Source organism: Uloborus diversus, chromosome 2 (genome assembly GCF_026930045.1).
Source record: "Uloborus diversus isolate 005 chromosome 2, Udiv.v.3.1, whole genome shotgun sequence".
In the NCBI taxonomy this organism is placed as follows: domain Eukaryota; kingdom Metazoa; phylum Arthropoda; class Arachnida; order Araneae; family Uloboridae; genus Uloborus; species Uloborus diversus.
This window is the reverse complement of record NC_072732.1, coordinates 126,823,510-126,967,688: the sequence shown is the minus strand read 5'-3', so window position 1 is coordinate 126,967,688 and position 144,179 is coordinate 126,823,510. Positions and strand designations below refer to the sequence as shown.

The window sequence follows — 144,179 nt, the reverse complement described above, 5'->3', positions numbered from 1 at the left end:
AGTACGAATATCATGCTTATATATATATATATATATATATATATATATATATATATATATATATATATATATATATATATATATATATATATATATATATATATATATATATATATATATATATATATATATATATATATATATATATATATATATATAAGGTGAACCTACCTTATTTCGTGACATACCTTACTCTGTGATACGAAACATTTATTTTACCACGGAGTTAGGTAGGTTGTGTACACTTAATTTGACATGTTCCTCATAGATGGCAGGGTGTTGTCCAAACCCAGGCAAAGCTTCGGAGGTCTCCGGCAACTGGTTTATTGTGTAGCCATTTTGTCAGTTAGAAGAGAACAGTGTGCACGTGGTGTGACTCCTTGCAATAATTAATGTAAGTTTTTATATGTAATCTCTTAAGAAAATTAATATTTCTTACACTAATATTTAAATTAATACTATAATGAATGTGGCATTTATATTAGTTTCTTGTTTTTGTGTGTAATAATCGTAACGGAGGCTTACAAAAACACAGTTATTTCTTATGAAATTTTGCTACTTTCAGACAGATGGCGCCTATTTACAGCAAGCTAGCCGGTGGGAAAAAGGAGAAAGGTGGGAACAAACGGAAGAAATACTCAAAGGAAACACTTCAACTCGCAGTGAGGAAGGTAGTGGATGAAAATTGGTCAGTGTACAAGTCTGCAAAAAATTTTTTCATCCCATGGAGCACCTTGAAAGACTACTTAACACGCTGTGAAGGTGACAGTGACAGTGTGGATGTGAGAAAAGTGGGGAGACCGTTTGCTCTAGGCCCAGCAACTGAAACTTCGTTAGTGAAATTTGTCATTAATATGCAGGAGCTTAGGTTTGGTTTGACGGTCAGTCGAATCAGGCACATAGCATACTCCCTTGCTGAGAAGGAGTGTGCTTCAAACAACAAACCGTTTCCATTCAGCGACAAGAAAAAATGTGCCAGTTGGAAGTGGTGGCGTGAATTTCGTCGCAGATACAATTTAGGCCTAAGAACACCCGAAAATTTGTCCCAATATCGGGCAAACAATTCTAATAGGGTGTTACTCAATGATTTCTACGACAAACTCTCTGAGGTTTATGGAAAGTTTCAAGAAGGCATCAAACCTCAACAAATTTGGAACTGCGACGAAACGGGGCAGTGCTACGTTGTGAAGTCTGGACGAGTTGTTACAAGAATAGGCAAGAGGTTCGTCTATAATCGAGTAATTGCTGACAAGGCTGAAACTCACACCGTTTTACCTTGCATCAATGCCGCAGGTGAATTTGAACCTACTCTACTGATCTTCAAAGGCGCTAGAATGATTGATGGTTTGAAAATTGGGGCGCTTCCAAATGTAACAGTTGCAGTGTCTCAGAGTGGCTGGATAAACTCAGAGTTATTTCTGATGTGGTTTCAAAAATTTGTCCAGGGGATTTCCTCAGCAAGGCCTGTGGTGCTATTAATGGATTCACATGCGAGTCACATAACTCCTGAAGTCATTGCAATGGCTTCAGAGAATGATATCATAATTGTAACATTTCCAAGCCACACAAGTTATTTGCTACAGCCTTTGGATGTAGCAGTATACCGGCCTTTGAAATTGGCTTGGCAGAAACACCTGAGGCAGTTTCAAGAAGGTAATCCACTGAGAAGACCAGGAAGATTCGATTTCCATGGGATGTTCAGTCCCGCTTTTCTGGAAGCATTCAGCAGAGAAAATATCATTTCTGCATTCTGCAAGGCTGGTGTTTTCCCACTAAACAAGATGAAAATTCCTGATGAAGCCCTGACAACAAACGTGGATAACAGGTGTATGGATGAAAATTCCCTGTCAGTCAGCAATGCACCTGCTACAAAGGAAGGCATCGATGATGTGTTAAAACTACCTGATTTTACAGCACGTGCTCCAAAACCTGCAAGGAAGAGGCGTGATCCATCAGCTGCAGTTCATCTTCCAGGGGAGAAATCATGTGGTAATACTTCCACCGCCAGTACCAGTTCCAGTACTAGTGACACTACCAAATCCTGTGTCAGTGCCAGTACCAGCAGTTTGGTTAAAGCCAAAAAGAACACCAATAAGAGCAAAGGTGAAGCTGAAGATGAATGGAACTGCCCCAACTGTAATGAAAGTTACTACAAAGGACATAACAAGAGCCCATGGATCCAATGTTGTTTTTGTTTAAATTGGTATCATGAATGTTGCCAGGCAGTTGACTCAAAAAATCCACCAACAGTGTTCATGTGTAGTGTATGTGCACGTAATGAAGAAAATGACAGTGACAGTGATTAAGTCATTACCACGAAGTTAGGTACACTGACTCACGGAATAAGGTAGACTATCACGAATTTAGGTACATGTGATACTTTTTTGGAAAATAATTAAATTACATTATACTATCATGTATTAATTCTGTTTGATGGTTTAATAATTAAGAATAAAGTTTACTATGTCTATGGAAAAAATATCAAGTCAATAAATTCAGAAAAAATTATCGATTATACTGTTTGAATCCTTAGTATCACGAAATTGGGTAGGTTTACCATATATATATATATATATATTATATATATATATATATATATATATATATATATATATATATATATATATATATATATATATATATATATATATATATATATATATATATATATATATATATATATATATATATATATCTTGCTGTCATTACTTCAAAATCTTTATCGAACCATTTCTTTTAGACGGGCCTTCGCCTGAGCGTGATAAAAGCTTCCTAGAAATTTGTGCCCAATAAAATGACAGCACAAAAATCTGTCCATACAGGGTTAATGCTAAGAATAAATCTTAAACAATTTTGATTAATCAAAGTATTACAATAAGTTAAATATGTTAACCTTTTTACCAAAATTAGAGACTAATTTCATTTCGTATTTCTATTTGTATTCAAAACAAATCACACTTCTTATTTTTTTATTTTATTTCGTTTTATAGGTAACTACAAGTTAAAGGAGATGTTTTATTTTTTTAATTTACTCGTTCGTCAAATAACTTCGACTAGAACATTTTAAGTTGTCTATTAATAGTATGCAGATTACTTGTGTCTAAATCGGTGCATTTTGAAAATTGCTAAAACTTGCATATTTCTGCATCCTTATTCGGATAAGTAACATGCTAATATACTTTCTACTATAAACACTTTAAAATTTTTATCTATACATTAGTTCTAGACAAGCCTCCTCCAGAGCTTTTCCCACAAACTCTTACCGACTGAAAAACAGCACAAAACTATGCCCGCACAGAGTTAATGTTTAAAATAAGTTTTTAGCATTTTCGATTAACTTAGGGACGGAGTTTTTGTTTTTACTAGACTCGTTTGTGAAACTACTTGAATTAGGTTATTTTAGGGCTTGTGTTGTCTTTAAAAAGTTACATTTTGAATGTTGCTAATCACTTACATTTTCGTTGCTAACTTGTTCGGATTAGCTACATGCTTATTTTGATTTTACTCTCATGACTTCAGATTTCCTGCCGCATCAGCAGTTTAGCGATTTTGATTAGTCAAAGTATCGCATTGCACTATTACGATTAGTTAAGTGTTAAATGTTTTCAACAAAATGAGACTATTTTCCGCCTTTATTTAATACAAAACATACGTGGCGGCTGATTTTCTATTTTTATTATACTCATTTATAAAATTACACGAATTAGAGTGTTTTAGGGCTTTTGTCAACAGCATGGTCAGTACTTATCTTTAAATGTTTTAAATCGCTAATCACTTACCTTTTCGTTGCTTCCTTATTCGGATAAGTAACATGCTTATTTAGTTCGTGATCTCATGATTTCAGAATCTTTATTGCGACAGCGGTTTAGTAAGATTGATTAATCAAAGTAAAACAATGCACTATTACAATTAGTTAATTGTTTAACCTTTTTTTTACGAAATAGGAGACTCATTTCATTTTATACACCCAAACCTGTTTTTGTGCTCTAGATAGGGACCGCATAAAAATCGACTTATAAAAAAAATCGTTCAAAACTTCACTAGCAGCGAAAAAAAAATAGTTTTCGCAACACATTTAAAAATTACCCTTTTATGCAGTGGACAGGAACACCTTAAAAAAAATCTCCCGTAGAAAATAACACAAATACTTACGAAATAACTAGAAATTGCTTCTTTGAACGGAATCAAAATACTCCAAGTGATGTCAATTTTGTCGAATTTTACCGAATAAGGGAATCTTGGGAGGTCACAGTGAATTCCCATCGTGGTACCATCGCCGTCACTTGAAGATACTACTTCGTCCCCCGTTTTTAAATAATGTTTTCAATTGAGTTCAAGTTTTAAAAACCACAAAAAAAAAAAAGTTTGAGTGTAATTTTATTTTTAGTTAACGGGGAATTCATACTTGCTTTTTTTTATTGTACTCATTTGTAAACCGCATTAAGTTTGGATTATTTTAAGATTTCTGTCAACAGTACACAAAGTACATGAACTTTAACAGATGTATTTTTAAAATCACTGATCACTTAAATTTTCGTTCTCCCTTATCCAGTAACAGCCTTGTATATTTCTTACTCTCATGATTTCAAAATCTTCATCGCAGCATCAGTTCCAGATGGGCGTTCGACAGAGCGTAATGAAAGTTTTCTAGAAATTCGAACCGATCGAAAGGACAGCATAGGAATCGATTGAATAAACAAGAGAAATAAATTTTCATCCAATATCGGATTTGAGCAGCAACAAGAGGAGAACGCTCTTGGATGCTTCAAAAATTTTAGTTTTTTCAGAAAATCTTTAATCTGCTCCACATCTCCATATTTTATTATCATGCACAGAAATGCACTAGGTAAAAGAATAAAAAGAAAAAATAAAATTAAAAAAAACCCAGCGCAGTTGTTTTAAAATCCAAATCCTGAAAATTTGTTTTGTTTTGATAAAAGGGGAGGGCTATTTTCACCAATGGCAAGAAAACTAAGTACATCTGATAAACAATTATCAAAACTGGTTTTGATTTAAAAAGGTTCTGTATTTGATAACGCTTTGTTTTCAAAACTACATGAACAATAGAAGTTTATTCATCATTCCTGCACTTCTCTATATTAAACAAAGACCTTTATATATAGATGCTGTAAAATATCAACTTAAATTTATTTAATGTGTTTGTGTGTCTCGTATGTTTCCGAATTCTTTAGAACACATTAAACGAGTTCAATTTGTGTTTTTGATTTTAAAAACACACAAAAAAAAAAAAGAAAAAAAATGATATTTTAAATAACTTTTATATGGCAAAAATATTTAAACATTTTTTTTTAAGTTCGTTATTTTTACAAACGCTAGTTATTATCTTTTTTTTTTTTTGGTGTGGAAATGGATTGAAATAGTTTGCATGTTAAGTAATTAAAGTCACTTAATTATCAACTTGTCAGAAAGTTTTCTAATTAAGATATATTGTTAAGATCTCTGCAGCTTTGTCCATGTTTGCGGTTTAAATTTACTAAAACCGATTACACACTTTTAACTTCATTTGAGCTATATTACGGTAATGAGTTGATATTCTTGTTAGTTCGAGCAATCTTTTACTTTTTTAGTTCATAGTTATTATCTGGTAAAGATTATGAATTTGAAAAATTGAAAAGCTTAAAAACACCATGCATAAAGTATTTTAATCATTTCCTCGAGAAAAATAAATAAATACTCGTAAATACGATTTTTATGTGGATGTTTGCTATAACAGTAGCGCAGTTTTAATTCTCATGAAGCGCCATACTGCCTCAAATATTGGAAGGATGTATCTTGCAAAAATCATAGAAGTATTTGTCATACCTACAGAATGAATAAAAATTGCCATATACCTACAAATACTAAAGCGGTCAGGGTGGTCCCTTCCGCTTTTTTTTGTCAATACTTTTAAAATTTCTTCCTGAGTGAGTATCCATGGTCTAAGTACATTTTCTTAAGGCTAACTGAAAGCTGAGGTTTTTCAGTAAGTTATCGCCCTATGGTTAGGGCTGAGACAGAAATACATGAAGTACACCACATCAGTCATTCCATCCGAGGACTGTAGTTTGTTAGCACGGAATAGGAAGTGACTGCGCTGAAGGTGGAAAACTTCTTAAGGAAGCCAAGAGTGTCAAACAAGCTGGTAGCTAATATAGAATTAGCACTGACCAGATGATCACCCAGTACTAAAAATGCCATGCCTTGTCTTCAATGTTCGAGTTGAACCGAACCATTGCTTCGGTCACTCGTCTGTGCCGGAGGTGTATTTAATGGGAAAGCAGAATGCATGATATGTAGTGATTTTATGACATTATGCCAAACAGCACCATTTGTTTTTCTTTTGAAGAGTACTCGCCACCGTTTGGTTGGTAAACAGTCGGGAGTGTTCATAGGATTTGGTACACCAAACAACAGGGGGAAAATGTTAAAACTGAAGTGAAAATCTTTTTTATGCTACAAAGAGTATGAGAAATTATTTTTTCAAATTAAATAGGGGGGCCATTTGGGGTCTTTCTAGTTTATTTAGCTGCAAGATTCAACATTTGCACTCCTACGAGGCTGATGACTCAATCCTCATGTACATAAAATAGTGACTTCATTGATCGAGTAACGCCCTGGGCATTATCAACAATGAAACTCGCTTCATAGCATAAAAATTTGACAAAATTTTTTTGGAAATGTTTAACATGCAGGGTATTGTTTTATTGTGGCAAGGTCGGACTGGATCGTTAACTTATCTGTTTTACTGGTTAGACTGTCATTTTAGGAGAATGAAGAAACAAAAAGTTGTCAATAATGGACGCTATTTATTGGAGTTTAGGTTTAATCCACTGGAAATAAGGTTAAAATTTCAACTATCAAAATACTACTAAACACTCAAATGCTTCCTTCAAATGTAGAAGCAATTCTCACCATTCATACCTTGACGGGCGGATTTTTAGTTATTAAAAAAACAAGTTCACATTATCAAAAATGTTCATATTATGAAAAGTCAGAACTTTTCATTACCAAAAGTTAGTTATTCGATTTATTGATCAACCAAAATTACAAGAAGAGTCAAACAGGCCTTCGCTTTCCAAATGCTAAAGCTCTGGTTTTTGTAAGCAGGAGAAGAGGTTAACTTAGAAGTTTTTGCAAATCATTCATGCGTTATTGCAATCTTTCTTTAAGCTTTTAAAAAGTTTTATATCACAACTTTCTTTAAGTTTTTAAAAAGTTTTATGATAAATGCTTTGCAATGATATCTTTTTTGTGCGGTGTTTTTTATGCAGATGTTTCATCACCTTCTGAATTTAGATACACTCAGTTTAAAAAATTACGCATCATTTTTGCACCAATTTCATGCCAGCTGTAAAGGACTGTTGACTTGACAAGTCAATGTAGATAGTTAAAAAAACACATCACATTACTCAGTATGATTTCTTAGGACCCACAGTACTTGAAAATAAACGAGAAGATTTAGATACTTGAAAGTTAAAAAATAAAGGGCTGTAGATATATCAGTCTTTCTTAGTGAAATTAAATAATTTTAACATAGATGTTAATAGGGCGTACTGCTATACTTATGACTTACATATATGATGTACCTTTGTAACCCCCCAGTACCTATGGTTTCACCAGATTTTACCAATAGCAGTTTATATCCATATAAAGACTTATGATCATTCCCTCACCAAAGAGGAAGCAAATTATGGTTCTGCTAGTACCAGATGAAAATATTTATAATCGTCTAAACCTTCTCAGAACTGCGAAAAGTGCTCTGGTAAAAGTTTGCTAAAGTTGTAAAAAACCTGTTTTGCCTCAAGGACCAAATAAATAAATAAATAGAATAAAATAACTACGTCTACATCTAAAGGTTTATTTTTCTTTAGCTTAATTTTCTTTATCAGTGCAAGACATCATAATCATCCTGTAAAATTTTCTACTTGACCAATCAAATAAAATGATCCATATTGGTACACACCCTACAACATATTTCTTAATAAATATATCTAATTTTCTTCCGTTTACATCGTTCACAATTCCTCTACTTTTCTCCTTTTGTTTTACTGCCATTAACTTTAAAGGAAAGATGAAAGCCTTTGACGGAGATCTGAAGAACAAAGTTGCCTTTTTATAGGGAACGTAAATATGACTTCAAAATAAATGTTAGCATTGCCATTTTTTAAAAGAAGAACATCATTATTTGTTTTTGCCTAAAGAACCTTAAGGAATCGATGAAAGTGTGTGAAATGTGCTGTTTTTAAACGAGTAAAAGAGAAAATAATTTCATCCATGTATAGGAAGCTCATAAGAATAATTATAATCTGATGCATTGAACAATGTCGGAAAAAAACAGACGTGGTTTTTATAAGATGTTGAATTACAAAAAATATAAAAAAAATTTGAATTGTATTATTTTTTTTCAGAACAAAAAAGAGCATTCGGATATGTTTTTTTAAATTTTTGTATTTCGTGTCTTATCTACTTGAAAATGAGTATGCGTATGTACTGTAATCATTGTGTAGGGGAAAGTGGGGTAAAACCAAGACCATAAGGTTTGAAGGCTTCTAGGAATCAGTTTTTAGAATAAAGGAACAAAATTTTGCAAAAGTATACACTACTTTATCTATTAAAGCAACCACAGTTTCAAAACCATAAATGTTTTTGGTTTTTTAATTTTTATTAATTTTGTTGTAAAAAAAGTAATTTTACCCGGTTTTGCCCCACTAGTGGGGTAAAACCGGATAGACATGTTATTGCTATGGGAAAATATAAAAAAAAGTTTCCACAAAATTCTAGTTTTATTTAGTGACATATGTTAACTAATGTCATAACATACTATAATAAGTGTAAAAGGACACATATTGATGAGTTGACAGTAAATTTAATTGTCTTTACCTTTAATTTTTAGCTGTAATATTAGGTCTATTGAAACCAGTCGCAAATAAAATAGTTATCTTCCTCTTTGTCCCCAGAGCAGCTTTTATGAGCCCAACGACGACATTGGAAGCATTGGATCCATCCCTCACCACCCTGGGAGTCCGAATAAAGTTCATTGCAGGCAGTATTGCCATCCTCTTCACTGGACTCATCCCTCAATTGCTCCTTCGGTTTTTCTTTTTTTTATGCTTTTATTTTCTATATGTTCCTTTTTGGCATCTTTATAATGTTGCCTTTTCTTTGATTCGTTTATCTTTCTTTCAGGTTTTTTTTTTCTTCTCTCCATGTTTGGTGTTATTTACATCATTTTTTTCCTTTTCTTCTAATGCTGACTGAAGATAAAGTTTGTATAGGAAGCCCGTCAAAATGAGTTTTTCCTTTTCTCTTGTCCTCCTTTGGCTACGTCTTTCTCTCAGTGTATGGGCGTAGTACCCGGTTTCTCCCCTCGGTTAGTACGCGGTTTCACACCGCACGTACAGCTTTCATAAAAAATGCCATCATATGACTATACAGAACGCTACAGACAATTACTTAGAATGCTAATGAAGGTAAATAAATGTTGTACAAAGAGAGATAATAACTTTACTGTTGCAGAAACAGGAACTTAGTATAATTTATTCTATTTTTGTTAAAATGTTTTTAGGAAAACCACTCAAACAGAATTTTCAGAACAGGAACGAAAGAAGCCAGTATTTAGTGTTCCAATTTAACGGCCACTTCTTTTTCATCTAGATGGAAGGTAATTCCTCTATTGTCCACGCGATTGCAGCGCTTACAGGGGCTAGAAGGGGGTAACCGTTTTGTTTCCGACTTCTTGGTTTTACCTCACTACTTTTAACCAAAAATGAAAGTTAATATTTAAAAAAATATATTTTTGCCCAAAATTTTGGAAATTTTCCATATTAAATTATAAAATTTCAAAAAAAAAAAAATAAAAAATAAAAAATAAAATAAATAAATAAATAAATAAATAATTTAAAAAATAAAAAAATGAATTTAAGTTTAGGTCAAAAATATAAATCAGATAAACATGCAATAAACGTTTTACGAAAATATATAAGAAACTTTCTGAGATATGAGGCGGGTAAAACGAGAAAACCAAAAAAACCGGCACCTTAGAAAAAGAGGCTTAAACAACTTCTGTTAACATAAATCTCTGTAGGGAAAGTTTACGGATTTTTACGATAACTTGAAAAGTTTCTGGCGTATGGTAATAAATAAGGTATGAAATTGTTCAGAATTAAATTATGCATAACATATATTTTTTCCAGAATAAGAAAAGTTTCGAAGGTTAAAGGTCCTAAGACCCCTAAAATAAGGTTTTTTGTAGGCTTTCATTGAAGTGAATTTCCTCTGTAGTGTAGTCGGCTAGCGCGTTCGTCTCTCTCTCTCTCTCTCTCTCTCTCTCTCTCTCTCTATATATATATATATATATATATATATATATATATATATATATATATTTATTTATTTATTTATTTATTATTATTATTATTATTATTATTATTTTTGCATTTAAAACAAGCTGATGTGTGCATCACACGATTTCCTTTTTCTCCAATTTAATAATTATAGTGCCTCGGAGTAAGCAAAGAAACACTTTAAATATGTTCACCCCAAGTGTGTTGCGATCCGAAGCAACGAAAACGTTTTATACAGATACATTTTGCCAATATTGGCAGTTTTAATGTGATTCAATGGTTAACTCTCTAAATATTGCCAAATTGAAACCAGATTAAAAAAAAACACCAAATTTCTCGCCAAGTTGGCGAAAAAACTTGGTGACTAAAAGCTTTGCGATATATTGCCAAGTGGTTACCAAATAATTACACTACTTGAGTTTGCATTGAAATTAACCACGATTTTACCCCCAAAAGGTGTAAAAGACCCTCTTTGTAGCATCCGAATGCAACCAAAAAGGGTGGTGCTCATTTAGACTCCACTAAGAGTCTATATACCAAATTTCAACTTTCTTCTTCTTCTACATACGCGCATATGGACATACGCACATACACAAATACGCATATACACACATACGCATACATACATACACACATACATACATACGCATATATGCACATACATACGTACATATGGACGTCACGAGAAAATTCGATGTAATTAACTCGGGGATCGTCAAAATGGATACTTCAGGTATCTATACGTTCTTTGGCTATATCCACGTTTGGTCGGGTTGAGAAAAAAACTCAATATTCTTTCGGGGGCGAGCAAAATGGAAATTTAAGGCGGATTTTTAAGTGAACATTTTTCGCGAATACAATACTTCCTTTTTTGTAAAAGGAAGTAAAAAGACAATCGCTTTACTAGTCAACCTAATACTTGCTTTTATTGAATAACGTAATCTTAAATATGAAACATTGAATAACATAAGCCCAGAGATCCCCGCATCTACCATTTGCACGGCGTATCGGTACTTTATAATGTTGAAAGCGTGCAGAATAAAGTTGATAATGTTGAATTAATTAACTTAATCGTATTAAAGGGAGTTGATTCCATTAGTTGTTAAAAGCATATTAAAACAAATAATGGAATTAAGTTCGGTGAATTCAGTTAAATTGATAAATTCAACATTATCAACTTTAATACTGAACGCTTATGTTATTCAATGAAGTCATATTTTCTGTTAGCCAATCCTGCGACTGCCATTTTCTTTTTTTAAAGCTTTCCATTTTGTGTATTTTTGCAATGATTTAAAAAGTAACCAAACTTCTGCTAATCTTTACTAATAATAAAGCTGAAAGCCTGGATCTATGTCTGTTACGCGCATAGCGCCTCGACTGTTTGGTGAGCACCTCGAAGCGATTTTTCGAAAATTAGATTTTGTTCTTTTTTTATTCCAATTTTAAAAACATTTTAAAGAACGAATTACCATAACATGGTAGATTAAATCATCATAACATGGACGAGTAAATTATCATAACGTGGGGCCGTAATATGGGTGGGCAAATTAACATAGCATATTGGCGAGAAATTCATCATCCATTAATATACAGGCGAACCAAATAACCTTTTAAATTTCTACTACGCGCAAAGCCGTGCGGGTACCTCTAGTATATTTATAAAACCTTGGGTTATGAGAGTGTTTAATGCGATTTCTGAAAACACCAAAGCATTAGCTATTGACTACTAAAAGACTTTGGACTTGAAACTTCCTGAAGCGGCTTGAAAATCATTTTGCCAAGCATGTTATGACAACGTACTGCTGCAAAGCATTTGTTTCTTGTGTTTTTCCGTAAAATTACCTATTTTCGAGAATCGTAATGAGAAATATTTAGTTTATGCAGTGCTTTGTCACGATTGAAACAATGACCAAATTATGTAAACAAACAAGAAACCTTTTGCGAGCTGGCATAGTACTTGGAACGGTTTCAAAGGTCTTCAAACGCATCAGTCTATTATTCTGGTTCATTCCCATCATTAAAAAAAGGATAGAGTTTGTTATCTCTCTTCCCTCTCTGACTTTGGGAAACGTTGGCAGCTATATGTGTATGCGCTGATGAATTTTTATTTTAGTAATGGAATATAAACCGAGGTCAGTGATTTAGAATTGCTCTGATCCACATGTTCTCAATTGTAAGCTTACCTACTCCTACTTTGGTAGTTTTTGTGTATATTTGTTGGCATAAATTGAGAGAAAGAACAAGAAAAAGATACCTATACAATTTTATAGCTATCCAAAATTAAGAAATATAATAATTATTGAGTACATTTAAAACGAATCATTAGACGGATTCGAAATTATCCTGATTTACTATGAGCGAATGAAGGAATTGGAAACAACAATATCAAAAGTATTGAAACCTTATTGCAGCAAAATGAAATGTCTAAATTGGAAAAAAAAATCCCACTTAGCTCTACACAGCAGAAGGTTTCTGTTGTTTAGAGCTCTCTCGTTTATAATAACGCATATAACAATAAACCGTAGGAAGAGCAATTTTAACAACTTCAAGTTACGATCCAAACAGTAACTTCTATTTTATTAAATGATGCACTGAGTTGCAATTTCCATTTCACTTTTTCTCTTTCAAAGAAAAAAAAAGTAGAAAACTCATTTCAAGACCGTGAGAGCACAGCAATGAGTCTTCTAGAATTTTTATTATGTATTGTTATTTTTTTAATGTAACTAAAATAAATAAATAAATTGGTTCGACATTTTGAGAACAACAAATAAATAGCGACTGTTTGAGAGACATTTAACCCCTTCAATTAAGATTATTGTCATGAACTCTTTTTATTATTTTATTCTTTCGAAAACTTCTGGAGTTACTTAGGCTAAGAAAATAATCCAAGTAAAGCTTAAAGTGTCATTTTATTAACATCTTGTGATCTGCGTACGTTGTTTATTAATTTTGGTCATAATCTAGCATAAATTCACTGTTATAATTTTACAAGCAATCTACTAAAAATAAGCACATTTTTCTAAACTTTAGATGCATGTGGAAGCTCAAGAAATTAAAATTTTCAATTTATTAAAATGTTTCAGGTTTTTTGAGTAAAGAATAAATGTTTACATCTAACGATAAAAAGCAAATATTGATGATCTTTGATGATTTTTAGTACTTTAAGTAGCTTACATTATAACTAAGCATCACTGAAAATCATTTAACCAAAGATCATCTGCCATTTTTTCTGAACTTTAAATACACATTTTGTTACATATTCTTTGCCTGAAGACTTGATCATTTTTTATTTTCACAATCTCGGCAAGTATCAAATAGCATTCATTCGTTTGAAAATGATGTGAGAGATACTATAACTTACTTCATCAGTTTCCCGCAATTCTATTTCAAAGTTCGAATTTCTTCTCCTTTTTTATTTTAAGAGAATTTGTCTCGGCTTTAGTCCAACCTCTCGCCCATTTGTTTTTATTTGTAGAGGATTCACGTTTTTTCCCTTTTTCAATTTAACTTCTTGTTCGAATTTAAGATTTTTCCATCTTTTTTAATGTGATTTTGTTCTGTCAGCTGCATTGTTGAGTCTCGAATTTGTTGTGCTTAACTTGAGTGTTGAGCGGCGTCGAAAAAAAACTTTTGCTTTTTCCTCCTCAACTTTATCTCGTTAGGCACTTCACACTTAAAATACTTGGAAGAGGTAAAATCTTTTCAATATTTTTGTGTTCAGTTTTAAGAGAAATATCAGGAATATTTAGAATTGGAGTAATTTTCAACATTTTTATGGTCAAAAACAGCTCGTGTTAATGATTTATTCCTGGGATTTGGATGATGATTAAAGATCCAATAAGGATAAAATCACAATTAGACATTAAGGTAGGCGAACACCCTAAATATCGTTTTGGTCAACACTCAATGCACTTTTCTAAAAGTTCATACGATTATCAAATATGACATAAACGGCACCTTTTGACTACTTATTTGTTAATAAAAAAATCTATATGTTTTATTTTCAAATCAAAAAACCCCATATTTTTACCAAAAAACTACCATTTCCTTAATATTTCCAGTGCATTCACCTTTTCATAATTTTAAAAACTTTTTATCTATCTCTTTGTGAGATATCAGAGAGTGATATGACTCTTCAGTTTCGAGCTAATTAACTAAAAACAGAAGTAAAGGTTTGGAAAGTTCCCCCGAAAAACGTGCTTTTTGCCCCCTAAGTTGAGTTGATAATTATTTAAAGACCACATATTTCATGTACATTAACTTATCGAGGTTTATATCATAGTAATATACTCATTTACTATTTTAGCAAAGTTTCAAATCTTTTGCGTGAGTACTTTTTTCGCTAAAGCTGTTGGCATCAACAAAAACTTTGAAAACGTGGTTATGAGAAAATCATGAAAGAAAAATTTGATTTCAGTTATAAGCAGGGCATTTGAGTTTTACAAATTTCTTCTAGTTTTCTCAAAAGTTCATGGATTTAAATAAAAATTGCGGATTTACAGAAGATCACTGGGGTTCTCTAAATTTTTCAAAATCTCAAAATCGATTTTTTTTTTGAAAATTGGGGTGTTTACCTACCTTAAAAGCAGGGCTAGCTTTAGCCAATGATCCTCCTGTTCAAGCGTTCAGAATAGGAACGGATGGTGCGGATACGGGCTTTTATGGTTTTCGTGCAGGAAAAGGAAAATTATACAGTTTGCTCAATTGATTTTCGTTGAATAGGGAAACTTTTAAATTTGTAAGATATTCTCGTTGCGCACTGCCAAAAGTTAGTATGATACAACTCAAATATCGATACTGCATTTCCCCGTTTTCATTTACAGCTTTGTTGATGACAAGTACATAAGTTTTTATTTACCGATTGCAGTAAAATCAATAGTAACTTATGCGTCTAACAGCACACACTTAACTCATTGACGTAAGTACTTTTATTTGAGCTATGCAGCTATCATACGAAACAATTGAATAAGAAATTCAGTTAGATGTAAAAAAAAAATGAAAGAGCGACGTTTTAGGTATCATCGTTAGGAAAACAGCTCCAATAACAGACATGTATAAGACATCGCTCTCAGCTTAACTCAATTATCTGAGCCTTTTGAAGGATTTAGAACTTTTAAGCTATTTTCTCTCATGCAACTACATCTCAACTTACGTTTGGCTGTTTTTGGATCCTCTGAAGTAGTTAATTCTATTTTTCTTTGGTAAATTTTGAAAAAAATATCCGACCCCCCGGTAACAAACACCGAAAAATCGGATGATACCCAGTAACAGGTAGGAAAACGAAAGGATGAGTAAGGGACATAACTCTCTTTTCTCCTTCAAAATGTGCAAAAGTTCTTCATTAAAAGAACTAAAGCTTTATTTAATTCATATGAACATGAAACACCAGCTGACCTCGTGTTATCTGTTCGTAACTTCCCACCACTGACTTGTAAATACCAACTGGCTAATAAAATTTATTCTGATAATACGAGACAGGTTCACTGTATTCATGGGCCGAAGCAACATTAGTTTTACCCGCTTAAAATTCTTATAATTTAAATCCAAACTTATGACTGTCTGTTACTGAACGGTTGTTTGTTACTGGTGCAGTTACTTACGCTAAGGTGCGTATAACTATATACGTCACATACACTGTATTTTCTAAACAATTGCTACAAATTTCGTTAAAATGTTGTAAAATATTGTGTATGGTATTATTCATCCTAACCTTTTGAAAACGGGGGAAACACGAAACTTGGTAAATAAAAAAAAAATAGTTTAAAACGAAAAAAAAGTAACGACTGATGTCCGGAAAAATTGAAAAAATATTTGTTTGCTCATTTTAGAAGAAATTGTAGCACATTGTTAAATTGGGATTTAAACGCCACTTAATTTCTCATTTTAACTAAAATAAAGAACGTGTAGAAAAAAACGTAATATTTTTAAAGAGTAAAAAAAAAGTAAAAAAAATGTGTTTCTTAATTAAGGAAACAGGTTTTTTTGAAATTCTCGGAAATCAAGATATTTTCTTTTCTCCGAGTACAGTGCGACTCCAAAAAAGATGGCAGAATAAGATAGCTTTAGTCTGCTGGAATAACAAGGCATCCGGAGTAGCACAAATTGGCAGAAATACCTTAAAAGACGAAAATTGATGGGAAGGAAGCGTCTCTCCTTCCTTCTTCTCTTTTCCTGCACGAAACTTCTTCCTCTTATTGTTCGGAAAATTCCAGGAACACGCAAATTACGTACTTACTAAAAGCGAAAATCTTAACGCAAGTGAATGAAAGGCGGAATACAGGACTCCAGTGTACTTACGCATAAGTGTTTTAAATGAACCTTATGACTTAAATTATAAAAGATAATTTTTGCCCCATAGAACAATAAGGTTTATTTTTTTCGTTTACTGTTTTTTTTAACCCGCCCCTCTCAAAAAAACAAACGAACTTTACAAGAGTTATGAATTCTTGCACTAATAATACAAATTTATACAGTGAAGCTCCGTCACAATGAATATCAGTACATCGAAATTTCCTTTTCAAAGAAATAAATGTTAAGTTAATTTCCAGTAAATAGCTTGAATTCCATTACAAGAAAATTCCCGCTACAATGAACAAAAAATGCGGTCCCTTGAAGTTCGTTTTAACGGGCTTTCACTGAGTATAGAAAAACCTTAATGACTGATACATATACAGTCGATTCCGGTTAATATGACCACATTGGGATGGGACCATTTTGGTCCTAATAACTGGCTGGTCCGATTAACGAATAGGACCTGTGCAGACTGACCGAACTTGCTGTACACAAAGCATAAAAATGCCCTTTTTATTATTGTGAATTCACATGTATGGTAAGCATACAAATAAAAAAAATGTTTAAAAAAATGTCTTAAATTTATTGAAATATTTTCCTTAAGAAAATGAAGTAAAGCGAACAATCTTTTTGCACTCGTTTCAGACCGATATGGTTTGAGTTATTCAACAGCCTGGTTCAATTCAACAGCCTGAAGTAACTAAAAATGTGAATGAAAAAATAAGTGCAAAAAAAAGTACTAATCGGTCGTTATAAATTTCCGATAAAATGTAAATTACATGTTTTACAACTTAAAAGAAGAAATGACATTTCACTGAAAAACTGATTTCTGCCGCCATGAAATGGAAGTTTCGTTAACCATTTTTTCTTGTAAATATTGCTGGGTTTAATTGAAAGTTAGAAAGAACGATTATTAAATTTCATTGCACCAACTACTAAGTTCGTGACCCACTTGAAATTCACTTTAAGTGGCCGATTTTAATTTTTTTTTATAATTGTTCTCACGTTCCTTGGTCCGATTAAACGTATTTTTTGTCCCAATAAGCGAAAAATATTAGGCTTGTGTTGCGGGATTTGTTTTGGTTCTTTAAGATATGGTCCGAATAAGCGACTGGTACGATTAACGGGTGGTCCAAATTAGCGGATTCCATTGTATAAATTAATCTATTTTATCCTTATATCATCAATATCCCCCTCTCCCGTTGTTACATTATTTGCTAAAGATATGTAGGTGGTGCGGACTTAAAAAACTGAAAAATGTCGTACATAGCAAAAGGAAAAATTTAAAAAACCCCTGTGCAACGCAAGGGAGTTTTTGGGGGTAAAACCTATAGAATATTTATTTTAACCACATATTGCCATTTTGTTGTTGTTGTTGTTACTGATGCTACTCGGGAACCCTAACCCGAGTAGCAATGCTGCTCGATTTTAAGACAGAGGGGTAAGACTGCCTTTTAATCGAACGCCTTTTTCTAGGTGGAAGTCCAAGTTGGCCCAGGTACCACGATAGATGGCAGCACCATCTATGGACAGTTCGATAATTTAGAACCAGACCAGAAGCCAAATAACTTCTGGCCTAGTCCTCCAGAGGTTTGTAACTACGAGCATATTTAGCATCCCTCAATCTCCCTTAATGAATACGGTTTATCTTCGACCAGATAGGATCGAATCCGGTCACAAGTCCAATGCTTTACTGATCTGGCCACCACAGCCCCACATATCGTCATTTCTAATCTGACTGTTTATATCATATATGGAATGTAATAACCAAATTCTAACTTCCGAAAAGGTAAATTCCGTCGTAAATGCATGGCGCGAGGTTGAAAATCGTGTAAGTTTTGTCGGAACTATGAAACATGCAAAATTAAACAAAAGATACAAAATGCAAAAAATAAAATATTAGTGCATTGACGTCGTGATTGATTTTTTTTTATTCTGATCCTTACTTTTAAAGGTAATGATCAGAATAAAAAAAAGTCAATCTGAAATTGTTTCTTATGATAGTTTTTTGTAGGTGTAAGCGTTTATTATAGCCACATAATACCTACATTAACGTTTATTTATTGATACTAGTTGTTTTTAATACTTCATGGTTTATTGGATCCTTCTGCAACATTTGTTACCGTATATATGTTGATTTCTCTAAAGGGAGATAGATACATGTGTATAAAATGCACTTCATTCGTATATAAACTCAAATGATGCCTACTAATAAAAATAAAATGGTTTACGCTTCCAAGATTTTATTCGACATTAATTCTATAATATCGTAAAAGTCGGAAAAAATGAGCATTTGTTTTTGCTTTAACGCTATGATTTTTTAAAAATAATCACAATTTATAAACTCTTGGTACCTGTTGAATTCTTTTACAAACCGCACCAAGTAGTAAGAACAAAGCTGATTTTCAAAACGCTTCCTAGAAAATAATGTTCACATTGTACGGAACATTGCGACTTCAGTAAAAAATATTAAAAATTAAAAAAAGAAAACGACATAAAAGTTCTAATTTTAATGTGTAAACAGGTTAGAACGATGGTTCTAATCTATGGAATCATGGAAAATACTAGTCACAATAATAGAGCATAAACTGTCAGGTTTGCGAAATGCATTTCGTATTCAACACATCGAAAGCAGATCCTTTGTCATTACGCTTCAAACATGCAACATATTGTGGTTTTAAGCTAAATTTTATGAAACAAATCCTTCTTAGCCCTAGGTACTTGTAGGAATTTTTCCATAATTAATTTGGGATTTCATGATGGAGAATATATTACGTGAATAATGAGATGGGGCCGACAGAGGAATCCAGAGGGATTTGCTTTGTCTGAAAGGAAGAGATTATTCAGTGTACGAATATTATTAAGGCCTCTTTATAATTAATTACTGTGAAAATCATTAAAACGGGAAACGTATTGAAATGTTTGATAAATATTCATAGGTAATACGAAAATAACAAAAATATTTTTGCGAGTGTGTTCTGATATTGGCATACGTTGAAGAATTAATTTTACGTTCAGTAAGAGCCGTCAATAATAAATATATTATGTGTTAAAAACTACATAGAAACCCTTTCACTCGTTAAAAAAAATGAATAAAACTATTTAATTTCAAGCAAGTTTTCAAGTCCTTCAAAAAGCGACATAAAAGTTATAATTTCATCTAAAAGTTATAATTTCATCCTGGTCTCCATAGTTTAGTTGTTTGACACAGAAACAATTGCGCACTCAAGAGCAACAAAGGTCTAGACCACCCTATCACCCTCGATTGTTTTTCGATCGTCTATAACCATATTCGTATAGTAGTCTCAATACTTGCACTTGTAGTTTCACGTGACAGCAAAGTCAAAAATTCTCTCATTACATGTGTTTCATGATTCTACATGATTATGTAACTGGATATTCTTTAAATGCTGGAAAAATCAATTTATTTTTTTAGTTGCAAAATACGATTTTCAAATAATATTGTAAGAATGAGCAAACAAAATCGTATGGGAAAATAAATCAACATATCTTTCTTGAAATACGTACGAAAAGATGAAAAACAAAATAATCCGGAAGTGAAAGAAGATTCTCAGTCTGCCGCAAATGATTCGTTATTTTTTATTTTTGAATCATTAAAAGTGTAAATAAATTAATTACCAGAAATCACAAAAATTTACAAAAGTAATTGATATCAATTATTTTCTTTGATTAATTAATGATAATTTATTTATTTAATAATTATATTTTTAAATGTTTTTTTTTTTTGTTTTGTTTCTGACAGTCAATAAAATCAAAAGAAAATGTTGGCGTATTGGAGTGTTAAGTGTTATATTGCGAGAATGTTTGACTTTGAGTCTAGATTTTTTAGGGAAAGGGTCTTTCAGAAATTCCTGTTTGCACCACTGCACAGAGGGTGCATTGTGGCAATTAGCAGCAAAGAGGTGTAAGTGCTTGAATTAAAAAAATTGGAGATTATCTGTACAAACGACAGGAGAGCATTTTCTCTGTTATAGTGCAAAACATAGTAGTAGAATCACTGGCAGGTGTTGCTATACAGTATGATTAAAAAATAAATAAATAAAAACTTACCTAGCATCTGACGCGTTTTACTCAAAACTGTAAAACGCGCACTTGCATAATTTTGCCACTGCCTCAATTTATCTTTCAGAAGTAACTTCATTTGCAATGTTTTAAGTTAAATTAAAACCGTATGATTTAACAGTGTTCCACTTCCTACTTTGAAATACATTTGACTTTATAAGATAGCTGAATTTTGCATTTAAATAGTAAGAATACCAACTCAGTTTTCTTTTTTTCGTCAAAACAATAATAAATTGTCAATACAGTTTACAGCTAATTTTATATTCCATTATCTCTAGAGCCACTGTTTGAGAGCTATTTTTGAATACTGCTTTCAATTTGTTTAAATCTCTTGACAACAACATAGTCGTACATTGTTACATTCTATGCATTGCACGATATTATTAATAGCTTAAAAAAGGGAAGGTTTTAAAAATTTTAGAAATTTTATTTTTTATGTTCAAAGTTGCTTGACTTCCAGTAAAATAAAGGTTCTTACAATACAATTCTAACTTGGATTAAAGTAACCTAAAGTAGAAGAATAATTGTGCTAAAGATGATTAACTTTCCTTGAAATAAATATTTTTTGGACACCATTCCAACATGGATCAAATTTACCCTAAGTAGCAGAATTAATGTAACGAACTGATAATCAATGATTTTTATCAAAATTATTTAACTATTTGACATAGTTATTATACATTTATAAATGAGATTTTCTTCAGTTAATTTCCTTTTTGCTTATTGACAAATTTGGTTTTTTTGGTCATCGCGAAGAGATGCAATAAATCCATTTAATAAGTGGAGAATTTTAAAATCGAAAAACTATGGATCAAAGTTACGCTGAAAGATTGTAGTGCAACAATAAAAGATGGTGCTTTGCGGTGTCAAGTTATGATACATTAATTGATCTTTGCTGTTTATGATACATTAATTGATATTTGTTATTTCTTATCAAATGAAACTCATCATTGATTTCACTATCAACAAAACATGACGCTCACTAGACCTTGCTCTTCTTAAAAATACGGTCTCAGTTTGTGTGCTAAAGTAAAAAACGAAAGAAGAATAGTAAATACATAATCATAAATCTGATGTTTTGCTCTGAGCCATTGAAGTTTGTTATGCATCTGAAACGACCAACTCTACCTCTTGCTTTACTAAAACTTTTTTTAACCTTCTTTTTATGTTTTGCGCTTTCTCACTTAGTTTAATCGCTTTTGTGGTGAGCAAAAAAAGCGTCTAAATCACCTTTATAAACTATAGATCGCAAAGTTCTTGTTGACACACGGAATTTAAACTTTTTATTCAATATATCACTTGTCAACGTAACCTTATGTAAATTTAAAAGAAAGGTATGCTTCGTTTTACTTAACTTTAATAATGTTCTTTTAAAATATTTAAAATTATGATAATTGTAGAAATATTAACTACATTAAATTAAATTCCAAACACTTTTAGAGCAATTGGGAAAACATTTGATAAAATTCTCTAGTGTATTCGAAAAGTAATAGTTTTTCTAACTATTGGACTTCAGATTGAAATTTAATACGAAATGTATAGCAAATAACGAAACTCATTCTGGTATGTCCCAACGTTCATTCAGTTCTCTAAAGAACTATATTAGAAAATATCTTCTGAGAATTTAAACGGCCGAATTCCAAAGATGAAGAACCTGAATTATTTGAAAAATTTGTTTTAAATTTGAAATACATCTTTCGTAGAAAATTATATCTGCTTATGCCAGTCTTTACGTTTTTCTCGATACATTTATTTGTCCTTTCATGGTATTGAGAAACATAAAATTTTTAGGAACCAGAAACAATGTATTTCATTTTTGAGTTTAACCGCAGTAGTGAGCTTTTAATGACCAGTCCATTACAACCAGCTGTTATAGGAAAATGACATTTATCCTTTGAGGCAAGATAACAGAATACTGTTTGTTTTATCTCTCAAATTGATCAGTGTTCTTCGCTAGGAGCTTTTTTCTTTGTTTCTTCTTTAGGAAGCACATCTTCTGTTTCTTTGCTTATCCATTATTCAAGAATCAGTTACAAGGGTAACTTTTGTTCCAAAACACTATCCGCATGAGAGCATTGTAGTTCCTAAGATATTATATGTTTAGGTTGCTAAAGTTCAAACTGCTTTTCATGAATTTTGGAAAGGAGTAAATGCTGATAAACAGGTAAGGAGTAAATGCTGATAAACGGGTAAGGAGTAAATACTTTCCAATATTTTTAATTCACATTTTCTTACACTGAAGAAATATTTTAAGATTTTTTCTCAAACACTATTTGAAACTAACCTCCTGGAAACATTGTTACGTTATTTTACTGTTTTATGTTTTGGAGGTTAACTGTTTTTGGAAGCCTGAAAACATGAATATTTCGTTGAAAAATATGAATCTATTGTGCTTCCATGTTGTGACTTTTTTCTATCCTAAAATATTAGCCTGTATAAAATCAATGTGTTAATTTTCGTTCAGTAATCATATTAAACAATAACATAAGCACATTATAAAGAAGCATGGAAATGTTAAGAAATTAATCTTAGTTTCCACACTTTCTTTAGAGCAAAATGTTCTTAATCTTAATCTTAAAAAAAATTGAAAAATTAATTAATTTGAATTTTGACATCTTGAATTCAAATTAGGTTTTTCGCAATCATGAATGTGTGTGGGGGGGATATGTGTGTTTGTGTGTATGGGGTATGTGTGTGTAGGCATGTGTGTTTGTGTCTGTGTGCAGGCATGAAAGTGTGGGTAGTTTTGTGTGTGTGTGTGTAGGTTTTTGTGTGTGTATATGTGTAAGTGTCTGTATGTGTGTGTGTGTAGTTGTGTATGTATTCGCGTGTGTGTAGGACATGGATGCAACCTGGAGACGGCTTTCGCTATAGGAGCAGCAGCGTGAGGAGCCCGCCTGTCCACGGTGATGGTGCAGAGGCCGGCGGTGGGAAAAACCAAAGGACCTCAAAAACAGTCAAACGAAAGCAATAAGCAATCGTGATTTCTCAAAAAAAAAAAAAAAAATGTTCTTAAATCATTCTTTCTTTAGAGCAAGAATGATTTAAGAAAATTTTTTTTGTATGGACATATAAGTATTTTTTGTTTTCTTGTTTTGAGAATACCTGCTGAAATTCTTGTATAAATTTTACTTTAATTCTTTGACTGATTTTTAAACAAGTTACCCAAAATACCAGTGATAAGTATTAAAATCAACTCCTTAAGTTTTTAGAAAAAGTGCAATAACGCAAGATATATCTTAACCCTGCTGCAGTGTTCGTTCCGAACTTACGTAGACTGTGTTCGGGTCCAAATGGACCCAACGTATCTAATTTCAATCGCTAAAGCCCAATTGATTTTCTGTTTTCAAATTTGATTATTGCAAGAAGTTGTTTGATCTTGTTAGAAACTTTTGAACATAAAACACGCTCTTTATATGTTTCATTTTATGAATTGAATTCAAGAAAACACAAAAATAAACTAGTAAAATAGTAATTCCAGTTTTCGTTCAAATGACAACTAACATAAAATTATGTAAGCTAACATTTTAAGTAATTTACAAGAAAATTAGAAGTTTAAAAAGACGGAGTTGAAATGAACGCTGTACAACAATATAACATTTATATTTGTATGAAATACATAAAAAAATAGTGTCCTGTTCATGAGACCATTTTCAAAGAAATAAAATAATCATCGCTGAGTAACTGTATCAATGCATTTTGTACATATTTGATTCAAATGTGACTTACATATGTATTTGCCACACTTCACACATGCATTTTGTACTATATTGTCTGATTTGCACAAATAGCTACGACTTCTTTTTCTACTACTGCTTGCCGTGTCCATTGTTTCGGGAGTAGAACTGGCATCGTCTTTTGATTGCCTTTGCATGCTTTTCACTAACTTTGCAGTTGCTTCTTGGCATGGGAGCACGTCTCTTCTACATATATGTTCTCTTACTAAAGCCATACCTAAAGTCTCTATAAAAATTCTAAGCAGTCTGTAGGATTTTCCTTTCATACAGGCATTAGGATTTGCTGCACAGAATAGTATGAACGCAGGGTTCGGGGAGAAGAGTGCAAGGGAATTCCTCACAATCGAGCACACTTGTGGAGCGTTGAATTCTATAAAGGGCAGTCTAGAAACAATGGCACTGTCATTTATCTATTTTATTACATAAAAAGGAAAAAATGGTATTTAAAGTAAAAAAATAAAAAAAGGCGCGGGTGGGGAATCATACATAAATATATAGATATATATTATTTTATCTCAATAAATATATGATTTATTTATCGTTATGTAATTTAGACATAATATAAGGAAGAATAACGTATGTTGTTCCTCTGATGAATGATTTAAATCATATGGGTCCAAAAGGACCCGAACACAGTATACGTAAACTTTTTTCTGACAAGCAGGGTTATTTTTCAATTAAAACAAAAAAATAACTTGAATTGTAAAATAAGAAACAAATTCATGAAGTTACAACGTTATACCAATGTTGTTCGAAATTTTATTGCAGTGTGAAATCTCTTTTGGGTCGAAATGGACCCGAACACTGCAGCAGGATTAAATGAAAAACGCAAATAAAAAATCACAATTAAAGGTTGTTAAAGGTAACATGTTGATTACTATTTTAATTTTTTTTCACTACTACGCACTGAGCAACAAATATATTTTACATTATAAAAATTAAGTTTCGGTTTAAAATCGAAAATATTTTTCCCCGTTATTACAGGCATATCATCCACTGTAAAAAAAAGTATAAGGTTACCAGTATTAATGAGTGTAACGTTACACGAATTCTTAAGTGTGAAACATCATTGTTTTAAAAATTCAAATTGTTTGAAGAACTTTGCACTATGGTTTCAATAGAATTCAAAGCGCTCGCGTAAAGATCATAATCAGCGCAGAGCAGATTTACTCTCATTAGCGAAGCGACAATCGCCCCTGGTGGCCCAGAGGTGAAAGCGACCTGCCAGAGATTCGTTATAGGTTCTGACCCCGCTCAGGTCATTTCCTCTCTTCATGAAAAAAAACGTCTTGTTTGTACATTAAAATCAAAAACTATATATATTTGTTGTTAAAATGCATGAACGTAATAAATCGTTCGAAAAAGTCAGATGAAAGCTTAACACTTAAGCATTATAAAAATTAAGTTTCGGTTTAAAATCGAAAATATTTTTCCCCGTTATTACAGGCATATCATCCACTGTAAAAAAAATGTGTAAGGTTACCAGTATTAATGGGTGTAACGTTACACGAATTCTTAAGTGTGAAACATCATTGTTTTAAAAACTCAAATTGTTTGAAGAACTTTGCACTATGGTTTTAATAGAATGATTAAGCACACAGAAATGTAGGTGTAACCTTACGCAGAAATGGATGAGACGTTGCGCTGTAGTTACATAATCATGGTGTAAACTTTCACAAGCGATGAGTAACTTTACACTAGTTATGTTAGTTAAGTTACTTCAGAACAGTGGAGGCAGCTTAAGCTGCGACCGATTTTATGGAGTATGGTTACACAATTTTTTTTAGTGTCTTCTTGTTTATGAAATATCTTTTTATACAAATTAATTATTTAGGTGTTATTAATCATAATTTTATGCCCCTTCAGTCTAAAAGATTAACGTTATTTTAGAAAAAATTTAGTTTCCAGCAAATTTTAAACTTTAAATCTTTACCTCATTATTTTCTTTAGAATAAAATTTATAATGTATTGCTACGATAGATATTTTAACATTGAATAGTTAACATAACTATTATAAAAGTAAATTTTACTACAATAAAAGTTAAAATGCGTAACTTCGGGTTTGGCTTTAACATACGTAAAGGAAAATATTAACAATCCCACGGAAACGTGCCGCAAAAATGTGACTTCTCTAGCACAGCGGGAAGTCACGCTAATCAGTGGAGTATTCTGCGAACAAAATGTATTATTCTGATACGTGCAAAAGTTTATTTAAACGCACACAGGTTTAAAGTCACTCAGTTTATGCAAGTTTTAACTTTAAGCATTTCGTTAATCATCATTTTGAATTAAACATCAGCATAACTATCAAAGCAGAAATACCGCCTTGACTTACCGTGAAAGGATTTTTGCACTGCGCGCACATTTCACAGACCAGGATAAAACTTTTGAATGTTTGGATTGTGTATCTTTCTATGGTATGCTTGTACTCTTTTGCAATACTACTGCTAGAAAACCACTAAATTTAAGAGAAAACTAAATATTAATAAAAATGGACCAGCATAATAATATGAACTAATGGCACTGGTAAACAAAGGTTTTGTGTGAGTGAAATGTTTATAGTGTTTCTAACAGAATTTTTGACGCTGATTTCAAATACTCAATCAAAATTGTTTTATCACACGAAGTTTTTGTGTTATCATAGGTTTTAAGCGATTCATTTTCCCGTGTCTTCCTGCATCACGTAATGATAAAAAATCAAAATTAACGATTACAATCTTGTCCTAAAGACAGGAAATGTGGAGATAGATAGTCAGGTTTGCTATTACTGCAATGGTAGCACAGAGGTCAAACTTATTATCACCAGGTTTCGTGATTTACGCTACTTGGATTGTGTTTATATATTTAAATGCACAAATAAAACATGCACATATTTTTACCCTAAGGAAAATTTTTTAGTGTACTGTAATAGTATTGACGCTGTAATAGATATGTTCGTATTTTGATATCAAACAAATGATATTCGGTAAATACTCTTTCGAAACTAGTTTAGAAGCTATAGGGTAACGGCACTAGTAACAGACAAGGGTCTAATAACAGACAGTCGTAAGTTTGGATTTTAACAATAAGACTTTTAGGCAGGGAAAACTGATGTTCCTGTGGCCAATGAATACGGTGCAATTATCTAGTTTTATAAAAGTGAATTTCATGAGCCAGTTGGTATTTACAAGGCAGTGGTGGAAGGTTATGAACAACTAGTACGCGGTCAGCTGATGTTTCATGTTCATTAAAATTTAATGAGGCTTTAGTTCTAAAAATAAATAACTGTTTCACATTTTGAAGAGAAAAAGGGAATTTTTTCCAATGCTCACCTGTTACTGGGTATCATCCGATTTTTCGGTGTTTGTTACTGGGGGTAGGACCTTTGTTTCGAAATTGAGCAAATAAAAATATAATTAACTAATTTAGAGGATCCGGAAGCAGCCAAAAGTAAGATGAGGTGTAGTTGCATGATAGAAAAATAGTTTTAAAAGTCAAAATACATTAAAAAGCTCAGAAAATTTAGTTAACCTGAGAGCGATGTCTTAAGCATGATTGTTGCTGGTGCCGTTACCCTACTATTGCATGATTGAAACCCTTAACCTTCGGCATCACTAGCATATTTAGTCAAAATGAAGAAAAAATTTGGATATTTGTAAGTCACAGACGTAAGATACCTTAAAACAGACGTATGAATGACATTTAATTATTTTATGCTCTCTTTAAGTTGTCGTCGGAAAACTGATGCACTGAACAGAAATGCTTTCTCTTTATCGTAATTATGGTGCTTTATAGAAATTCTTACATTAATTTTATCAAAGAAAAAAAAACATTAAAAAATTAAATAAATATTAAAAAATAACAATAATTCATATCGACGACTAGTCTGAAAGCATACGAGTTGTCCCAAAAAATGTATCCCCTCTTTGAATGACCCAAATCACAAACAATTATTTTAATACAGAAGTTTCAATATATATATATATATATATATATATATATATATATATATATATATATATATACTGGTGCGCAAAAATTAAGGACGAAGTCGAAAAATTAGCATATCAGCTGAACGAAGAGTCATAGCGGACAGAAAGACCAATCAGGAGATTAAGTAAGGTGATGTACGGTAGCACATGCGTAGATAATCAGGCAGACGTAATGGTGGAGTGTCTGAGTAGTATAAAGCATGTTTTCGGTGTAATATCAGTATTTCTGGCAAAGAGATTGCAAGCCGTATAGCAGTTAAAATCACACCGAGTTGCTGCCTCTGCGAGAAATGGCGAATAATCAATCTGTTAGACGACATCTGGATGCTTTTACCCGAGGTCGAATAGTTGGGAAGTTGGAATAAGGCCGCAGTGTGACAAGTGTGACAATTGGCCGGCACGATCTCCGGGTCTCAATCCCATCGAGCATGTATGGGATTTTCTAGGCAGACGCTTGGCAGCTCGTACCTTACCATCAGTAACGATTCGGGAGCTTCGATTGGCGCTGCAAGACGAATGGGCAGCAATGCCTCAACAACTCATTGACACCCTCATTCTCAGCATTGGCAGACGCTGTGAAACCTGCCTAGCAGTCGGGGGAGATCATATCCTCTACTAAAGACCGGATGTTTCTTGCTGGACACCCATCACAGGGATGTTTCGGCCTTCAGTCGCATTGCGCTCCATGCTACTTTTTCAATAAAGCTTCTTTTTATCCCTCTGATTTCTCTTTTAGTAAGTGTTGCTTACATTACACATGTCCTTACGTATTGGGGATCTTACGGTATTAAATGTGTTGATTTGGAAAACTTTTGTACAAAGTTATATTGAAAAACCGTCTCGTCCTTAATTTTTGCATACCAGTGTATATATATATATATATATATATGTATATGTATATATATATATATATATATATATATATATATATATATATATATATATATATATATATATATATATATATATATATATATATATATATGTGTATATATATATAGTTAACCAATTCGGAAATTAGCCATTTAATTAAAGGGTTCCAGTTGCTTGCCATTGTGGTTCAGGTACAGCTGTTAACGCTGACCAATGACACCTAAAACGTTTCAAATCACTTCGATTGGTATTTGAGCTCATTCCCTCTCGATGGCTTCTCTCAACTCACTGACTGTGGAACGCTCTCTGCTGTAAGCATGCTTGACATGACCCCACAGAAAAGAAAACCTTAGGGGGAGGGAGAGAATGTATGAGAGTTGAGCGTATTCAGCAAGTTTGCATGGTATTGCTCAAAAAACTTAATTCTCCGGTAATAATCATCTTCATTAAGAGTACGTACAAGTCTTTCGATAGATGCTCACCTGTCTCGGGAACAGCTTGCTGAAAAGATTTATTTGGAGATGAAAAGAGCATTTCGGTGACTTTTCTTTCTTGTACAAGTGTGCGGATGATTGAAGTAATCTTAAATAGTTCTCATCAACCTTCTTTCTTAAACGCATTTACCAAACATTTATTTCAGAATTTCGTTGGTACATTTCGATGAAAATCCCTTCTAAACTGTTTTTGTACTTTTCTTACGTTCTCAGTTTTCCAGTAACACTTAAGAATGAAATTTCTTTACTTAAAAGTTAAATCTGATATAAGCCCTTACTTTAAGCCATCCACGAATAAGAGAAAAGTTGTGATACTAATTAACATTCAAAGAGCGCATACATTTTTTTAGAACGCTCTGCATTTAAACAGATTTGTAATGTTGACAGATTTTTACCACATTCATTTGGATTGTATAATTCGAGAAAGAAAGAAAAAACACAAAAATGATACTTACTTTGAACTATGAATGGAAAAAAGCGACATTTCTTATTGTTGACTCAAATAGACTAAAGAAATATAATAGCATAAAAAATACAGAAATTCCAGATTGCTTAAGTTCATGTCAATGTTTTATTTATTAAACGTATAAAAATAAATATTTTTATGATCGTATTCAATACACGCAGAGAAGACAATGCCTTTCATGGTACAGCTTTCTTCATACTTTTATACTTTTATTAGATATGCTTCGACATGGACAGAACCTGGAACAGAAAAATCACGTTAACAGAAAATATTCCTATTTCTATTAGTTACGTAAAGCAGGTAAGGGGCTTTCTATAAATGATGGCTCATTTTTTTTCTACACTTTTAACCCCCTTCCTTCATATGTCGCAAATCGTCTCATGTCAGACTTCTTGTTACCTCTCTTGACACAAACTGGCACAATTTTGGGCATCCCCCTCAACTAAAATCAAAGCGACCTTCAAACAAGTGTGCAGTATAAACTTGTTTTTCCAGAATAAAGTGAAGCATCCACATACTTATATATAAGGTAGTGAGAAGCAAAGGGATGCAAGTAGCAGAATGAAAAATTTGGAGATAACCAGTACAAATGGTAGGTGAACCCCTCCTCTGTCTTGGGGAAAGAGATAATACTAGTAGAACTGGTAGGTGCAACTGTACAGCATGATTTAGAAAACAATTTAATAAATACCTACATAGGACGTAATCTTTATACGCGTTTTACTCAAAACTAGGAAATATCCACTTTGCTTCTCACTGCCTCATACATAAAAAAATAGTATGTGAAGGTTGATCCAGATTCCGAACTAAAAACGAAAAGTTATGTGTAGACCTTTCGCACAGACCAGAAAATAAAAAATAAAAAAAAACGATGAAGTAGTCAGCTTTAACAAAAGTTCCGGTTTCTTTGAAATTAAATATCGTCGCACATATTACTGCTACAAAAAAAAGAAAAAAAAAAACTCTTTTAAGGTAAATTTATTTTTTGAATTCATAAATGAATAGTTCTACTTCTAGGTAAATTGTTTTTTTTTGTTATGTAACGCAAACTAAAAACACGAACCAGGAATCCAAGATGGCAGCGCGAGATCTCTCTACGTCCATTCATATTTTGACTAAAAACACGGAAAAAATCTCTTCATCTTATCATAATTACGTACAAAAGTTGTGTTTTTTCTCGAAAAACACATGAAGGTAGAAGTTTGCAGAGATATCTTGTGCTTAAAGGGCTGTGACACATTTTTAGTCTTCTTTTATGGCAAATGCTAATTTGAATGTTTCAAAGAAATCACAGTTTTGTAGATTTGACGGATTGTACTTTAAGGGATTGTTTTTAAAAATACCGTTTACATATTTTGGCACCGTATCAACTTTAAGTGCTTCAAAAGTTTCAGAACTTGAAGCACACTAAGACATTTAACTATCTCGGTGGATTAAAAGCCATTTTGTCGGCATTTTTAAATGAGTGAACTCTAAAAACAACAATTTCAAAAAAGACGAAAAAGTATTTAAATTTAAACGTATCGCGAGTCAAAATGGCTCCGACTACTTGGTATTCAAATTTCAAACATTTAGATAGTCATCAAATACTGAAATCAACATGTGTGCTCATTTTTGGACATCTAACAATTACAAAACTGTTTATTATGTACTCATTTTTGAGTATGAAATAATTCAGCACTTTATTTGAAAAAAAATGGTACTCGTATTTGAAACAAAAAGTTTCAAGAAAATTTTAAAGCATGAATGTACTCATTTTTGAAAACTTCATTTTTCTCAGTGTACTTTTTTCGAGTATAGGTTTTCCGGGAATTTCAGAAATCGGTCTTTTCCTCAGAAGTGTGTATTCTTGGATAATTTCCTTTTATATACCATACTTCGGTTACGGTTACAGATTGGACAAGATAATGGGCGGTCTTTGCTCGACTGGGGCTCGTACATCTGCGTTTGCAGATTTGGTCAAATAAACACCTTACTTTTTTACTTAAACGGGAAACATATATTTCCAAAATACAAGGAACCCTTTCACTAGCGCAATACCGTTGATTTTCTTATATTAGTAAATCGAAAAAATCTATACAGAAAATAACAACTTTTTGAATTGCAAAATTACTTTGTGACTCACACCATAAAAACGATTTTTAAACGTCCGTGGAAAATAATGGGTAGCTGATCTGCCCTATTTCAGTACATATTTTTCAAAAAACAGGAATGTGTTCTGCTATATGACAGTAAACTTCCTAAAATCATCCTTAAATATTTCTAAATAATACAGACAAATCCCCGATTGAAGCTAATCGTGTTTCTGGAACCGTTAGAAAAACTTAAATAGGTTTTAATATCTTGGGGCCTTCCGGATTTGCCACTAAAACTCCAAAAGCATTATTACAACTAAGGCCATTGCTGAAAAAGAATTGCAAGTACCAAGCATCTCACTTGCTTGCCATTCCTGCAAAGCTGCGGAATCCAAACACTTATTTACTCGCATTGGGAGCTTAGTCGATCTGGATGCGCAGTAGTAATGGGTGCTTAAGCTGATAGAAATAATAAATACGTTCAGATAATCCTTAAACTGGTAGCTAAACATATTTTTCCCAACAGTGAAAAACCTGCATTCGTGCAGATTTTTGACAAACTTAATTTTTCTTCTTCACCAACTACATTCTTTTATGATTTAATGTTTAGTGTTGTAATACACAATATGACATTTTCGAAACGTTACACAGATCGTAATTAAGCAGCGTTCGGGGATTTTGCACGTTTTTCCCCCAATTTTCTGTAAAAAAGAGGAATTGCTAGAAGTTTCATGAGTAAAGACTTTCCACTGTTATGAACAACCTTTTTAGTTACCAGTGCGAAGATTCTTAAGTGATCCGTTTCCATTTCAACCGGAACCATTCCGGAAACAATGCAAACTGTAGTCTCTGTATGTTGCAGCTTTTTAAGAATTGCAGACAAATAAGCTGTTTGGCAGTCGTTTGCAATTCTGCTTTTGTTACGACCATGTTTCTTAAATGCTTTAGGTGCATTCCTACTTTTAAAAACATATCTATGTTTTCCTGACAGGTTCCTGATTTATTCCAGAAACTTGACTGACTTTTATTTGATACGTGTAGAAAATTTCAGAAATACCCTAAGTTAATTGCAGGAAGGTGATAACTTCAACAGTTTTAAAGTTCCTGTATTCTCCAAGTATGTTTCGGACAGAAATTAGTCACACTATCTGCTCATTATTTTCCAGAAACGTTCCTGATTTTTTTTTGTACAGTGTAATGTACATAAGCAAATTCAATAATTTGTACTTACATAAAAATTTGAAAGATCTTTAGTTGAAACTATTATTCCAGTATTTTTATATCAATAAAACATAGCTGTTTTGATTTATTTATGTTGATAGCAATATCAAGAAACGCAATATCTCAAACGGAATAGCAAATATATAGGAAATAAAAAGTCTAACTTACCTCGACATCAATAGATAGTACATTTTTCAGCAAAAATTAGTCTCTGGAAGAGTAAAAGCAATGTCGTCTCTGATTTGATCTTAGAAACCTAGTCCCAGAAGTCTAATATTTCAATGTTCACATTTTTACGTAGTAGAAGGAAGATTTCATCTTTCAATAACTGGTAATATTACTTCTATACCCTGAAAAGTATACTTTCGTAACTAGATATTGTATAAAAAAACATAAGTCACCCTCACCATATTTTAAGTTTGGTAAACTATAATCTTAATATTTTTCTAAAGCAGATGTTGTTATAGCTCGGGGTACTACATTTGCGCTACAGACCTTTTGTTTGCAGAAGGCGTAATTTGACTTTTTTTATTTTTGATTCCCAAAAAAAGACGATTTTTTCCGAAATTAGGAAAAATCAAATTAGAAAAATATTAATTTTTATTCCTAGAAATAAAATTAACTAATGAGATTCACATCTGTTTTCGGAGATCATGGCAGTTTGAGTAAATTCCACATCAAACCATGCTTCAAAGAATAAACATGTTTAGTAGTATTTATCATATGCTACACGCAGTAGAAACATAGATATCAACCACAAAAGAAAATAATACATCAGCAAGTACAACTTCATTTAGTAAATTACTTTTTTTGTCATTCGAAAGATGCCACAAAATTCCTTGATGTCAAAGCATAATGAATGCAAGCAAACAATTCAGTAGTTATAATGGTCCATGCATGTGTGTCCATACAAAATTTAACACTGTCAGTGTCAACTGGGAGTATTCGTAAATTTAAAACGATGGACTATGTTAATTTGGATTAGCGCTAGAATAAGGTTTTATTGAATAGGAATTCATGCAAAATATAACTTCACAAAATTAAAAAAAAAAAAAAAAAAAAAAAAAACAATGTACACGTTACTTATACGCATGCTAAACTAACAATGTTAAACATTATCAAATATTTTAATCACGTAAATATTTTATTTTAAAAAGGTTTTTCTTTTCATTCATAGGAAACTGATAGGTAAACTTTTATTGTACATTATGGTTAACTATTTTTAATTTCTGAATTTTTAGATTTTTTTCATTATACACCTCATTTGTTTTATTCTGCACAATTGTGCACTATTTTCATATTTTGTTGAGGTATCGCAGCACTGTGTTACTTTTATTTTTAAAAAAATTTCCTGAAGAGACTAAAAAAAAAAAAAAAAAAAAAAAACAAGGATTGCTATTTGCAAATTAAAAAATAAGAGATTACGGAATGAAACGGAATGAACTTAACAAATCGAGTTTAATATAATCAACAATTTCCATTTTTGTGTTTCTATTTTTCTTTAAATTAAAGTTTTTTGATTAATAGTGAACAGGGAAACAAAAATAGCAATATATTACTTCTCAAACGCCTAAAATAATTCCGTTCCGTTGTGTTTTGAATCATGTTTACGTCTTACTTTTAGGTCAGCCGCTGAATCTGTACTATGCAATTATTGCTTAAAATGTACTAGTGAAAACTGTAAATGTTTTATAACTATTCATAACCGTTCTAAAATATTTTTACTGATAATTTTAGATATGCACTTTAAGCATATACTATGCTCCTTTAACATATAAATAGACGTCGAATTGTAATTATCATTATATTAGGTGTTTCAGAAATTATATATTTTTGTTTTCCAGTCACCATTAAATTAAGAGACTTTCATTTTTAAAAAAGCCAACTTTTTGGGAAAACAAATAGGGAAATTGCTAATTGTTCTTAAATCGTTTTGTTAACTTCATTCCAAGTAGGTATATATGCAAAATCTTATAGTCATAGGGTATATGTTTATACTCATATAGTTAGGTTTATAGTCAAAATAAATAAATAAACAAATACATAGTAATAAAACAAAATACATAATAATAAAACAATACTCAAACAATCTTAAAAAAAATAAAGTTAATGAATTTTAAATTTTGAAACCGCCTGTTTTAACAAATGTCTTAATATTTTGTAAATTTCATATTAATCTAAATAAAACCAACAAACGGTTCTATCTAACTTCGAAAACGTTTCTAACTCTGCTCAAAACTCAGACTTGTAACAACTTGTGTAATCAAAAACACAATTACAAGTTTAATTTAAAGTTTAATTTTTTGATTTGGCTTTATTGAAGTTTAGTTTATCGTTTGAAGAAACAAGAATTAATGAAAATTCCAAGACAATTAGTTTTCTTGATTTCTAGAATTTAAGTGCTTGAATATATTATCTGTCTGTTTTCTCTTAAAGCATAACAAAATTTTCATTAAGAAAGTTGCACATAAATACGTTTTTCCAATCCATTTCCATACTTATATTTAAATATACTGATTAAATCTTCATTATGTAAATTATATGCTAATTTACATTGCTCGTTTAATTAGATTATAATCAAAGTTTAGTTAAGAACATTATTACTAATTTACTGTATTAATGAATTAAGCTTTCGGTTTTCCTTTTTTCGTATATCAAAGATAAGCACATAAGAATTGTTTTTAAATGTCTAAAACATATGTTTTAGATATTTTCTTGAAATGTAGTGCTGTTTATTTGAAACTAATTATTTACACCATTAATTGAATTTTGACCAAAACCTTGTATCTCTTTTGCAGTCATAATAAACCTTGTATTTCTCTTAGTCATAATAATAAGATCGTCAAAATTAGTAATTAATTAAAATTGAATGCATTGAAAAAAAAACTTTTCATTTCAATTTTCAAGGGACCTTATTACTTATTCACTTTTTAGCGATTGTCACCAATTTCGCTCTTAAATTGTATTCTGTTTAAAAATGACAAAGTTCCATTAAGGTTGTAATGCAAATAATTATTGCTGCAGTGACGTGATTCTCACTCCAAGGTAATTATAAAAACATTTTTAGGAATTTAAAAAAAAATCCATCGAATGTAAAGCTTCTATCTTGTCATTATTTTTAATTAGCATAGAGTGAAACAATATAAGGTAACTATAATATTTTTTACTCGGAAAAAATTTTTGTTTAGAAATTTGGTTGGTTGGTTCGTTCGTTTGGGTTTAACGGTACAAGATTATTCATAATGCATACATATATACAGTTTTTAAATGCACTGCCAAAAAAAAAAAAAAAAGAAAAAGAAAAGAAAAAAATAAACGAAAGTGTAAATTTATAAAAAACTGTTCGAAACCATAATGATGAAGTTATTTTTTAATTAAATGAAAAAAAAAAAAAAACATCACTCAATAAAAAGAATCATACCTCTTCTGACATTGCATGAGCTTTCTTTAAGGCGTCTTCATACGTGTTGTGGCTGCCCTCCATCAAACTTTTGTAAAGACAATCAGGAGTGGATTTTGGAGTCAGATGAACGTATTCTAGAAAAATGATATATATATATATATATATATATATATATATATATATATATATATATATATATATATATATATATATATATAATCAATAAAAAAATAAGATAAAGCATGCGTGACTGTTAGATCACGTGGCCATTATATCACCGTAAATTGAAGATCCCAAAACTTCGGCTATGCTTGGAAGTCATGCTGTGCTCTACATTAAAAAAAAAAAAATACTACAGTGGACGCTGGTTTATTGAATCAGTGGTTTATTGAATCAACCACTTTAATGAATCAAGTTGTCAAACACAGTGTAAAATCCAGCTGTATTGAATTAGCCACTTTATGGAATCAAAACTGCTTAGAACAAACGTGATTCATATAAGCGGCGGCCACTGTATTGCGTATGTTTGATTTTTTTTTCCTGAAGAGGGTTTTAAATGTTTTTACTATTACACTGTTAAATTTTGGAAAAGGAAGCTTTTATAGTTCCGCAGATGAGTTAAGCAAAAAAAATAAAATTATTTTAAAAAATGCAAAATAAATGATTTTCAAAACATTCATAAAAAAATGTTACCAAGGTCGCTCTGACTGCAAAAACTTGTTTTTTCATCATTCTTAAAATTTAATTTTCTTACATTTTAGTGCAAAAAATATTGTTTTGGCGCAATTGGACCGTACAGAAGATGAGATCGGAGCATTTCGCTCTTTCATGAGCATGACATTTTGTTGAATGGCGTTCTGGAAGCAGTGATCCGATCGTCGATATCCTTAAATATTAATGAAGCTACAGCGATTGTTTAAAAGTTCATTTCTAGCTAAATTACGTGACTTTTTTTTAAAACATCGCTAGACTTTAAAACTTAACGTTTCCAAAACAGAGGACGAGGGGAAAATTTTTTTGCGTCAAAACACATGCAATACTATTCTCTATTAATAGCAACTTATTTAGAACGTTTTTATTATTGCGTATTAGTTCTGCTTAGGATTGAAAAATGGGTGGTTTGGTGAAAAATTATTGCATTTGTGGTACATTTACTTTAAAAAAGTTTCCACGCTCTTTTCATCATGAAATAAAAAGTGAACAATTTATTTGCACTAACAAATACGTTTACCTGTTGGTACCTCTGCCGTATGATATATGTAAGAGTTTCCATCTTCGAAACTTTGCTTTGAAGATTTAGGCGTACTCTGTTGTGTCCTGTGGAAAAACACTAAATAGTCAAATAGAAAACAACAGTAATAACTGAGAGAAAAAGAAAACCTGATTGTTCTTTTTAAACACATTGAAATCATTTTCGACAGCCACGTTATGACGGTTAAATGATAGCAAAAAAATAACTTTAAAAACCAGCAAAGGTTGTTGGATAAAATTGCAATCTCTGGATATAATCGATACATTGAATATCGTTTTACCTTAACCCTGGCTTCAGGGTGGTAACTTACTACTTATATAAATATGTTTTTTAATACATTACTTTACACTAGAAAAATATGCAGTGGCTGCATTTTTTACCTTCATAACAAAGCGGTTAAATATATTTTAAATGACAAGAACAATTCTAAGCAAAAATATGTTGCAATAGCTTTTAAAAGTGAGGAATTATGACATATTACTCGCTCTTAATTAAGTTAAGATACGAAACATTAAATTTCGTCAAGCAGATATAATATATCTAGACTAGATGAGTATCAAAAAATGTTACAAGAAATAGTTTTCAAATTGACAAGTATGAACAAATTTTTAAGTTACAACAAAATTTAACACAAAAATAAATCTCAATTGAAAGAAAGCAAAATATATCTGTTTCCCTTCAACCTAGAGTTAATTTATGGATTAAATTTTAACACCTTAATTGCACATAAAAATAGCTCAAAAGGTAAAATTCGCAGCAATATATTTTTGTTAACGTTACACAAGACCAAAAAAAAAACTAGTTGAAGCCAGTTAATGTTTTAGACTTGCTTGAGATGATAATGTAGGATTACTTATTTAAAAAAAAAAATCCGTCAAACTGTCGATCTTCAAACATTGATGACGTCTACAAAATTGCTTGTAAACATGCGAAACTCTCGGAATGTCCTCTAGAGTAACCTAGTCTTGCTTACTAACATAGTACTTTAAAAAATTACCATTAATAGATTTTTTTTTTCCATTTTATTGCATATGTTTTTTTTACCTCAACTAACTCTACAGTAAATGATTACAGAATATTGAAGTTCGCATGCTTTGCTAAATAAACTAAGAGGCCTAACGATTTGCCATAAAACTTTTTACTTCCTAAAATATTCTGTAACAGCTATTTTGCGTATACAATAAAATTTATCTGCAGAGAAGAAACCAAACAATGTCTCTCTTTTCATTACTAATGCACTTGTTTTAAAACCGCTAGAGTTTCTGCGTTAGGGCTAAGAAAAAATAACAAGTCTGCATTTGAAAAGCGAAAGTAAACTTTTGATTAAAAGGCTATATCTATTGATAAAATGGCTTGAATAATTTCATCGAGTTGACACACAAGAACGTGATGTAGAGCATCATTAAAAAATAGATGCCCCCGGAAATTATTTAAGCAACATTTGTGTCACAATAAAGAGAAAATGAATGACTCAAGAGAAATTACAGTGAGATGACAGATTCATTCTGTATTTCTGTTTGGATACAGTGTTGTCCTTGACCCACTTTTTAACTTAAAAAAGAATTGCTTGCAAAAACTGCTTGAATCCATTAACAATGAACAGGAAGGATATCTCATAAAAAATACAAATATATAAAAGTGAACTATATCTTTTTTTTTAAAATTAATATAAAAACTGAAGATTTAAAAATGCACAATATAAATATTAAGTGAAGAAACAAGCCTTTCTTGATTTATTTCCAACTAGAACTTTGAGCGCTAAAATAATATTTAAATGTGATACTGCATTTTCGACGTTTAAAAAGAACTGTTTTATTTTTTATGTGTTTTCTTTTATTTTACAAAATAATGCATAGGTTTATCACCTTCTGAAAAAAAAATTATTTGAGATGTAAAACGTGTGGTAAAAAACTATTTTAAACTTACTTTTCATTCATTTCTGTTCCTGCTGAAGCTGCTTAAATAATACAAATACAATCTTAAAATTTTATATACATTCAATATTTTTTCTATATATTTCTTTAAAATGAAAATTCAACAATTATAATCTCCAAACAAGCTTAGTTCTCACCTTTTTTGGGGGAAAATACAACAAAGGTATATCCAAATATCTAGTCATTTTTAACTATAACACAAAAGTACAAATTTCTGGTTCGAAGACCGTAACTGAGTGAGGAAAAATGGGGAGCTTGAAAACTTGTAGAAACTTAACCGAAACTTGAAATTAGTATCTTTAACTAGATTAATAATTTAACAAAAGCTTTGTTCAAATTAAAAAAAAATCAATCAACTTCAAAACAACTTACAATTAAAGACAATTGCAAAGCATTAAAAGTCCTTTAGAAGTTAAATTAAACTTAGAAAAAAAACGACCTATCTTTATTAACTTGCCATTGTTATGCAAAAAAAAAAATGTGCTTGTACCCATACTGAAATATGTCCAAAAAAATTTATTTACATTTTTTAAAATTCTTTATCTTTATTTTTTAATTAAATGTCAATTTTGTTGAAAATTATAGTTCATTTTGTTCCACTATCAAATGAGTGTATCTAAAATTAGAAGAAAAAAATTCCGACCTGCTTTTCAGCAACTTCAAAACGTATAGGTGCGTTTTTTTTTGTTTCAGTAGCATCATAACCAATATCATCTAAAAATAACTTTTTTATTGCATGCACTTCCTTTAAAGAAAACTTTTCTGCTATCGAACTCCCGTAGAAAGTCATATATCGTCTGCAACATAGCGTATACACTGAGTAGTCGTGGCTTGCATAATAGTTCATGGTCAAATAAATTAATTAGTAGCCATAATGTACTAGATTTAATCAGGTATATTTTAACAGAACTATGCTAAGTGCTTATTTTTTGGTAAATTATTGTATTTTTTTTTATATTAAAATCATAACAGAAATGACAAAATGCAGTATACCTTCATGAGAACTTCCGGTTTTATTTTTAACGATTGCTAGAACACCAGCTACAATCAATAAAACTAGAGCTCCAGAAGCTGCTATTGCCACAAGTATAACAGCTCCAATGAAGTTCCTATTCTCACTGCCTGGAAAAAAAGTGAACAAACAATTAGTATGTTTTCATTATAAGAAGTGCATCTACTAATAATCAAGAATCTATTATAACGCAAAGGTTTTTCAGTTATAGAGGAAGTAGATTTCTTAAAAATCAGTGTTAAACTTCCTTTTTAAATGAAACTTTCAACAAAATGTTTGCACAAAGCGTACAGGGTGCGGAGAAAGTTCCCACAATTTTGTTTAAAACGTTTTTTAGCGTTAAAATCGTATGTTGGCGATTTATTTGGCACCTATTTTTTACTGGCATTAGACGTATTTGAGGTTTAATCATTTGTTCTTTGTTAGTTCAGTGAGTTAGGGAACTATGAATCGTGAAAATGTGCGTGTTACTCTCGTTGGATTACACAAGAAGGGAATGAAAACAACCGATATTATTCGAACGACTGGATTCAAGAGTAAAACAGTCGATGACGCTGTGAAACGCTACAAGGAGACTGGAGGGACTGCCGATCGTCCACGGAGTGGTCGTCCAACCACTGCAACGACTCCAGCGAATGTACAGAAGATCCGCTGTCGCATCCGTCGCAATCCAGAGCGCTCAGTGCGAAAGATGGCCAAAGAACTGAAGGTCAGCGAAAAAAGCGTCCGAACCATCGTGAAAAACAAGTTGGGACTTTGTTCTTACAAGATCAATCGCCTCCACTTCCTCAATGGCACAATGAAGCAGAAAAGATTAATAAGAGACGGATGCTTCGCTTGACCGCTGGTGCTCGCCTTTCGAAGGTTCTCTTTACCGAGGAGAAGATCTTCACCATCGAGCATACACATAACCGTCAAAATCATCGCCAACTGCTTAAGAAGGGTCAGAAGAAGACCGCTGCTGTAAAAATCATCGGACACAATCACTTTCCAGCCTCCGTAATGGTCAGGGCTCGCATTTGTGCGACTGGGAAGACGCCGCTTGTTTTCATTGACATAAACGTCAAAATTAATGCTGGAGCTATCAGCAGTGGGTTCTATGCGATGTACTAAGGCCATGGGCAACAGAGCACTTTGGCCAAGATGGATTCACACTCCAACAAGACTGGGCTCCTGCGCATTCGGCCCGATCGACGATTGCCATCTGCGAAGATCTGCTCCCAGGTTTTTGGGGCAAGGATGTTTGGCTCCGTAACTCACCGGACCTCAATTCGATGCATTACTCGGTGTGGAGGGAAAAATATCGGGAAAACGATACTCCAGAGTCGACATGCTCAAAACGGCTCTGAGGCGTTCCTGGAATGAGATAATGGTGAATGCGTGCGCGAGCATCGTCGGCAATTTCAGACTGCGGCTCCATAAATGTATTGACGCCCAAGGAGCCAATTTTGAACAATTGTCATAATTTTTTTGTTTAATGTTATTATTATTGTTTCAATAAAGAGTTTTTATTGTTTTAACTTGTTGATTTGTTGAATTATGTGCTAGTTACAGCCTATTGAAATATCCAATAAAATTGTGGGAATTTTTTTTTGCACCCTGTATATGTTACCGTTAAAGTGTAAAATGGAGTTATTTTATAGAATACCTAGTTATTCCATGAAATAACTGATCGTGTCCGTTAAAGTGTATAATATGTTATTAACTTGACATTTTAACTAGTCACTAGTAACAATTGAGGTCCGATGATATAACTAGGCATTCTATAAATCAACTAAGGAGAGACAGTTAAAGTGTAAAATAAACAATTCATCTACAATGAAATAACTATATAGGTATTCTATAAATAATCTAATGATAGACAATTAAAATGAAAAAAAAAGCAATTTATCTAATTTATGCAGCATATAAATGATATTTATGGAAACGTACCATAAAATCATTTGTTACTAAAGGATTAATAAAATGACACTTGGAATTACAAATAACATAATTTTTAAAATAAAAACATTTTTTGCTGACACACTTGGTGTTACACGAACATAATTTTCTTGTTGGAAGGTAAATGTATTTGTCGTGCAATATATATGATATAGTTTATTTTACATTTTAACGGGCTGCAGATCGTTATTCTAAGAAATAACTAGTTAAACCATGAACTACAAAGGAGTTTTACACTTTAACGGACGCGATCAGTTATTCCATGAAATAACTAGATATTTTATTAAAATAACGAATTTCATACTTTAACGGTAACATATATATATTTTAAACTGCAAAAAATATTATGAGACATTTGCAAGCATAAACATGGAAAATCAATTGTTTCTTATTAATTCGTAATCCGCAAAAATTTAGTAAAAACATTTATTCCCATTTCTTTAAAAAATAAACAAGCAAAGTTAAGCTATAAATGCCAAAAATGAGTTACCTGATTGTCTTTCGGACGGAACGGAAGTTGAGGCAGTCAGTGCTACAGTCTCACTTCTACCTTTCAATCCAGAAGTGTATAGAGCAAGAATAAATGTTGATCCACCTGGAAGGTTTCTCACATAGAAATAAGGCTCCTCACTTGTCGATAGATTTGCCATTAGACGCTCACCTTTCGTGTCATACACTTCTAAATGAAACGTTTGTTGCTTTGATGTGTCCACGAAATCACAGGAAACAATGAGTGTATGTTTTGTCTGATTAAAAACTGTACAATTCAGAAGTGACTGCGGAATTTCTGAAACGAATTAATAAACAAAGAGGGGGGGGGGAATAAACATCATAAAAATAAAATTAAGACAGAAAAAATGTAAAGGCGTTAATTTGTACTAAGAATAAATAAATAAAACTGCTCATATAATGCTAGAAATGATGGAGCTTATTGTTATTATATTTTGGTGCTCCCCAGGGAACCACAGGCACTATGTAATAAAGAACAAATAATAAATATGTAATAAGCTAAAGAACATAGCGAACGGTCCCATAAACTCAGAGTATTTTACGAATTCAATGGTTGCAGATTAGTTTCCTAATTTTTGCTGTAACAAATCAAGATATACTCAAGGATAAGTACATATTTTAAGATTAAGGAGAGGAGACTGAGAGTTTTTGTCGTTCCTAATCAGATTTATTGAGGTAGCCAGAAAAATATTTTCAAAGGGGACAAAGTTAAATTTCGGAGGATGAATTCTGAGATATTGTTATTTTGAGTCGCTTTCTATGATAAGAAAAAGAAAGATTTCGTATTTTGTGGGGAGAGGGGGGAGGATATATCAAATACGGCGTCTCCACAGTAGCAATTTTGTTTTCTCGTGAATAGACGGTCTTATATTTGAATTCCATATGATGTTATTGAAGACATTTAGAGGAAATCAATTGTTATTGTATTTAACGTAACGTGAAACGTTACTTTTATTTAATTTTACATGAAGACGTCTACAGTGCAGGCCAAATTATGAGACTAAGGCTATTTTAAAAGCAGATTCTTTATTAATTACATAACTATAGAAACATTAACGAACATTGAAATAATTATCTAATATTTAGAATGCATTCCCTTGTTCTTGATGAGCATTTTAAGTCTTTTTGGCATACTTTTCACAAGGTGTACATTATTTCTTAACTTTTAAAAAAAGGAGGTAAAAAAATATTTATACTTACTATTATATATACTCACATACACATACTCACTAATTACCTAAAACTAACTTTAAATATAACAGAACACACTAATAAAAAGAACTAGTGAACTGTTTAAGCTGATTGAGGTTATATTCCTGGGAGGTAGATAAACAAAGAACATAAGCAAAGCAGACAGTGCTGCCACCTGCAACATTAAATTATGCTAAAATAACGTGATAATCAGTGTACAGTATGTACTGTACTTTATCAGTAAAATAAATGGTATTCTAGTAAAAATAGTGTACAAAAAAAAAAAAAAAAAACTCTTTTTTCTAATAATTTGGCTGACACTGTACTTGCACGATACTTATTGTAATACTGGTTAAATTATATGCTGTTGGAAAATGTATCCAGAATTTAATCGCTAATGACTACGAGATCAACAACTCGTTAATAAGAGGTTCAAACAATTGAGTAGAGCATGTCTGTACGTATTTGCCATGCAGTATTGTCTTGTGTGTCACTCCGGGGGAATAGTTTAGATGTTTAGAAGAATGTGTGCTTGTTGCTATTTAGGGTTATGTAACTCCTAAATATACAGTGAGAAAACACTAAACAGTGATACCACTTTATTCAGGTGTCATTGTGAACAACTTATGAAGCACAATAAAGAGTTAAGCTAAAATAATGAAAATATTTGACAAAATATTTGGAAAAAATAGTATTAACTTTGTAAAAAAAAAAAAAACTAATTTTGCCGTCGTATTTAAGTCGGTAATATAGGGAAAAAATTGAAAAAAAAAATTTGAATTTTGACATCTTGAATTCAAATTATGTTTTTTGCAATCAAGAGTGTATGTGTGTGTGTGTGTGTGTGTGTGTGCAAGCATAAGTGCATGTGTGTGTGTATGTATGTGTGTGGAGACGATTTTCGCTAGAGGAGCAGCATCGGGAGGGGCCTGTCGACGGTGGTGCTGCAGAGAAAGGCGGAGGGGGGGGAATAAAATCACAGGACACCAAAAACAGTCAAATGGGAACAATAAGCAATGTGATTGCTCAATAACATAAACCCCTTATTATGATATTTTCCAACACACTTTTTGAGAAATTTATCTCATAGATCGTGATTGCTCCCCATAAATGAGCAGTTTTTTTATTAATTAAATGCCAATTTTACAATGAAAAAGGCTTTCAAAACCGCTTTTTCGCTACTATAAGAAATAGCATTTAAGAACATTGCTGACAATATACAGTGCAATGACACTAGGTGATTAAACATCAATAAAATCCAACAGTCCATAATTTATAGCAGTGCTGCGAAAAAATAAATGCTGCTGTTGAAATAACAACCCTGGACTGAGAAATAAAGCGTTGTGAAAGTTCAACTGCTCGTTTATTTAACGACAATTACGCTGCAAAACCTACTTTAAATCCTAATATGACTGGAATAGCTACAGAGCCTAATGTATTGCCACATAACCTAAAAATACAGCCCAGCCCGTTTAATGGAATATTTAAATTTCCAAACATTTTCTAATAAGCGGAATATTCCATCATCCGGGATCAAAATAACTAATTACTACGGATTGGTACATTGAAAACATATTACATTAAGCGGGGTATTCTTTTAACAGATATTTTAATAAACGGGCTCAACTATACGCATTTTCTAAATACATTTTAAACTTCATTTTGATTAACTTCATCTTGCAAGAAGCTTATATAGTTTGAAAGTTCCAAGGTAACTCAAAGAAGAAGATTTCAGTAAATTGTCTTACCAATAGGCACGATATTAAACACACAAGGTTCTTTCATGGTTCCTATAGAGTTCTTTGCATGGCAGTGTAAAGCACCATAGTCTAACTTCGTTACAGGATGATACTCAATCACGCTTGTGGACCCACTATCTGTCTCCAACAACACTGCATTCCTTAGAGAGATAGCAACGCTATTATTAAGCATCCAAGAAAATGTTACTGCTTTGGGATCTGCTTCCACAGCACAAGATACATTATTTTTACCATGGTGAGAGATGTTGTAAGTACGGGGCTGTTTAGGACTGCATACTGGGGAATCTGGAAGAAAAAGAAAGTCTTATTAAATCATGCTTTTAGTGACACGAAAATTCGTTTAGGCTCTATGAGGTATTGCTTTAACATTTTAGTTCACATTTTGATAAATATATATAACTTTGCGAATGTTGGAATTTCTCAGTAAAAAAATATATATATGTCGTTTGGATATTTTTTTAAAATTTGGTATAACTAATATATACGGAAAAATTCATGCTTATTGTTTTTTTTTCTGCTTTCATTGAGTACTTTTTGTAATTTATGCCAGTTATTGCGTTGTTTAATCAATTACATTTTTTCTCTTTCTTTACCTCCATTCTATTTTTTTTTTCTTTTTTTGACTTCTAATTACGATTACAGAAATGGTATTACAAAGGTGAGTTGTGTTTGCAGCTGCCCTGCAAATTTGTACATTGACCGGAGAGCGAGGGGCACACATTCACCCCTTTCTTATCCAAACACCTATTGTAGGGTAAATATTTTTCTGTAGGTAATCGCCCTTTCAGTATCCTCCTATCTAACCGACCCCTTTGTAGGTGATGTATTCTTTTTACTTTTCTTTTCTTTTAGCGCGCGAAGCAATCATTTGTTGCAATTCACGTGTCAATGGGGTAACTCACACTCCCCACTCGATTGTTACTGCTTCGAAATTTCCCATTCTAAGCAGTATAAGTTTGAGTTCTCTAACTCTCTTTTTGCATTTATATTACTTTGCATACTGAGTACTGGCTTGAAAATTTAAACTTGAAGATTATGAAAAGACAGAAAATGTTGATTTATAGAAAATGTTAGATAAAAGTGATTGGGGTAATCTCCGCGCGATCTCTTTTGTCACTGTTAAGTGCGCGATCTCTCACGGATTAAAACATTGTTTTATGTTATTTCAATATTCTTGATTGCTAAAAAAATAGTTATATGAAAAAAAAAAAAAAAAAAAAAAAACTTCGAGAGAGATATTCTGTTACAACGAATAACAATATAGTAAAATCCCATTTCAACGATACAACAAAATATCCGTTTTAACGAGAAATAAAATTAGTTCAGATTTAATACCCATTGCATTTAAATGAAATTCCTGTTACAACGAAAAAAAAATGTGGTTCCCTAAAAATCGTTGTAGAGAGATTCCCCTGTACAGTGAAATATCCGTTTCAACGAAACAAATGTTCAGTCCTTATTTAATTTGCATTACATTGCTTGATCACATTTCCGTCACAACGAAGAACATTTCGTAGTCTATTGAAGTTCGTTTTAAACGGGATTTCACTTAATTATTATTTGTAAAAATGTTATTGCTCAATAATATCAATTTTATGCCTCGCCTGTAAAACTTACGCTGTATCCTTAGCGTAACTTCTTCGCTTTCTCCCTTCCCTCGTGCATTGAAAGCAACACACTGATAAAGTCCACGGTTTCTTCGGCTTACGTTGTGGAGAAGCAGCGAATGGTTCTTAATGGTGATTCCGCTGCGAGGATCGTGGGCGAGGTTCCGGTGCTGGAATTTCCACTGCACTTCCGAAATAGGAGGATTAGCTTGGATGTTGCATTCAAAGTACACATCACTACCTTCTCTAATGTGTTCGAATTGCACGCTGGCTCCGAATACAAGCGTCAGGTGTGGAGGATCTGCAAGTTCATTGAGGTATACGTGACTATACTAAGTAATTAGACATAAGATCATTACATTAAGCAAGTACATCGAATACTGTCATTTGAATAGGTTGGGAAGTATACATTAATTATCTGCCAATTACTTTCATGTTGCTGGTTTGTAAAGTCGCTGGAGAGTAATGTCATAACTGTAGGGATGTTTTGTTTTATGTTCGCTTGAGAACAAGTTGTCTTCTAATGTTTCTGGTTTTCAAATCATTACTACAACAGGTGTATTTCTGCATTCAATTTAGATCGAAAAGGCTAACTTATTTTTTTAATAGTTTGAATGAACATAAGAGAATTTTACCAATTATTTTCTGAAAATTAACTTGTATGTTAATTGGTTGATATTTGCTTCAGCACTTGCGTTTTTTTAAAAGATAAACTCTGTGCTTAAAGTGCCAAATTTTAAAAGCTGTTACATTTGAGTTTTTACCGAAACTAATTTTTTAACTATCAACTTTATTCGAAGCCCCTAACTAAAAATGAAATTTGATTACGCTTTCCTTACTGGATTCTTTAGTAAGTACAGATAAATTTGTTATTATTTAGAAATTGTCTTGCAATGTGCAAGAATACTTAAAGTAACAACAAAATTCAGTTAATTTCTTATTAAATATTTTTCGTCATTCCTTGTATAAGAATATTTAAGCTAACGACCGAACGACACGATCTTGAGGGTCACGGATTTGAACAAAATTCTAGATATATGTTCATTACCATTAGATATGAGCCCAGGTAAAGCGGTTTGACTGCAGGGGACCTAGTTTGATTGCAGTCGGGGAACAAAGTTGCTAGTTTAGCTCCAGAAATGCAATGACGTTACCATTGGAATTTCAGACTTCGGTACTATGTTCGATGCCCCAACACATTTGGCATCTTTTGTTAGTACAACGAATGAAGGGAGAATATCTTTTTATTTTTGGGTATTATTTAAGAAACTTAAAAAGTCGAAAAAATATTATATTTTTGTTTTCTTATGTGGTATGTTATTAAAGAAAATACCAAGTAAATTGAAAGCTTTTTCTCCTCTCCCATTGTTTGCTTATCATTGTGGAATATCTTTGATAGCAGACGATAAATTTCAAGTTAAAGTTAATGTTCTCATTAGATAGCGATAAATACTTTTCATTAGCAAAGAATTAATACAATACGAAAATAATTAGTTTCATGTGCAAACGATAAATATCCTGTAACTATGTCATTTTGGCATTCAAGTTATTGGAATCAAAAGAAGTATCAATTTAAAATTGAGAATAACTTATAAACTAGTATGTTGTGGCCATTACGAAACTTTCTTCTATATTTTTCTTTTTTTTCTAATCCCTCCCCATGCTTGACAATATGCAATATTCCCAACAAAAACAAAATTACACATGCAAAAACTAGACGACCATCTCAATGTCAGAATTATTGCAAAAGCAAAGCAAAGAGCGAAAATTGAAAGTTATTTTAAAAGCCTTGCTTGAATTAATTACAAATATTTTATTTGTTAACAAACATAAGATGGCAGCAGTTAAAAATTTTTAATCATTGAGATAATATTTTCGATCATTTCCATGCAATTAAAATCACGAGAAATACGCAGACGACAATCTATTACGATTTATCTTTCTTATTGTTGCATTAATAAAACTATTTTTATTCGAAAAAAAAAATCAAAACCTTTTGGAGCGATTGGCGTCAAAATTGAACCAAAGCCTGTTTACATATGGATTCACATATATTCCAAATTTCAACCAGAACGTAGTATTACTTCTTGAGATAGGACACTCACAATGGGAAAAAAGAACGGGCGATTGCGCTACTCCCTTTCTAGCTGTTGACACCAAAATGAAATCAGCTCTTATACCCACTAAGGGCTACTTGCCGATAAATTTTTCTTTCATTCCGTTCATTATTACTTTAGATACAGCAGTCTCAATTGACGACAAAAAACGTTCTATAGCTCAACCCCCGTTTGAGTTATTGACACCAAAATTAAATCAGCACCTGTTCCTGTTGATGGCAACATATGGACTAAATTTTGTTTGAGTCCGCCAGTTACTTCCTGAGGAATAGCAAGCACGCGTAACTCAAAAAACGTCCCATTGCTCCACCCCCCCTTAGAGGAATTCGCGCCAAAAACCAATGGGCACAAGTTCACATAGGGGCACATATGTGTACCAAATTTCGTTCCATTTCATGCGGTAGTTTTTGCTGTAGAGCGGCCACAAAAAACTGGTCACACACAGACGTGACACACACACATACACACATATACACACATACACACAGACAGACATTTTCCAAAAATAGTCGAAATGGACTCAGCACACCTCAAAACGTTCAAATCCGTCAAAATTCGAAATTCGAAAATTTGCACGAATCCAATACTTTCTTCTATATATTAGATATAGAAGAAAGTAAAAATTGATATGAAAGTAATTAGTTCATAGGTATGTGCATGCAAATGGCTCATACTGCAGTACAGTAGCAGAAAAAGGGGGTAAAAGTGGTAATTTTAAAAGAAACTCCATTGCATTTTTGAGTTAAAATTATCAACTTCAGACCCCCGTTGCAGCCGAACTAGGGCCTATGCAGTCAAACCGCTTTACATGGGCTCATTCTCAGTGAGAATCGACCTATATCTAGGGTTTTGTATAAATTTGTGACCCTCAAGGTCGTGCCGTTTGGTAGTAAGTTCATAATAATTATAATTTTTTACTGGTTATATATTAAAACATACCATATGAATGTGTAATGAATTTTCTTCCTACCTTTTCAGGACGTCTGAGTGTCTTATTATTGTCAAAGACTACAAGTCTACTTCAAAGATGGTAAAGCTTTTGGTAACGGTATACAATCGAAATAAATTTTAGATTTCGTGATTAAAGAGCTTTCTTCAAAGCTTTTAATTAATGATCAAATGCACGGTTGCTTGGATATGTATATAAATAAGATTTATGTTTGTTTTCCTCCGGTCAAAAAATATAAATATTATGTAGTTTTCCCCTCCCTCAAAAAAGTTATACGAATATATTGTTTTCTAAAACTGTAATGGAATAAATAGAGAAAACTTTAATCAAAAATTTAAAAAAATATATATTTTCAAAATCTACTACTCCCTTCTGGTAAATATAGTTTCCTTGTTTAATATTTTGTGAATTTTTCAGGCACCATTCAAAAACTAAAACATTTCTTTTTCTTTCCCAGAACTCACAAAAAAAAAAAAAAATCTGTTATATATGAGTCGTATACAGGTAGATGAAATAGTTACTTGTTTTAGCTATTTATGTTTCACTTTCTGCTTTGTTCTAGCTTCATATTTACAAAATATAAAAACTCAATAAAGGAAAGTCTTACTATTAAAGAGATCGTAAAGATACATTTGCAGTAAAAATTCTGTTTTTGAAACATTTATTGCCAATCATGTGGTGTGATCTGATGGGCATGTTTCCGGTCACGCGTTATTGGCGTGGACATCGCTATCAACCTTTTTAGTGGAATAGTATAGCGTCCACGGCGAATCAGCACGCAATATTTACCCACAAAAAATCGGTTTTAGTCTTATTTTTTGAATATGTGAATAATTTGCAATTTAACTAAAGTTCATTAGAAGTTTTTTAGTGATGGTATAATATGTGTTATTGCAAAACAAATAACTTCAATCAAAACTAGTACGTTTCTTGTCAATGACTTTTGATATATTTTTTTTCAATTTGCCAGTTATTTCATACATTTCTGCGTCGTTACAAAAGAATAATAAATAAAAATATTACAACTTATTTTGTTATTTTTCCTGTAGCATTAATGATTTACTTGAGTTGTGTACCAACTTGTTGTGTGTGAGATCATTCGTATACCATTAGATATTACATAAGGGCAATAATGGAACAACTCCAATTACTGCCAAATGTTGAACTATATTTTGCTTAAAAGTTTATATTTTTCAAGACGAATTCAAATCATACTACCAAGATATGAAATGTGCCAGGATGTTAAAGATTAGATGTTATCCTTGCATTAATTACAATACACAAATCCAATATTTTACAGTGGTGGTAAAAAAAATGCATCACCCGCGCCGCAAAGGAGAGGAATATCATCCCGACTGCATTCAACACACAGTCAGGCATCCTGTATCCAAGATGATTTGGGGATGTATTTCTGACCAAGGAATTGGTGGGCTTTACTTTGTGCAAGGAACAGTAAACGCTCAGGTGTATATTGGCCTTTTGGAGCAGAAATTGCTTCCTATATATTATCCGGGATCACTTTACTTCAGTTCCAAACGTCATTTTCCAGGATGATTCTGCTCCATGCCATAGGCCAAAACTGGTAAGCAACTGTTTAAAAACCTTTATTCTGCCATTAAACTTAAATTGACATGGCGTTAAGTAATTGTTTTGCTCTATACTCACACGCAGGTTCAGAAATGGAAAAATGAACATGGGGTCAGCAGTTTGCCTTGGCAAGGAAACAGCCTCGATCTACGTAAACAATTATCATATTCCTGCTGCTAAATGTTTATTTCATAAGTTTTGCAGAATTTCACATACGTTCATCATTAATCGGTCAGCCAAAACTTCTCAGATAATCCCATTGTTGTAAAAATGCGAGGGCGATGCAATTTTTTTTACCAGCACTGTATAAACAATAAATAAAATCTTACACTGGACATTAAGAATAAGGCTATCTTCTAAGGCACTTTCTGTAAGGTGAGGATTTTTAGCTCTACACACCAACTTCTTCCCATTATCTTCAGCTGTTATAACAAAGCTGAGGGTGCTGACAGATATGCTTCCATAAATGTTTTGTATTGCCAAATGATCAACATTTTCTGACGCCTTCGTCCATGAAACTTGAGCAGGAGGCTTTGACCCTTCACTTTGGCAGTTCAATTCCAAATTCTCTCCGACCGTCAGAGTTTTGGGAACCATGGTTATCTGGACGCTAAGTGGTTTCACTTATGAAGAAATTAAATGTTCATAACAGTTAAAATAAATGCAGAGATGAAACTGTAATATCAATGCATGAATAGTTGATAAAGTATCTAAAGACACTGATGTATTATGAAATCATTCAATTAATAAGCTTCAAATGATATTCAATTTGCAGTGACTAAACATTCATAAAATTTTACTAAAAAGTGTTCGTGGTGTAAGTTTTTCTATAGAAAGAAGAGTAGGCGAAAACAAGTTTAAAAGAAAAAAAAATCAGCAAAAGCTCGAGCGAGAAAAGAAAACATAGCTCTCTGGCCAATAAAAGCAACGAATAAGTTCTCAAAAGGTCTAGCAAGTATGTACTATTTGAGTGAAAGGTATTTTTGATTTTTTGACATATTTTAATTATTTCTATTCTTTTTTATAATGCTTATTAAATATATTTTTATGATACATTTTTATAGCTAATATACATCAGCTATAAAATGGCAATAGGCAGTGTCTTGACTGCAAAGCAATTATACAATGGTAGTTCGATTTTCTTGATGAAAACATTTATTTCCAACATAATAATTTTGTTTTTTCAAAGTATTCTTACAGGAAAAGATTTCCCGATGCAACAGCTCTGTGTAAAACAGCAACAGTGTAAAACAGTTTTGTAAAAAATTTTCTAGCATAAAAATCATAACATAGATAAAACTTAATGACAGACAATGCCGTATTTGAAAACTATACAATTATGTAGCGTTCGTTTTATTTTGAACATTTTCCGTAACATCAATGGATTTTCAAGTTTTATTCGAACCATATTTTAGCTGCGTGCGTTAAATTATGTTTTAGCATGTTTATGCTTTTGTATTTGCAGCACATAATTTTCTTTGTATATCATTCGGTTTCTGGGTAAGTATTATTACGAAACATTGTATATACTCTTCGAACAAGAATGTCGAAAGCGTTGTTTATTTCGAAATTAATGTGGCTTAACACTAAACAGAAGTTCAGAGGGAATTTTATGTACAAGCAACAGTTCTATAGCGAAAGTTTAATAGATAAAACAAGCCCACACATAAATTTTAGATTAAAATCATTTTTCGTCTGGAAAAGCCAGTTTATGAACATAATTATCTAAATCTTACTTAGAACACTGCTAAATTAAACTGACTTACTTAAATTACCTCACGAATATTGCTGAGGGAAATAGTTTCATTTATGTAACACGAAAATCCAGCCTCTAAGCTGATACTTTACATTAACTACTACGCAGTAACTCAAAACAGTTTATGACGGCTTAACATGCGAAATGCTATTGCGTATGAATTCATAGCAACAATTAAAATATTTTTATTGCAACAAAGTTGTTTTTTCGTTTGAATCATTTGAAAAAATGGAATAAATATTAAGGATACATAGCAGTTCGACTTCATAAAAGATTAAAACGGATTAATGAGTGCAATTTTCCCCATTTTCAAATCCAATGGAAATATTTTTGTTGTTAAAGAGTTATTTTTTACCTTATCTTTTGTTACATATCTCTTTAAAAGTAGCTTAGTTTTAACGTAGTTGAGTATGGCCATGGTTTTATTTAACTAAAGGTATAGACTTGAATGTTGCATTGCATTTTATAAGTTTATTATTTAATCCAATTCGTTCTTATTTATAGAACTGCAATATTTTAATAACTTATGAAAACATCATAGTTCTGAATTTTACATTTTAAAAGAATTATATTAGCTTTTACTTTTTCAAAACTTGAAAATAGAAATATTTTGCAATTAAACTAAAAGGTACTATTTTCGCTGTCTATTGCGCAAGTTAAAAATGGCTAGTTTCGTCATTCTGATGATTGGGTAAATTAGACTGACATACAATACATTAAAAAAAAAATGAGTGATACACTTTTACTTCGAAACACCAATTTCTTAATTGTTGGGAATATCTTATGTAGACTCTATGGTATCTTAGAAAATCCTTAATACTAAGGTATTAACTCACTTTTTCATTTACATTGGATCCCTTTTATTACATATGTTTGTTTATTTATTTATTTATTTATTTTTTTGCTTTATGTATTACGTATTTTTACTTTCGAAGTTCAGTCTGTGTAAAGGTTAAAAACTTCTTAATGTAAGAAAGCTTAGCACAATATATGAAGACATTGTTGAAATCTAGATAGACCTACTGGCAAATAACGGATGTCGGTAATTGATAGCGAGTATGATGTAATAGTTTCAATTTTACACTAATTTCGAACAATGATGTTTTAATATCAATGCACAAAACTGTGTATGTTAAAGATCATGGATGTCGCTATGATATACACATCATTTATGGAATATCAAAACCTTTTTCCATTAGAAGAAATAACAATGTCGTTTGGAAATGTACTAAAAATATCGTTCACGTTAGGTTTTTTTTCTTTTTTGGCCTCATCTCCAACTAATTACCTAAAATCATTACTAAATTTAGTTCGAAAATATTATTGTCTATACAAATTCAAATTTAAAAATAGTGTAATAAAAGTGTAACACGTACTTACAGTTTAGGTCAATTGTCACCATGGAGTACAGTGGAGTTGTAACATTGTTGTTTGAAGATTGACATATAAGAACGTTCATTAAATGTTCCCTCCTGAGTCTCTCAAATACTAATTCATTTCTAATGCCTCCTTGATCATCGACAGTGATGGTTCCCTGAATGATGTTGTGACCTCGGCGCCAAATGATATACGGACGGGGACGACCTTGGATACAAATTAAAGAAGTTCATAAGCATTCCAACCAGCGTTTGCATGTAAATATTTTCTATAGTAAACCGATTGATTGAAAGGTATGCACTGAAGTTATGGCATTATTTTAAATGTTTGATAAGTTATTTAACCAAGAAAGACATTTAAGAAAGAAAGTATTAGCCACCGTATATTTAATAAGTTTTACAGAAATAATTCAATCATTCATTATATCAAAATAAAAAGTAATAACATTGACTGGTCGGGTTTTAATATTTTTTCCCCTGTCCATCTCATATGTATTGAACGAACCCACTCAGTTGGCTGCGAAGATAATCGACAGAACTCCGTTTAAGTGTTTTTTTTTTTTTAATAAGTTTGCTGAACTTTTTAAAATTTTACTACTAGGCTATCTATAGAAAAATGATAAATGTCGTTCTCCGGATTAATAATAAAGAAGTTTTTTAGCAACAGTTCAATAAAATAAACCGTGAAAGCAGCAAAACTGAAGACAATTAAAAAAAAAGAAAAAAACCACACATGAGCGTTAAAGTTTCTTTGTCAATTATCATTAAAACAGTTGAAAGTAATTCTTTTCCAAATGCTTAAAAGAAAATAACTTAATATGTAGTCCTTACCACCAAAGGCTTCACATATGAGAACTAATTTTTCTCCTTCTGTAAATGGCCCAATAACACCGGAATATGTAATGTTTCCTCGTCCTCTAATAAGCACTTTTTTTACAGGCACTGATGGGAAAAATCACATACGTTGCATTAAAATCCATCCTTTTACGTGCAATTATAAATTAAGGCACAAAATTGAACATAATTTCTAACTAACATACATTTTTAATAATTATATAGCTATTTATTACATTTAGTGGGAATTTTTATGATCCTTAAAAAGTGTTAAAGCCGCAGACAAAAGTTAAAATAATATTTATTTTGAAAGGAGCACAGTATTGACAAGAAACGACTTTACGGCGTTGTTATGAATGCTTATAGTACCTTAAAAACTTTCAAGCCATTTGCCGAAATTAAAATAATACTTTCGTTGCAAAAAAAAAAAAAAAAAAAAAAACAACAACTTGTGCTAGGAAAAATTTGAAAAGTATTGAGCAATTTGTTTCAAACAACTGCATGTGTGATACAGAGAGGTCGGGTAAGCACATTAGTTGAGCCAGACTATAAACATGCATTGGTAAATTGATGACGTTGTCTCAAGATCCACCCTCTGTACAGTCGGATTCGGTGTTAAAAATACATAAAACATTCCTACAAAACTGTTTTTCCACGAACTACAGGTTAAAACGAAAATGAAAGAGAAAAATCTGTTCCACATTCGGGTACTGATAAAATATAGCCAAAGAGTTAAATTGTAGGGGTTCTTTTGTATTTAAAAGATAGTCATTGCTTTTAACTTACTGACATGAACGCATTAACTTACATGTTTAAAAAAGTGCTTAAGCTGATTTTGAAAGCTTAGTTACATTTGCGAGATGAATGAGTGAATCAAGACGCAAAGAATGACGAAAATCAATTTTTATATTTTTATTAAATATGTTAATATTTAAATCTAACATAGCCCAATCATTGGGACTGTGATTCGCGTTTTAAAGGAAGAATAAACTGAACGTAGTAAAATCAGAACATTAGAAAATTGCAAAGTTAAAATAAAGTCACCGAAAAATGTCTTCCCAAATAACAAAATTAATTTAGTTTTGAAACTTTTATTCAAATTGAATTTTGTTTTCTAATGAAATTGACCTCCCCCCCCCCCCATGCACTGAAAATCATTTTAAGTTTTATTTCGATTGAAAACTCATAAAATGCGACAACAATGTCTTTATTTTTCCAAATCTAGGACAATTTTCTCGGAAATGAATTTATGAAGTTCTTTTTCTTTCTCTCAAGAGACTTAACAAGCTATGTTTACTTTTTTGATAAAATTTAAAACTTTAGTAGATGTTTGATTCAATTAAATTGAATATTAAACAAAATATTTATGAAACATTGTCGAAGTTATTGATAAAAATGCGCATTTTATTGTCCGAAACATTTCTTTATAATTTTTTTCTGCAGCAATTAAGAACGCATACGCAGTTCACATTAGAAATAAAGCAAACCTTAAAAATGTGCCATATTACGCTAAAAGGAAACAATTATAGTTTTAGTAGGAAATATTTTAATTTAAAATATGTGATTAATTTGAATATGAGAAATATGTAATTAAATTTTAGTTTCGATGGAAAATATTTTGATTTTGATACTAAGATCATACATTTATAAAGATTCTAAAACATAACTTATATCAGCTTGTAATACTGATTCTAACATTTCCCTGCTGTTAGCATCCAGAATGTGTGTTTTTTTAATTAACTTAAAAACTCATTTATGCAGATACTGCGCTTTACGCTCCCTCTGCAGAGTAGTTTTTGATAAGCCTTTAAAATATGCATTGATCAAGTGTATACTTAATCATGCAATACTTTTTTTCAAAATAAACTCTTATAATCTGAGAAAGACTTTACGATCACTCGGTTATCTCTTGCCCTTAAATGCCCCCTTTCCTTTTTTTTTTTTTTTTTGAAAATATTCAGTAGTTTTTCATTCATAACTTTATTTTCTTTGATAACTTCCTGGCACATATGTTCAACAGTTTACGCGATTGGATTTCTTGTATCATACTATACACACTCTTGTACAATTCATGTTCTACAATTCTTAACAATACAGAGTTAAAAATATTTTGCAGCATTTATTATACAATCCAATACAAAACATGCATATGCAGAACAGTTATACAAAGCGATAGATGAGCTGTAGTAAATTTGAGTACATAGATATGCAAAAGAAAAACCCACGCGCGCAAATGTTAAAAATCTCCTAAAGCAACATTAAACAAATACGTGTAACTATTTTCCTTCGCACCATTGAGACCAGAAATGAATGAAACGGTACCGACGTAAGCGAAAAACTATGGGAAAGCAATTTCATTTGGTCTCATCAATGTTGACGCTAATTAGAGAAAATACAGCTTAGCAGACAAAAACAATGGTCCCATTTTTGTCTTTCATTTGTTGAAAGTTTTCCTAAGGCTATGCAGGTGACAACTACATAGAAGGACATATGAAATTCACGAAAAATTAACTATTTATGATTAAAAATCGTCTTTTTTTTAGATTTTCAAAAGTCCGTGTTCTGTGTTTGCTTGCTTTTAGTAGATTGACTGTTTCCGTTTTATGACTTTTGACAATATTATACTGAACATTTTCATTTACTGTTCACCATATTTAAGTGGCGGTATTTAGGTTGTATCCATTAAATTTTAAAAATTGTTTTCAATTATTCTAATGGGGACTTTTAAAGGTGATTGTTATTATTTATTGTTAACTGTAACAGATTAATATCCTGATTCTGATAAAAATCTCAGTATTTATGACCCAATTTGAAAACTATTTTATTTGCTACTAGCTGCGTCGTCTGGCTTTGCACAATTTACTTCGAAAATAAAAGTTGTATCAAGTGACGCGTGTTCAACAATTATACTTTAATAATGGAAAAAACAAAACAAAATACATTAAAATTTCCTTTTAGAAAAAAGATTTTTAAGCAACATTAACGGCAACTCTAAGAGGCCTGAATAAATAAAATGGAATCCTCCATTGATATGACTAAAATCCTTGATTATCTTCTTCTTGCAGTACAAAAAGAAAAAATCAAAACATAATCGAAAGGAGAAATTTTTACCTCAAAACAAAAGCAAGAATTTATTTGTTCAGTCGAGAAAAAAATGGCAACAGGGTTCTTTCATCTCAATAATTTTATTCACTCTAATTAAAACTGATCTCATGGTAGAAGATAAATTTTGGATTTTATATTGATTTTTTGAAAGCTTAAAAATGCTTTTAACTTGTCTTCTGGTGATTTTGGAGCCTTGATTTTTTTAGCGAATGAGACTGAAAAAAGGGGTAATTATTTCTGGAATAAAGAGCCATTGGGTCCTAAAATTAAATTCGAATGACTTGGTTCTTTTTTGGTCTTTGAACATCACCCCCTATGTTCCTTCCCATTTGCCCAACTTCTTCCTTGTCAAGATGAGACTTAAACTGTATATTTGTACAGGGAACATATAAACATAGATACATTATACACTTATATTCTTTGTTTCATTTGAATAGACGATGGGGGGGGGTGTTACTGTCGACGTTATTTAGAAACTTTTAACCAAGTTCTAATGCTAATTATTATATTATAGACTACTCGAAGAATGTTATTATTATAAGGATATATTTAAATAGGTATCATCATTACATAATGGGGATTTTATTGCAATTTTCCCAATTTATTTAGTAAAATTGCTGGGCTCATGTAACGTAATTGTAATTTTTTCTTTGTTCTGAAGTGATTTACATGTTTTTTGAGCAAACAAGCTGGTTGCTCATTGATACTACTTCTACCACAGCGTCGTGTAAACGATTTCTATAACCTTTTTCAATGGTCTGACCAACCACATGGGTATTCTTACCAAATAGCTACTCCAATGGTTAAGTGAATCCATGAACTTGAAAAAATATTTGATATAAGATTTAATAAAAAAATATGAAGAGTAAATTCAAATTTATGCAAAATGATAAGGTTAAATATTACGAAGTAATCCCTGGATGTAGTTATTGATTGTGAAAACATAAATTTATTAGAAACAAATTTAGTTTTTTAGTTTAGTTTAATGTAATTACCTTACCTATGTCTACTGAGTGACGAAGTGGTAAGGCGTTGACCTTCTGCGCCGAGGTCCCTAACTGCAGGGGCTAATCGGTCAATTGATTATGTTGCATAATTTTGCTGCATATATAAGATCCCTATTTTTCTTTTATTTTTTTTACGTGCCACCCCCCTCCTGGTGTTTGAATTCTAGTTCAGTTTTGCATCGAAGTGAGCCCATGTCCCTCTATCTAGAAGAAATTGCGTATACAGATTATCTGTGCCATCGGACATCCGCGCCTTAACGGCGGCAAAAGAAAGACTAGATGCCATTTGGTGGATTGCACTCGATCTGCACAGCCTAAGTCACCAGACGCAGCTACATTAGAAAAAGAAAAAAAAACTTTAAATTTTCACGTCTTGAATTCAAATTATGTTTTTTGCAATCACGAGTGTGTGTATGTAGGCGTGTGTGTTAGTGTGTCGGGGTATGTGTGTTTGTGTTTAGGGGGTATGTGTATGTGTGTGTAGGCATGTGTGTTCGTGTCTGTGTGCCGACATACGTGTGTGGGTAGTTGTGTGTATGAATGTGTGTGTGGGGTGTGTATGTGTGTAGTTGTGTATGTATGCGCGTGTGTGTAGGACATGGATGGAACTTGGAGACGGCTTTCGCTATAGGAGCAGCATCGAGAGGACCCGGTCGACGGTGATGCTGCAGAGGGTGGCGGTGGGAAAATAAAATCAAAGGACATCAAAACAGTCAAATGAGAACAAACAGCAATCTTGATTGCTCAAAAAAAAAAAAAAAACTCACCAATGACATTGAGCTTGACTAGACGATTTAAAGTTCTTCCTCTTTTGAAATCTATTCTACATCTGTATTCTCCTTCATCCAGTTCATCAACAGGTTCAAGGCGAAGATGAGCGCTGCTTCTGCGGCTAATATTAAAAAACGCACGAGTCCCTAGAGACTTTCCTGCAAAATGCTTAGCTCCATCGGCTCCCCGTGTATCCAGCGTATATATGGGGTTTGGAAGATCAATTCTGTACCACAAGACTAAAGAGATCACGTCGTCCTGAGAAGGCTGGCTCATGTTGCAAGGAAGGAATACTGTGGATCCAACTACGGCGTAAATTTCAGGATACTCTAGAAAAAAGGGAAAAAAATGTTTTTTTTTTACTTCTAATCAATAATATTGTATTTTTTCTCTTAAAAAGGAAATGTCACTGATATTGAAACGTATTTTCTGAGAGAAGTAAATATGGTTTTTAAAACTTGGCACGAAAATGAATCGGAAGTTTTTTAAAACAGACACGCGTATGATAATCAAACGACGCACTGATACATTTGCAGGAAAAAACCATCAGGAATGTTCCTGTAAAATGATAGGCTGCTAGTGTGCCTAATTAATAATAGCATTGTATATGGCGCAAAGTGTGTTTCGGCATATAATACATACAACGCACACACATACATTCACTGTTGAAATTTTAGGAAATTTCCTGGAAAATAATAGCCTGCTAATTTGTTTAATTTCTATCAAGAGTACATGTGGTAAAAACGGGAAAGTGTCCCACTGAAAATCAGCAACCTTCCCGATAAAAGAAAGACATATTTCTAAAATAAAATCAGGAATCTTCTAGAAAAACTAAAAAAACTTTCTATTAATAACTTACACAAATGCTTGATACTCTCTCATCATAATATATATATATATATATATATATATATATATATATATATATATATATATATATATATATATATATATTTCTTCTGTGCGGACGTTTGTAGTCAAGGCTTTTAAATGGCTGGAACGATTTTGATCAAATTTTTTGTGTGTAATTACGTTGATCCAAGCATAATTTATAAAGTCGGGGTAGATCGAATCGGAAACGGTTTTGTGAATTAATTAATTAATTTAAACATTGGATGGTTATATTTCCTAAATGATTAATATTTATTTTAACCTATTGTTGAGGGAGAACTGAAATAAATATTTGAATCGTTGCCAAAGAAGAGTAAGAAAGCCAGCTCTGCTTTTTGTAATGAAATTTCCTACTGTGATACGTCAATAGAGAACAGATAAAACGGAGAGAGAGAGAGAGTTAAGCCTTCATTTCTTAAAGCAACGACTTTAGGTCCGGTGATATAGTTTAAAGTAAAGTACTGGAAGAAATCGGGTTTTTTCACTAAGTTCACGCAAAACGCGTATTTTTCGTCGTAGTTAAATCATGTGACCGGATCAGTAGTTTAGATTTCCCTAACCAAACGATCATAAAGTACCACACCTAACAACATTTGTTTCTCGGTTCAAATCCATCTGAGTTTTGGAACCAACGTCAAGAATACTTTAATAATGTGCTCATTACTTTGATAATCCTTAAAGAAAAGGTTGGTGGAATTTAAAGACGAAACACATTTTACTTTCGTCCAGATAAATTAGAACATGGAAGTTCTGCACACACTTCACTTCACTAATCGAGAATTCACAATGTCTGTCATTTTTGTGACTTAACCTGTTACGGCAACTCAAGATCAGTGCAGTGGAAGATTTTTATCGTTGATGGAAAGAGCAAATTAGACAGTAAATACTACATGAAATTTTCGTTCAAAAGATCGGACCACTAATCGGTTGGAGTTTGCTTCACTCACTGATTGGCTGGATTAAAGGAATGTTGTGGCTTGGCTACTTTGGTCATAAACAATAGTGTTGCGTGATTATTTGTTTACTTACTGTTAATGTAATTCATTGTATTATTTGTCTATTTGGCGAAATATTTTAAAATGAAAGTAATTGTTTTTGATTTTTAAAGAGTGTTAAGTCACTTTAGTTGAAGAATGCGTTTATTTTACATCAGAAGGGGGGGGGGGGAGGGCTCGCTTTTTCAGGGAACTATTTTTACCTTCATTATTTTCACGATATCCTTTCAATTGTTTTATTCTTTTTATATGACGGACTTTGCAGCGGGATTTCCCGTTTGTTCTAGAAGGGCAGCTATTTTTTTTATACGTAATATCTGAGGATGATTTGTATCCTTTGAGTATGGCTGAAGGAGCAAACCATACAGTCTATGAAGATTTTTCAAGTACGTGAGAAAAAATAGTTCATAAATCAACTGCTCAGTGGACATTAGATAACTCAAATTGTAATAAATATACGCATTCTGACACCAAACAGCTAAAAACATTTTATTTTTACTTATTTTTTCAACAAAATGGTTCAAACACTTGATAGTTTATTGAATTTTTCAACTTTTCAATTTACTAAGTTTGAACAGAACAAAGGCTGTCGGGTCCTCTAGTTCAGGAGAAAAATGAAATTAAGTGTGTGCTTCGTGAGATTCAACTAAGATCATTCAACTCTTTTTTAGGTAAAATTTATTGCTTTTTTCTTTTTCATTTTGTTGCAAGATGATATTTCAATGTTTTTATTAATTTGAGCAACTTAAAATTCTTTATTTAGAGAAGAGCTATTATTTTTACCTCAGAGTGTATGAAAACACAGAATTTTCTTGTGTGACGTAATGACTAAGTCATCCTAGAATATCTAATGGCATATTTACAATTAAATAAAAATACGTTAACAAGTAAATCACATTGGAACTGGAATTTGTTCAAGTTGGCTAATTACACAACAGCTACTTTTTATGTAACGTTACTTTACAAAATGCTGTATCGTTACAATATTACTTGAAAAAAGCTGGAGATTTTCCAGATAGGCTAAAGATTTTGCTGAGATTTTTGCTTAGAGAAACCTGAAGATTTGCGACATTTCTTTAGATTTTCGAATAAATGGGCAGTTTTACCGTGTAGAAGAGCAGGTTTGCTAAACATTTTACGGGAAACTTTGTGTGTTATTCCAAAGGTTTTATGTTTAAAGGGAGTCAGTAACTAATAATTAAGTGTAATGTGAAACTGCTAAACTGTTTGTTCATTTTTCTCAGACATTTTCAATGATAAAAATTTACAATTTTCACTGTTTCAAATAGAAATTATTGAGTCTATTGAAGTAAAATTATTAGACAATTCTACTTATTTCATAATTTACTTAATGTTCATCAATAGCTACATATTAATCCAAAAAATATCATTTTTGCCTATAAAAACAGCTGCTCAGGAAAAAAAAAAGGGTAAGTCCTTAAGAAAAAATTTATCTTTAGTATAATTATGAGTATATATATATATATATATATATATATATATATATATATATATATATATATATATATATATATATATATATATATATATATATATATATATATATATATATATATATATATATATATATATATATATATATATATATATATATATATATATATATATATATAATGTATTTAACATTTTAAAGTTATATGTAAAGTTTTAGAGAAAGAATCACGAGGTTTTAAAATTGTTAATGTGAGAAAAAGCGCGTTGAAAAGAAACATTGTACATACATTTAAATACATTCCCCCATTAATATTTAAATGCAGTTACCTTTAATCTACTACGATACATGAATTTGGTGTCTCTTGAAAAAGCTTAATTTGAATATTTTAAACACATGAAAACTGCAAAAAAATATTTTTTCAGGTTTTGCTGGAGTTTTCCAAAGATTTAAAACGGACATGATTGAAATTATAGATACAAAGTTTACGCTATGAAGCGTGTGAGAGAAATACCATTTATAACATTGTACATATTAAAAAAAAACGAAAACCTATAATCTTTGTTTTTATTGACAGATCTTTCATATAGTTACTATAACAAATATATTCGATATTTTTTCGTATGAGCTATAAATCAATAGGCGATTTTAATTAAATAGCATAAATACATACCTATAGTCTCTTCCAAGTCACTTACAGGTCTGATTTTTATTCCAGGTATACCTGAGAAAAAAGACATTCGTTTTATTTCAATCAATACGTAATACATTTTATAAAATTGCTAAAAATAGCGCTGAGAAGAAATAAGAAGTAATTTTTTAATGAAAAAACAAGAGAACAGACATGTGATTGCACAAATAACTGTAACTAACCAACATTAAAAAGTGTTGAAAATGGAAATTATTTGGGTATAACTTTTTGTGAAAATTTAAAATGGAAATACCATATTGACAAACTTGTGAAAAAAACCAAGAGGTAGAATACATTGGCTTTATTTATTGAGAAATATAGTTGGCAAAAAGTTTCTCAGATGTTTATTTTATGCCGAGATGAACTCAATAATTACATATGGTATTTTTCCATGGAGAGGTGATTATGAATCAAGTCGTACCAATTTAAATCGAACTTATGCAAAATTTTTTTAAATAATTCATGGATCTAAACATGAATTAAAAAAAAAAGATACTATTTTACAATAACCAGAGAACATTAAAGATATCAGATAACTACTATATGGCAGAGAATATTGTGTTTTTTACATAACCAAAATAACTGGTTTGAAATTAATGAAAAAGAATATAATACTAGAATTTCAGGTAAAAAATATTAAAAGCAAATAAAACGATTATTAAAAAGCAATTACTTTTCTTCCCACCACGGCTGTTGAATGAACTTACGGAAGATCTTAGGAATGAGAAGAATTTAAAAAATATATAAACAAGGAGTAAATGAATAAGTACAAAATAAATAAATAAATAAAATAAATAAATTATTTAATTAAAAAAACATGATTCTATCAATAATAAAATTTTAGCTGATAAAATTTATTGACTTGAGGGGGGGGGGATTTTGTATTGTGATTTTATAATGTAAAATGCCAGTTATAAGGTTACTTTTTTTGTATTAAAAAAAATGTTTTACGTGAAATATATACTATTTGTGTATATTTTGCTACTTCTTTTCACATAAATATTACATAGTTTAATATATATTTATGAATTTTTAATTCAAATGATGCTGATTTAAAAGACACTGCTGACAGTGCCTCGGTCGTTCTTTAGTGTTGGCTTCTTACTACTAACTCATGTTGAACTGCAATTTAGAATTTCTTAATGTTTGTGGTTGTCTTTTTGTAATTTACGTTGTAGGGGAAGGTTACCGTCAATGAACCTGTTTCATGACTAGAACTCAAAGATATTTCCCGTACCAGAGTTTGTGCAGACGTAATCAGTTTAAGTACCTTCCTTTGTCTGAAAACAGTCTACTGCAGAGTGGTCAAGTAGCTAAAATTACTTCACCATATTGGTAATCGGTCAGATAAGATTTCTACCAGTATCTTACTAATTATTAAGATTTTCATTTAGCTATAACATAATTTGAATATCACTGATGAGTTAAGCCGTGAACATAGAATTAAAGGAGTGCCTTTTCAAGTACAATTCTACATATTTCATGTTTCATTATGATGTCGCCGCAGTAACACCTATAATAATATTCAAAATGACACAGTTGCTATTATTCAACCTCTAGGTATTTTAACGAATGGACCACCCGATAAAGTGGTTCATTCATCGAAACTCGAAAATATTATTGTAACTTAAGCTCAATTACCTTTGAAAATCTTGCATTTGTTTTTGAATAAATATGATAATAATGAAAAAAACTTTCTCAGTTATTCGTGAACACTCTTTTACTTGAAATACACCGCCAGCTCAGTCAATTCCAGCCGAGGACTGCAGTTTCGTGCTTATTAGCACTCATCAGCTCGACATAGAAGTGACTGAGCTGGAGGTGAAAAACCTCTTAAGGAAGCCTAGAGTGCCAAACAAACTGGTAGCTAATACAGAATTAGCACTAATCAGACGAGTGACCGAAGCAATGGTTCGGTAAAACTCGAATATTGAAGGCAAGACAGGTATATTCAGTAAGTTACCGCCCTATAGTCAGGGCTAAGGCAGAAGTACATGAAATACACCGCCAGCTAAGTCAATTCCAGCCGAGGAGGCTGGCGGTGTATTTCATGTATTTCTGCTTTAACCCTGGCTGTAGGGCGGTAACTTACTGAATAGTCTTTTACTTTATTATAATTTCTACTTAATTTTATTTATGAAATTGATTAAAAATTTAAAGCATAATGACGCAGTTTCAAATACTTTTGCTGCTCCAGAAAAATGCAAAAAATAGTAATATATGGCCAGTGGACAAGTGAGAGCATGTAACGTGCTACAGTAGCTTACAGAAATGGTGGTATGGACCTTAACGAAGTTTGTCGACAATATAGAGTCTTGAAAACAACTTTGGCAATCGCATAGAAGATAAAAACCGGTTTGTCTCTTATTAGAAGTTTAGGAGATAAGCCCGCAGAAATATGAATGTAATTAGTGAATCATATTTTAAAACTAGAGAAGACGTTTTTGAAATTACTTCCGAAAATTTGGGGGAATTGACTTTTCAAGAGGCTGAGGAAAATAACGTGTCCCATCTGCCAGATGTTATTGAAATGTGACAAAAACAACTTAGAGGGTGGTAGCTTGTTTTTTTCTTTTCTTTTTATAAATTCAGATTTATTCTTTGTTTGATTCTTTTCCGATTTAGAACGGAAACACTGAAATAAAAGTGAAAAATCGAAGATTTTAAGTTCCTAGACCAAGAGTTATAAGCGTTTTGAAGTAAAAGGAACTTTGTTTTCCACAAAGAGCTCTGCTCATAATTTAAATATCGTTTGCAATTTTTTTAATTAGCAAAAAATAACTTTAGTGAAACATGACAAACACTAAAATATTTTAATGTTTAACTCTGATTTGTGTATGCTTATTTAAAAAAAATCGTTAAACAAATACAAATGTCTTTCATTAAATTACAAAAAGTATTGCAAATGTTTAATAGTACATCGAAGATTAAACCAGGGGTTCCGAACCTTTTTTATAGCCTGAACGCCTTGCTTTTTTTCTGTTTTTCGTAGAATGAAAACGCACAGCTTGTTGAAAAAGTAGAAAAGAAGTGTAATAGATTAGAGGGCTTCAAGAAGGGTGAATCAGATTATTACTTTTGGGGCAATTTATTCTAAAATCATCTGGAAAAAGTAAATCGTGTGCATGTGTTACGAAAAAAATTAGAAATTTTCTTGACAGTTCTCGACAGCATTGGGAGTTTATATAATGACTATTTTAGCTTCTAACTTCAAAGTTTTTGCTAGCTAACAAAGAGTCACAGCTCGATAGTGTTTTTTGCAGAGCAAAAATTGAAAGAGAAAAAAAGACAATACTTTGAATTCATAAATGTATTGCATTGGCGAGTTCGTTTTCCAGTTATATAAAATATTGTACTCATGTTACATAGATAAGTAACATTGAAATTTTAAATCAATCAATTAACCAATGTTTTGATGCACACAAATTGCAAACTACTGCAGGCACGTGCTTCGGTGTTACAAGGAACACTTTTATCAATGCAAAGACGAGTGAGCCATCCGATGAAAAGTCATTCCTCGGATGACTTTTCTTCCAATAGTATCTGCAGCAATTTGCAATGTTTGTGCATCAAAACGTTGGTTAATTGATTCTTTGCGTTTTCAAGCACAAAGATATTTATTCGTTATTATTGAAGTAATTGGGTAAACAATGAGTTTGATTCTCTATAGCACTTATAGAAAGTCTATATTTTAGTGAAAAAAATATTTTAGTGTTGTGCTCATGGAGCCTCATTTGCATCTCACGCACCTCCAGTTTCTTTTTTTGTTGACAGTGGACCCATAGAGACTAGCTTGGACCCCTGCAGGACAATGTTGATCACTATGGGAATCTCAAGTTTACATTAAAACGGGTAGTTTTTTAAAGATATGTTTTATCATCAGCTAGCATTTATTTTCGTTAGTTCGCTAGAGGTGTGTTAAGAAGCTATAAAATTGAAAAGCTTTCCGGTTTTAAAACATCTACAACGCTGCTTCTGGTTCATTTAATAAAAAAAAAATCATTTTGTTAGTCTTGATATTATAACATTGACTATTCCATGCATTTGTTTTGGCTTATTCCTGCTAACTCTGCTTTATAATTGATATATATATATATATATATATATATATATATATATATATATATATATATATATATATATATATATATATATATATATATATATATATATATGAAATAATAAAAACAAATCCACTTGAATTAATTCCAGTATGCTAAATTCAGTATGTTACCCCTTTTCGCTTAATGGTTACTTGAATTTTAGTTTGGTACTTACTTTATTGCAAATTATAAATGTTTTACATTGAACTTAAACTACAACAATTCTTCAACAGCGCACTCTTTTTACGAATTTAATTTAAATAAACAAACTGAGCGGTATATATTTTTGTAATTTGTTTTTGTAACACTTTCTTTGGCCCAGTGAATATAACATTAACCCTTTCAGGGGAAATAAAAACCTACAAGCAATAAAGCGAAAGTAACGTCCTTTATCATGACAAAGCCATTGACACCAAATAGCCCGTTTAACTGAGAATGATCCATAAATAAAGGTAACTGGTCTTCAAATGTTTAACGTTGACAATGTTGTGCGGTTATCGTTTTTTTGACAACAAAGTTAACCTTTTGTTTTTCAAATTGTCATTTGTATAGTAGCTTTTATGCAGGAAAAAATGCGATAAAATGCTTTTCTGAATGCATTAGAGCATTTTGAAAAAAAATCATATTAAAAAAAGCAAAAAAAAAAAAAAAAAAACAATATATGTCCGTGTATATGTCTATGTATGTTCCCTACATAAATTCACATTGTACGTCAGATCTAGGCCAAATTTGGCAGGGAGGTGCTTCACCTTTATTCCAATGGATAATTTCACGAAACACTTCTTTCTTTCTTACGAAACATTTAAGGGATTATTGTACTAACTCTGATGAGAGTTTTTAGGAACTTTCCCTTACTCTCAATAAGATTTTTAAGGACTGTTGTCCTCACTCAAGCGAATATACTTTTGGGAACTAGTTTGGAATATAGACTGGACATTTTTTAAGACTGTTGTCCTCACTCAAGCGAATATACTTTTGGGAACTAGTTTAGAATATAGACTGGACATTTTTTAAGACAGCTGTCCTAACTCTAATGAGGACTTACAGGTTTTGTTGACGCCATTTTCGGAATTTTGCCCTTAGCCTGAATACCATTTTAGCTAAAATATTTTTTTTTCTTTTGGGTGCTGGAATGTTTTCAGGCGTGTTATCTTTATTTACGAAGTTTTCTCATTTGAATGGGGATTTTCAGGAAATAAAGTCATAATTTAAATGGGGATTTTTAATATCTGCCGTCATTATACTGACGGGAAACATTGCATTATGCTTTTATTTATTTTTTTAAATTTAACCCCGATTGTTGAACATGCGTCACTTGACACACCTAATTTCGAAGTTTACCCTACTTTTTACCGACACTTTAACTCCCCCCCCCACTCCCTTAAGTTTATCAAAAGGTAAGGTTGAATATGAAAAACAGGGGGGGGGAAATTTCATGACGGTGAAAATTAGAGAACAACACATTCGAGGTAAACCGTTCAAATTCGGGCGATGCAGAGAGTAAAGTACAATATAAAAATTGGTAAGAATGTATTTAAGTATTTCATGATTATTTGACCGCCCATAAATACTTTACACTTCACAGTTTTAAAAGCTTCTCTGTCAAGACATACTATATAAAACATGGATAAGATAGTTTTGCCCCAATGACAACTGCGGTATGTTTTCTTAATAAAATCAATGATTGTACACTAATTTAGTTACGTTTATGCTTAGTTAATTGCCAAATTTGTGTCATATTTTCTTTTCATTTCTCTGGTGAGTTTATCTATATTTACATCATTTAACTCAGTAGCAATGCGTCTATTCTTTTCGGATTGAAACAAAAATTTAGCTTACTTTAAAAACGAATGTTTCACAGAAATTGTCAAGATACCAAATAAATTTCAAGAATAAGATTATCGATCAATTCCTATTATGTTTTATTTGTTCATATTTTTACTCTTTTTCCTTTTGGAACGCGCAATACCATGTGGTTTCTTGATTTATAGCTAGAATATTTCACTGGTTTCCCTTTGAGAGTTGCTCTATGCGAGCAACAATGAATACACGAATTTTACATTTCACATCACGACTTGAGAAAAAATCTCCACTATTGATAGCTTAAACTTTAAAGATTTTTTTTTATTTATTTGGTTATACATCGCAATTCATGATATGAACCTATACTTGAGAATGTTGGATATCTTTGCGAAAATCATATTTAAAGTTGAATATTTTCGAAAATGTAAAATGCTGCACCAGTAACGCCTAGAATCTACTTAAATGTTTTTTTTTTTACTTTGAACTTTTTTTTACTGTCTTCTTTATCGCTACATATCGCATTTTGTTTTATATGTTTAAATTTGTCTTAAAAAATTCTTTCATTGACAAATAAGTAGATTTTTATTCTTTGAAATAAACAAGTCTTACTGGTTTAATTAGAAAATAACTTTGATAGCCGAGACTAGAATTGATCTAGTTTTCATAGGATTAATTACGGGCTCATTAATTAACAGATAGGCAAAAAAAAAAAAAAAATGCTGCAAGCCTATCTTTAACACTCTTGAAATTTTGAACTCCTGTAAGTTTATGGGTTGAAAACAATCCCATAAATTTACAAGGTGAAATACAATTTAAGATACACATGTAATTGCTTTTTATTTTGACCCTTTTTTCATTAAGTGTTTTATCCACCGATTACAGTCACGTAGAAGGCACTGACACAGGAAACTGAAAACGGCGTTTGTGGTAGAAAAACTCAAATGTTAAAGCCTTGGATCACTGGATAGGAACAAAAAAAAATTACAAGACTACATAGTACAAAATACTATTTATATAATGTAAAAATTATTCTTATTATATATTTCTTTTAAGCTTCATACAGAGCAAGATAATGTATTTAAAATGATTTTAGATTTACGTTTTTAATTAAATAAAACTATTTTGTGTCTTTCTATTCCCTGTAAGTATTATATAACATTAAATTGTTGACCAACTATTTAGCAAAAACAAATAAACATGAAAATAAACAAATACATATTTTTTAAAAATAATTATCATTAAATTTAAAATTAGGAACTGATTTTAGAAAAATAATAATCATGATTTTTTACAAATGTTTTAATCATTTATAACATTCTACACTAAATATAATACTACTAATAATATTACAGAGAGGATATAAGTGACAGTTTACATGAGCCCCTAGATGTTGTGTTCACAAGTGTCCCATCACTACCTTAGAACTTACTCGCATTAGGAAATAATTCTTTATTTTATCTAAAAATACATATTCTCATAAATTTACTTAAAGGTTCCAATGGTTTACAATAATTAAATTTAGCTTATCAGTTAGTTTAAAATATGCCTTTATATGAAGAAGATCGTGATTAAATAAATACAGCTCCTGTTAAAAAAGAGAAAGTATCAACACAGAAACATAAAACTGCTCTTGTTCAATAAGTTTCGCCAAGAGAAAAGACTGGTACTGTCATTATTTAAGATTTTTCAAGATTTTTTGCTTGAAATTATCTTTAAAAAACACACCATGTTCGCATCTGCCCCCATTCCCCTACATGTTTCTTTCAAATTTCCGCATATGTATGCGTCTTAATTGCATATAAAAGAGAATCGAGATGCACGGAAAAATTTTACTAAAATTAATTCTTTCAAATTATTTTATACTGCTATAACATTGCAAGTTTCAAAATAAATTTTGACATGTATCAAAAATATATAACTTATGATAATAATTGCAGTATTGGTTTTAAAAATAAGTAAAAAAGCAATTGAAATTAAACATCCCCTCTTATATATGATAATGCTGGGACATGCATTTAAAAATTATTTACACCAGTAATTTTTAAAAAATAGCGTTCAAAATGATAAATACAATGTATCAACTAGTTAGGTATGTGATATGATTTTTTAATATTGATACAATCTATTTTATCTAACCTTATGTATTAATAACAATACCCTCTAAAATTGTAAATATTTCTCTGATACCAACCGTTTTTTGCGGTGTAAACTTGTATTAATGTCTATTTTATCAAGAAATGGAACATTCAATTTCAGTTTTGAAAGGGATGGATAAGACTTTCTTGAACCCAAGTGCCCCTTCCCTCTTTTTACACATCAATCAAATAAAGTAATCAAAAGTCTTTTTACTATACTAATTTAATATTTTAGTCTGCTTTATAAAGGTTATTTGATGGATAACACATTAAAGGAAACTTTCATAAACAGATTGAAAACTTTTGCTAAAAACGATGTAGTTATTTTACATTGAGCAATGTGAAAAAATCTTCTCTGAAGATTATTTTACAAAGCTATTTTTTTATTCAGAACTCTAATTCATTTTTTCAAATGTCACTGACAATAAAATTGAAGTACAAAAATAACTAATCTGATTTCATCAGTAGTTGTCGATTACAGTTTCTGCGTCAGTTGATTATTTTTCATTTAGATACACTATGTTTTGCTTAAGAACAGTTCGTGTAGAAATGAATTACCAACTAAGACGAAACGCCGTATCAGTTTTAGCACATTTTTTAAATGCTAACAACAAACAAGAATATTATGTCAAATACTTCAATATTATGTAAAAGAAGTTCAAACCTTCGTCATGTGCACTTCAAAGAAGTAAATTATCTTTTTTTGAGAGGCCTAGAAACAGATAAAAATCGTTATTTTTTTAAGATCTTTAAATGACGAGACCAATTATTGAAAAAACAAAGCGTAGAATAAGTCACATGTAGCTAACACGGCTAGTTATCTCGCGTAATTGTAATAACTTTTGTCTGATATTCGATTTAAAATTTTATATATATTAATTTAAAAACTCTCTTATTTTTATACAATTTAAAAACTTTTTCAACGCTGTGTTTTATGTCATTACTCATTGTATTTATTACGTGTAATCAATGCATGAGTTTTCTCAGCCTGATCCATTCATATGCTGCACAAATATTTCTCTTTGTTTTTTTTTTTTTTTCAGATTACTTTTTGTAAATGTCTACATCATATGCACGTTAAAAATATACATAAAGAAAGAACTTTCAGTTCCTTGAAAATAAAACTGTTTTACAGACTAAGAGTAAAAAAACTGACAGTTATTTTTAAGTGGCTGTATAAACGGTAAATAAATATTAGTTATTTAAAAGTCCTAATAAAGTTAAAAAGAGAAAATTTTGAATCTACTTCCAAATTTACCATGTCACATGAGAGAGGAAAATTAAAAACACTAAACTAACTTTTGGAATCCACTTATATTATTAGAAAAACTGTAAATAAGATAACAATAAATAAAACGGCGATGTGTGGAACGACTCCATAACAGAGAAGACAAGTACTTTATTAAAAGCATTTTGAAAGAGGAATAACATGCTCTTTACAACTATGTTTTTTTTCTTGTATTTTCAGTCACATACTCAAAAGTATATTTTTTAATCGAAGGAGAAAGAGAGAAGAGAGAAAGCGAAACAAACAGAACATATTACTCAGATAATGTGAATTTTTACCTAAGATTTCTCTGTTTTTCGTACTTACACTTTTAAACCTTAAATTCATTTGCAATAAACGAAACAAAATGGCTTCAAAGAGACATCGAGATTTTATAGCTGAAATGTTCAATAATGCTCAATTTAATGATCCTGAAAGCTACTTTTTACTTGTAAATTCTTTCAATAAAAAAGTCACTCCATTTGCTCTCGTGAACTCTTTGAGAATTGAGTTGGAAAAATTATTAATGATGTAAAAGCATGCATCATTTATAAAAAAATAAAGAAGTCTTATTCATAAAAAAGTCTGTCTTATCTCCTCGACGAAAACTTTTTTCATGCTTGATGCATAAATTTAAAGTAAATTCTTGAAAACGCAACATTATGTACTTAATGATGAAAAACAGACTTTTTAAAATTCTTATTATACAAATCCATTTAATGCACATCGTTTTATATCAGTTTTAGGAAAATTGAAAAAAATAAATAAATAAAGAATAAGATTAAGTTAAAATTGTTTTTTGTTTAGTTCCGAACGGGCTAATTTTGACTTGGCTCTTATGCAAGAGAAAGACGAATTAAAGAAAATAACATATAAACTGAGTAGTTGAAAATCCATTGCAAATAATATTTTTGTGAGACAGATAAGGTAGAATGCAATAAAAGAGTTTCTCAAGCATTTTCCAGCAAAACAAATCTAGCTAAAATTTATACGTGGGTACCTAAATGTTTTTCTTATATAGAAATATAAATGATGGCATATTGTATAATAATTGCTTTCCGTCTTTTATAAGAGCTTTAAAATGCTTATTCCAGAAAAATGTTTAGAAAAAATATATTCGCACATTTCTTTAGTTTTTGAATGCAAACAATATATGACACCTTATTAACATTAGATTTTAAAAGAGGAGGTACATTTAAATATAATCATTAACAGACTTTCTTCAGGAATAGAAGGGAAGCCTGCCGCTTTATCTAGTGCTCAGAGAAGTCTGACTACGATGGCGAGGGTCCCAGTTTCGAATCCTGGCACGGGTACTTTCTATCTGCTGTGCATGTTGTTTCTTTGTGTAAATGTGTTGCTGTGCTGTGAATTGTTTCCTACCCTATAAAGAAGTCCTTAAGCTATGTGCATACTGCAAAAGTTGGACTTCACACCAAATTATGGTAAAGTTAAAAAAGTAATGCAGCGCAACACAAATTGCCATTCTAGCTAGCACAAGAATACAACAAGAACAATAAGTGGGAACAATCCGACTACTATAGTTTTAAGTAGATTTCAAAAAGAAAAATGCAAATTAATTAATTTTCTAAACAATAAGAGTATTTTCAATAACTTACCGACCTATAGCCAGGGCTAAGGCAGAAATACATGAAATACACCGCCAGCTCAGTCAATTCCAGCCCAGGACTGCAGTTTCCTGCTTATTAGCACTTATCAGCCCGTCATAGGAGTGACTGATTTGGAGGTGGAAAACCTCTTAAGGAAACCAAGAGTGCCAAACAAGCTGGTAGCTAACACAGAATAAGCACTGACCGGACGAGTGACCGAAGCAACGGTTCGGTACAGGGCGAATATTGAAGGCAATGCAGGTATATTCAATAAGTTACCGCCCTATAACCTAGGCTAAGGCAGAACACACATGAAATACACCGCCAGCTCAGTCAATTCTAACCGAGGACTGCAGTTTCGTGCTTATTAACACTCATCAGCAGGGTATAGGAGGCGCTCCTATGCCGGTTAGTGCTAATTCTGTATTAGCTACCAGTTTGCTTGGCACTCTTGACTTCCTTAAGAGGTTTTCCATTTCCAGCTCAGTCACTCATATGCCGGGCTGATGAGTGCTAATAAGCACGAAACTGCAGTTCTCGGCTGGAATTGACTGCGCTGACGGTGTATTTCATGAATAATAGTATTGCTTATAAGCACAGTTGGTAATTTAGTGGGAAAAAGTCGCACATAAAATCACATATAACCATCATTAATTAAATATGACACGGGGTATGTAAACGGACACAGAGTTTTCAACAATTCTTCATTCGGATAATATTATTCGCAAAATCAACAACATATTTAGTGTAACGGCCTTTTTTGTAATATTATACCAAGTTTAAAAGCATTACTGATGTTATGTGAAGATTTTTTTATAAAACGTTCAAGTGCAATTTTCAATTTTATGAATATTAGTTATTTTTTCTTAAATATGTTTCTAAGTAATTTCTTTTATTTTATTAAATACAATATTTATTACAAACTTTTTTAAGACTTTGCTCTGTTTTAACAAAAGCATAATATTAATACTTTATGCTTTATTAAACAAAGGATATGGGAAAAATTTAGAATTCGGGCACTAGTTGAGAATTAAATGCTCTCTAGTTATAATGATGTAGCGGTATATAAGTCTGATAGCGTTATTCCAATTAAGGAGCAGCTTCATTTGGCTTTGGTTGCACTGAAAAATCGTTTCGTGTGGTTCGTGTGTAGAGTGTAATCTGCAATTTTGTGTCATAATCTGCAAAAAATAATATGTTGCGTGTATCGGATTATGCATTTATGTTAAATTTTATATCTATTAAAAAAATGCTGATAGTCTGTAGGTTTGAAAAAATATAAGAAACTAGGATAACAGGATTTGAAGTACATCTGCGGGCGAATGGTAGCAAGATTTTTTCAATCACTTCAAGTCGTGCATTCAGATTATCAGTCCATTCATTAAGGTGTTAAGAGCTAAGTTTCATCCTATGAATCAACATCAAAGCGTCAAGACGAATCTCTAGAACAACGTGTTATGGGAAAGCAGGAAGAGAAAGATAATAACAAGACAAAGAAAAAATTAACAGAGGAAAGTTCTAGTAGCAGTCCAGAACATGACAATAACGCACACTATTAAAAATCCAGGAAAATTTTCAGGTAAATATTATTGTAAAATTGAGTGTTTGCAGTACAGAACAATTTTACCGTAAATTTGTACCGGAAATAAATAATCGATTGCCACGCTAATTTGTACACCACGTGACCTTTTGTGCGAAGCGTATATTTCTAAATCAATTCCCCTCTCTGAGTTCCACTAGTTTAGGGATAGCAAAACGATCTCGAATCCCGATGGCGCGGCGCAGGTTCAGTCCCAGCTGCGTGCAATTCGATCTTTTTATTCAGTGCAACTAGCCACAACGTTCTACTTTTTTTTTCTACCGTAAAATAGTACAGTATAATATGATTTAACGGTAAAACTACTGGAAACATGAATGCCAGTACTTTATACCGTAAAATTTCAGGAAACGTTTTAACAGTGCAGATATATTTTTAGAATGTGGTTAGACATATGATTTCCATAAAAAAAAATTTGGATTTAATGTTACAAATACAAATTGCGGAACTACTAAACGTGTCAACATCTTTCACACTGTAAAACCAACGTAATTTCCGATTTTAAAATGCTAATAAACAACAAAATAATGATTTGTATTTTCTAAAACATTTTCTGTTATTAAATTATTATTTGAAATTCTTAACTTTTAAAACTACTTTCTCTAGAAGTAAAATTAACATGAAAATAACCGAATTCATAACATATCGTTACCTGGCAATTAAAGTAACACGGCTCGAAACTTGGTAAGACTGTACCGTTATTGATTTAAAATCTCGATTTAATGCTCTATCTACCACAAAATTTGCCCAAAGTTAGCTTACATGACAGGTGCGTTGTGGCGTAAAATCGATAAAAGCGATACATCATCAAATTTTCATATTTTAGAAGAAGCAAAACACTAACCAGTAATAATCCCTTTATAATTTTTTCGCGGATTGCAATATTTGAGACTTAATCGCTTCAATCTTTTGTCCAACCACGGATTGTATGGAATTTTCAAACGTCCAGATAAGACGAATCTATGTGAATGAGGGGGAAAAGTAAAAATTTGATACCGGTATTCCACTCATTTGAATGAGACTCTGCTTCTGCAAAGATGGCATCGCTAAAAAATAATAGATTTGTCCATTTCCGGCTGTAAAACGGATGTTTGTCTTTCCATACAATCCGTGGTCAGACAGTACTATTGAGTATAACCTTGTTTTTCCGCACAGCTGCTTTTTTTTTTTTTTGAGTTGTGCCACTTTCCTTGCCGGTTGCGATGTTTTGTTAAAATTAACTTTATAAGGATATTTTCATCGCCTATGAGAACCTAATCATGTTTTTTTTAGTTTCATTAATAGCCTCGATTTCAATATTGAAAATAAGGTTGCAGCCCTTTGTCTAGATTCAGTCTCGAAGAAGAAAACAATCTGCAACTAAGCCCTAATATTAATATGAATCAGCTCCCGAATTTTCTCATAAAATCCAATTAAGCCAGTATCATTACTTCACAAAGTCAATGCTTTTATCTCACTACTGACTCGAAGAAAGTGCATTCTGTTGATAGATTAAAAACAAGTACCTTTGTCCTAGACGTGATTTTCTGATTTGTCGCGGAGCGATAGGAACAGGGGGCCCTCGGGAGTGATTTCCTAAACGTGAATCATACGTTACATACTGTTTTTGATTCCTACCTCTTTCATCTTTTGCATTATAACATTTATATTTAGGTATATCTTTACTCTGTTATTGACTTTTTTGAAGTACTTTATGACGTTGTCATTGGTTCATTTGATTTTTTTTTCATGTGATTTTTACTTAGCTTTATCTAAAGAATTTTTTTTAATAAATATTGTTGATTTTTGTAAAATTAAATGGAACATGAATTTAATATTTTTTTCGGTTCCAAATCCCATTATATGAAAGTCTATGTTGAACATTTTATTGAGAATTAGCTCAATTTTATCTCTATGAACGACATTTGAGTCAGTTTTTTATTTCTAAAAACAAGTGCAAAAGAAATGCTAAGCCCTCAAAACATATGTGCTAAGAAAAAAGAAATACAGCAGTAAGATTAGCAGTGACCATTGCGTGAGGAGATTTTCACTAGTTTAACAGAGCTCAAAGTTAATGCTCTATTGTAATTGTTTTTCCTATTATGGTAAACATGTTTTTAGGAAAATTAAACATAAACAGTCATTTAACCAACCTCATCGTTCAAAAACTTTTCTCTTAGAAGCTTTCAGAGAGCAATTTTAACTATAATCTGTTTTCTTAAACAGCACGAACCCGGAGAAAATCTAAACACGCAACACTTTATTCTGGGCTTCATGCGAAGTAAATTTTGATGTTATAGAAGAATAAATAATCAATAAAAAGCAAAAGACATAGAGGGAAGAAAATGAAAACCAAAAAAAAAAAAATTATCTCATGCACAAATTTTACTTTTTCCAATTACTATTATTGTTTTATTCAGGAATAAAAATATTTTTTTTTTGCGAAGTGATCAGCTTAGCTGTTATTATTCAGAGTTAAAAGATGAGAAAGATTTCAATGAAATTTAAAATTTCCTTCTTCACAAAAATTGAACTAAAAGCTTTATAAAGCTGAAATATATTTCAAGCATAGAACAGCTATGATTAAAGTAAAAACCAACGTAAATGAAGCACAAACTCAGTAGAAAATACAACATATGAGGCAGTGAGAAGCAAAGGGATCTAAGTAGACATTTTCAAGTTTCGAGTAAAACGACTATAAAGAATATTTTCCAGGTAGACTTTCATTGATTTTTTTTCTTAAATCATGCTATACAGCAGCACCTACCAGGACTACTAGCACCATCTCTTCCATCAAGACAGATGGGGCGTTCACTTACCATTTGTGCTGGTTATCTCCAAATTTTTAATTTTGTCACTTACATCCCTTTGCTTCTCACTGCCTCATATAGCTATTTTAAGGCTACAGTGGAGCCTCTTCATCAGTGCACTCACGTTTATTTTGAGCCGAACACTTTTGTACTCGATGTTACTTTTTTTTGCATGTCCGAAGGTTTTGCAATGGATAATCTCTTAAGCCCAATTTTAAGTAACATTTATACGCACTATTTTGAGGCTAAACTTTTTAAAACCATAACGTTTCCGTTCTATGTTCCTTATGTTAATGATGGATTTGTTTTTCTTGGCCGAAACTATGTTGAAAATGTTTTTTTAACTTTTGTCGGTCCTTGATTCCGATTCACTATTGAAATGGAAACTGATAGTTCTCTTTCTTTTTTGCACGTCATTTTTACTAAAAAAAAACCGAATTTATGATTTCGCTGTTTCATAAGCCTTTTGCTGTGACACTACCTCCTCACAAATGCTTTTTTCATCCTCTAAACCAAGAGTTGGCCACATTAAAGATTTATGTTCCATGCTTTGAGTATCTGTTCTTCTTCCTATTCTTTAAAGGATGAACCTTTTTGTCTAAAAGCAGTAAATTTCGATCGTGATTACTCTCCTAAGATTATTAATTCGATTGATAATAAGCTAATTAAGACCTCTCATTCTGGCAAGGTTTCTGCTTCCAATGCTATTTTTACTACTGCCTTCTTATACAAAAATCAGTTATCAACTTGCCAAGGTTTGAAAAAGTTTGATTTCGATATTGCTTTTTCTCCAGTAAATGGTATAAAATTTACAAACTTAAGGCACCCCATTCATTTGCCATAGCAACTGGGATATTTATAGCATACTTGCATTTGTGGACTTGGTTACGTTGGCCAGACTAAACATGCTCTCATTCACCGTAAGAAAAAGCACGAAAATTATGTTAAACATAAAAATTTTCTCGTTCCTCCATGGCTCAGTATTGTTGGATTTCTGGCCAATGTTTTGGTTTTTCATCTAAAAAATTTCTGGGAAGCTAATTACATTTCAAAAAATTCTCATTCGCAAGTCAATGATTTTCCAGCACTCCATTTTTTTCATGATAATTTAAAAGCAATTTTTAAAATTACTTCTTTGGGTTGTTCGTTTTCTCTCACTCTTTTTGCTTCCTTGACTTCTGATTGATTGTCTCTCCCTCTTGCTTCAGGGTTGACCTGTTGTTTGCAAATTGGTTGATTGTCGTATTGTTTTTTGAATCCCTATTGGTTGGTCCTCTTTGTTATAAATACTGGTGTCTACGTGGTTGACGTTAGTTGTCCCCCTACTTTCTGGTTCTGTTGATGAGCTTTTTGCTCTGGTAAAGATGACTCATTTTTGCCTTGAAATAGCTGTATGTTGTATTTGCTTCAGCATATTTTTTCACTTTATCAAATCATAGCGCAAAGCTTACTTAAAGATCATTTTTCATTTATAGAACACTTATACTTAATTATATGTTTAAATTAACCATTATATATATATATATATATATATATATATATATATATATATATATATATATATATATATATATATATATATATATATATATATATATATATATATATACATATATTTATTTATTTATTTTAATATGCTCTTGGACGACTCATTTTTGGCCCTAATACTTTTTGATTGTCTTCAATAAAATTTCATTCTTGTTTGAAATACCTCATTTGATTGTAATTAGTTACTATCAAAATCAAATGTTGAACCATTTTTTTAAATGGTCTGCATTGGACACATGTTGGCATGTTTAAAATAAATAGATTTTTACGCACCTAATAGTAGCAGAAATAATAAACTGTTTGCTGTTATTTGGCATTTAGTCAAAGATAAATAATATATATTTTTTAAAGCTTCCTTTAAATAAAAAAAATGTTTTGTTTTCGGAGAAAAAATATCTATTTTGAAATTAAGATTTATTTAATATCTTAATGCCCATTTTCACTTTTCTTAATTAGCAGAATTATAGTTATCTGTCACACAAGCTACATACCTTAAAAATTAACAATAAATGTAAAGTCGACATTTGAAACGTTATTGTATGTTTGAAATTCTCATAACGGCAATTTAAATCTACTATACGGAATTAAGCTAGTTGATTAACAAAATTTTGTTTATTTCTCTTGCACTGATGAAAAGTTTAGGTGACGTTTCAAAATTTTGGTGTTCCTGTAGAACAAAAAACTGCCTCATTGTTCCCCACCCTAAAGAAATATATCTGTAATTCAAATGAAATTTACAACTATTATAAAAAAAATAATAATAAAAATTAAAAAAAAATAACAAGAGTGTTTCGAAAAACACTAACAGTATGGTAAAACATGTATGGTAGACAAATGATATTCTGGGATTGGGTACTTCTTTAGAACAGCAAACCACTTTTTAAAAAACGTTTTTCCGTCATAAATTTTTAGAAATCCTAGAGTAACAGCCTTCCGCCGGAAGCTCTTTCCTTTTCTAGTACAAAAGCAATTATAACTTTCCTCTACGAAAAATAAAAAGAGGGGGGAAAAAAGGCTGAAGTGCTTTTTTTTTTTGTTTTTTCTTGTCACTTTATTTCAGATTTCTTCAATTTTTGATTTGAATTTTCAAATAATTTTTAGTTTTTAAATAAATACATTTTAAATAAAATGTTTGTATCGCCTTCCTGTCAGTTTCCTCATGTGGTTAACCAAATGTGTTAAACCATCAATGTTTTTCAGATAAATGGGCAGAGTTTTTGTTAGTTTTCAGTAAATTTTGCATCATAGGTACTTCGTCTAGCCTCCCCTACCTTCTGCTTGGGAACATTCAAACACTTGGGACTGAAGATGTCCTGACGGATCTATATGAGAACTGAGTAATAACTTAGAAACAATCACCTGAAAAACAAGATAACCCGAGAACGTGTAGTGGAGATGTAATGGTGGTTTAACAAGGGATATTTATTGGAGCTGTATAGGTGATTCAAAATGGGATGTTTATTGTAATATGAACAAAATTGGTACAAAATAGAAAAAAAATAACTAACTTGCAAAAATGCTGCAGTAACCAAAAAATTGTTCAATTTTTGGTAAAATTCTTTCAATTAATTTTTTTTAAATAATTTACTTGTTCTCAAATCAAGCTTTTAAAGAAACACAAATTCAATCTTGCTTACATACGAAAAGTTTGAAAATGATTTTAAAATTTGAACTTCTAAACAAAACACTGCTTGAGAAAAAGCACAACAATAAGGCACAGTTTTAAAAGAGCATGAAACAATGTGACGAAGTGTGACAAGAAAAGAGACTCTCCACTCGTGCCAAGTTTCAGCTTTTTTCTCCTTTTTTTCGTGAATAAAGTCATAATTGCTTTCATATTTGAAAAGGAAAAATGCTTCCGGCAAAAGACTCCTTTTCTGAAATTTTTAACATTTTAAAGCGTAACACATTTTTAAAAAGAAGTAATTTTCCTTTTGAACAAAAAATATTCAATAGCAGTGCATTATCTTTCCGCCACTGTTATTTTAGACATTCTTTTCTGAAAGAGGTGTGGAGTTTTGCACTGCTGTCAAAAACACGGATCTTTTTTTAAAATGTGCCTCCCATTTTTTTCTTATATGAAGACAGTATATAATGGCATTAGAGACTGTGAGACACATTTTTGCCAAGTTAGTTATTGGACGACAGCCGCAATGCCTATAAAATACGTTCATTTTTTTATATCAAATTTCAGCTATTATTTATATTTTACTGGAAATTTTAAACATGCTTTGTACATTTATCCAGTACCACGAGAAAAACCTGAATGGCAAAATTTACTAGTATGAAAACGCATACGAACCAGTTTCTAATTGCGATATAAAAGTTTTTGTAAAACATTAAAAATTTCTAACTAAAGATCCCCACCTTAGTTTAACTTCTTATTACAGCATAAAGTTAAGGTTAGTTAGTGAGTTTGAAATTTTCCGACTTAAAGGTAGTCACAGTGATATTTATTCATTCGTATTTAAGTACACTAAAGTACTTCTTAACGTCGTAAGTTTGACTGAACTGGTTCTAAATCTTCTGAAATATTAGATAACTATTTTTAAGTTTGATTAAATAGAGTATGAGCCAATCTGTATCACATTATATATAAATACATTAAAGTGTGAAAAAAATAGTTAAAAAAAATATGTATTTTTGTATTTAGATTGTTCATCAGCGAAAAGGCAAAAAATAATAGTAATTGGGATATTTTTTTTTTTAATGTTGCTTTTATGTCAGAAAAATTGTTTCTTTAAAACCTCTTTTTATATATATTTCAAATTATGTACACTCCTTAACAGTTTTTTTGTTTAAGGATAAGTCATGAAATTTCTCAAAAGTAACCAAAGTTGACTTTTTAACATTTTTTGAACAGTGCTGCATTTTATATTTTTCAGTCCAATTTTCATCTTCTCTAAATGGTATAAAATGAAGTCTCCAAAAAGCGTCTGTGTGTTTGAACTTGCAAAACGCGAAAACTACCGATTTCGCTAAAATTTTCAGTTTGTTCCTTTAAGTCCTGAAAAGGTTTGCAGAGCATTTCGAAAAATAAAAAATAATTAATAGAAACAAAAAACCCGACTGCGTAAAAACCAAAAAAAACTAAAAAGAAAAATGTATTGGCCCAGTAGTTTATAATGTTAATATTTACTACTAAATAACTACAGCGTTGAAATAGTTTTATAACCGTACATAGATAAGACAACTCATAAATTCAAAAGCAGAATAGAAGGAACAACAGCCGGGGCCCATTCCTTTCTGATTCAAGGAACACCGTAAAATTTGAAATCTGCTTTTGAATTCATGATTTGTCTTATCTATATATATTTATAAAACTATTTCAACGGTGTAGTTATTTAGTAATACTCAATAACATTTTAAACTACTGGGCTTATATATTTTTCTTTTCAGTTTTTTTTTTGTTTTTACACAGTTGGGTTTTTGTCTTTAATTAATATTTTTTTTAAACTTTACTTTTCAATTAATTTTTTATTACAGTACAGATTTTATATAAAGAACATATGAAAGAATTTACACCAGAAAGAGGAGAAAGTACATCCGGGGCAAAGGTGTCTTGACCCACCGCTTCAAGTGGGAGAAGCAATCGCTTAGACCACTCGGCCCGATTAGTAGACTTAGTAAACAAAAAATTCAGACAGTGAAAACTACCTACATTTGTCGCACGCAGGTAGCGTGCGACACAGTGTGCGACACCCAGCGCGCGCGATCCGAAACTGACAAAATGGCAACTGGTTTTCGAAATGCTACTTTTGATTACTGTCATGTTTTTAGTGACACTCCCAAGGTTAAGACAAACCGATTGACGTAAGAATTAACAAAATTGGCCAAGGCGTTTAGCCTGTAGAACGCCACATAGGAACAGATATACATAGACTGATAAACACATTACCCTTCTTTGCGTCGCGCACGCGCAGTCGGGTAAAAAAATCGATGATTTTTTTTTTTTTTTTTAAATTCCAATTTAGGCCCAATTTTCATATAAATCCACAAATATGGCGGTGCAAAATTATTTGCTCCCATTAATATTATCGTTGGAAAGAGTAGAATTTCCCGCGTTCTGCGCTATTACTTTCATTTGATTCATACGTATTGATTTGAGGATGTTGATTTGAGGAATGTGTCACATCATCAACACGTATCTTAACACTTTTATGCACAGCGTCAATTTAGCGCAATTAGACGTCAACATAGCGTAGTGTAAAAATACGGTGAAAGCTAGAACCTCTTATATTAAAAAAAATTAAGGTCAAAGAATTGTCTGTGGCGGGTCTGCGTCCAGGAGATCCTATTGTGCCTACAGCCTTGAAAGTTTGTACAAAATTACTTCGAGCCCCGGTGGTTCGCACCTCGGGTTTTGTTTTTTAAAGTTCGAATTATTATTTTTTTGTAATTAATTTTTTAGGCTGTTTTATTATTTTCCCGCGTTAGTTATTTGCATGTTTAGCTCGAATTTGTTTAGGCTTAGCTAAGAAGCGACATTTTTTACTCCAGATCTATCTCGACCAACGGTCGAAAAACTAAGCTTCTATCTCCAAAGGAAAAAATCAAGTTGTTAACCATTTTATTTCCGCGTTTCCACAGTTACGCTTTTTGAATCCATCTTTCTCATTTTATTAATTTCTTAAACTTCGTTGTCATGGTTGCGCTATTTAAATCCATCTTTCTAGTTTCAAAAATGTTTTAATATCTGTTGTCATTGTTTGGAAAGGAAGTTTTGCATATTTTTTTTCTTTTATTTAAGATTGGGTTAGAATATACGTCACATTGACACAATTTTTATTTCTAAGATAGACCGGGCAAAGCCGGGCAATGCAGCCACAGCCGGGCATTAGTTCACAATAAATGTTTACTTTTGTTAGCTTCTAAGGCAATTATAATTTGCTGCATGAACAATCCAGATCTCACCTGGATAAGGTGAATGCACTCCGTGTCTCACCCTGTCCTTCACATATACGCAGCCAAAACACTGGGTATTTAGGCTATTCCCAAATACCACTCTGAAGTCAATTCACTAAAAAATTTCAAGTTCCGTTAACGAAAGTGAAATGGATACATTTCTGGGAACTACTTAAAACACTTCTACTGCCTTTGAAAAATGAACTGTTATTAACTTTGAAAGAGTCCAATTGGAAGAAAAATAAGTTTCGAGACTGACTTAGGAAATGACCAAAAGTATTTATGGACATTGGTCAGTGCAATACAAAGTTCAATACAAAGAAAAATGGAACTTTGATCTCGCTGTCAGAAATACAAAATTTTTCGATCGTTATTGTTAGTTAACGTGTGTTAATATAGATCTGTAGCTCTATTTTTTTTTTCAAACCTAAACTACTATTAGTGAAGATACTTGCAAGATCTGAGTTTAAAATTATGCTAGAGTATGTTTCGGTATAGAACCAAAACCTCCCCAGAAGTATCCGATCTACATGCGTATTGGAAAGTTATACTACTTACAAGGCTTTTTCCTGGTCATCTCCTAAACATCATGGATCCAATGATTGAAAGAAATTCCATATTTGCCAATTCTGATAGTTTGCGTTTAGTCATGCGAGGGAAGACAATCAACCTATAAAGGATTTGCTTACAGAAAAACTCTCAAAGTAATAATTTAACCATCAGGAAGCATCTCCACAGCCATATGGAATTTCTTTCAGCAATATTACGTTTTGAAGCTACAAGCTGGTTAGATTCTGGTCATTGCTCCCCCGTCAGTGATGTGAAAAGGAATGATATTTTCACATTTCTAACAATAAAAAAATGGCAATGTTTGCATTCCCTTGTCACACTCAGGCTGTTGAAAGGATTGTGATCAGTGATTCTGCAGAAAAGGCACCCAGAGAACGCGTAAGAGATAAAATGTAAATATTAACAACTTGTGAATAACTCTTCTCTTTCGATAAATGGATTAAAAGAGCAGTGTAAAACATAAAGTGCAGCATGGCAACTTGATTATAAATGAGGATAAACAGTGATGTTTTTAAAGAAAAGTTGAAAAAAAAACCTCAATTTTTTAACAATTACAATCTTTATGCGAAAATTAAAACAGTTGTGGAATCTATGTAAGTTTAAGGAAATATGGAAAAAGCGTAAAAAGAAGAGTATTGAGGCAAACATTTTAAGTATTTAATTTCATTAAAAATGTTTAAACTTGACCATTGTTTTTTTTTCTTTCAAACCTTTAGGTTTATGCGCAATCTAAAATGCGTTTATTAAATTTTAAAACTATTTTTCCCACATTTAGGGCACAACAGACACAACTTGTTGTTAGGAGTCGCCCATTAAAAAAATCTATTGGGAGGTCCACCCAATTTTTTGAGACCATCCGCGGAAAATGTCGGAACTCATTGTTGACCAATAATAAGCTCTTCCATTAGAAGTAAATAATTTAAATAATTATCATAAACAGAGATCCAACTGTATATGATACATAACTTTAATAATAGGGATAACATAAAATAGAGTGATATATCGAAAATGCTAATGCAGTAGCTAAATCTAAATTAGAAAAAAATGAATTCCATCGAAACACCAGCTTTGCAACGAGTCTACAGAAGTTGTTTTATTGGCCAGACGCGCAGTCACATTTTTATTGCACTGCTTTAAGTGCTGATCTTAGGAGAATAGGAGTTTGCCATCATCGCTAAAATTGCACATTCCGTCATCAAGACTCATGTCTGCATCTAATATGACTTTAATAGAAAAGACAGAAAAAAAAAAAAAAACTACATATCTTTAATCACATAGATATCTTTCAAGAGAAACAAAGGGTGCTCGTTTAAATCCGTTATTATGATAATAATTTCTGAACGACAAGTGCTACAGTCATAAAAGTGGGGTCTAGATATAGGGAAAGGTTGCCGTCAATGAACCGGTTCCATGACTAGACCGCGAAGATATTTTTCGTACCAGAGTTTGTGCAAACGCGTAATTAGTTTTACTACCTTCCTTTGTCTGAAAACAGTCTACTGTAGAGTCGTCAAGTAGCTAAAATTATTTCATCTCATTGTTTATCGGTCAGAAACGGTTTCTACCATTGTCTTACTTATTATTGAGACTTTCATTTAGTTATAACATGCTTTGAATATCACCGATCACATAAAAATGAACAATGACTTAAAAGTGCCTTTTCAAGTTCAGTTCCCCATACTTCATGTTTCATCATGATTCGTCACAGAAGTAACAACTATAATAATATTCAAAAGGACGCAGTTGCTTTCATTGGACCGCTAGATGTTTTCACGAATGGACCCTTTGACAAGTGGTCTTCTTGTGGAAATCTCAAATAGTGTTGTGCTTTCAGCTCAATTACCTTTAAAAATTGCTTTAAAATAAATATTATAATGAAAAAAAGAATCTCATTAATTCATGAAAACTCTTATACTTTATTATAATTTCAAGTCAAATTTTCTATAAAATTGATTAAAAATTTGAAACGTAAGAGTTTTAAATAATTTTTCTGTTCTAGAAAAATTCAAAAAATAGTAAAACATGTCAAGTGAACAAGTCAGAGGATGTAACGAACTGCAGTAGCTTACGGAAAGGGTGGCATGAAAAACCGTAACGATGTCTGCCGTCAATATAGAGCCATGAAAGCAACTAGTGAAATGAAGGATAAAAACCGGTTTGTTGTTACGATATAGTCACTTATTAAAAATGTAGACGATAAGCCCTCCGAAATAGGAATGTGATTAGTGAATCATATTTTGAAACTAGAGCAGAAGTTTTTGGAATTACTTCCGAAAAGTTGGGGGAATTGTCCTTTCAAGAGGCTGAGAAAAAAGAAAAACATGTCCCACGGATTTAATTAAGACAAAAAGTTGTCTGACGTTTTAGAGAGCAAGTAAAATCTTATGTCGGACGAAAATTTTCAAAATCGATTTAACAAAATTCTCAACAGTTCAAAGGAGGTTGAAAAGATATTAGCTAAGAACAGTGTTGCAAAGGTTGGGAAAATATCAAGTGGTGAACGGGACATACGAAAATAAAACATTTCAGAAAATAAATCTATTTTTCTTTTACTTATTCTTATTTTTAGTGTTTATTGATCATCTGTTATAAATATTTCTAAGTTACGATAGTTGATTTTTGAATTTGAGAATGTGGTTCATCAATGGAATCACGATGGTCCATCCATAGCAACTGGTAACAATGAATGAACCACACGCTAACATATTTATTTCTAATTTTCATTCTTTATTGTGTATATTTATCATGAAAGTGAATATTATTATTAAAATAGATATATAATGAAAAATTGTTTCTATAATTAACGTAAAATTTGAGTTGGATTTCCTTTCTAAAAAAATCAAGAACTGTTATGTGGTTCATTGACGGCAACCTTCCCCTAGTAGAGCTTTGATTCCCAACCGGTGGTTCGCGAAACTCTAGGGGTTCGCGAGGTGTATAAAAATGGGGGGTTGCGAAAATAATATTGTAATGATGGAACTAGAACGCTTTTGTTTGAGCTAGGTTTTTTTTTTAAATTCATAACTTTTGCATTTTCCCCCCGTATATTCTATACTCTTTTGGTGCAATACTTCGCTGACATATCTTGTTTTATAAAACGCTGGTTTTCATCGTTTTCGTTAAGCATTGTAGAAGTTCAGCTGTGGATCCATTGCGTTCAGAGGAAGAAGTACGACTATACGAACGTTTTGGTTTTTTCAGTCAATTTTTATCTGAAAATTCAATTAAAATTCATCAAAAAGTTACTCGGAGCATATGCAAGCTTCTTAAACATCTTTAGTTCTCTTTCGAAGATTTTTTTGATGATTTGAGTGTAGTGAAGCACTGCAGCTGTGACAAAAATATGTAGATCACGCTACTGTTAGTTTTTTTTTTAAATTCCCGCATCTGGAACTTACTTCGAGCAATATTGATGCTATAGAAATGGAATAGGTAACAACTAAAAAATACCGCAGGAGGACTATCAACAAGTAAACAGTTTTGTTTAAAATGACTACCAAGGTCAAACTTACGACAGAGTAGGTTACAATAAATAAAAATTAAAATATTTTGGTGAATAAAAATTATTTAACTAATTTAATTAGAGTTAATAATAATAGGTTTCTATTAATTGTCAAAAAAGTTAATTAATAAATTTATTCGTTTAATCCCAAACCATTGGCATAACAAGAGAATTCTTCAGCAATCAAATGATTAATATGATCCAACTGGTCAAACAGCTCGATACGTATAGTTCTTTTCTACAAGGTGTAAATTTAGAGAATTTTCTAAATTATCGAAAAACGTTTTTAACGACACATTAATGTATTTTCTTAATTTAGACAAACTGAACAACATTGTAATTATTTTTTCCCTATCTCTTACAGTTTCTGAGATAAGAACACTAACTCCAATTTTTTCTGCGAGGTAGCGCTGTAAGTGGCTTATTGGGTAGCACATGGTAACTTACTATACTTAGAACCCACTTTAATGACTGCAGCTGCTGCTATTAAGAAATTATTTTGGTGGCAACGGATTTTAGAGGGCACCTTGTAAATCTAAAAATAGAGATATAATATACAGTATTACTTCGATTTAACAATATCCGATTTAACGATTTAAGCAATTTAATGATATATTTCACTGGTCTGGATTTGATAGCATTAAATCTCTATGCTCCTCTATTTAACAACATGTTTTATTATACGTAAACTTGTTCCGCTTCCTTGATGATCGTTCAATCGAGGTTATACTGTAATGCAGGTGTTTCATTTATAATAAAAAAAAAACTATCCTTAGTAATAGAGATAACGATATTTAACAAACGAGATACGTTAACGTTTTATTTTTCAACTGCTCTAAACAGGATGAATATTATTTCAAAAAGCAAAATCATAATGGGATATAATTACGCAAAATCATTTATTAGGAAGAATAAGCACTACGTTTTCTGAATGAAATCTTGACATTTCATTAACTTCGAGTATTATTGATTCTCTACTTGACTATCTCAACTTCCCCCCAGCATGAACGAACAAAGATCTGTAATGTGGGCGATTGAAGTGTTACAGAGTTATTATTGTTTATAATAAATTCACATTCTATTGTTACCAAATTAATTTGCGGAAGCCTTTTCAATAAGCAGCTCAAACTGAGAAGGATTCGTTTGAAGAGATTCATTCTGAAAATTACGGAATTTCTAAAGATTGATTTCAGTCGTGTTATTGCTAAATAAATTAGAATAACGCCTGATTTTGAATTCAGAAAATTTAAGAGCGATTAATGGCGAGTAAAAATAGTCCAACACCAAATTTATACGAGTTAATCTTTTTGTATGTTATACATAAAGAACTTCAGAAAAACATGCATCATGTTGTTTGCAGGTAATAGAAAATAACGTATGTTTTTCTGTTACATTGATAAGGTTTTAAGTACAATAAACTCTCCATTATCCATGGAATAGGATGGCAGGTTATATACAGATAAGCGGAAACCCCGCATAATCCGAATAATAGGTAAAAAAGATACTTAGTGTACACAGTAGCTAAAAAATATTGATAACACTCATACATACATTTAAATTATAACTAAAAACATTGCTACATTGCATCTACTAACAGCGAATGTAAAAAAATATATATATATATATATGTAAAATCTAAAAGCGAACAAATTTACAATCATAAGTTTAAAAAAACAAATGTGGAAATTTCCGAGGATAATCCGAACGCCGCATAATCCGATTGCTAAAAATCGGCAGTTTAGTGTTTGACATATTATTTCCTTTTCACAATTACTTACTAAATGCGCGCGAAAGTTTTTTCTTTGTTCGTTTTAAAACTTTTAAAGGCTAGCTTGTGTCCAGATTTTGGATTCCACTTACATGTATTTCAGATACTATTGAGAACGCTTACTGAAAATTGGGATTATTATACCGTTAACTTAGTCGCCTTCTATAAAATTAAATTTAAGTAAGAGATGTAGGAAAGCATCTCGACAATTTTATTATTAGTTTAAAATTGAATTCACGTCTTCCTTTAAACTCAGAGTATTTATTTATTTATTTATAAGACTTTAGTCACTTTCTTGGCAAACATAAATTTTGATATTCATAGCATGCGGTGCATCACTTGATAGTTTTTGATGATTGCAACTTTAATTACCATTGTGAACTTTTATTTGGTTATAAAACAATTGTGGAAAAACGGGGCAAGTACAATTCCGAAATTGATTCCGTATTTAAAGGTATTCTGTCGTTTTATAATGTTGAAATCTCATAAAGGTTTAGAAAAATCTTTTTTTTTTTCAACTTTAATTAATTTTAGAACGCTTTCATCATTTTTTAAATATTCACACATTTTAAATGCTGTGACAACTCTAAAACTTTTTTCTTTGTTTTTATGTACAACACTTTTTTGGGAAGCATTTTGAAAGTGGTTCTAGCTAAAGTTGGTTGCTTAGTATTCTTTCCATAATTAAAAAAAAAAAAAAAAAAAAGTCGAATTTAAACAAACGTCGAGAATCTGGTTACGAAATACAGGTACTGCAATTTCACTCTTGATTTAGCGCTATAAAACTTCATCAAGCTAATCATTTTGTTATGATCGCAGCAAAATAGGCTAAAGCTAAAATGATGCATATTTTTTCAAATATTTGCGGTGTTCATTTTAAATTCTATTGAGCTACTGATATAGTATTTGTCCATTAAAAAGAGAAGACAAATACAAAGTTACAAACATTCAAAATTATATTGGAGGAAAAAAATATGTTATGTCAAAAGGAAAACTATTTTAACAAATCATTAATACATGGACAAAACATAAAACACTTTTTCTCTGAAACTAACTTCACCTGAAAATAGTACGATATTTCATCATGGCATGACAATGAATTTTCGTGTATAGATCTATCATGCTGTCATATTCATTTCTTTTCACGGATTGACATTATCACCATCAGTCATCAGAAAATGGTGTATTGTGGTATAAGAGCAAAAAGGAAAACTCTATTTTCGTTAAGTTAGTCCTCCTCTTCAGTCCATAGCTTTTCCGGTTCTTTTATTAGTGTCTTTAGCTATCTATAAATCATTGCTGATATACCAATAATGTCGAGTACGATCTCCATAAATTATAATGAAGATATGGGTGAGTGCTACTGGTTTTTCGAAAAACTACGCATAGATAGGTCTCTGTAAAAAAAATAATACAGCAAATCTTTTGTATGCACACACACATACGCAGGCACGCACGCAAGCACTTTGACATACACACACACACACACACACACACACAAATATAATCGTTTTAAACTATATGGTTCTTCTTTATTAAAAAATGGGTAAAATTCATCACAGTTTATTATTACAAAAGTATATCAATTATGTAAAAGCTGTCTATTGTCAATGTACGCTACGTATACGAAAGTTTTATTTTATAACTTTTGCAAAAATGCATTTCTTATTACAGCAATTCCATATTTAAGCTCATACGCAAATTACTTAATTATGTAAAACAAGAAATAGCTTCAATGTCGTCAGAGCGGCCATTTTGTGTTGCAATCATACACCGTACTCACTTCTGTTTATGACATTTTGGAAAAATGATTTTTCATTTTTCCATTTAGTATTGTAAAATTTTTACTTTGCAGCGAAATTCATGGCTTGAATACAGTCATTAGAGAAGCTAATTTTTTGTTTGCTTCTAATATTAAGATAACAGATAGTAGAAAATTAAATGTGCTTTGACACTGTAGGCTCAAACATGTGTCTCAATTCCAAGACTTGTGTCCTTCTACATAAAAAATCTTTATATAAATACTTTTATCTCTTGCTTCCTAGGAGATCACAGTATTAGTTAGTATATGATAATCTTCTCCAGAACTTGCGTGTTTCAAACGTTTTTGAGAAAATTGGAATTTTATTTGTAGAGACAAGTACGAACCCGGAATTTCATTTAATGTAGTTGCAGAGTTAGTAGAAAATATAAAGTTTAAGGTAAACGAATATGCAAGAAAATACCAGCAACGAAAATAACCATAGCTGAAAGAAAATAAATTTTCATTTCTTGGTATATCAATAATCGTTCTCTGAGCTGTACCTCGGAGAAGGTGGTCATATTTATGTAATACAAAGCGGTTCACTAGGTTCACTGCTTATCTAACGTCATATTACCTCAAGATATGGATATTGAAAGCTCAATTTAATACTTTTTACAATGACTTATTGCTGATGAAATCACTATCTGAAAAATCTTTGACACTTTAAGCCTTGTGAGAATTTGCATGTCTTATTGCATTTATGTTATTTATCGAAAAGATATGATTGTTTTGTTTTGTTTTATAATTCTGACAATAAATAAACCAAAATACGGACAATAAATGTTATGCAGAATAATATTCCTGCTATTAACTAATACTATTTCGAAGAAAATCAGTGCTGATTTCAGTTCAGTTAAAAATGTAGCATGGAAGATATTTGATGTGGACAATGGTATATTTCAATTGTTAAAAGCTTATGAATGTGCTTGCTATTTTGATGTGATCCAAGCTATAGAAAAGAGATAACTATAAATAAAGTAAAGCGTAAATAGTAAAGGGGAACCCGCAATTGCTTGCAAAATGAAGGAATACAGTCAAACCCGCTTAATAACGATATATTATTCTAACAAGCGGGATATTCCACTATCCGGGATAAAAATAACACACATCAATGGTGCAGTAGTCTGAAATTTTATAATATTAAGCGGGATAGCCTTTCATCCGATATTTCGAAAAGCTCAATTGACGTAGATGGCCTACATATGTCTATTTAAAACCTCTACAAGTCAAGCAACAATTACAAACAGAAAAGGTTGGATATCATTCCAATAAGTATCAGAAAAAAAAGAGCAGGAATTTTTTAAACATAATTGAAAGCTCATCAAAGCAGATCGGTGATTCACCTAACTTATCGTTCCCGATTGACGTTATGACAATTACTTTAATGAAATACGTAGACATGCAAACATCAATGGTAAAAATTAAAGAAGGTTCAAAAAAGAAAAGAAGTGACTGATGACATTTTAAAAAGGTATTAATAACGAAACCTCTAAAGTTTTAATGAGCTACTTAATAAATTGATAAAACAATGTGATGTTACAAATGTCTATTGCAATCTTATCTTTGAAGAAAGGGAGAAAGATGTACAAACTACCACCTTATCATCTTAATCTCAATCCTGTACAAAATTATGATGTAAGTTCTGGCAAATAGTTTAGTGAAACGATGAAATGCAGTGCTGTTATTAATCACATTCGTAAAGCTAAAAGAATTATATATATATATATATATATATATATATATATATATATATATATATATATATATATATATATATATATATATATATATATATATATATATATATATATATATTTACAGTCAACTCTTGATAACTCAACTTCCCAAATTACCAAACCTTCGACTTATTAGTAGTCCGAGTTATGGGAAGCTCCCACAACTTTCTCAAGAGTTGTGGACTCAATAAAAAACCCCAAGATAAAGAAATATTTGAGTTATGAGGCTTCGAGTCGTCGAATTGTATATTGAATGGTTTTCCTAAAAATTTGTTAAAGCTCTTGTTGAAAATATCCTCTAAAATAAAACTTCAACTCTGATATATCTTGCACTTTGCAAATCAGAAAAAAAAGTTCTGGATAAAAAAAAGCTTTAGTACTTACATATTAAGCCTCACTTACATTCTTAGTTCATACCCCCCTCAAAAGAACTCTGTTATATGTACCTAACTTCTATACCTTGTTTTAGAGGCACTAATTTAATGGTCTTGTAGAGCCCTTTTTTATCTGGTTTCGTGACTTGTTATTGTTAATCCAATTTTTCTTTTTATTCCAAATTTACCTATACCTAAACACAGATCGATTTCACAATACAGAATGTTGTTTTCTTGCAAAAACTTCCAAATTGACTTAAAGTAATAACTTTTTCTCTTATAACTGCAAATCATACATTTTAAAAACGCTATCGATTTAAGTTAAACATCGCTAATATGTCATGCAAATTCTTTCCGGAAATTAAATGCAGTAGTGCGTGAAAAATTGTATGTACCAACGAAAATAAACTAACAACGTTGACTGATAAGATTAACTGAAGAAAGGAGCAAATCTCATTGGGACGTCTCAACAATGAGCTTAACGATGGAGGCGTATCCAAAAAAAAAAAGTTTTTAAAGGAGCTAAAAGAAAGAAAGAAAAAAAAAAACTCAGTTTTTTTCCTTTGTTCGGGTTGAACTCTTTTTTTTTTTCCAATTTGTCGTCTCAAGGTTTTGCAAATTGCTTTAAGGAAAAAATACTCATAGCTTGTTTTTAAAGAAATATGGCACAGTTTAATTTGATTACTGTTATCAGTGTATTTTTGAATAAAATGTACTTTACATTTTGAAGTATTAAGTACGCTGTTTTATTATTATTATTATTTAAATTTTTCGAATTATGGTGATGATATTAAATGCGATAGATAAGTACTCAATCGCTTCATACTTAAACGTTATTGCATCATATACAGTGAAGCACCGTTAATACGTTTTTGAAGGAACAGTATGAAAAAGCGTACATTAAAAAAAAACTTATAATAGCTATAGGTTAATGTGTATTAGACTCTGCAGAGACTAATTTAAAAAAACGTTTAGTTGATAAAAACGCATAAAAGAAAAGCGTATAACGTTGCTTTACTGTATCATAAAAAATATAGAGTACACATTGATGGAGTAGGATTAAAAGAAATTATATCGAAGGAGACAGGCTTGGTGACATTCAGGGTCCGATTAAGATACCAGCGGCCCTAAGCAAAACCCTTTTTGGTGCCCCTCTGTACTAAAATTGTAAAATTTTAGACATTGGCTAAAACAATTTAAGCCAATTTGAGCCCCTAAAACTCAATGCTCATGGCCACGGCCAAGTTGGCTTACTCAGTACTCAGGCCCTGGGGACAATTAAAACAGTATACCTACTTTGCTGTTCAACCCAACATTTCAAATCAGTAATAAAGTTTTCTAAGACACGTTGTCTTCTTTTATTTTATTTATTTACTTATTTCCATTTACTTATTTGCAATCATTATTTATTCGTTTTTTTTTTAATTAAAAACCGTAAAAACTGCATTAAAATTGTGAGAGTTTCTTTTCATTTATATTACTTGGGGAGATTTTGATAGATGTTTCTGCCTATCACCTCAATAATATATACAATCGATTATCTGTCCTCGTTTGTTTCTTTACAAACAACCATACAACTTCACTAGTCTTAATTCATTTTAAGAAAAATCAAAAATACTGAATGTATCTCGACATTTTTTAAACGTGGGCACTTTTCCTCTTTTTCGTAACAATTTGAAGTACTTTTTGGAACGGTTTATAAAACACTTCAGAGAACATTTTTCAAAACACTTATTTGATTTAGCACAAGTTTTAACACTTTCAGAAAAGGAAAAAAAAAAAAAAAAGCACTAACTCCTGCCATTTGTTTTAAAACTCTTTGCAGCACACTTTTTTGGACCTTTTTACAGCACTAAAAGTGTTCTCCTTTTTTTTTATACCAGTGGATTTTGCTGCTAACTTTACGTAAATCTAGTGGGGCAGCTGTCAACCCTCCAAGGGGAATGGAACATATCCTTTTAGAGGACCTTTGCGACACCAGCCGACATATTTGTGCGAAAAAAGGAGGATTTCACGGGTGCGCCTGACGTTGTACCCAATTGTTTGTCAAATATGCTCCCAAGATTAAATTTAAGAAATATCCTTTAATACATTCGTAACAGATTTAGAGCACACTTCATTCCTCTTTCTTTTTTTAACGGAGCACATTCGGAACACATTAAAGTGCACATTTAGGCACATGGTACACGTTTTTTAGAATTTAAATGTTTTAAACGTATCTCCAACCTTTACTGAGAGTTTTAAGTGTAAAATTATAGAAATATTAACAAAAAACTAATAAACAACTAAGAAATTTGTCGCATTGTTTTTTAATGTCAGAAAACCGCAATTCATTAACCATTAGTCAAAAAAAAATTTCATTACTGATTGATTGAAAATACCACAATAAAGCCTGGATTACATCTATTTGGTAATATGAATTAATGCGCATAAGTAAGACGGACGTTATCAGCATAAGGAAGATTTGTTTAGATAAGTTTTTTAGCGAGCACACAACACGCATTTTCAAGTTTTTACTTCTTTAGACTGAATGTCAGATTTACATTCTCAATTAATTTTTAACCATTTGTTACTATTATAGTTTTGAAAAAAATGTATAAAATCACATTTGTACAAACTTGAGGAGAAGGGAGGGTTTTTTGCTGCAGATTAATATGGTGATCTCTTAACAAAGAAAAAAAAAGACGTTTTGAAACTGGGAATGGAAAGCACTTAAAAGCAAGGGAGTGAAAGTACCAAGTTTTATCATTTGCATACTAGTACAAATGATAGGATGAATTCATCTGTTTAGAAGCAGAAGATGTTATTAATAGCTCTGAAAGGTATCGCAATACGCCTTTGAAAGATAAACAGTAAAATTTGCAAATTTTTGTTGCCTTCTTTTTTTTTCCCTTTGGAATTTTTGCCTTTTTTTCTTGCATCTTTGTCGATATGTTCATCGATACCTTCATGATTAGTTATATGCGTCCTGGAGAGAAAAAAATTAAACTTTTAAACAAGACAATAAAAGGAATAAATCAACTAAGCTCTGACCAAAGCAAAAGAAACACGTAATTATGTTCCCTGAGAAATCAGATACAACGTGAAGAAATACAGAAATAATTGATCCTAAAATCTGTTTTGCTGATACATGGTTTACAACGAACCGGAAATAATTGATTCTAGTCACGAAAAGGCAAAACAATTAGTTCACTTATTTGAGATCGGAAAAAGATTTATCTGCAGACGAAAAAACTTGGCACTTAAGCGGCAACATCGAAGAAGAATGCCCCTGTTCCTTTAAATATCTCAAAAAGTAATTTTTCACATACTTTTTTTTTCAGTACAGCATTCTGATACCTTTCCGTACCAGTATACAGCGTGATTTATAAGATATATTTAATGAAAGCCTAGTTAGGGTTTGACTTGCGCCCGCGTTTTACTCAAAACATAAAAAAGTCAACTTACATTATTTTTCCCCATCACTGCCACATTCACTGCCTCAATTATACTTGATAGTTTGAAATAATTCAAGTATTTGGTGCAAAAAGTATAAAATGAGAAGGAACGCTTTGTTTTTTCCCATACTGCATTACTGAAGCCTTAGTTCAAAAATTTGGAGGAAGTTTCTTAAAAAAATATTCAAAATGTAACTCATTCCCCAACATTTTTCATTAGTATAATACTTCCTAATTTATTTATGAGCGGTCATCACATTTTTCGAAATATTTCATTAAATTATGACACATCGCATATTTTGATTAACCATCGAGACCTTTATGTTCATTAGTTATCAGCGTCCTGGAGGGAAAAAACGAAACTTTTAAACAAGGCAATTAAAGGAATAAATCAATTACGCTCTGGCCAAAGCAAAAGAAACACGTAATTATGTTCCCTGAGAAAGCAGAGACAACGTGAAGAAATACAGAAATAATTGATCCTAAAATCTGTTTTACTGATACATGGTTAACAACGAACCGGAAATAATTGATTCTAGTCACGAAAAGGCAAAACAATTAGTTCACTCATTTGAGATCGGAAAAGATTTACTCGCTGACGAAAAAACTCGGCACTTAAGCCGCAGCATCGAAGAAGAATGTAAGTGTGTAGATATACTTATTGATCAATGTTAAATAAAAGAAACAGAAAATCGTTACGGTTTTGCGAAAGAGTATATACTCGTCCAGTGACTTCGGTGAAAGGAAAATTCTTAAGTATTCACCTTTTTCACGCAGTCATTATTCATTTTGGAAGGAATTTCTAACCTTGAAACTTTCGGAAATGTTGATGGGTGTTTTTTGAAAGCAGCGGATGATTTACTTACTTTCAAAAGTGGGTTCACATTTTTGGTTTTGAACCGTTCTCGACAGTATTTGAAATATATTTTGGGAAAGACAAAAATATAAAACCATTACTTTCTTTTCCTACACTACATACCTTAAAACATGTGATATTTTTCTTCGACTTCATTGCCAGTTGATGCATTTATACTAAGAAAATTAATTGAAGCATTTTTTTTTCATAGAATGATTGCCATTGATTTAATTTAAAATATTATTTAAAATTTGATAAATAAGAAATAATAATCATAATTCATTTGTCATTTCAGTCATTCTTCAAAAAGTGTAATTTTTCTGTCACACACCTTTTACTGTAAAAACTTTAAGGGAACAATTCATTTAACAATGCTTTTTAATTTCATCAGAAAAATATATATTTAAACGTGCCATTAATCTTTTAGTAATACTTTTTTTAAACATATTTTTAGTTCGCAACATGTGAATTCTCATCTCCGTGGCATGTCACACACCTGGTGTGACTGTTTATGTTGCTTAATAACTTGTTTAATTAAAAGCATATACTTTGTATAGTATATTTAACTGTATAATATTGTGTTTTAATTCGTTTCAGTATGATAAGTTATCATGTCACACAATAAATTCTCATTTCCGTTACCTAAACACCAAACGCCATTTCTCATTAACACGTGGAAGTAATGACATCACATTTTATTTTCCATGATACAAGGGAGCCTCTTTGTTTATTTTCAGCCGTAAAGAAGTTGTGAGATTTTTGTCGAAAAACAAGAAGATAGATTTTGTTTGAAAAACTAAGTGTGTTTATTGTGAACTCTCACCTCCGTGAACTTGAATTTCAGGGATGTAAATCAATGTAAAAAAAGAAGTGAACATGTATTGATATGTTTAACATGTACAGATTATGGCAACGAAGAAAAAAATATTTCCCTGAAAAATGTATCCATTAGGCCTACAATAATGGAAAATTCCTTACCTCCGTGACAGATCTTTATCAATGTCATTATTTCTGAGAAAAAAAAATAAATGAAGGAGGGAAAATACATCAATATTAGGCATCCTACCAAAATTAAAAATTCCCAGTATATTCGCAAATTTACTAAATAGAATTTTTAAAAACGTTTTAACTAAAAGGATAATTAAAAACTAAGCAGTATTTCAATTAAAAGAGCTTAATATTGGAATCACACTAATCATTAAAATGGCTCATTTTTTCACAATAAGAAAATACTACTTTGATATGAAATTGGCCTCGATTTTTGAACATTTAAAGTTTGTTTCATGTTTTTTTATTTTTTATTTTCGTGAACAAGGCAGTTTTTTAAAAAATTATAAGTAAAATAATTGTAACTTAGCTGGGTCATTGTTTATGGTTGCTTTTAATAGGTAACACTTTCATGTAAAAATAAAAAAAAAAAAGAAAACAAAAGGTTTCGAAATCGAAAAATATTTGCGTTCAAAAATTACGCTTTCTTGAGAATGACTCATTTACTTTTTCAAACTGGTAAAGCTACTTTTAATACACGACAGTTATCAAAATCACGTTAGTGGTACTAGTTCACCACAAAGAGAAGTCGTTAACAACAAAAAGAAGTCTCTAAAAATAGACAAATCTTAAAGGATTTGTTGCAAAGGTTTTTTTAAAAAGCTACATTTTTCATTCTTTATTAAGTCAGAATTAAGAAAGAATTTGTAAAAATTGTTTACTTATTTTATTTTATTTTATTTTATTTTGCGCGACGTCATACTCTACTTAAAAATTAGAAAAAAGGAAAAAAAAAAACGTGTTATCTATTTCTTAATTTCGACTTTCCAAACTTCCTGACACTACCTTGCGTTTGTCTTCTTATTCATATACGTTTTTATGCAGCCGCAATTGGGTAAATCTTCCTTTTGATGTCATATATATATATTGATAATAAGTGCATATTAACCCATTTTTCTTTTAATTCACGGTACTAATTAAGAAAAATTGGTACATTTTAAATTGAGGATAAGACACTATTTAACGGTAATTAAGAGATGACAGACTAGCGTGGTTCTGAGAATAATATTAAGAAAATATTCTAAAAAAATAATCCAACAGCAGAAAATAAAGGAGTCAATAATACCTATATGTGTCGTTCGTACAAAAGCTTTAGTTTCAGACAGTATAAAACTTAATTGACTTATATATCACTTGGAAACGCTTCATAATAAATATATACATACATAAAAAAGCCACGGTTAAATAAGTCATGACGAATCAAGTTCCAGGTTTCATTGATCTTCGAAAAAAATATATAACGGTGGCACATCGAGTCGGCGGCAAACACTCTTTAAGGCTACAGCGGACAATAGAAATGCTGAAAATTGAGCAAAAATCGAAAAAAAAAAAATAGCTTTTTTCTTTAAATACTATATCAGCTACTGTATTTAGTACAACAAGATTTTTTCATTCCATGCTTTTTTATAATAAACTACGGGTATTTTTGTTTTGCGCATCCGTGATCACGCCTTTTGTTTACAATTTGCAGCACGTATACATTGCTGTCAATATTCACATAAATGCATCAATTTAAAATGTCCCATGCACAACAATATTTGTCGAATTATAATGAAGCTGTAGAAACATATTCGGATAATATCAAGTTATAGTTGTATGCATGAATTTCAGTAATGACGGTTATGTAAAATTTAAAATTCAACTCTTTTGTTGCTAAAATCACCGTATTTTCTGACAATTTCACATAAACTTTCATTTTTAACCATTTTTTTATAAACTGTATGACAAAACATTACATGTAATGCATAAAATAATGTAATTATGTCTAATGATTGAAAGACACGTGGAAATTAAAAGTTTGAAAAAAAAAATGTGTCCACTGTAGCCTTGAGATGTTGTTTAAGTGACAGCTGAAGCTTGGACCGAGGTGAAAGAGCTATGCATCCAGTTCTGAATCAAGTAGCTTTGCCCGCAGATTATGAAGGTGACCTTAGTTTTGCACAGCTAGCTCAAAAATTGGAAGATGAAACACTTGCAAAAAATTGTGTATCCAATTGTTTCAACGTAGATGAACAAATGGAAAATTGTAGAAGCAGTAAATGCAGAGGTGGAAGAAAATGAAAGTGAACGTGGTGATGAAGACATTGACTCGGGAGATGTAAAAATAAACCACAATAAAAGATGCAAAACGATTTAAAAAAAAACGAAATCCTACAACAGCAGTCAGAGACACTTTCAACAGACCTAATGTTATGACGATTGCACGAAGCGGCGGCAAAGAAGCGATCGATTTCTGTTAAACAGAAAACACTTATGGACTTCTTCAGAGTGGTCACAAATATCAATTATTATTTCTCAAAATGAAAGCATTGCGCATTGATAAGTACTGATGTCAGCTCTCGGCCTCTGGACAGAATATTGCGAGAAAATTGCAATAGTGAGATATTTTAGTTGTTCTAAAATGAGCTACTAGATGAATATACTCACGTGTACTAAATACGTGTGTGTATATTTCGTGTACTAAAAGAGCTTTAGTCTTCAACTTCAATAAGCAAATCGATAAATTGTTTTTTTTTTTTTTTTTTTTTTTTTTTTTGATGACAGTATATTAGTATGTTGAAAATGAGTTGTACTATTTATTATTCAGCTATCCATCTCAAAATACTATCGAGGATGCCTCAACTCTGTAAGTAGAAACCATCTTAGACTTTACGTCTAGTGCCGAAATCGAAAGATAGTTCAACAATAAATCAGTCTTCCAGTTTTGTGAAGGAGTGGATGAGCAGTCTTTATCAAAGCAAACAAACAGATTTCACACACTATTACCATTTCCATCATCTTACTTTTGAAATCGTATTTTCTGTGATAGCGGCTTTTAGGTAAATTTATAAATCCCTTCGAAACTACTTTTTTTGGTGTTGCTAACCTTCATTGCATCAACAATAAATTGAATTAAAAAATTACACATTTTACACAACTCACCTATCACAAACGATGAAGGGAACCACATCCTACTGGCGTACTGTAATGTGTCACTGGAAATTGACACTAAATATCAACAAGTAGTATTTATCTGTTAATCTTGTGTTGAAGGATTGCTTCGGTAAATAATGCACTTTGAGATTTTTGCTGAGATAATTTTCACAAGGGTTGACGGCGAGTGAAAAAGGTCCATTCTTTGCGCGTTTTCTGTAAGAAATACGAAGTAATAGCCTAGTAAGCATAATCGGAATTTATTTTCTAGAAAATAAAAATGTATATCTAAAATGTAATCTATAATCGCTGCTCAGCCTTATCTTCAATAAAACAGGTCATGAAACGATCCTATAAAGTTTAAGTAATGGCAACCAACTATTTAAAGAATATTTACTCTACCAATTATTCATTGATTTATTTTAGCAGGTTAGTCATGAACATTTCACGCAAGGAAAAATCCCCAATGATGTGATCTTGCAGAATAAATGTTTAGTTTTAGAAAATAGATAGGTTTTGAGCGATAAAACGTTGGATTTTGGCACCCAAAATTTTCTAAATGTGCCTATTGACGGCAAATACAGATGAGAAATTGCCTAGTATCTTTAAACAATGTCCGGCTCTGACATCAAAACCAATAAAACAATCACGTCTTATTCGCAAAATTATGTTGTTATAAGTCAGTTCACTACTAGGTGTCACTACTACTACACTTGTCTACACTACTAGGTATAACCCTTTAGCCAGGCTTTTACAAAACATTATTTTCTTGAAAATTTTATATTATATCACACCACGATAAATTAGGAAAAGCCAAGCTTTTCATGAAAATTTAGAGGAGTAGTAAGCAAAATAAGTTTGCTAGGGTTTAAAATGACCCCTTCCGTAATTTTAGTGTTAATGATTGCTCATTCTCATTCAGGCAGTTATATTATTTGGGGGAATCTCCCTTCGGTGGGTTTGGTGCATTTTATGTTTAGTGAAAATATTCCTAAGCTTCTTTTAACTAACACAATATTGGTCTCGGAACTCTATCAAAGTTTTTGGGTTAATTATATTTCGTTTAGTTAAGAGTAATTGGCGAAACACCCAACATTTACTTCAACATCGTTTACAATGCTTTATTCCGAAAGTAATTTTTTTAGATAATCAACTTTTGAATGAAATAAAACTACACATGAAAGTGAGCTCATATATAACACACGTTATATAGTTTAAACCCTATTTTTTGACAAAACTTCAAAATATTACCATACTTTTTTGGTTTAATAAAAAATTCGGTCTATTTTGCAGTATTATCATTTAGCGTTACTGAAGTCACCAATATTATAGTAAATTGCTACTTTCAAGATAATGAACTACTGCTATTATGACGATAAATAAAACTACTTATTGATGTTCCAAGTCTCTTTACTAGAGCTCTGCTCTGAAATGTGTGCTATTATAAGAACTCCAAATGACTTCGTTAAGAAATACTAGCTTCCGAAAGCGAGAATTTCATCAAATGGAACTTAATGACCTGACAAGCCTTTATTATTCTTCTTCCTTTCATTTTCTAATTTAATACAGCAGAATCTTCTATTGGTAATGCTTAACTGCAACTTCCATCTCTGTAATTGAAAAGTCTTGCTTTCAGACAAAAAGAAGGATTTTCGAAAGTTTCTGCCCTTAATGCAAACGATAGAAGCTACATTTTGCGCAATAAATGATATCATCAATGATGCTTCAGAGTGAAATAGTAATGATTCATGCTTAAAACGGCGTGAGTGCTGACAAATTCAATCACAAGAAATTACTTCTTAGTTTCTTCTTGAAGAAAATATATTCATTAAATTTCCTGTAGGGAGGACACTGCATATGAAGACAGTAATGAGACTTGACATGTAAGCGCTTTGCTTCTTAAGGTATGTTAAATAACTGCGTATTGTTGGAACCATTTATTTCTTAAGACAAATTTTCGGTGTTTTTTAGCCTACTTTCCCTGTAAAAGTCAGACAAAAAAGAAAAAATCATGAAGGAAGTCTTCATCTATCTTAAAAAATATCGCTAAACACAAAATAAAGTTAAAAATAAATAAAATTATTAAATATTTATTTCATAAAATTAAAAATTAGAAAGTAGGGTATTGAGATGTGGAAAAATGTATGTCGGTCTGTCTGTCTACCATCCCCCCACGCCATAGGATTATTCCACGTCAAATCGTCTAAACTAAATAGTCGGCCGTGCCGTCTTGTCTCCTTTTTTGTCCGTGATTTTTTTAAGAATAGATATCTGTGAGAAAAGCCCAAATTAATTATTTTTAGATTTTTTGAAAGAAAATTACGCTTTGGAGAATTTTTTCAAAAATTCGATTTTTCATAATTTTTCGGAGTCACCGTTTTTGCATGAATTTATAAAATCTCTCTAATTTCTTTATTTTAAAACCAACTAAGCAGAATTTGATATCAATTTCAAGCTAATACTTTTCTCTTTCGGTGTAAATGACAGAAATTATGCTGTGAATAGTTGGGTGTTGCCACTCTTTATCTAAAGTCAGCTTTTATGCTTCATTAGTTGGGAGATTAAATAAGTCATATCTCCGGAGTACCTACTATGATTTTCATGAAATATTTTTTGTAGCATATTTAAATAGATCTCTTGCTGTGTATAAAAAAGTAGAAGGTTGTGTTTTGTTGTTTTGAAATAAAAAAAGGGTCCTTTGCAGAAAATACAAGATATCCCATTATTGTGAATTCATTTTTAGCTTTAAAAAAACCCAAAGACGTTTCAGAAAAATTAATACTGGACTGTCAAAGGATAAAAATTGGTTTAATCAATAGTCAGCCGTTAAAAAGTTGTCCACTTTGGAAAAGAACTGTGCAAAAACCTACGTTTAAGACTTCACCAAAAAAAAAAAAAACATTGATTGAAAGTGTACAAAAAATTAAGAATAATAATTTGAAGAAAAGGGTAAAAATATTTTCATTGACATTAGTTTACATTTTTTCGACAGTAAAAAAAAAAATACCATTGAAAAGTTTTCATCGCATAAACTTGTTTGGATTACGTTACACCTGACAATGATTTTCTACAATTACAATGCTCATGCTGCGCAACTCTAGATTTCTCAGAAGAAGAATATTTTTGCTGATTAAAATATATTTTAAAATCTCTTTGAAACTTATTGATAGAAATTCTGATTTTCTCATCTTTTGATACAAAGGAATTAGTAATTTTTTAAAATTAATGCGGTCTGCACAAGCATGCTTTTCATTTCACATTTTATAATCGACGAAAACTATGTGCCGATTCACTTTCAAAACGAAAGAAGAATGATGCGGATTGCATGAGTATTGCAAGAGTGAAAGATCATTGTCAGAGGTTAATCCAAATAAGTTTAGGCTATGAAAACTTTTCAATAGTAATTTTTTTTTCATCTTTTAATGTCGAAAAAATGCAAAATAATGTCATTAGAAATATTTTTTACACTATTCTTCAAATTATTATTCTTAATATTTTGTACACTTTCACTCAAAAGTGTTTCTTTTTTTTTTTCTTTTTCTGGAGTCTGAAACGGAGATTTTTTTCACAATTCTTTTTCAAAGTGAACAACCTTTTTTTGATTAACTATTGATACAAATCATTTTTTTATCTTTTGACAGTCCAGTATTAATTGTTCTGAAAAGTTTTTAGCCTTTTTAAAAGGGATTTAAAGTACTAGAAAACTTGTATTTTCTGCAAAACAAACTTTATTTTTTTATTTCAAAACAACAAAAAACAACCTTATACTTTTTTCTACATAGCAAGAGAATAATATAAATACGCCACAAAAAAATGATGCAGATCAAAGTAGGTACTACGGAGATATGACTTATTTAATCTCCCAACTGAAGAAGCATAAAGACTAACTTTAGATAAAGAGTGGCACAACCCAACTATTCTTAGAATATTTTCTGTCCTATAAACTGAAGGAGAAAAGTATTAGCTCCAAATTGATACCAAATTTAGCTTAATTGGTCGAAAAATAAAGAAATGAGAGAGATTTTCTAAATTTATGCTAAAACGGTGACTCCAAAAAATGAGCAGAAATCGAATTTTTGAACAAATTCTCTAAAACGTAATACTTATTCAAAAAGTCTAAAAAAAACAATTTGGGCTTTTCTCATAGATAAAAAAATTCGTAAAAAGAAAAAAAAACAGACAAAATCGGAGACATGACGGCACATGGCAGTTGGCGATTTGACGTGAAATGACACCATAATAACTTCTGAGTAAATAGTCCGATTTGAACATTTTTTATTAGAAAGATCTCGGCGTGGACTCGTCCCTATATTTCATTTTTTTTTATTTCAGCAATTTTTCGTTCAATTTTGAACGATTCAAAAACATAACATTAGTGCCTACGGGAAATTTCAAAGTTACTATAAATCCCAAATTAAGAGGAAAATTTGCATCAAACAAGCTTTGTTGGAAACATTTTTTGAATAAGAGCATGCACAGACAATATTTTTTTGATTTGAACAATTTTCCGTTCACTTTTGAACAGTTCAAACCCTTTAACATTAGCACTAACTAAAAGTCAATATAGATCCCGAAATGAAAGGCGGATTTGCTTCGAACAAAATTTGTTGGAATAGCTCTTAATGACCTACTCCCGGATCCGACTCCTAGAATTTTAAGGACCATCGACTCCAACTCTAAAATCTGTACTCGAAAATTAGTCCTGCTCCGACTCCCCGACTCCGTAGCTATGGCAAAAATGTAGACACGGAAGGAAAAAGACTGACTCCGACTCTTGGAATTTTAAAGTTTTGACTCCTTTATCCCAAAAAAAGTCAATGGTCTTTACTACGAAATTATTGCTGATATTTTTTTTTTAATTTTCACTTTAAAGTTTGAATTTATGTTTTGAGTTTTTGGCGGTGAAATACGGACTCTTTTTCTTTCTTTTTGTTTGTTTTGCATAAAGATATGCTCAAACAATTTTTTTTCGGTAATGAAACGTATTTGAAATTTTGTTGTTTTTATATATTTTTGAAATTATACATATGTTTTGTTAAATTTCTTGTAAAAAGGATATAAGATTGTTTTTGAAAGGAAAATAATATATTAGCTGCTTTGTATGAAAGAGGCTACAACTTTATTTGTTTGTTTGTTTATTTTTTACGCATATATTTCTTAAATAAGCGGGACATACAGTGGCTCCCAAAAGTGTTCGTACACCTACGACATTCACTGAAATAGGACCCTCTCCATTGGTTAGAATTAATATTTCGGATCAGGTATGTAATTATAAGATCTATGATCAATTTTCAACAAAACTACATGACATTTTTAAAAAAAAATATTAAAACTTAATATTTTAAAAATCAAAAACCAAAAATTGTCGGAAATTTTATGTCACAAAAGTCTTCGTACACTTTAAAAAATGTCTACAGATTATTGAATAATCTAACTTTTTATTAAGTTACTATTTAGTAGAATATCATGCAGTATCAACAACACCTTTTAAACGTCTTGGAATAAATTTCATTCATTTTTATGTCTTTTTTTTTTGCGTAATTTCTGAATAAGTGTTCAACCACACTTCGAGTCTTACCGTTTCTAGCTCTATTTTCGTTTCAAAGCCATATTTTCGTAATGTAACCTCCAGATATCTCTAAATATATTACATTAAGTTCAAATCTGGAGATTGAAGGGGCATTTTCTAAACTTTAGGACAATTTTTGAGGCACTAGACGCAAACGTTGAAAACCATGTGGTTCTTATCGTTATCTTGATAAAAAACAAAGTTGTTTCCGATAAACAAATTTTTGGCTAAGAGTTTAAAATTTTTAAAACGTTTAAACGAATAGCATTAATTATTATTTCATCAAAAAATTCCAAACTACCTAACAAGTCCTAATGCTGATATTCACCCTCGACCAAGAACACCTTCAGCGTCTTGATTAACTGGTCAAACTAATTTCTTAAGATTAAGTTCCTAATTTTTTCTTTTATTTACAATTACACAACAATTTAACCAAAAATGTTGAATTTATTTTTATCTGAAAGTAAGAAGTAATTCCGAAACGTTTTGAGCTTATTTATCATTGGTTTTGCGACGAAAAGCGTAAGTTTTCTGTTTTTCTCACTACCAAGAAAATTTCTGCGGGAAGTGGTCTCATTTAATCCAGCTAATCAGAGAACTTGGCGAAAATGTAAATTAAATGTAAAAATTTTCATTCAACTGTGTAGAAACTTTTACAGCACTCAAATGTGTATTTTTCATAAATTTTTTAACTGTAAATCTCCGATCACGCTTTGTCAACTTTGTCGGTTGACCTTTTCCTACCTTATTTTAGGTCCGATTCTTTTCTTTAAAGCATTTTAGGAAGCACTTTAGTATAGAAACAAATAAATTAACTAATTTAGAGACATTTCAAACCAATTTAGCGCTACTGTGAAGAAAAAATTCGAACTTCGAATGGTGTTTGTGGTTTTTACGAATACCAGCAATTTTAAAGTAATAAGCACAATATTAAGGAGTAAATAAACAAAAAATTCAAGCCAAATGATTTTTATGGGTCAACACAATGCAAAAATAATTAAAAAAATGACATATGATAGTTTCAATCGCGAATTCATTCGAAAATATTTGAGTGTACGATGACTTTTGTGACGCATTATTTCTCTGTCTTTTCGTTTTTTGACTCATTTCAAAAAGAAGATCAGTCAATATTTTTTAAAAACTACAGGGTTTTATTTAGAATGACATAGGAATGATGTTAAAAAAATATTGGACTTCATATTCAAATTCAGTTTTGCGTTATTTTGGTTTTATTAAAAAATTTCAAAGTGTACGAACACTTTTGGGAGTCACTGTATTTTATTTCTAGGCATCAGCTTAAATTGTTAAAAAGTTAATTTTAAAATATTTGCAATTTTAGTTGATTTTGAGAACATTAATCAGATACTAGAAAGTCGGTTTTGATATTCCGGAAAGTAGGCTCATTTAGTCATAGATGGAACTTCTTGTTCAATTGTAAAACAGTTTTATTTCACAAAGTGTGTATTAAAAATATTGATCATTTTCTTTGAACGTAGAAATTAAGCAATGTGCAAAAGGTTTCACTAATAGTGTCATACTTTTTCTATGTGTTCGCATTCAACAGCAGGCAGTAGGGAAGATCGGGGTTCATTTACTCAGTGCCCTTTTTCTAAAACGACTTATCACTGGAAACCCAACTGTAATACTAGATTGATGCTGCTCCCCAGCAAATATTCTCACAAGTTTTCGAGCATCAGTCGAAGTTCGGTTTAGCATGCGGAGAGGAAAATCTTTTTTTTTACAACGTAAGTAAATTGTATTGTGAATAAATAATACTTAGTTAAAAGCAAATAAATGTATAAAAATTAGCAGAATTTTATCCTTTTTACTTTCTTTTACAAAAAAGGAAGTATTGTATTCGGGAAAAAGTTTTCACTCAAAAATCGACCTTAATTTCCATGTTACTCACCCTTGATTAAATGTTGAGTTTTTTTTTTTTTTTCGACCGGACCACACGTAGATAAGTACCTAAAAACGTATAGACACGCGAAATATCCATTTTGACGATTCCCGAGTTAATTACAACGAATTTTCCCTTGACGTCTGTATGTACGTATGTATGTGCGTATGTGCGGATGTGCGTATGTACGGATGTGCGTATGTGCGTATGTGTGTATGTACACTGTAAAAACGATTCAGAAACGTTCCTGAAAAATAATGGGCAGCTGATGTGCCCCATTTCTTCCAGTAACATATCTTGGAAAAACCAGTAACGCTTTCTGCTAAAAGTCAGTAACCTTTCTGAAATTAACCTTGAAACTTTATGAAGACGTGCGAAATCTGCCCTGTTAAAGCCAGTCATGTCTCTAGAACCTTCTAGACAAATTAAGTAGGTTCAGTATAATTGATTAGAACCTTCCTACTTTACCAAGAAGGCTCCATATATATCAGAGCGACCACGGCTAAAGCTGTGCAAGAAGGAACCAAGCATATCTTTTGCCTGCAATTCCCGCCTTGCAAAACTGTAGCTATCCATTGACATTTTCGCTCTCATTGGGAACTCAGTCAGTCTGGACAGACCGTAAGCAAATTTAGGCCGATACACTTAATAAACACGCTCATTGAATCTTTAAACTGGTTGCTAAAAATATTTTCCACAACAGTGACAAGTCTGCACGCGTGCAACTTGTAGCGATTCAGGAAAACTTTTTTGTGATAATACTTGTTTTTACGGGGAAATAGGTGAAAACGTGTGAAATCCCGAGACGTTCCACGGAAATAGCCAGTAACGTTTCGGAATTTTTTTACAGTGTACGGATGTGCGTATGCCGTATATATGTCGCATAACTCAAGAACGGTAAGTCCTAGAAAGTTGAAATTTGGTACGTAGACTCCTAGTGGGGTCTAGTTGTGCATCTCCCCTTTTGGTTGCATTCGGGGGCTTCTAAAGGGGTCTTTTGCCCCTTTTGGGGGGAACTCATTGTAAATTTCGATTTAAATTCAAGTGGTGTTAGAATTTGACGGACAATTGACGATATATCGCCAGTATTTTGATCGCCAAGTTTTGTCGCCAACTTGGTGACAAATTTGTAGATTTTTTTCAAAATCTGGTTTTAATTTGGCCACTGTTGGTGATACTTAGAAAGTAAACTATTGAATTACATTAAAAATGCCAAGAATAAGGAAATGACATTAAATTGGAGTAAAAGAAAGTCATGTGATGCACACATCAGCTCGTTTAAGAATTGTACTTGTATGAATAGGAATGTTATTATTTCTTTTACAAGTTAAAAATAAATTCAAACTTGGTGAAGGGGCACGTTTACACATTTTTATCGGGGGCACATTTACTCACGTTCTTACTGTGTGTCTTACTACTCTGTCTTACTTCTAAACAAACCCGGACGCTTTTTTTGCTCTGCACTGTCTCAAATCTTTTAGTACTTTCAGGTTATTTAGTTTCGTAAATCACCATTCATTTTTAATTAAGTATTAGATTCGTATCTATTAATTTACAATCATAGTGTTGACTTCATGCCTGTTCAGCTTTAACTTGAACTGAGCACTCTGTTCAGCCTGTAATACATTTTCTTTATTTTAAAGATCGTAAGACATTACGTTTGAAACACACATCCAAACAGAACCACATTAAATGTCAAATTACTGAAAAGGCTTATCGAGAATCCAAGCATTTCTCTCAGTAGGCCTTCCACATCGTCATATATGGATTACCCCAATTGAGACCATTTGAAAATGTAGGACGAAAGCTTAGGAACCAGGAAAGGAAAAAAACACAGAGAATGCTCGCAATTCTAACTGATACTCCGATTAAAGAATCCCTCAGAAAAGAGCAGTTAGAAGCTGCAAAGAAAAAAAATCATTATGGGCAGAACAAAATAAAAAGAAGAAATTACTTAAAAATTGACAAGTTTCTTTTGAAGCAGAAATAGAAGACATCAAAGAAAAAAGTATGAAACCAAAACCTGCGACAGGGAAAAAGTTAGTTCACTCTGTAAAAAGGAAATAAGTGAACTATTCTGCTTACGAAGTAGAATATTATGCTTGTATATATTATTTCAAAGTATACAACCAATCGAAAAAGGGGCAAGACAAGGCTCAATATCTTAGGTGTCAAAACGCAGTCCCATGACAAGTATGCGAAAAGAAATACTTTATTTTTGTTAGTAAAATTTAACAATGATGAAGAAATGACTAAATAGTCTCTGCTTCTAATTAGCAGAAAGCCATATGATTTTAGTTTAGCCTATAAAATGTTTTTTATTTAATTATTTGTGATTTTCTTACTTTTAAAGCGTTTTAAGAGAAATAAAATATTTAAATTTGGTTAAAAATCTATTTCACTCTTTCCTTGGTATCATTTATACTATGCGTAAACTTGCCCCATGTTCGACGCAAGTTTACGCAACTGAATTCATTTTTAAAAACCTTTTTTTCAACGGTTAAAAACACAAGCTTATCAACAACTGAATATACAAATTTTGACTTCATTAAATGCTTCATAAAACCACAATGTCTAAAACTTTCTAGTTTAAAACATAAAAATTAGAAAAATCATTGAAAAAAATCCTCGTTAACATGCCCCGGTCTACCCTAGGTATAAAATTAAAACAATAGCAATTTTTGTTTACATACTTTTACACATTCTGCAGCTTGATGACAATGCCAACACTCAAATAGTCAGCCTTTTAAGTCTTTGCTAATTACAGGTAAACGTGTTAAGACGATGCGTTTTCTAAAGTCCCCCCCCCCCAAAAAAAGAAGTATAAATAAATGAATTAAAAATTCCAAAAATTATAAAAATATAAAACAAGATGTTTGTGAGTCTTTTCTACTTGCACATACAAAATGTTGCGTAAAAGAAGCACTGGTGAAAAATAAGGGAGAATAGGAATATTGACATAATAAAAATCAGCCGAATGTTATATGATGAAACTCTTATGATATTTTTTTACATTAGGATACAGTGCAAACTGTTTTTATACCAGTGTATGTAAGTTAGCTGTGTATGTAAGTGCTTTATTTTTCGTGTATTTGTGAATTGCTGCAATTCCTAACATGACTTATTATGGAATCTTAGGCATATGGTTTGGATAGAGCTGTTTTGGTCAATTTTGAATAGAGCACTTTTTATCCTTTGTCAAAAGGTAGCATATCTTTTTGGGGAAAAAAGCTGCATTTTATACTTGTACACTTACTAAACTATCTGGACAGTTTTGATTCCCCCTAAAGCTAAATATGACCACCGTTTTTCTCCTACACGTCCCACTTTTTGGGAATGGCGCCCCCTATTTTCTTTTTCAGTATTCGACAGATTCCTGGCCATTATTTTTATTTGGAGAGAAAGAGAGTGTTATGTTATCCTATAAGACTTTTCTAAGGTGCTAGAGAGGTGCAAGGTTCAAAAACATGAGCATTTGGAGCAAGTTGGGAGACTCATGGGGTTGTTTAAACCTTTTTTTTTTTGTTTTTAATGATCAAAGCGATCTTTTTAATGTAGGGTTTTTTCACAATGTTTTTCCTTATTTTTATGCATAAAACCAGAACATAGGACTCATTCCTATGAGCCCCATACCCGAACAAATTTGCGTTGCAAAATAAAAGTAAAAACATTATTGGAAGCATTGCATTTTGCATAGTCAGAGTCGCTTTGCCTATGCGGACCTTCCCGTATTATTCAACTTATTTTCACACGCTAATAATGATTAAAAATGAACTTAAATGTGCTTATAAAGAAGCATTAATATATATATGTATTTATTTATATTTCTGGGGATACACCGGCTCCATTGTTTATCATTTCTTAATATAGTGAAAAATAGTGGTGGCAGTGCACCCCCCAGAAGTATTAATAGTCATTAATGCTATACTATTAGCATAATAAAGATTATTTTAATATTAAATATGTCCGTGAATTATGTTGAATAATGTGGGAAGGTTCTTTACTGACGATCTGCGATGCGACTGTTCCTACGCAAAATGCGATGCTTCCGATATTTAAAGAAAAGAAAAATGTTACAACGTGAAATTATTTTGGGGTATAAGGCTCATAAGAATGAGTGCTTGTTTTTATGCCGAAAAATAGCAGTAAACATTTTAAAACAAACCTCTAGAACAAAAAGATCGGTTTTGATGATTTTTTTGGGGTGGGGGGTGGGGGGGGGATACACCTATGAGTTTCCCCAACTTGCTCCTAATGTTAATGCTTTTGAACTTTGCCCCTCTCTAATCCCTCAGAAGAGTGTTAATGACTCAACACTCCATTCCCCTCGAAATAAAAATAATGGTTATGAAATTTTCAAAAATTCAAAAAAATGGAGGGCGACATTCCCTAAAAGCTGGATGTGCAGGGATATAACTGTAGTCATATTTGTATTCAGGGTGCCGCTTAACATAGGAATCAGCAAGTTTTATACCAGAAGCATTTTGATGGTATTTTTCTGCCTCACGGTGTACATAAATGACTCAAAACTTACCACGAAAAGATGATAAGGGACCAACTCAACCCCAACCGACCAAACAAACATTGTTTACTACACAGCGTCAAAAAAGTCGAGAATTGAGAAAACTGAAATTTATTTTCCAAAAGGGACGTAAACAATTCGTGTATTACTTATAGTTATAAGATATGTAGACTGTGTATCAAAAGGAAACAAAACTAATAATCAAAGAGGCATTTTTTGCAATCAATGTGTCCTTCTTCAAAATTAAACCTTGTCCCCGATCACCCTCACATTGCGCAGATTTCTAGAAGAGATTTAATTGCACAACCTTTTAGCACTCCGATTTTTTGCTCCATTGTGTTACATAAGTTTTAACACAGTTGGAAATTTTTTTTAACTAAAAGTTCACTTCAATGGCATCTATTCCCAGCTTGTTCACGTTTTATTTCAGTATTTATAAACATATAATTTTATCCAGTGAATCTGGAGTCCTGTGAACTGTTTAAAGTTGAGTTAAAACTGTTTTTAACAAAAACAAAAATGTGAAACATAAGTGCAAGGTTCCCTGTTAAAAACTCTGGACTTTTTTTTCTTTTGTCTCAAACGAAATGAATCCATGAAAGCATATTAAATTTAAAGGGAAATGGATGGACAACCTTTCCCACGCTAATAAATGCACGCTCAAAACAAAGTATTTTCAAAATGGTTTATTTTTTGCGATAATTTTACTTTCTAGACGCTTTTTTTATCTTATTTTTCTTTATATAATGAGAAATAGTTAAAAATATACGGTGTCAATCATTATAAAATTAAAATATTTATGAACTAACTACACAGGTAAAAAAATGGATAGCAAAAATGCACCTCACATAAAAAATACGAACTATATGAATGTCATAGAAAAATGTGAAAACTTGTTAGTTTCGTTTTATTGTACACCATGTTTAAAACAGAAACTTTAAAAGGACTCATTTTTAAAACTTATACACGCATTAATAAACCACTGGTTCGCAAACTGTAAAAATTTTATTTAAAACTTCCAAAAAGCCTAAAAAGTCTTAACTTTCAAAGTGAAAATATACAAAATGCAACGAGTTGCAAATAATTTTACCGATGGATAGATAAGATTCATCTAATTCAAAATCATGTTTAATGTTCAAGTTTTTTTTTTTCTTTTTTTTGTAACTGCACAATTTAAATTGAAATACAACAATGTACACCGACAGTCAATGATACAATAGAAACCCGATAACTTTTTAATACTGATATAAATCACAAAAATATAATCTAATGAAACTAAAATAACTCCTACACATATGTTTTATTCACAAGTTTAAATTTTACATTATTATATTAATGGTTGTATGTAGTACTTTTAAATTATTGTCTAGCAAATTCGGTTTTAGTAATAACAAGTTAACTAAAATCTCTTTAATAATAATTCATAAAGTAATAATATTGTAACATATCTTTAATTTAAAAAATGATTTCTGATCTAGTATTAAAATCCGATATTAATTACTGGAGCAAGTACTGCAACTAAGTAACTACAAACCTGACGAACTTGAATTTTTTTATTTTTGTTGACAAATTTTGTTCAAAAGAAATTATACTTTAACGTAGAAATGTACTTGCATTTCCTTTTGAAATGCTAGTGAAGAAATAGTTTTCAATTCTGCACGTTCAACAAAATCGAGAAAAAAACATCAATTTGTTTAGTTTTCCTCGAAAACTCTGACTTGTAGTTATCTATTTTCATCATTCATCTTACGCGTTTATTGTTAGAATGATATGTGATAAGGATGAGGAAGGAAGACATTGAAGTAAAATTCACATGAAAGTATTTTCGCACTTTCATTTATTTATATTCAGAAACAGTACCTGTTTTTTACTTTAAAATGACTAGTTTTTTTTTTTTTGCTTAGCATATTGCAAGAATTTATTTTGAACTTGATTAGGGACTTTGTTTTATGACAATTATTCTACGCGTACTTTTTAACCCATTTGAAATATTTATTAAGTAATTCAATGAATTTAAGGCTTAATTGAAATGATTTTTCATCGCTAACTATTCCAGGTAATAGAAAATAATCAAATCTCTTACAAACGACTACTTCATCAAACAACCAAAATTAATAAACCAGAATTTTCCCGCACATATTTAATGCTGAACTGTCCTTCATTAAGCGTCACCTTCAGATACACTCTCTCTAGACTCGACAACATTTTTCTCCCTTAAACAGATAAAATTAAATAAGAAAAAGCATTTTTGTGACTCGACAATTGTATCTTGATACGATCATAAAAGCAGAACAAGGGGGTTTAATTAGCACAAGATAAACAACTATATTAACAGATGAAAGAAATATTTGCATTATTTTAAAGTTAAAGTAAGATTTTCTTAAGTACAGTGAATGAGCAATGTGTGTTTCCATTTCTGAACTGATGAAGTTTATATTGCACACTGGAAATAGCTATTTGCTGCTTTTTATTGGCTATTCACTTTATTCACGTATTATTTTCATTTGATCAAATTTTAGCTCAATACTTTTTTCAATATTTTCTATTTAATTTTCTAGTTTTTGACAAGTTATATTGTATTTATTTATCTCGTGAAGTCATAGTTTTGAACATATAAGGAATGAGCAATATGTGTTTCAAAGTTCAATTTACGTTCACTTTTAACTGTACAAAAACATGAATACACCATGAAGGATTGTAAAATAAAGTGATATGTTAACAATAACAAATACAAGAACATTTTACAAAGGAACTAAGCAAGTTCATTTAACCGTCATTTATTTTTAAAATAAAACTTAGATTTAACCTTTATCTTATTTTGGTCAGTATATCTGAGCAATAAACTTTCTTCATTCAAAGTTTTTTTTTTTTTAAATCATACCAGACATCAGACTCATTTGGTTGTTGCAGGGGAGTGTGGTCTAAAGTGGGTAGATTTTCGAAGAACGCTCGAAACTGGTAGTTTTTTTTAACTTTTATTGCAACATTTTCGGTTTTATTTCCTAGCAGGGTTCTTGAACTTCAAAAAAAAAAAAAAAAAAAAAGTGTGATTTTTGTATTATTTCAAACCCAATATTTATTTATCATCAAACTTTACAAACATTTGAAAAACCCGCTTTCCCCTACGAGGAATCCCAAAGCTGTTAAGTTTAACTAATTGTGATTTGGTACATTTGCCAATCAAATGTGAAGGAATAAGTGATTAAAATAGTTGACTAGCTACCTGCCATTATAAACATATTTATGTTAAACAGTTTTACTTATCCAATTTAATGTCAGGTCATTTCTTTATAAAACATAAAGAACTAACTGATTTAACTAATGGGCTAATTAATTGTCATCCCAAAAAATAACTTTTTAAAGTTATATTTATCCTATTGAAATAGAAAATCTAAATCAGCACACGAGTCAAGAAATTATAAACAATATATGATTAAATCCTATATCCGCTTTGCCCGACCCGCGTTGCCCGAAGGCACATTTATAATTTCAATAGTTATCACCTTAAAGTTAAAAAGAAACAAACGAAATGACTATCTTATTTTGTAGGTGGATGGTGTCAGAATAACGTAATATTATTGACACTCAAAAAAATAAGCTGATCTTCGACAAGTCACAAAGCTTCATTTGTTTTTCGAAGTGTATAATTTTTTAATTTTAAGCCTGGTTGCGCCATTCCGCTTGCCTGCTGCTTCGCTGGGACGGATTAAACTCTTGGGTGTTTCATGTGAACACGACATACGTATGCATCGGCGCTTACACACCATGGGGGGGGGGAAACGAAAGCCTACCCGCTTTAGGCGACCTACCCGCTTTGGGTCATCCTCCCCTATATAGTATGTTTTTATATTCGTCAAACTTTCATTGACTTTTTATTCAAATTTTCCTGTTCAAATATGGTAAAATATGTAAAAATACATTTAAAGATGACTGTTTTTTCGCTGCAGCTAAAACACTAAAGAAAATGTACTTGAAACTTCAATAATTAAATAGATAAGCATACATTTAAAGCTCAGTAACCTTTAGGGAATAACTGTGATTCTTGAATTCATGCTTTGTCTGTTTCAAAATATGTCTGATATAGTAATTATCTTTTATCAAAGTGCACGATGTGATGCAAATATAAGCATGTTCAAGTAACAATAAATACTAACTTTATTTATTATGGATGTGGATATTTATGACAAACAACACGTTACAAACTATAACTACAAAGCAGTTGTACCTAAAATTACGTAAGACTATTTTTATTTCATTCTCTTAAAACTGTTAATAAATATCGGTTGACAATGCCTAATTAGTTATTATTGTACAAAAATAAAAATGAATTAGTTTAAAAGATGTATAAGTTTTTCGAGTTTGAGTATTTTTAATTGCTTCCAATTAAAATGCACTTACCCGCTTTAGGCTCAGGAGCGCACAAATCCATCTTTAACCATAGTAGAAACATCCAGCTCAATATCATTCCGACAATATTTTGTTTATGTAGTAGAAGAATTTTATTTTTTACTCCAACGAAATCCGGTTATGTTAATACTTGTCATCATATTGTATGTACACATCTCTCAAAACTAAACATGTGTTCGTTATTCAATTTTTAAAGTATTATTATTTTTGTTCAATGTCAAAATCTCTATGAGTTCCTTTTTTCTAGTTTTTATAATCCATTACATAAAAATTCATAAAAGCAGTTTCGACTTATTAAACTAAAACGTTTTCTTTGGCACCTTGAGAGGTTTTTTTCAAAACGACCGACACAAGTCACTATCAGAGCAAAACTGAACTCCCGGAGTTAATGATTCTTGGAGATACTGGAATTCCTCGAAATTTTCGCCAAACGAAATTCTCGCGCCAAGTGGAAACCACTCGTAATGTCATTTGTACTGTATTTACGAATCGAACTCGGTTCTAGCCGAAGCTATTTTTGTCATTCCGCTTTATTTTCCTTTAGTAGGGTTAATGTTTTTTCTTTACAAAACATTTGTAGCACATTTTCCATCAATTAAAATGTGTTTAGTATCTTATTTTTTTGAAACTATTACATTAAAATTGTATAATGTAATAAAAATATGAAAAATAGTAGTCAAAATGGTTAGTAAATATTATCAAAAATAACATACAAGTTTAATTATTCCAAACGTATTAAGTCGTTTCTCAATTTTGAAATTTTAAAACGTGATTGCCATTTTTTTATCAGCTATTAAATTCGACTAACTGCTTTAAAAAAAGCAGGCAAAAGATACGTCTATAAATGTGACAAACCTAACTTGGCAACGTTGTCATGCTCTTATTAGGGCATGCGTAGCCTTCATAATGCTACCAGGTTAGTTTTTCACCCAATATATATATATTTTTGTTCCTTTCTTAATACAACTTAACCATCCAAAATTCTCGTTTAATGGAGTTAAACACATTAAAGAGCAATTTATTATTGTGTATTTTTATTACAGTTACTAAAAGTCATTTTACCTCAAATTTAATTTCAATGATAAACTCTAAGGCAATTGTTTTAAATATTTTGCGTCTTAAAATATTTTTAGTTAGTATATAGGAAACTGTTTTAAGACTTTGGTGAGTAGAGATGGTTCATTAAAAACCTGCTCTATTTTACACCTAAAATTTAAAAAAAAATGTTATATTTATTATATACGTACTGCTCAGACCACTGTTTCTGGTCATAGCCACAAAGCATCAATAAATAGTAGCTTAAGTAGTGACATATCCACCATCTTGGGACTAAACTTTGTTTTCTTCCTATGTCTGCTGTGATGAAGTAGCGTGTTTCGCTATTTGATTGTGGTTTATTGTTAAATCTACAGAGTGTCCTGAAAAAGACTGTTTTCAAAAATTTATAACAGGAAAATTGTAAATGATAAAAAAATAATTCTTGCAGAAAATTCATGTGGTGGGCCGTAAATGTTTTCCCCATGAGTTCCAAATTTTAGTTGAAAATGTTTCCAGTAGATGGTGCTGCAGAAAAATATATATATAGTTCGCCTATAAATAAAAAAAAGATAGAAAATTACATCATAATTTTTCGAAAATAATGAACAAAAGAACAAAACAATGTATGGATAATATACTAAACAAGCGGAGGAAAAGTCGGCGAATTTCAAATCTTCTTTTTCGACTTACCGGCTTACTATGTGCAGCGCCATCTATTGAAACCTTCTTGAACTAAAGTTTTGAGCTCTGAGGGGAAAAAATTTTGCTCCCACCACATGAATTTTCTGCAAGAATATTTTTGAAAACAGTCAGTCTTTTTCAGGACACCCTGTATGTTAAACAACAATTAAGATGCACCACAATCACGATGCAAATCACGCTACTTCATTATAACAGAGATAGGAAGAAACTGTCAGTTAGCCACACAATGGCGGATGCGTAGCTACTTAATCTACGACCTAAGGTTTTAATCAAGGGATTTTAGTATAGGATTTTGAGTGTTACACATGTATATCCGACACCTTCCGTAGCTGCCGAATCATGAGTAAAAAAAAAATATTTAAAAAAAACATAGGTGAACGTAGAGAGATAAAACAGTATCTGACGCAAAAACTTTGATCTTGAAGCAGAAACATTTGTTTTCTTTGTAATATGTTGTTAGTTATTATTTTGTTATCGATAGAATCGGCGAGAACGCGTCTTTTACTGCTCGGCGTTGTTTGTTTGAGTCAACCTATTATAAATGACACAAATAATGCTTCTGCTACAAAGTCATCCGCCATCTCTCCGTGGTCAAGCTCTACGCAATGATAGGAGTTTTCGTCATATTACATAACTTTAGCCAGGTATAAAGTTTAAAAAATTCTGAGAATAAAGTATTCGGAAAGACTAAAGATTTCTTTTTTTTTTTGAATTTTAAATTAAAAATTTAATTCGCAGTTTTTGCTGGTATGATATAAATCATTACAATTGTGTAATATCATAAAAATAAATTGAGTAACACATGTTTATAATTTGAGTTTACAAATATGTATCCACCATTAGAAGTTGAATTGATACTAGAATACAAAAAATCGTCTGCCAAATTAGATTATTTAAGCTCAGATGTATTTTCTCTCTTTGAACTTTAGGTATTACAGTCGAACCTCGGGATTATGTCACCTTTGGGACTGTCAACAAAGTATCGTCGTAGCCGGAGCAACGTCTTAACTAGAATAGCCTAAAAAATCATAAATAACTTTTAGTTTAAAATAAAATTGCAGATTTAAGAATTAAACAATAATGAGATGTTTCTAATAAATTTAACTGGTGTAGTTTTAAATACAATGGCAATGATCTGGAAAACTAATATCATAAGAAAAAAAAAGAATTCACTCATTTATTTCCAAAATAAATGGATGAAAGGGGATATTTCGGTAATGAGGTCATTTCTGAAATTTTAAAAGTATTTTTTTTGAAAGAGTATGCTTAAAAACATGAGTTTTAGCCATTTTTTAAATAGTTTGAAAACATTAACATTTTTCAACAAATATTTTAATTGGTGCGCAGATTGAAATTCATTGTTTACGCTTCTGCACATTGCATTAAAAGCGATGAAATTCCATTCACTGATGTCATTAGCGCAGATCGCAAATTATCATAACCTGAAACGCGGTTGACAGCAAAGCGGCAATGGAGCAGCACGCCAAAGTACATTTTTTGTAGCGTCATAAAGACAGCGCGCTTTTTCCAGAATCAGACTTAAAAAAAAATAATAAAAAATAACTGTTGTGATAAGTTTTTTTCTGTTTCCACGTTTTTTTTTTTGCTTATTCTATCAATTTCAGTGACTAAAGGTAGTATTTTTGACTGTAGGAAAAAACTTCATTGAGAAATTTGTGTGGTCGTCAAATTCTTGACTTGAACAATTTTATTTTAGATAACATGTTGTCTTGTGCTAACCCTATTCAAATAGATATTTTTCTCCTCTTTGTTTACGTACGAAAGGAAAAACAATTTCATCTTCCTGTATGAAATGAAGCATCAAAACTCAGTTTATACGTACAACTTCTGTATGAACAATATTATTATAAAACGTCTACTATTATTGAGTAAGTTGCTTCTTCGTCGTTAAAAATATAAATTTCCAAGTAGCAAATGAACGAACTCTATTCGTGGCAACTCTCCATTCGAAAATACTGGTCATCGCAATTATATTTCATTTTTTTAAAAAAAGGTCGTCTTTGTGATTTGTTTATGGTTGAGGGTGGTGCATAATTGATGTCAGACTTTTCAACATTTTCGACACTCTCCCCCCTTTGTCACAAAGTTTCGCACTTCACCATACACCATCTTCCTTTTTACACATGTCATGTTGTTCTTCATAACGTTCCTATTAAAAAAAGGCTTGTTGTCTCATTCTCCTCACTGTATGTTCCTCTTGTCATTTCTTTCCCCTCCCTTGTCACAAACTGTTACTATTTCGTGAACTCCACCTTAAAGCGGGACTTCATTCGTGGACTGCCCCTATTTTGTAGTAACCGTAAGCAAATATACATTTTTCCTACTCTTTGTTTTTGTATGCAAAGAAAAAACATTTCTCGTGCTGCAATTGGTGCCAAAAAATTGACGCCAACAGATGAGGAGCGCCAATTTCCCAATTACCGAAGTCTTCCCGTATGAAATGATGCTGCAAAACTCAGATTATATGTAAAACTTCCGGCAGAACAATATTTCTTTTTAAAAGTTTAATATTATTGAGTAAGTTGCCTTGACCTCTGCCATTAGAAGTATAAAATTTCAAACAGTAAAGTGAACGAATCCTACTTGCTACATTAAAAAATGTCCATTAAAAACACTGGACGTTGCAATAATAGTGCAATTTTATTTAAAAAAATCGTGTTTGTGATTTGTTTACGGTTTAGGGGATAACTGACTAATGCACCTTTTAAAATTTTTGATCCCTCTCCCCTCTGTCACAAAGTTTCACACTTCACCATACCCATCTTCCCATTACCACATGTCACACTGTTTTCAAACACGATCTTATCAAAAAAAAAGGCTTGATGTCCCATTCGTCATTTATTTCTTCCCCCTTGTTACAGGGGGGGGGGGGATTCATTTGTAGTCAGCTCCTTGCAAATAGACATTTCTCTACTTTTTTTTTTTTTTACGAATGCAAAATAAATATATTTCTCGCTGTGGCTTTGGTGCCAACACTGGATAAAGTTCGCCAATTTCAATTTTGGAAGTCTTCCTGAATGAAATGATGCCGCGAAACTCCTTTAACACGTAAAACTTCTGTACAAACAATATTTTTTGTAAAAGTAGGCATGACCGTTGCCGTTAGAAGTATAAAATTTCCTACAGTCAAATGAACAAATTCTACTTGCAACATTTAATTGTCCAGGCAAAAGCACTGGAAGTCGTAATAATACGCCAATTTTAACAAAAATGTCACCTTGAGAACTGTTTGTAGTGATAGCAATTGCAGGTATTATTGGAAGCTGTGTGTGCGCGTTTTTTTTCCCCTCAAAGATGGTGATTTTATTAAAACTGAGAGTCCTCCCTCACTCCGGAAAATGATTTATTTAAATATTAAAACGGAGAAAACATAATCAAGGTGAAAATATTTTAAATGCCCATAGTTACCCAAAAAACCTCAATAATAAAAACAAATGCAAGTATTTCATTTCTTTACGCTCAAGCGAAAAATGGCAACATCACAATATTATTCAGCAATTTCTTCACGCTAACTATGTCGCGTGAAAAAGCAAATGATAAATTTCAACAATGGAAGAGAGATAAAATTAGATTTTTTGATTTCCGATAACTAAAAAACGCTTATAACTTTTTTTTCTAGTGGATTTAGGTTATTGGACCTTGGGCGTCTTGACAATTTCTTCGTTAGGAGTATTTTTTAAAGACCTTTCCAACCATATCAAATTCGAAAAAAAGTGGAGCATCCGTTCGCGTAGAAAGAGCCCTTTAGGACGAAAATGCGTTTTTAACTAATACCTCCGTTAATTAGCGTTCGATTTTAAAAATTCTTCTTGAGGACACTAAAACTCGGCAATAGCTTCTGAACAAAAAAAGAATGAAGGAAATCGGTTTACAAAAAGAGGAGAAATCGGTACCGAAAGAAAACAGCTTGCCTATTAATATACAAAGATTCTTAAGTACTTTTGATTAAGGGTTCGGTAACTTTTTGAAGAAAAACGTTTTTAACACGTTCCCTGAAGTTATAATTTTTAATTAAATAATTAAAGAGGTTCCTAAAATTGTCATTGAAAAGAAATCATTTAAATTACTCCTAATTTTTAACCACAATTTAATTAGATTTTGACGGCTGAAAGCCCCAGCTTTCGGAAGTGGACAAACGCTTTCTAACTCATGTCTCCACTTTAAAATGATATGTTCCTTGTAAATGTAATAAGATACTTTTTATGGGAGAAGTTTGGAGTGACCAACTAGAGCCTAAAAATACTATAGCCATCCTCTCCTGTCGATTCCCTTTTCCAGTTTTGAAATCTACCTGCTTTGCCTTACTTTCTATTGCCCTTCTTGTCAAGGTATGAAACACTCAGCTTTCAGAATTTATCTACTCACTCTCCGCCATTTTTGAGGTGGCATGCGTGATCTCAAGTCTCTTACCTCTCTCGTAAGAGTCAGACATTCCAAGAAAATCTTTTCCATATGTTTTTGTTATTTTACTGATATTTCAACAGCAAAAAAAATTTCTATCCTCTCACAACATCTCAAAGTGTCGTCGTAACCGTAGTTTCACCGTAAAATACTCGTAAAATCTGTAGAGACTTAACATTAAGATTATATACCAAAAGTTTGGGACTTTGAAAAATGACATCCGAAGTGTCGTGAAATCCAAGTGACGCGATGAAGGGGTCTGACTGTATTTATTATAGTTCAAAATTAAAATACTAGTTCAAAATATCATAAAACGATATTAGTTACTTTTGCAGATAATGTTGGTCCACCAAGGAAAACTTGCCAAAAAAAAAGTGTCATATTCCTTTTTTGGCGTGTAAAGTCTGAACGCACTTCAATAAACAAAGACATTTTGAAACGCTCATTAACAATTATATTACCGATTCCGACGTCCTTCCTGACGAATTTTTGAAAAAATCATCTCTGTTTCACCCATCTTCCGCTTTTTTCTGAAGAAATCTCATGTTTCTCAGATTTTTATATGTTTCAACGCATGATTTTAGTTTTAAATAACAATGATTACTCTTTTGGTAGGTATGTTTCTTCTGAAGGTCTAGATTGGGGAAGTATCAAAATACGAACATTTGTAGCGATTAGGCAGCCTTGGAGAGGCGTAGTATTTTTTTTTTCTTAAAATATTGAACGATAAACTTAAATACTGATCTATTTTTTCCATAATTGTTTCATTTTCAATAACTTTACTATAAACACTTTAGCATTCACCTCACTCATGTGGGACCCGAACCGAAACTAAGTTTAAAAAGTTAAAATATATAATGAAGAAAAGCCTTAGAAGTGCCGCACCTTGCATTTGAGGTGCATTACAGATCTTTAGTAAAGAAGCTCGCAGAACATTTCGTAGCATTCAAGATAGTGCAGAAGTATTATTTAGACTAAAAATGAAATTAAGTATTTATAATGTATCAAATTTTGAAAATAAAGCAAGTTAAAAAACCTTTGCTTACCTAGTCTCGGCATTGATGATATTTTTTTTTTTTTTTTTTTTTTTTTTTTTTTTTTTTTACATGTCAGAAATTTTTGTCAATAACCAACTTTTAAGTTTCTATCTGATTCTTTTCCAATACCGCACATTTACATTTCGCCGTATAACTTTTCATTAATTTAAGCACTTTTGAGCATTGATGGAAAATGATTCTGCAATTGCTTCAGAGTTATAGTTTTGCACAAATCAATTTCTCTACTATCATATTTACTAGTATTTATGCTTTCTCACTTCAAACTTTAAGAAAATGTCTATTTTAATCAAATTTGTGTTCACGATAAACAAAATCTAATAATTTTTATATCAACACTTGCAGTATTTTTGTGTGGGGCTGTACTTTCCCTTCTTCAAATGTGTTTTTTTTTTTTGTATATTTTTATTTCAAAAATATATTACCGTTTGTAACTAAGTCGGAACGCTAGTACGATTTATTCAACTGTTCATTTATGATTTTTTTTAAATTTTTTGGATCAAAGGTACAGTGCTGATCAGAAAAAGCACCTTGTGCAATTGACTGTTAAGTTGATGGCAGCTGCGGTGCCATGAAAATGAATGTTTTTTTTTTCTGTTAGTAATTTTAAGTGTACATTTTCTACATATCTTAACGTGGTAAAATATGTGTCTCAGATTCAAATAAAGAGCATGTCCTTGCATATTCAATGCCTATTTAGTGATTTGCCTCTTGCCCATATCCGTTTGCAATTGATGAGTTTAAAACTTTGTCAACAATCCCCAATGTGTGGATTGGAATTTTCTTCAGACTAAACGTGTTAGGCCAACATTTGCAAGAATTTTCAGTGTTTCCATTGGGAACTAGAAAATGTGTGAACTTATAACAATTTTTTTTTACTGAAATTTTATAAAACAAGAACTTCGACAGGTTACCTCTTTTTTGTATAATGTTGGCACCCTAAAAGGAAAGTTTTATCAACTGTTATCGTTCTCTTTGTACTTCAGTTAAATAATGCCAGTTTCCTTTATACATTTATATCTCGTTTGGAAAATATTATCATCTAGAATTTTGCGAAATATTTCCCGTGGCAAAATTCGTGCCATCAGAAAAATTGCGTTATGCATTTCCTCTTGTGCCCTTTCATCAGAATGATGCAGAAATTGCATTTTAAGTTGATACGCTCTCTCATTCGTGATAAAATCAGTTACATTTTTGAACTTTGAAGAATTACTGAATTCTTTGCGAAATAAATTTCACAGCAATGCGTGTTCCAAAAATATTAGAAAATATAATTCCATTCGAGCAATTCCAGCAGTGCTGTATCACGCGAGGAAGTAAGTCCCCGAGGCCCGTTAAAAATGTATTTCGGGGAAAAGACCGTAAAGCGATTTTTGACACACTTCTTCTGTGTCTCGAGTAACGATTTTTCCATTAAATTTCGGACTGCAAATTCAATGAAAAGCCATCAGCTGCAACTGTCGTGGAAGTGGGACGCGTTGCCAAGAATTGTTCCATCTTCATTGTTTGATATTTGCTCCTTGGCGGCTTGGAAGGGAGAAAGGGGAATCCTGCTCTAAGGACTTTTTCCTTTCAAATTACTGAGAAAGAAATGTTCCGCTGGTTTTGGTGTTGCGTTGTATGAAAGAAGAATCAGGAATTGCTTAGAAAATACATTCTGAAATTTAAAAAAAAAGGAAAACGCTTTTTTCCGGGCTTGCTTAATACAAGTCTGTGAATTCATGAAAAATAATTTATTTCCTGTATTCTTTGGCGTTGTTAATATTTTGTAACCTCTTTGTTCTTTTTACAAAAAATAATTAGATAAAATCATTCTAGCCCACTTATTAGAATACCGGTTAAAAGACTAACCCGCTTATTGTGATACATTATCCAAGTACCAAACCGTTGTAATCTGTTCTTGTAATCCCAGATAATGGATTATCCAGCTTATTAAAATAATATATCGTGATGATTTGGTTATTAAGTGGGTTCAACTGTATAATTTAAAACATTATATGCATGCTGGATGGGTTTTTTTACTCATTACCATGTAGTAGCATGGTTTACTACTCATCATAAGATAGACAGCACATGCATGTTTTTTTTTTTTTTTTTTTAAATAATATTTCGCAGCATTTTTTTAATTCTAAAAACATACAACTAATGTTTAAAAAGTTGTAAAGCTTTAATTTTAATGATCTTTTAAAGTTTTTTTTTTTTTTTTTTTTGGTGATTGCAAGAACTGCGTAAGCCAAATTATCAACAGTACCCTCAACAAGCCTCTTTTAGCTGTAATATTTTCGACTTTGAAAAGTGCTACCTGCCAACCAAAAAACGCGGAAGTGCAGTATTGTTTAATGTGTGTTTGGTAAAAAAAAAAAACACATTGCGCAAATTTCACGAATTTTACATTTTGCACAAAATAAACGTTCCTTTGATATAAACAGTGCATTGGAATATTGTTTTTTAAAACAAATATATTATTTTCGTTTAATACGTATATGGAATCAGTTGGAGGATAGAAATACTACTATGATAAAAATTTAACACTGAAAGAGCATTGATTTGCTTTTATTAATGTAGATAGTGTTATATAAATTAATTTAATGAAAGCAATACATTATTTTTCTTTAAATTAATTTCCTTAAATTATTTTAGTATAGTTTTTAAAAAAAATGTAAACTTGAAAAAACGTGTCTTTCCTGTCAGCAAAATTAAAATTTAATTTCATTGTCTAGTAAAACAGCAAATATTTTGAAAGCTTCGAATAAATCTAAACTGCAGCGAAGAGTTCTTTCTTTAATTGTGTACACTGCAGAGTGTAAAGTGATATTTAACACCCTTCATCATTCTGAAGTAACGATTTCGGCATTAGGTTTCTGACGCAATTTCAATGGGAAGCAATTAACTGTAACTGCAATGCGGGTAGAATGCTTTCCACAGAACCTGATTTTTCTCTCATTTGTGAGATTTCCGAGTTAGAAGATACTTAACAGAAAATGATCTCACGCTATCGACCCGTTTATGGTCGTTACTGTGAAAAATTCAGCAAATATATAAACAACTGCAATATGCATAGAAATTTCACTTAACCATTTTTTTTAAATTTTTACCTCGCTAAAGTTTATAGTTCAGGGTTAGCATAAAATAATATCCCGGTTTTAAAATTTTATATTCCATAAACAATTGCACTTCGCACTTATAAATGATACATAAAAATAAAGTCCTAGTGTGGAGGATTTTTTTTTTCTTTTTCAATCACAAATGTTCGACATATGCGCGTTTCGTAACACAACACTCATCTAAAATACATTTTGGAGTGTTTCACTGTGAATTTTTCGTAATGCTACACATATACGATCTTTCAGTTCTTGCAATATTGTAGGCAATAATGGTGTATAAACCCTGTATTTGACGGAACTTCATTAAAAAAGAAATCATAAAATACCTCCCTCCCCCAGAGGTTTTGGTTTTAACATTGGTGCCAATCCTAATACATTAAGGACTGTTGTAACCAAAAAACCTCTTCCGGAAGGAATTCGGGTAGAGCTAGTGCGGAACGTGCACGTTTAAGTGGTTACTTTCGTAAAAAAAAAACTTGGACAGTTTATGTCCATTTTATGGTGGTAAAACGAAAAGTTTATGAAAAATATATTTTTACCTGGATAGTCTTTTTTGCTAACCCTGTTCGTAAATAAAGTATTTGATGCAGGCAAACAACAAAATAATTACGAGATGAGAACAATAGTGTAGCTAATTAATTTTGCAAATACAAACGTGTATTTGAAGGGTTTTTTTTTTTTTTTTTGGTAAATGATAAAATTGAAGTTTTGCACACTGAATAGCAGTTTTATAATTTTAAAATATATATTTTTGAGTTAAGTACAAAATTTTAACGAACTTGAACGTCGTGAAGAACATTTGATATTATACTTTAATAGAGAAATTTTAAATAAAAATGCTAGGTAAAAGTTTCTCAACGTGTTGGGCGCACCCCCTTAAGAGCGTAGAAGAATTTCAAGACCGGCGTTGGAGTATATTAGGTAAAATAAAGACAAAAACAAACAACGTTTTATTCAACTTTTCGGCCGCACGAAAATATTAACAGTCTAACCTTCTCATTAATAACGTGAAATAACCTAGATCCAAAATGATCTCAAAGAGAGAAAATATAAATAAATAAAAAATATAATAATGATAAATAAATAAATTTGCATTTATTTCATTGCTTCTTGGATTGTTCTAGTAATGATTTGTTCTAAATACAATTTTGTGCAATTTGGTTTAAAGTTTGGGAGCAAAAAATATAGCGATTTCAACTTATAATGTAGTTTTAGCTCTAATAATAATCAGCTCCAGTTTCCTAATTCACTGCTTGTTCTAACTACGTATGGGGTGGAGGAGTGACCTCATTTTAGGTTTTAAAGGGGGGTTGACAGATCCTGAAAGGTTGAGAACTCCTGTGCTAAGTATTTCATAAAACATATAGGAATTTCAATTTTTTTTATCGCGCATTTGCGAAATGCAGTAGTTTCAAATTTTTATAATTTCGTACCATAATATTTGTAGCAGCTTTTAAAATGATTTCAGCTCAAGATCCTCAAATTTCAGAAGGACATGAAAGGTCAGATAAATTCTTTATGAGTGAGTCCCATCAACAGTGCAAAATTATTTTTATCTTGTAAATCGTTATAAATGTTGTATGAAAGTTGATTGAATTTGGTGTAAAAAAGGGCTGTATCCGTTACGTTACATGTGTATCCTATAGTTAATTGAAATGAAAACACGTAATTATTTTAAGTCTTTGAAATAAAATTTATTGACAATTCCGAAATGTAATGCTTCCTGAAAAATCTTTTTGTACATAGAGTTTCATTTTCCAGAGAAAGAGTTCGAATGTAACTTGGAATTTTTTTATTTTCTAAATGATTTGATTTCTCTGATATAGCTTTAAAGTAATGCTTGTAGCAAAATGAAAAAGGATGGTACTGTAACATAATGACAGTTTCTTTTTATTAATTTTAAATCGAAGATTTCTATTTGATTTTACTGTTCCTGAATTGTATTCCGCTTGGAGCTATTTTGAGAATAGACAGGATTTTATTAAATTTGAAAAATGTGTTCTTTGTAAATTGTCTTACTCCAATTTCTATTGCGTCAAAACCATTTATATTTGTTCAGTTTATATCCATATACTATTTTGTCGTTTTTTTACTAGCAGACGACGTTTGTAAATATTTCTCAGGCACAAATTTTGTCACATAAATGTATGCACACACAAACACACTTAGACACACACACACATTGAAACATACACAAATAGATACACATACATACAGATACACATATATACACACACAGATAGACACGCAAACATACACGCACAGATAGACACGCAAACATACAGGCACAGATAGACAAGCAAAACTAGTATGTTGTGGCCATCACGAAACATTCTTCTATATTATCCTTTTTTTTTTCTGATCCCTCCCCATGCTTGACGAGGAAGCAATATTCCCAACAAAAACAAAATTACACATGCAAAAAACTTGACGACTATCCCAATGTCTGAATTATTGCAAAAGCAAAGCAAAGAGCGAAAATTGAAAGTCATTTTAAAAGCCTTGCTTGAATTAATTACAAATATTTTATTTGTTAACAAACATAAAATGGCAACAGTTAAAAATTTTAAATCATTCAGATAATATTTCCGATCATTTCCATACAATTAAAATCACGAGAAATACGCAGACGACAATCTATTACGATTTATCTTTCTTATTGTTGCGTTAATAAAGCTATTTTTATTTGAAAAAAAAAATCAACGCCTCTTGGAGCGATTGGCGTCAAAATTGAACCGAAGCCTGTTTACATATGGATTCACATATATTCCAAATTTCAACCAGAACGTAGCATTACTTCTTGAGATAGGGCACTCACAATGGAAAAAAAGAACGCTCGATTGCGCTACCCCCTTTTTAGCTGTTGACACCAAAATAAAATCAGCTATTATACCCACTAAGGGCTACTCACCGATAAATTTTTCTTTCATTCCGTTCATTATTTCTTGAGATACAGCAGTCACAGTTAACGACAAAAAACGTTCTACAGCTCAACGCCCGTTTGAGTTATTGACACCAAAATTGAATCAGCACCTGTTCCTGTTAATGGCAACATATGGACCAAATTTTGTTTGATTCCGCCAGTTACTTCCTGAGGAATAGCAAGCACACGTAACTCAAAAAACGTCCCATTGCTCCACCCCCTTTGAGAAATTTGCGCCAAAAACCAATGGGCACAAGTTCACATAGGGGAACATATGTGTACCAAATTTCGTTCGATTTCATGCGGTAGTTTTTCCTGTAGAGCGGCCACAAAAAACTGGTCACACACAGACGTGACACACACACGGACACACATATACACGGACACACATACACACACAGACAGACAGACATTTTCCAAAAATAGTCGAAATGGACTCAGCACACCTCAAAACATTCGAATCCGTCAAAATTCAAAATTCGAAAATTTGCACGAATCCAATACTTTCTACTATATATTAGATATAGAAGAAAGTAAAAACAGATGCACGTACATACACACACATATAGACAACGCATACGTAGTGATACACATACATACACACACAGATATACACGCATACATACAGAAACACATACATACACACAAAGACACACACATCAGGCGCACATAGAAGCACACACACACACACACACACAGGAAGATCCGCAAGATCCGTCAATGAGGGAATATGGAAAAGAATGCTCTAGGGTCTCGAATTTTAGGCATGACAATTTAAACACTGACTTTGATGTAGTAGACCGGTTAATTTAGACTTCTGAGGTAACAAAAATTCAGATCAGATATTTATCAATAAAAAAGTCTTAATACTTTTTTTTTCTTAAGAAACACCGTTTTTGAGACATAGCGATTCAAAAAAGTTGAAAGGGTTGCAGTCGTCATTATATCATTTTTATTATTTTTAACCCTTGTCAAATCATTTCATGAATCAATAGTATCAAACAGAATCACAACAGATCTGTCAATTAGACCTAGGGGGAAAGTATGATAAAAAGAAAAAGAAAAAGAAAAAGAAAGGAAAAAAAAAACGCGCTAAGTACGCTACTTTAAAGGTAACGGTTGCGTGGAAAAGTATGCATATTATGACGATTACAACGCTTTCAACTTTTTGAATCGTTTTATCTCAAAAACGGTGGCCCTTAGGAAAAATATATTGAGGCATTTTTTGTAGATAGTAATTATCTCATCTGCAATTTTTGTCTGAGCTGATTTTACGATAACAATTTTACGATAAACCTTTTTGCTGAAAATTGCGAAAAACCCGTTTTCGTGACACTGAGTACATTTTTCACTTAAGGTGGTATCGATGAGGACTTTTTAGATTTCATTTACGATGGTGTTTTGAAGAATCCTATTAATTTTTAGCTGCTTGTGAATTTTCGTAACCTGACTCCTATTTTTCGGTCTAATTTGACCGGACTATAGAAGAAATAGGATGTTTATTCTTTACAAATCAATTTTTCGATGGTTAACGTGGAGAGAAATGGTTGCAATGGTTGCAATGTTTGTGTTATTATTGTTGGGCTAACCCTGGTTGTTGGGTTGAAGACGACAATTTTGTATGTGTTAATTGCGTGACACTGAAATGCAAATGAAAAACACGACAAAAATTTATTTACAAGCTATTTTCCTGTCCAATGTTTGAGAAAAAAGCTTTTAAAATAAACATTTGAATTTCATTTTAAATACGTTTTAGTGCACTTTTGCCATTATCCTGTATTGTGACAAATGCAGAGATGTATGGTAGTTCCACTTATTCCCTAGGTAGACTTGAAATCCAGCTGAAAAATAAAAAACAAACACCCCTTTAATGGCTTTAAAAACGGTGTTCGCAGGGCTGTAATAATATATTTTATTAAGAAATGATAACGTTTTAAATTAATTTGATTTTTTATGTTTTTTATTGTCCTGATAAGCCCAATTACTGATAAAGGATTTTTTTAAAGCTTACCAAAGACCTTTTAAGTGAAAGTTTACGTATATCAGCTCAAAATGGATGATCATTTTTTTCTGTTAGATTATTTCTTTGGTTTTGCAAAGTTGGTGCCGTAAAATGGGACTACTTAAGCCTTCTGGGGCTACTTGAATCTATGAGAAAAAAGTGTTTAAAATCCGTCCTTGTCCTATATAACTCAATATATAGACTTAGAACACTTTCTCCATTACAAGTAGCAGTACTTGGAGGCTGGAGCATGAAACAAAGTTTCTGTTTTTCCGCCTTTTCTGATTGAGGTTATGATTGCAAGTTGTCTAAACAGATGTTTTTTGTGTCTGCAAACTTTCACATGTAAGTTCTTGGAAACATATGATATCATCAAGGTCTAGATAGTTTTATGTTTGCATTCTATTTCTTAATAAAATAACACTGCTTTAAGGTTATAGCTATAGAATTTAGAGAGTAACTATATAAGTTAGTAAAAGTGCAACTTAGAATGGGGCTACATGAACTCAGCGTTCAAACAGCCCCTAACCACATTTCATCTCTAAATTATATTAAGTAAGGTTTGTAATCTATTAAAATAAAGATATTAGTTACTATTTATACCTGTTTTTGCAGATCTGGGGATAAAAAAGGTCCAAAAGTAAAAGAGAACCCCTTGAAGTAGGAAATAATGCGGATTATTAAGAGGAAAAATTACAATTGTGTCCAGATTCAACTAATTCCGGAGACTTAAGTATATCAACTCTAGAAAGGAAATTTAAAGATCGTTCACAAAACAAGTGTGGACATCCTGTAGTATTTAGTAGCCAGGAAGAGCAGGTATTAAATAATATCAGAGAAAAGAAATCAACCCAAGCCGTTAATGTATACGTTGATTTTATATTAATTTATATTAATAATTTGCAATTTATATAAATAGTTTGTTCATTAGAATGTACGTTTTGAGCTTATTTTTCAAAATCAATGGTCTTTCTTGCTACCACCACCTGTTTTACAACTTTTTCTAATGGATTTGCTGAGTGGGACCAAGTAGCGCTGGAGCTACTTGGTCCAAAATTTTTAAAAATGGAAAATCAATATAGAAATAGTTTAAATTGTTGTTTAAAAAAGGCTTTAGGTGGTAGCAGAACGTCTGAAAAGGGGTAAAAACAAGGTTATTAGTTCACATTATGGGTTTAACAACGCATTCAGTGTAAAACTCGCAAGAAGTATAAAATTTCGGATACAAGTAACCCCACATTACGGTATTTTTTTACTCTCTGAAGTCCTAAAACGTTTCCTTTCATTGAAAACACTGATGAATTATTGTAAACAAATATAAACCTTAATTAAACCTGTATGTGAAAATGTAATGATAATAAGTTGTATGCTAAAGTCGTCCAAATGGCACCTTTCCTTTCAGAAAAAAAAAGTCCAACTTCCTTGAATTTCTTCATTGTTTGTTATCTCACTCAAAAAGACATTTTGATAAAAACTGATTTCAATTTGAATAGTTTGTCTTACTTCTTTGGAACTTATTGAAGTTATTTAAGTCAAAAGTAGGAATTTAAAATAAAATTTGTTATTAAACACCCATAAAGGTGGATCTTTGTTGAATACTGAACTTATTTTACCATCACTGTTATCTTTGTTCAGAGCGGCATCTTTATCCTCTTTTTTCATCAACGATTCAAACATTACAATTATTTCTTTGAGATTTTTACTAATCCCTATTTTTCTGTGAAATCAAATTTGTAACTGGATTACATTCCAAATAGAAAAAAAAAGAATGCTTCCAACTTTTAATAACAGTATGTATCATGTTTCCAAATACTTTTTTAAAGATTCTATTTTGGGCTTTGGTTTTTAATGCGCTGTGTTTATTTTATTTGGAAACACTTCTTTGTCTGTTTCAAAGCTTCAGTTTCTTCCAAATTCTTTATACTACCGGAAAGCAAAATGTTAAACATAATAGTAATGAAGTGTGCCCGTTAGTGTGCATTGGATACTTAAGTCAAACTCCACTTTTCGCTATTATTTCTCGCCAAATACTATGACGCATTTTTCTTTTATTTAATCGATGCATAATTTTAGCCATCCTAATTAATTTTAACTAATGTATTACAATAATTCTTTTTTTTTTTTTTTTTTTGAAACATTTATCAGATGTGTGAATAACAAAAGGATGTATGCATAAAAAATGCTAATATATAGTTAAAGTATGATTAAAATAAAATTTGCCGCTTTAGACAGCTAACAAAATTGCTCATATAGAAATTCGGCTCTAGACACATGGATAGTAGATGTAATAATAGGCATTATTATAGATCATTATGTTCTTATCTTAAGTTAAAAAAATGGCTCACATTAAGATTTTCCTTCAACATCCAACGATTTTATTCACATTATGTTCTTTAAAATCTTAATTTTAGAGAATATTTGCTTTATGAACTGACAAATAAATTATGAAACGAGTAAACAAAGTTTGTAACATAGATTAGATTTAAAATACCCTACGAAACCAAAAATAATTTTTTGTCTGCATCCTGGTTTTAACTAGTCAATTCCTACTAATTTTGAGTTGATAAAAATTAATATGGTAGTGGTAGTTTTCTATCAGCTCTTGTATCCAAGATACGCTAAAGTCCACTGGAGAAAGATGTACAACAATCACACATTCATTTGAAGGGACGTTTGAAAAGGAAATAAAATTCTGTGCAATAAATGTTATCTAATAGGTCCTGCTTTATTCAACAATGTTTATTTTTCAGAAAGCAGCGTTTGTTTTTAGCCTATTGCTGTAAACCCTTCGTTTTTGAATGGTTCTTGTACGTCAACGAAGGGCCATCTCTTGTAATTGTTCAGACCAATGACCCTTATATCTGCGTTCCATGTTCAAGATATCTTGATGAAATACTTCTTCATGCTAATAGCTCATATTTTCAGTTTTTAAGCAAAATATTTTGGAGGAAGTGAAAATAAATAGTGTTTCAGACATATCATTCATCAATAGCCACAGAACTTCCGTGGGGATCTTTTTACCAATTGCTTTTAGTTCTTGTTTTCTCTGCTGCCTTTGAAAACTACTTGTAACGCACCCTTAAAGGTTTCTTATCGGTTTTTTTTCAGTTAATTATTTTTTTTCAAAAACAGTGATTTTCATAACTGGGTGTGTTTAAAGGACAGTTAAAATGCTGTCCTTAACCTCAGCTTCAATATATCTTGGAAATTTCCCTATATGATATTGGAAAACGATCTTTTTTCGCAGCTTTCACAAAGCTCTTTATTATTCCCAGAAGAACGAGCATGGGTGGATAGAAATGGGTGGACCTACCAGAGGCTGATTTTGGGAATTTCTCCTCCAAGAATTTAAATTTCTTGAAGTCCATTTTGGTTTTATGTATTGAGATTTTCTATCTTAACCAGGGGTAGAAGTTTAGAAGACAGTCAGTCCCATAAGATGTGCTTCTATCTGCCAGGAAAGAAGGGCATTAGTGAGATTTATCTACACTAGTTGGCTCTGAATCTTGAAAACTAGAAATATTCTCAACTTTATATGGTGAGGCAAAATACTACAGAAATAGCTATGTTAGAAACAGATGCAATTATGCTATTGAATAGTTCTATTTGTTAATGTGTGTGTGTGTGATTTCGGTTTAATTCAATAACAAAACTGATTTAAAATAAATAACGCAGACGAAAACTTAAGGAAAGAGTAAGTATCAATGCTATGTTTTATCAAAATGAAATGGTAATAAAATCACATTTATGAATATTGAACTACATATTCCAAACATTGTGTCTATAAGAGTAAACATTTATTTCATTGAAAACAAGTCTCTTTCTCATTTATACAACGAAGCAATTTTCGGAAAATCATTTAATTGCACGTTTTTAGGGGGAGCAAAATGCTATTTAAAAGCCTTCGTCAGCTTTGGAAAACGATTTCTACGTTAAGTTTCATAATGCGATTTCAATGAATGGCCATTAGCTTTAACTGCCAAACCACTACAAGAATCTTCGAACATTATAGGAGCATGCCGGAAGACAATATATGCCTCTCCTGTGATGTAGTGAACTTTATAAGTACTCGTTACGCTAAATAAAGTGATTTCGTTACATTTTAAAATGAATATCTGTAACGTGAGATTTTTCACGCTATGTTAGTGTGAAATGAATTTATTTTTCCCCATTATTACTACACTAGAAAAACAATTTCAAAATTTCAAAGCTAAAAAACGTAATACTAGATTGAATAAGGACTAAACTAAATAATAAAGCTAACAGATAAACTGCTAACTAAACTTAGTTCGCAAAATTTTTTGTACTGCTTTTGCACTATTTTAAACAATAGTTTAATTGAGATCGTTTTGAATTAAATATGATTTTTTGTGGTAAATTTAATTAGAGGACAGTCATACAGTCTGAAGAGTTACGTAATTCGTTTAAGATATAATTTTTATGCACAAACTAAAATATATAAACAAGAGTGCAGAATCTTGAAGTGATGTTTCTTTAGTCAGTGTAACTCCCTAATCATCCTTTTTGAACATCTGGGGAACTTACATATCTAAGTTTTTGTTATTTTATTTTCTCTTCGAAGCAAAGATAAACCACTGTCTCGTCAACTCAATAACATATAAATAAAAGCATAATGGGATATGCAAAAAAAAAGACAACCTTAAACGCGGTGGACAGCTCTTATAACTTATGTGTATATCAAGTACCATACCATTGTGTATCTTATAATATGGTTCTTATTATTGTTTGATGTCTGGTTATTTTTCAATGTGAAACATTAAGTGCCTTCAAACCTTGTTTTGTATGGCATTTTCTCTTCTACATTTGGGTACATGCCAATTATTAAAGTTGTTTGTCAATCATTTATGTGATACAAAAATGAATTCTCACAGCATAGACAATTAATTATAAACAATTCTTATTATTTTTTAATTGTGAGGATTGTTCTCATCAATACAAATTGATGAATATTTTATAACATTAAGTGTACTACGTAATAAACATGAACTTTTCATTATGAAAGCGCGTGGATAAACAACATTTATAACGTCGGGGAACAAAGAAAACCGAAGTAAATTAAGGACTGGTAATGTGTACTGCAGCAGTCCATATCTTCTCAAAATTTAACGTAATAATTAATAATGCAAAATTCAGTCATTCAACGAAAGGTTTTTATGTTTCAGCTATTGGCCAAACATAAATCGTATGATTTTCTAAGAGTGCCATATTGATCATAGGATTGAAAATTACTTAGATATTCAGAAACATTTAGATTAGGTTGCCAGTGGATTTTAAAACTATTCTTTCAGCAGCAGTTTTTGTTCAATATACAGGGTGTTCCAATTTAACATGCAAGTCCTTTATTTTCGAAACCGTTAGTCTTAGATGTATACTTTCAAAATCAGATGCAGAGTTATGATGTTGAAAGTTTGGAGTGAAAAAAAAATAAGACAAAAAATACAAAATGTAACTTTTCATACGGGCCCCAGGTACCCTAACTTATATTTAGGGAAATCATCTGAATTACAAAATAATTCCGACAAAAAAGTTTGAAATTAGTACGACTAATATTCCCTGGGATATGACACGCAGCGTTTTGTGACTTACACCACTTTTCACTCGTCGTCAATAACACCTTTTGGGCGAAAATATAGCGGTTAACAAGTGTTTAAAATTATGTGTACATAAAGTGTGGTTTTTCAAATTGTTCGAGGTTTGTTGTGTGATTTTACGTACCACGGCATAATATTTGTATTTATTTTTGGATAGCAATGAAAAATGTAAATACCTTGTTTTTCTTACTTTGACGACTTTTCATTTTTCTGAAAGGCGATAAGTTCTAATCTCATCTTGTGTATGGTCCTTTAAAACTTTAAACTGGAATATCTCCGTGAGTTTTGGTCGCATAAATATCAAGTTTTTGTGTCAGTAATAGTTTTCGATGAAAATTATTTTTCAAAATATTAGTTAGAGGACTTAAGGCCCGTTCAAAAAGTTAAATTTTGTATTTTTTGACACATTTTTTCTTTTACTTCAAATTTTCAATATCTTAACTTTTAATCTGATTTCAAACATTTTTACAATTTTAAGTATGCATCTAGGACAAACGGTTGCGAAAATATAGGTCTTGCAGGTTAAAACGGAAAACGAAACACCCTGTATACTTTGAAAACTTGGCTGCATTTTTCCCCCCATAAAAATATATTATTAGGCAGCAAGATGTTCCACCAAGTTTCTTCCGTTTTAGTTTTTTAGTGCATTATTTCTCCACACATTCCAGTTTCAACGATTCGAGCCATTTTGCAACTATTTTCTTTACATGCATATATGTATAGGTGACTTCAACGTGTATTAGTGCAATTCATAATTATTCGTTTGCTGAATACCTCTTCCTGGACTACAGTGAAACACAATTTGAACATAATGTGTTTCGACATTAGTTTCCTTTGTTTTCATATTTGTAAATTGTATTAAGATACTTTTTGAATTGTAAATACAGTGAAACCTCCCTTAACGGACACTCCCGAATAACGGACACCTCTAATTAACGGACATTTTTGCAAGTCTCAGTCCCTCAATATAGACCATTCCATGTAATTCACTCTGAATAACGGACACTCCGAATAACGGACAGTTATTTCACAAAAAATTTCCCTTGCGATCGTAGCACTTCCGGTTTTTTTTCTTTTCACAGAATATCTTAGTAACTGCTTGCCTTACAAAACTTTTCATCTTCCACAACTGATATCCCCCCCCCCCCGTCATTCCCTTATCACTGTTTCTTGGAATTAAAAGGGTGTTAATGGGCAGAGGCAGCGATTGGGGCTTAAAAGTTGAGGGCATAAAAAAAAAGAACTATAAGACATGGTACTTTTTGCGGGCAGCAAAAAATGAAAAAGAAAAAAAAGTCATAATTTTGTTACGGCTAGTTTTGAGAGTATTGAAGCTGATAAGTGAAAACTGATGTCAGTCTTAACAATTAACGTACGTTTTTCATAAGATTTCAATGAATTTTGTACACAATAACTATTTAAAAGTTAAGATAAAAAAGAGGAAACTGGGCGCTTTTTCTAAC

At 31.5% G+C, this 144,179-nt stretch overlaps 2 protein-coding genes across 2 annotated transcripts; one reads left to right on the top strand and one right to left on the bottom strand.

Moving 5' to 3' along the window:
* Nucleotides 1-569: 569 nt before the first annotated feature.
* On the top strand, nucleotides 570-2,306 carry LOC129216532 (uncharacterized). Its single transcript, XM_054850747.1, has one exon. It carries the CDS (start codon nucleotides 570-572, stop codon nucleotides 2,304-2,306), a length of 1,737 nt encoding a protein of 578 aa, XP_054706722.1.
* Nucleotides 2,307-30,369: 28,063 nt separating this feature from the next.
* Nucleotides 30,370-121,921, bottom strand: LOC129217323 (contactin-5-like). Its single transcript, XM_054851604.1, has 15 exons — nucleotides 121,850-121,921; nucleotides 65,679-65,729; nucleotides 61,663-61,995; nucleotides 56,781-56,891; nucleotides 55,954-56,157; nucleotides 53,147-53,440; nucleotides 48,175-48,465; nucleotides 46,546-46,842; nucleotides 43,587-43,883; nucleotides 41,137-41,265; nucleotides 40,136-40,163; nucleotides 38,189-38,274; nucleotides 36,976-37,091; nucleotides 33,723-33,904; nucleotides 30,370-30,497 (listed from the first exon to the last, which is right to left on the bottom strand). The coding sequence occupies exons 1-14, from the start codon at nucleotides 121,914-121,916 to the stop codon at nucleotides 33,869-33,871; spliced, it is 2,340 nt and encodes a 779-aa protein (XP_054707579.1). The 5' UTR covers nucleotides 121,917-121,921; the 3' UTR covers nucleotides 30,370-30,497; nucleotides 33,723-33,868.
* Nucleotides 121,922-144,179: the final 22,258 nt, after the last annotated feature.

Coding starts and splice junctions, on each gene's coding strand:
- LOC129216532 (XM_054850747.1), top strand. CDS start 570: ATGGCGCCTATTTACAGCAAGCTAGCCGGTGGGAAAAAGGAGAAAGGT.
- LOC129217323 (XM_054851604.1), bottom strand. CDS start 121,916: ATGATATTGAGCTGGATGTTTCTACTATGGTTAAAGATGGATTTGTGC. Junction 56,892..61,662: donor AGTCAAGCTCAATGTCATTG/GTGAGTTTTTTT, acceptor TTTTCCCATCAG/TGCCTGTAAAAAAAGTGCTT. Junction 53,441..55,953: donor GGTGACAATTGACCTAAACT/GTAAGTACGTGT, acceptor TTTCTTCATAAG/TGAAACCACTTAGCGTCCAG.